The sequence below is a fragment of the Macrotis lagotis genome, chromosome 1, assembly GCF_037893015.1.
Source record: "Macrotis lagotis isolate mMagLag1 chromosome 1, bilby.v1.9.chrom.fasta, whole genome shotgun sequence".
Lineage (NCBI taxonomy): Eukaryota > Metazoa > Chordata > Mammalia > Peramelemorphia > Peramelidae > Macrotis > Macrotis lagotis.
The window spans coordinates 522,824,328-522,968,506 of NC_133658.1; the positions used below are offsets into that span (position 1 = coordinate 522,824,328).

The following is a 144,179-nucleotide window of genomic DNA, read 5'->3' on the forward strand; positions in this document are numbered from 1 at the left end:
CCATGTCAAAAAATTTAAACAAAGTCATCAAAAATTACACCTTTACTTAGTTCACTATGGGACAATTATGATATAACATAAAATAGCTCTGTCAATATTTCTTTGTCTATAAGTATTCTATAGAAAAATCCATCTCTTCTTACAATTCAGTATTTGTATTCAGTTGGATCTATAAGTTGGATCTATAGTTTTCGGTTATGATATCTATAATATGTTATATGTTATATATTGATATATAATTATATTACATGTTAATATCTTATATAAAATGAAACACATCTCTGACCTGACCACTTCACTCTCTGGGTTGAGAGTTTCTAAAGCTTAGTTGATTTTCCATCTCTTATCAGATTCAACTTCCTCAATATATTAACTCCATTACTTTATTCTTTATCAATAATGAAGATTTTATTTGCTTCCTCAGCAATTATATTGTTGACTTGCCTAAGAAAAGTAATTAAAAGAAGGTTTGAAAAAAAATAAAGTGGGGCAGAAGAAAATGTATATTCATTATTCGCATCTCTTTGTACATATATAATCTAGATCAGATTGTTCACTGTCAAGGGGAGTGGGGAGCGAAGAGAGGGAGATAAAAAATGTGGAGCTCAAAAGCTTACAAAAAGATGAATGTTGAAAACTATCTTTTGCATGTACTTGATAAATTAAAAATATATAATATATATTATATATATTATATTTATATATTTATATGTTATATATAAAATATATAATTTGCACCTCTTCATGACCTCCATACCCTTACATTACCTATAGTAAGTATTTCTCTTTTTCCCCTATTTCTCTGTAGTTTTCAATTATTTCTTCCTGTTCCAGTGAAGAAAGTTGCGGATTGGCAATCTATTTCTGTGGGAATCTTGATTAAATTTCTTTGAGGCCATTTTCATTAGCTCTAAAAATTGTACTTCTGCTTTTTTATTTTTGGATCCCTAGTGTTTAGTTCACCTGTTGAGATAATCACATAGTGTGCAAAATGGAACTTTGGAAAACAGGAAGAAATTGCTATTTAGAATCAGGTTTACCTAATCGTAGCATTTGGGGTTGATAGTGTCAGAATTATCTTAATTATCACCACATAATAATCAAATGATTGATGTACTTGCATGACACTCCATAGAATCATTGGATTTCGAGAGGGACAGGATTCTTCATATTTTTCAGGTAAGTAAATGAAGTTTTTATGGTCATATATATAATATATATATATTATATATATATATATATATATAGTTAGCCTGTAAATCAGGATTCAAAGGCTAACTATATATATATATATAATATATATATATATATATATATATAATCAAATCTTTTGATGATAAATTCAGTATTCTTTTTACCATAATATCATTCAACTCTGGAAGGAAGCTCTCAATGTTATCTAAGTAGGTCGGTTTCCTATACAAGGAAACTAGTTATGAATGACCTAGACTCAGAAAGCAGGTCTGTAATGAAGTGATAAATTGTAAAGTTCTGTCTTTGCCAGGAGATGCATTTATGAAGTAAAAACAATTACTCACAGTAGTGAATTAAAAAGGAAGGGTTGCCATAGGACGAAAATGATAAGACAAACCCAAGTGACTTTAAAAGACAGCTAAATGGGTATATTAAGATAAAAAGAAAAAGTAACCCTTATTTGAGAAGAAATACCCAACTTAAGAAGGGGATGATATGAAATGCTAGAGAGAGAGAGAGATGAAACAATGGAATATGTCTAACATATGGGCTAGAGGCACCTTTCAGATTAGGTCAAAAAATTGAATACCTGCCCCATTACATGGTCTATACACATCTATGGTAGTTTTTTCCAGGTTCTATTCAATTCTTTTTTTTGCAAGGCTTAAGGGTTAAGGCAAGGGTTAAGTGACTGCCCCAAGATCACACAGCTAGAGTAAGTGTTGTTTCAATTTTGAACTCAGGTCCTCCTGACTCCAGGGTCAGTGCTCTATCCACTGTGCCACATAGCTGCTCCTTTAGGTTCAATTCTGAGGAAGCCCATTCCCAAATGTAAGTCAGTCAGTTCCCTGATCTCACACTAATTGATTCATCAAATACCTACCCTGGTTACTGAGAAGACAATCTTATACTTTAATTTAGGTTTTCTTTCCAGAAGGGTCTGGAAATAAATTGTTATTTAATACATATTATGAATAAGGGACAATAGGTCAGATTTTTTTCATGCAGAAAGCAATAAAAAATAAAAGAAATAGCCTGTATTAATAGAAAATTTAAACAGTATTCAATATCTTAATGCATTACTATCAGGACATATTGTTAGTATGCTAAAATTCTAGTTTTATTGGCACATGAAAGTTGTTTTTCCTTTCCTAATTTGCCAAATTTGATATTTTGACTTTATTTTTTGATGCTGACTCTTCCCAATGGGTCAAGGTACTCTTGCAGCTGCCCAGGGGCTTTTCTCACTGTTTGAGAGGCAAGGAACTGGAGAATCCCAGTTCTGGATATTTCAGTGCTTTCAAAATCAGTGCTAAAAGGGAAAACACAAGAGAGACAAAAACTGCCAAGGACCCTGGTACAATCTAGTCAGTTAAGTCTGTGCTTTACATAGGAATCAGTAGTTCCACTCTTATTATGTTGGGGGTAGAGAAGGACTGTTACTCTTTACCTCTCATTAAAGTCACATCTTGTCACTTAGAAAGCTATCTCCATGAGGCATTCCATCCAGAAGCTGTCTCTTCTGCACTAGATGTGGTACCCTATTATCACCTCTTTTAGCTCAGCCTACACACAAAGGACTTTCAACAATAAGGATGCCAACCACACAGAGTTCTCACAAGTAAATGGGTAGAGAGTTTCTGCACATGTTTTATAGAATATACCATTTCATATAGGCAGAGAGGTAGCCACCAATAACAATGACTCAGGGCTATAGGACTGAGACAGTTTGGACCAATTGATCATAGGGAATTAAGAAACAGAAGCTGTATTTCTGAATGTTTCCTTCCTCCATACAAACTTTGACTCCAAGATATTACTCTTGTATCTCTTTTCACACCCTGGGTTCTCTTGTACTGGCCTAAATGCTTTCCTCTAAGGCACAATGGAAGCAAATGTAATTTAATTTGCTTTATATATGGGGTTTGTTTATTATAAAAAATCAACTATATATTTTTTTCTAATTTGAATACACTTATTGGAAGTGCAGTTGAGAGAAGGTAGTTTTTCAAGGGAAGGAAAGACAGACCAATAGACAAAGACAGAGGGAAAGACACATTGAAAACTAAAGACCGAAACAGACATTCAGAAAGACAGAGAGACTCAGGGAAAAAGAGCAACAGAGAGTCAACAATAGATTCACAGACAGACCATCAGACAATCAAAGACAGAGACTGTCAGAGGGACAGAGACAGAAATAGACAGAGACAGCGAGTGAGACAGAACATCAGAGACACAAGACAGAGAAAAGGATATTCAGAAAGACAGAGAGACAAGAGATAAGCAAAGAGAACAACAGGAGAGAGGCAAAAAAGAAATAGAGACAGAATCAGGAATACAGAGAACAGTGACATATTGTGCCAGAATCATCTTTGAACATGTATTCAGATTAAAAAAAAAAAGCACAACCAATCCTTTGATACAAAGGATTTTCAGAGCAGAGAAGGGGCATTTATATTAGGAACTTCTTCAGACAATTTGTCAATAGTAAGAAGACATATGCAAATAGGAATGGTTAAAAAAAATTCCTGTACAACACATCACCTGACAACTGCACAGAGAACTATAAGATAAGATATTGGTCCAGTAGTATAAAGCAGATGACAGTCAAACTTAGTTTAGAGGATATTTTATAGAATATATGCTGTGGAGGATATATTAGAAACTCCAAGTTTCAGAGTGAAAGGTAAAGTGATATTCCCTAGTGACACAATCTGTATGGAAAACTTGATGTGGTGGATAAAGAGCAAGTGTTAATACCAAAAAGCTCCAATTTCAAATTCTCTAACAGACTACTCAGTTGACATTAGAGTTTTAGGAAAACTCTATAAATCTATAAATTGCAGCAAACATGTAACTTGCATTGGTAGAGGGAATCTCTGCACTTAGGAATTTCCTTTATTATTGAAATCATGATCCATTCAGTGACTTCACTCTGAAAATGAATAATACAATCTTCCCAACCTCAAGGTCACATAATAAATAAGAGGGTGATAGGACATTGAATTTCCTGTCACACAAATCCTCTCCATCCTCATGGCAAAAGAAAATAAGTAAGGAATATTAGAGAAAGAAAATTGACTAAAGGTAACAAAAACATAAGATCATAATACTGATATTAATATTGTTAGTTCTGATATTTTTCCCATGTGTATTTATATGGGTTACTATAGGTTTTGAATAAATTAACATTTAAATTTTGAAAGACTACTAACATGCCCATGCAATGCTACTGATTCACTTTATAGACTCATTTAAAAGGTGGAAAATAGAGGATAGAGAAATGGAAAAGTGAAAATTCCTTATAGCATTTTTGCCACTGCTTAAATCCTCTAGATAGCTGACATTTAGTACTATCTTTTAAGAATTCTAAGGGAAAATAGTTTTGCTGAATTTTCTGGTTTCGTATAGTAAATTAGTATAAATTGCTTCTGTTACCCTTTATATTTAATCCTTTTTTAACTTTACCTTCTCAGTTATATTTAAAATTGAATTATAATTAAGATTTTTCAACATTAGGGTTGATTTGCTCCTTTGTACTCAGACATGCCTTATGAATACTTCAAGGTTCAAAAAAGGAGATTGCCTAATTTCTGATGGAATTTTTTAAGATATTGTGATTGCCACTTTTAGCCTTAATTTTTCTCAAGAGGTTAAAAAAGGAACATCAGCTAAATAGGGTAGGTACCATAATATCTATCTTATAATAAAACAAAAACAACAAAATGTTTCGCCATATAATAAATCTGTACTACTTGTCATGAGCAAGTAGGACAAAGTTAAGATATCACTGGAATTATAAAAGTTGTACTGAATTAATCAATGTGTGTTGAATTGAATTGAAATGGGCTTGTAATGAGAAGTGCTGGGTTCAAATTCTAGCTCTGTTTGAATTACAATCTTCCATTTAGGAACTAATTAGGATAGATTGTGGAGCCATTGGGAATTTCTTTAAGAAAGACTTTCCTCCAGGGGCGACTAGGTGGCATAGTGGATAAAGCACCAGCCCTGGAGTCAGGAGTACCTGGGTTCAAATCTGGTCTCAGACACTTAATAATTACCTAGCTGTGTGGCCTTGGGCAAGCCACTTAACCCTGTTTGCTTTGCAAAAACCCTTAAAAAAAAAAGAAATACTTTCCTCCTCAATTAAAAAAATGACAATTTTATCAAAACTAATTTGCATATTCAATTAAATTATCAAAATTTGTCTCTGAACTAGGAAAATAACAAAACTCATTTAGAGTATTAAAAAGTCAAGACTATTAAATGAACTAATAAAAAAACAAGTGTCAAGGAGAGAGCTTTAACAGTATCAAATCTTAAACTTTATTATAAGGCAGTATCTGGTACTGACTAAGAAAGTGAAAGGTAGGTCAGAGAACCAGAATGAACATATAATTTATAACAATAAATAAATCTAGTAATCTTGTATTTGAAAAGTATAAGTATTTAAATTTTCAGGAAAAGTATTCATTATTTGTAAATATTTTTGGTAAAATTGGAGTTTTTTGATGGAAATTGAGCATAAAACAATATCTTATATATTCACCAAGATAAAATCAAATGGATATGTGACCCAGATATAGAGATATTTTTTAAAAGTTTAAACAAAATGGGACATATTAAGTACTTAAGACTTATGGGGAGGTGAATGATTTATGAATAAACCTTGAGATAGAAAGCAGTTGTAAATATGTTATAAAATGACTAATTTTGATCATATTAAGTGAAAATGTATTTGTATAAAAATGATAGAAAAAGAGCTTTGGACAATTTGTCAGATATAGGTCTTAAATCGCAAATATATGAATAGTTTTGTCAAATCTTTAAAAATTAGTCATTCCTCAATATATAAATGGACAAAGATTATTAATAGGGAATTTTGTGATGAAGATATTAAAACATTTTATACTTATGTGGAAAATATTCTATATCATTAATGAGTAGAAAATGCAAATTAAAACAACCTTGAGATATCAACTTATACTGAAAAGATTGGCTAAAATAATTGATAGGGAAAGTGACAAATGTTGGGGGGGATATGGAAAAACTGGGATACTAATTCACTGTTGGTGAAACTGTGATCTAATCTAACTATTTTGGAGATCAATATGGAATTATCCCCAAAGATTATTAACTACATATACCCTTTGACTGAGCAATAGCACTACAAAGTGTATTTCCAAAAAATGATTAGAGAAAAAGGAAAATAACTTACATGTTCTAAAATATTTGTAGTAGTTTCAGGGTGGCAAAGAACTGGCAAAGAAATTGCAGGGATGACTGTAAATTGGGGAATGACTGAAAAATAATGGAATATGATTATGATGTAATACTATTGTGCTATATGAAATGATGAGTGTGTTGACTTGGAAAAAAGCATGGTTAGACTTACATGAAATAATGAAAAATGAAGTGAATAGAGCAAAGAGAACATTGTAAAAACTAATAGCACTATTGTTTTAAGAACAATTTTAGTCTACTTTGAATATTATAAATTTCTAAGTTAAATAAAAAAGGACCTATAAAAGAAGATGCTATATTCATCCAGAGAATAGAAATGTGTATAGAATGATTTGCAAACAGACACATTCAGATATGTACATATTTTTGTGTCTAAAGGTAGCCATGTCTAGTGTGTGTGCCAGGAAGGGCGGGAGAAAAAGAATTTAGCTACATGGTAACTTTAGTATACAAGTTGCCCATTGAGAGACTTGTATTTTCATGTGTACTCATTTTTAAAAAATTCTATTATGTTATAGAAATGATTGTTTTATTTCATAAATTAATGATAAAATAAATAAAATTTTAAAAAATAAAATGAGTAGATTAATACTTGCAATATATAGGTAATGGGGTTGTTTTGAGAAAGGCATGAGAAAATGTGTCTGAAAATAACTTGTCACTGTGAAGTACTACTCTATAAATGTCAACTCCAATGAGTTCACTGTTTTTATTTCTTTTTATTCTATAGACATGTTTTTATAGTAAAAAATATTTCCAGACAAAATTGTACTGATAATTGTATATTTGCATGCCAAAATACTACACTGATCTATTTATAACAACATTTTTAGTTTTGCATAGTTAAATATAGGAGAGATGGCTTAAAAATAATTTTTGATCTCTAATCTCAAGGCAAGAAAACTGATGCTAAATATATTTCTTTCACCTAATCTAAATGGTGAATAACGTTAATGAACATATCCATAGAAGCATCCCATTTCTATTTCCTCTATTTCCTTGAATTTTCCACCTCTGAATTTCTACTTTTCTATTTCATTCTGAGATCATGGCTGAACCAAAGCACTTGCATTTTAAAGTGGGGAGGTGAATAATGTTGTGTAGCTGATCAACTTTATACTAAGCTTCTCCAACTTGCTACATTACCAGTTATTTCCTCTAACAGATAATTTATGTAGCTTTTAATTTTCTACTACCAATTCATTTCCCTGTGCACTGGACTTTTCATGAAAATGGTGTTAACAACTATATAATATCATAGAGGCTATTCCATTATTTTCTACTTAGGTCATTTCATTTTACAATGAACAAAAAAGTTTTCTCTAAAAGTGGGTATGACATTACCATGTCAAAAATAATATGGAAATAATTAGAATTTCAATAATAATGTATTGTGATATAACTGAAGATTTCTCTACATATATTGCCAGAAAGGAATTCTGTAGAAATGTACATGTTAAGGCAAGTATATGTCTTTAGGTGAGTGTTTTTGAAAATATTAAAATTTAAATAAAATTCAGTAAAACAGAATTAACACCATTGGAAACATTCTTATTTCCCCATATTCTTATATTCTGAGCATCTGAATTGCTTCTTCTCTTCCTGCCCTAGAGTTCCCTGATGTTTTCATTTCTCTGATTGATTCCCTTTCCTTGTGAGTAAATAGGACATATAACTGAAGTAATCATTAACTGCTCATCCAAAACCAATACTTTACATGAACATCAAATGCAACATTAACAATTTAAATCCAAATGATACTTAGTTTATAGTTATAAGACTCAGAAATACAAATGATAAGGGTAGAAGTTCTATAGAAGTGTGGGAATATTGTTATACAGTAAGAAAATATGCAAATTTTGAATATGCAAATATTATACATTAGGAATCATTTAAAGGAAACTACTAGGTAAGAGGAGTACAGCTAACTAGATGATTTGACCTGTAGTTCCAACATAACTTGAATAAAAATATGAAAAAAAATCTGGACCTCTTAATTACAAGGAGATTGCATTATGATAAAATGTCTGTTTTCTATACCAGCACATTTTTCTGGCAAGAAGGATAAGGAAGATATTATTTAAAAATATCAAGGCACTGAATTTTAATGTTTTTTTGTTTGTTATTTTTTGCAAAATAGTTTTATATTAAATTGGAAGGAGCTTTTAATTATTTTAATGACTGGCTCACAATTTATCCCTGTAGGAAATTTGACTTCTTTACTAACTTTCTTCTTCTCTGAAAGTACATGCTTTTATAAATGAATATAAAATAATAGCACTAGATTTGGAATATACTGCGATGTCAATAATATTTGTAAGATATTTTTCAAGTGGAGGCAAGAATCACAATAAAAAAGATGACTGCTACTATATTCATTCTGGTCTTTTCACAAGATGAAAAATCAAAATCATTAGCATGCAGGTTCATGGACAAAAATCCTGGAAACCTATATACACATACTCACCCTCTGCCAGTGGGTACAGAATAGAAATGGACAAAGAATGGTTTACATAGTGGTGGTGGTGTGGTAGTGATGGTAATGGTAGCAATGGTGGTGCTGTAATGGTAACACTATAGGCTATTGCTCAAGACAGGAAAATCATTACTGGTTAATTAAAAATAAGACAAAGGTCAATATAAAGACTTGATAGATGAGAACACGCTAAAATACACCATCTGCAATAAACATGATCTTGGTATTGGAGAGTCAAGGTTTGAGTCCTAGCTTTTCCACATACTTTGTAATTCAATTAAATTCTGATTTCATCTGCTTTATCTGTAATAGAAGGCATTTGTCCAAAGATTTTTTTAAGATTTAAATACCAGAAGTATTAATATTATGCATGAAAAGCAGCACAAAAGCAAAAAAAACCCTTTGGTGTCATATGTGGCTGGAAAAAGACATAGGTCAGTAATGAAGCAAAAATGAGATATAATTGATAGATGGTCTAAGGAATACATCAACATCCTAAAGATGTGGAAAGAACAAAAAAGAAGCTCTTCAGGACACTGAGTAGATTCTTTTGAAGGAATTATGGGAAAATTGAATAAGAATCGCAAGATTGAAAATATATAGAATTATTAAAATGTATCCATACTGAAAATGTATGCATATAACACAGTTTCAAAGTACAAAGTGATAAATACTGATAATTTATATTGATGGTACAAAATTATAGTTAATGAAATTAATTACTTCATGTTAAGCATTTAATTTTCTACTCAACTTAAATGCTTTTTTAGAGTCACAATTTCCTGTAATTTTTGGATCAGAATGTTAAAGCTAAAAGGAATCTCCCTTTAAAGATCCTCTATCCTAACTCCCTTATTTTGCATGTAAGGTTGCAATCACAATTAAATGAAAAGAAGGAAGAAAAAGAAAGAAAGAAAGAAAGAAAGAAAGAAAGAAAGAAAGAAAGAAAGAAGAAAAGAAGACGAAGAAGAAGACAAAAGAGGAGAAAGAAGGAAGAGAAGTAGCAGAAGAACAAGAAGGAGTAAAAGGAGAAGAAGAAAGAAGAAGGAAGAAGAAAAAGAGAAGGAAGAGAAATAAGAGGAAGAAAATTCCACATTCAGAGATATTCATAATCTAACATGTTTCTCCCTCACTCCAAATCTTTCCAGTCTTCTTATAACACATCCTGAAATGTACTCTTTGATTCCGTAGCCTTATTTCCTTGCTGTCTTTCAAAGAAGATCTTCTAACTCCTATCTCCAGACATTTTCAGTGGTTAACTTCCATACCTTAAATGTTCTCTCTTCTTTTTTTCAATCTCCTCCTAATTTGCTTCCATACTCAGCTAAAATATCACCTACTGGAAGTCCTTAGCAATCCCTCTTAATTCTAATGATGCCTCTCTTGAGTATTTCCTATTTATCCTGTACATAACATGTTGTCCAAGGTTATTTGTTTGTTGGCATACTTTTAGATTGTGAGCTCTTCAAAGGTACATCCTGTCTTTTGTCTTTATATCTCTAGCCTTTGGCACAGTGCCTGGTTAATAGTAGCTGCCTCATGAATGCTTTTGTTTTTTTACTTAAATTGTTAGCTATTTCAGCCAAAGCTTTTTGCTCTCATGGAGTAATTTTTTTGCATATTTGTTTTTCTTTCTCACATTTAAGAATGTCTGTGTCTTTGAAAATTTTGTAATTATTTTAATTTGAGATTGTCAGGCTTTAAACATCTAATTTCTGTAACACAGGTATTCCTCAGATAGAGAGATGTTTTCAAAAACAAAAGAACATTCTCACTGTCAAAATTGTCACATAAAATCAGGTATCATTTATGACTGATAGTGCAGGGAGAAAAAAATGAAGTTACATGTTAAGCAGTATATTTTTAAAATATTACTTTATACCGTTTAACCCCTAGAAATATAATTTTTATATAAATAAGAACAAAAAAGTCTACATGAAATTATAAAATTTCCATTTTAATTTCCCTCTTTTTTCAAAAATTAACATAATAAATACAGTACATTACCTTCAATGATATCCTGTTTATACTTTCTTCCCATAACCCTTTGTTTATCTTTTGTGCTTTTTTTTATTCATTGCTGGTGCTAATCAATTTCTTTCCTCCCCCATGAACCACCTACCCCATTTAACTGAGAGGGAAAAATCACAAGGCTTTATAACAAATATAGTTAATCAAAATGAATCCTAATGGTGGCTATTTTAAAACCTTATGTCTATTACCTGTCTCTCAGAGGGTAGGTAAGATGTTTCTTTTTTGTTTGTTTCTTTGTTTGTTTTTTAGGTTTTTGCAAGGCAAATGGGGTGTGGCTTGCCCAAGGCCACACAGCTAGGTAATTATTAAGTGTCTGAGACTGGATTTGAACCCAGGTACTCCTGACTCCAGGGCTGGTGCTTTACCCACTGCGCCACTTAGTCGCCCCATAGGATGTTTCTTCATCACTTCCCTAGTGATATGATTGGTCATTCTTTTATTAGAATCCTAGTTTTTAAAAGTTGTATTTCTTTAAAACTGTACATACCCTTTGATCTAGGAGTACCACTTCTATAATCTAAAGACATCAAAAATAAGGAAAAGGACCAATTTTTGTAAAATATTTATACCAACTTTTTTTGTGGTGGCTAAGAAATGAAAATTCCTTTGGGCAATGGCTTAACAAGCTATGCTATATGATTGTGATGGAACATTAGTTTGCTATTAGACAAGACAAGCAGGGTTATTTCAGAAAAGAAAACACTTGGAAAGACATATGAATTGATGCAAAGTGAAGTGAGCAGAACAAGAGCGTTGTATATAGTAACAGCAATGATGGGGATATGGGAGGATGGTGATGCCCTTGATAGCAAGAGAAAAGTCTGAAAGTGGGATAGTTAGGGGGAGAGGGGAGGAAAAGATGAAGAATACAGTTTTAGACATGTATTTAAGATATCTGTAGGATATTCAATTAGAATTTCTAGTAGACAGATACAAAACAGGAAACCTGCAGAAAGGTTAGGAGTAAATAATTAGATTGGGAATCAACAGCATACAGATTAAAATTGAACCTATGGGAACTGATGAGATCACCAACACATATATATATATATATATATATATATATATATATATATATATATATATATATATATATATATATAGAGAGAGAGAGAGAGAGAGAGAGAGAGAGAGAGAGAGAGAGAGAGAGAGAGAGAGAGAGAGAAGAGAATAAGACACAGGATTGGGAGTTGTGGAAAATGCATAGTTCACAGCCATGTCCTGGGTGAAGACACAGAAAAAAGAAAAAGGAGAATAATAAACTTTTAGATTGCTGGAGGAGAAACAAGAGAGAGTAGAGTCCTAAAATCCTAAAGAGAAGAAAGTAGCAAGGAGAAGGGAGTTTTAGATATTGTCTGTAATTGCTGAGAAGTTAAAAACGATGAGGATTAAGAGGAGTCTTTCAGATTTGGTAATTAAGAGATTATTGGTAATTTTTTTGAGAGATTTTGGTTGAATGATGAACTAAACTGTAGATGGTTAAAAAGAGTGAGAGGAAAGAAAGTGGACACATATTGTATATTGGTTTCTTGAGTTTTGACACAAAAGTCAAGAAAGAAATAGGGTGAGAACAGTGATGAATGTATTAAGGGAAATGATTGTGTGTGACAGACAGAAAGTGAGAGAGAAGAGAAAGAGAAAGAGAAGAGAAGAGAAGAGACCAGTGGGCAGCAGGAGATTCAAGGTAAAATGGAATGGAATGATGGAAATGAAAATCAACTATAAAAGACAGGATGAAATAGAATTTGTGCATTTAGTGATTTTTGCTTTGGCTACAAGAAGTACCAGCTCATAATATGAGACAGGCATCAATAAGGAGATAGTAGCAGAAGTCATCTAGGTAATCTGAGTTAAGACAGTGGGAAAAGAGGGCAGCTAGGTGGTGCAGTGGATAGAGCACATCCCTGGAATCAGGAGTACCTAAATTCAAATCCTGCCTCAGACACTTAATTACCTAACTATGTGGCCTTGGGAAAGCCATTTAACCCCATTTGCCTTGCAAAAAACTGAAAAAAAAATCTATTCGCAAAACATTGTGACCTTCAGCAAGTCACTTAACCCCATGGCCTTACGAAAACTAAAAAAAAATGGGAGGAGAGTTTTCAGCAAGTGACCACAGTAAAAATTTTAATGTATTATTTATTTTTAATTCTTTTATTTTTCAATTTTGAATTCCAAATTCTCTCTCCCTCCTTCCCTTCTTCTTTACCCTGTGTTCATTGAGAAGGCAAGCAATACAACATCAATTATTCATGTGAAATTGTGCAAAACATGCCCATATTTTTGAATTCATAAAAGTAAGAAAAATTAAAAAGTGAGAAAATTACATTTCAATTTGCACTTTGTTCATCAGTTCTTTCTCTAGAAGTGGATAGCATTTTTGTTCTTCCTCATGGATCCTTTGAAATTGATTTGGATCATTGTATTAATCAAGTTGATGAAGTCTTTCACAATTTATCAGAATTATATTGCTATTACTGTGCACAATGATCTCCTAGTTCTCCTCACTTCACTTTGCATTAGTTCATATAGTTCTTGCCCTGGCTTTCTAAAACAAACCCTTCATCATTTCTTATAGCACAATCGAATTCCATCACAATCAACTTCCATAATGTTTTCAGACATTCTCCTATCAATGAACATATGCTTGATATCCAATTCATGGTCACCATCAAAAGAGTTGCTATAAATACATATATAGGTCCTCTTTTCCTTTTTCTTTGATCTTTTGGGGATACAGAACTAAGCAATATTGTTTGATCAAAGAGAATGCACAATTTTAAATCCCTTCAGATCCATAGTTTCTAATTGTTCTCCAGAATGGTTGGACCAGTTCACCACTCCACTTATACCTATATTTCCCTAACAATTTGTCATTTTGCTGGTGTGTGAGCTGTTACCTTAGAATTATTTTAAATTACATTTCTTTAAATGATTTTGATAATAGCTTTTTGTTTGTTTGTTTTTGCAAGGAAATGTAAGTGGCTTGCCCAAGGTCACACAACTAGGTAATTATAAATGTCTGAAGTCAGATTTGAACTCATGTACTCCTGACTCCAGGGCTGGTGCTCTATCCACTGTGTCACCTAGCCGCCCTGATAATAGCTTTTTAATATAACTATAGTTTGGCTTGGTTTCTTCTGAAAAAATTTTTAATCATTTATTATTTGGATAATGACTCATATTTTTACAAATAAACTCAGTTCTATATTAAGTATTTATATATATATATATATATTTGAGAAATGAAGTATTTATAAGATAAACTAATGTTAAAATTATTTTCATATTACTTCATGTATATGACAACTTTTATCTCTTTTAACTAGAGCAATTTGCTTTGTCTACAATCCATGGTTGCCACTACGTTTTGGTTTTTAATCGCAGCTGATACATATTAGATTGTCTTTCTATTTAAGTGTGTCTGTTAGCACATATTTTTGGATTCTGATTTCTAATCCATTCTTCTATGTGCTTCCATTTTATGGTTGAGATCAGCACATTAGTATTAACAACTATGGTTACTAAGTTGCATATTTCCCTTCATTCCATTCCATTTTCTTCTCTTTCTCTCTCTCTCTCTGTCTTTGTCTCTGTCTCTCGCTTCATCAAAAGTATATTTTGCTTCTACACACTGCCTTCCCTTTATCATTCCTCCTTTTTCTTATCTCCTCTTATTTCCTTATTAAATAACATATTTCCTTTTACCACTATGCATGTATGCATGTGTTCTTCCCTCTGAACCAATTCCAATGAAAGTGAAATACAAACATTGTCCTCTAGTCTCTCCTTCCTCTCTATCTACCTTATGAGTCTCCTTTATTTAAGAAAAATTTTCCCATTCTATCTCTTTCTCCCCCCCCCCCCCCAGTATATTTCAGAAGTTCTAAAATTTGGACTATAACATTCCTTGGAGTTTTCTTTTAGCCATTTCAGGAGTTGATGGGTAAATTCTTTCAAATTTTATTTTACTCTCTGAATCTAAGATATAAAGGCAGTTTTCCTTGATGAATTTATTGAAATATTTTGTCCAAGTACTTTCTTTGAACATAAATTTCAAATCATTGCATAATTCTTGTTATTTTCCTCATTCTATTTTCCAGGGCATTTCTTTTTGTAGTGAGACCTTTCACTTTTTTTTTCAGTTTTTTGACTTTTCTATTCTTTCTTGTTATCTCATGGCATCATTAACCTCTTACATGCCCAAGTCTAATTTTTGAGGAACCATTTTTTTCACTGAACTTTTACCTTTTTTGCATTTGACCAAGTCTGCTTTTATTCAATTTGCAGTTTTCTTTAGATTTTTTATTTGGTGCCTCTTTTACCAAGTTCATAATTTTCTTTCATCACTCTCATTTCTTTTCCTATTTTTACTCCATCATTCTTACCTTTTTATTTTACTCTTCCAGAAATTCTTGTTGGGTTGGGTCCAATTATCATTTTTGAAGGGTTTTTGTAACTATTGTCCTCTTCTGAGTGTATATCCCAGTCTCTCTCTCTCTCTCTCTCTCTCTCTCTCTCTCTCTCTCTCTCTCTGCCATCAAATAATTTATAGTGGTAAAATACTTGTCTTGCTCTTTGTTAATTTTTCTAGTCTTTATGAACTTTAAACTTCATGTGCAAAATTAGATTCTACTCACCTAAGGGCGGGAAGGTTTTGTCCCAAATTTCAGGCTTTTTGGGGCTGTTTTTTTCAAAGCTCATTTGAGAGGGTGAAAGTACTTGTTTTCTCCATTTTGATCTTTTACCTAGGAAGTTCTTCTGTTCCTTTTTATCTGAAATTATTAGTATTCTTCTTTGTTTTGGAATTATGACCACAGTCCCTGCTTCCTAATGACCAACCACCAGTATTCCTCTTCACCCTGTAACTGGGACCCAGAACTGTATATGGGAAACAAAGTTGTCAGTCAGCATCAAATATACCCAATTCCAGCAAAAAGTCACTTACAATCACTTTCTCATCAGTTGTCTTACTCCCTGTCTCTGGCCTAAAAGCTGCTGAAGCAGCAGCAACAGCAATTGTTCTGTGTGCATTGTGGATAGGCCTCCATCTCCATGTCTTAGACTTTTCCTACTAATTTCTTAATTTTTTTTGCATGAAAAAATGTCTAACCCGAAACATTAGTTGACTTGCCCACTATAAAATTTTATGAAGCATTAATTAAAAAAGATGCTTGGAAGGGAATAATGGGAGAGTCCAGTTGGATAGCTAATCTGCCATCTTGATTTTGCTCCAATCCTATTTATGATCTTATTTTTTCAGCAAAATATGAGTGACTTATTGAGATTAAGAGGGAGATGTGAAAGGATTGAAGGATAAAATGTGTTGAGCATATAATGAGTTAATTAAGGAGATTAAAAAAAACAACTTGTCTAGTAGCAAAGGGGGCCCACCTGAAGTTTTATAACATAAATTTGCATTAAATAGAACAACTGTATGTTTTTTTTTTCCATCTTAATTCAGTAAAAAGTGTGGAGGAATGAAGGCAGTGAATAGGGGCAGTGGGTAAGGGACTTAAGAGAAGATCATTGAAGACATCAAGGGGTCAAGATGGGAAAAGGGGGAGAGTCGTGCTAGTATAGGATTGATGACCTGGGAGGGAATTGTGAGGTCAAGGGATTATAATTAATTTTATGGATGAAAAAGCAAGGTTTGGATTTAGAAGACTTTGGGAGAGATTTAGAAACTGTTTCTGGTAAAGAATTTAAAAATCTAATGAACACAAAGATGGTGCATTTATGGGTGATGGGAAGATAAAGGACAATTTTGTATATGACTGAGATGGAATAGAAATTTAAGTTGTGAAAAAAGAGTAGGCTGAGAAACTGGATAATTAGAGTATCTGAGGGAGAAACTACACATGTTGAGGTCTACTAACAGTAGTTCTCAATCCTCTGTGGCAGAAAGCTGGTATATTTTAATGGTGCTTCTCCAGTCCCTTCAAGAGGCTATAGATCAAAAAGACCTTTCATGGAGATCAAGCTAAAGAGTAGGGTATGACAGTAAGGTGTTTTCAAAGTCTGGAAATCAGGTAACAGATAGGAAGTCACAATGGTATGACAGTCACCTCTTTTCCCTCTCACTCCTACTTAAGACTGGAAACTAGACATGTGAATCATGGAGCTCTGTAGGCAAGAAAGGAATGAGGCAAGATGGTTAAGACCCAGGATTCTAAGAATGAGTAGGTTCAGTCAGAATAGAGGGAGAAAAGAGACATACTTTCTGCTTTTTCATTTGTCACTGTGCTAATTTAAAGCACAAAATTGTGCAAATGTGAAAAGAATGTAATTCATTACTCAAATACTTGCAAGTGGTTCCCCATTACCTACCACATAAAGTTCAAACTTGATTAGTTTCATGATTCTCTTCAAGTTAAGGATTTCTGTCATTCCTCAAATACTCTAAATCTAACAATCTGGGATACTCCCCAATCCCAAGCAGTTTGAGTTTGATTTCCTTCACTTATTTCCAGTACTCCAAATGCTCTCCTCCTTTTCAGCCTATTAGTATTCTAAGCATCTTCCCAAGTCAAACTTAAAACTATCTTCTCCAAAGCCTTCAGTAAGGCACCTTACTGAATGATCTTCCTCTGTGGGCATGAACTTTTGAACTTGTGTACTTATAACTAATATATAAACTAGTTTGTATTACTGTAAATTTGCAAATGTTTTGTCACTTTTTCACCTCCCTGAGGGCAGAATCCTCTTTATATCTAGCCCCCTCCCCATTACCAGTTTCCTTTACACGTTGAACTTAGTAAATTCTGTGGAGTAAATGAACTCCTCAGAATAGCTCACATATGGAACTTCATGCTGTATAAGGATCCCCTTCTTTGTTTCTTTTCAAAAGCAACTGGGACATCTGTTGTAGCTAGGTGCCTAAGAAAAGACAAGTCAAAAGAAGAAAGAGCATCAGATCAAAAGGGGGGGAGACATATGCTGGGAAAAACAGAGGGGATGGAGTTTGGGAAAACAAGATTGAGCTCTGGCTTGGAAAAGTGACGAAAAATGTTACTAACTTTTCTTTCACATACTAACACCTCTCCATCACACCAGAGGCCAAGCGGGAAGACTGAATCCTGACAGTGCAGCTGATAAATCTCTTGCCAGCAACAGCTGCAGCTAGGAAACCTAGGAGGAGTTAAAAATCTGACGCCTTCTAGAAAAAAAAGACCCCTCCTTCCCTTCTATAAAAAGAAAAACCACATGACATGGTTTGGGGGAGGGCGAGGTGACAGAGAAAGTAAAGGGGTGGTGGGGGATGGGCAATGAATCTTCTAGGAATTGTCCAGTATCAGCTCAGTAAGGAGTCCAGTAAACCAGAGAGCAAGAGTTTGTGTCTGGGACCCCACCCCACCGGCTGTTGCCTGGCTTGCCAGGATTGGGGGGCGACAGATATCTGCCTTTCTCCAATCTAGCCTTGGCAAAGCCCGGACAGTGACGCTGCCGCCCTTTCCTCCCTCTCTCCCTCCTTTTCTCCTCCCCGCCTCCCTGCAGACAGGAGGAGGGGAGATGGGAGGAGTGAGCGAGTTGGGCAGAGCTGGAAATTGGGCATTGCACACAGTGAGAGAGCAAGAGAGCTGAGCGCTGGGGGACTGGGCAGCCAAGGCTCGGAGCTGCCGATGCCGCCCTTGCCTTCACTGGCTGCACCACCTGGGACAGAAGCGAAGGGACACTTCTCCAGCCTCCATCCCCTTTCCCAGCTGCTGCATTCCTGACCAGTCTTCCCATCCAAGTAGCCAGATTTGGGGAGGGGGGGGTAAGGGAGGCAGGAAAGAAAGTGCAACTCTTATAGGGTTGGTTTATTATTTTAATGATTATTTTAGTGGAGTTTTGTTGGATTTTATTTTGCGCGTGTTTTCGCTCTGCAACTCCCTGGAAGAGGTATTGCAAGGATTCCTAATCCCCTAGGGGCCAGAGTTGCTGGGGGCCAGATCATCTGGTAGCGGCGCCCCTGGGCATGGCTTCAGCTGGCAGCGGGATGGAGGAGGTGCGCGTGTCGGTGCTGACCCCGCTGAAGCTAGTGGGGCTGGTGTGCATCTTCCTGGCGCTATGTCTGGATCTGGGAGCCGTCCTGAGCCCGGCCTGGGTCACAGCGGATCATCAGTATTACCTGTCCCTGTGGGAGTGCTGCCGGAAACCCGCCAACGTAGACATCTGGCACTGCGAGTCCACTCTGAGCAGCGGTGAGAGCTCTTCGGTACCGTGCCTCCTCCTCCTCCTCCTCCTCCTCCTCCTCCTCCTCCTCCTCCTCCTCCTCCTCCTCCTCCTCCTCCTCCCGGGGCTCCGAGCTGTCCCCCGCACCACAGTGCCTCGGCCCCTACTTCTGCTGGCCGCGCGGGGCTGCCCCCGCCTAGCCCCACTTCTGCCCGCTGGTTCCTGGCGGACTAGCCCCTGCTGGCTCCCGCTTGATTCTCCCAACTCGAGGCTGCAGCCCCTTCCCAAAGCCAGCCCTCGGTCTCGGGATTCCTCCTTGGCACATCCCAAAGGCTGTTGCCACCCCAGGCCCTGGGCTAAACCTCTTGGTGCTAATCTCCCCTTCGAGCACTTCTCTTCCCCACCCCCAATCACTCCAGTTCTATTCCTCTAACCATTCCACTAGCTCACAAGTAACACATGTTATTTTCTCTAATTGGTATAATTTGCGGCAAAGACCATGTGGAGGTTTTAAAAACATAACGCCTTCCCCGCTCCAATTTTTTTTAAAAGGGAGAAAAGCAAAACAAAACACCCCTCCCCCCGCAAAAAAAAAAAGATCCAAGTACTCTTCCAGGATCGTATGTCCCACTCCACCCCCTTTCTTACTCATGAGAGTAATTTTTCTGTCCCCCCCCCCATTCGCTTCTATGTTGTATGGATTTTTCCAGTCCGGTTTTTGTTTGAGGTTTTATTCCTGTAGGTTTGTAGGGATATTAGAGCAGCGGGAAGAGCGAAGGGTTTGAGTTTCCTTTTTTGGTGGCATAGTAAGTAATTTTTCCCTTTTTCTTTCTCTACCTCCGCCCATGGTCCCTAAATATGCTCTTTCTTTCTCCGCGGTGAACTGCTCACAGATGGCTAGAAAGTTGTGCCTTCTAGTGCTTGTGGTTTTATTCAAGGCTGCATTGATTAGCTTCCTTTACAGGGCAGGAGGTGGGAGAGAGAGAAGAGCAGGAACTGGTGGGTCACCCTCTTCTCTGGTACTAAACAAATACAGCCCTCTGTTCTGGGATGTCTGGCTTCCACGTCTCCACACCCACCAACGCCCGCCCCCACTCACTCCCTGGCTTCCCATCACCTTCTCCACGCGACCCTACTGGACCCCCTAACCCGGCTCTGGTGTTTTTTTTTCTCTCGGTCAAGAGCTGCTGGTCTCTTCAGTCTCCTCCTACTTTCTTGTTCCTATACTATTGTTACTATTCTAGATTCTTTGGCTATTAATTTTAGCCCTAAGAAAGGATACAGTCAAACGGTTTTCATTATTAAAAGAAGTAAAACATTGGGCACCAAACACTGGTATGGATGAAACTCTTCAGATTTCATTATACACAGGTTAGTTCAGGTTTTCTTGAGACAACTTGTGAAGCTTCACTAGACATGTTGGCAAGTTATACCCTTACTCACTCCAGCACTAAAAACTATTTCCCTGGAGTTGGTCTTTGTCCTCATCACCTTGGCATGGGGTGGGGTGGGGGGAGAAAGCAGTTTTAATTGGACAATGTTCTTGTCTTAGTCTTTCTTTTTCACTCGGGACTTAGAAAATATCGACTGAAAAGAATAGCAACAATTTCTTGGTGGTGGTTCGTTTAATTTACCTCCAGTGAGCTGACAGGAGGACAGTAAGTAGTGGCTTCATTTTGTTGAAGGTTGCTCCTTTACAGCTGAAAATACAGATTGGTTCTTTAAAAAGTCTTCCTTAAGTAATCTGGGTATCCAAACAAACTTCGGAAGAAAATACCTTTTCTTTCTTCTCTCCAATATAAATGGAAATTTATGTAGGAATGTCAGCTTCACCATGTTTCCTTAGCAACGTGAATCTTTTGCCCCTTTCTCACTGTCTACTGAAATAATAGCCCCTGATTGCATAGACTTTTTCAGATAGGTTAAAAAAAAATAATGGCTTCAAATCCCCTCTTTCTTTTCATATTCTTTCCCCTTTATGCTTCCAAAGAATGTGGGGAATGGAGAGCAGCCAGACTGGGCTTGTTGAACAGTATGCAATGTTGGTTAATCTTTCATTAATTGCATCAACAGGCATCTATAGCTTAATTTAAAAAAAAATTAAAAAAGAGCAAGAAATAGGGATCCATAAATATAATGTAGATGTAGGTAAATGGAACACTTCAAGGTAAAAATCCAACAAAGACACAGTTATCCTTTGCATTTTCCTTCTTTTGACACCCCCCCCAATCCCTACCATTGCATTCATTCCTTTTAAGGTTTCTAAGTATCAATTTAGCTTTATTTTAATTAAAAAAATTAATCTCAGATGAGCTGGGGTTAGCAAGCTCCTGGAAAAGAAGTAGTGATTGTTTTGTTTTAAGGATACTTGAGCAAGTTCCTTATTCCTTTAAGGTACTATTCTTTATTTACTAGTGTAGGGGGCAGAAGGGTATGGAAAAGCACCCTATCTCCTTTTGCTCCCCAGATTATTACTTTTTTTTGTATTTTTTTTAATTTCAAGTGAAGTTTTGAGCATAAAATAATGTATCTAACTATCTAAAAAGAGAGGGGGAAAGCCAGCACAGAAGCTGGCAGTCCCTTGCTCTCCTGTTTGTATTCTATAGTAAGAGTTTTAGCTGGTTGGCTGTGAGAAACTGTAGAAAGCCAGGATAAAGCATCTTTTTCTGGTGCCTTGAAGAAATAGACTTCATTGTCCCTTGAAGTGGATTACCTTCAGAGACACTATCAAGCATAATTTTCCTAAAGGCCCTTAACACCATCTTCAAGGCTTAATTAAAAACCTTCGTCTTAATTAGAATTAGAATTAGAATTGCTATGAAATGGCAAGTTCATGTATTTTTTGAGCAGGAAATTTTCAAGAATATTTCTACTGGCAGCAACATGCCCTGTTACTGTTCTGTCTCCTCTCCAATTTCCTTCTATTTCAATGTAGCTGTTTTAAAAATTTTGATACAAAATGTGCACCTTTTGCTGTTTATAATTCATTTTGTAGTTTTAACTGACGATAGCTCTATCCCTGTTTGCAAGGGCCTGGGAAACCAACATCAGCACTTACAGTTTGAACTATACTAATTCTAAGAGTGAGTTAATCAGTCATAATGTTCCTTGCCTCTCCTTTTCTGAGACTGGAATTCAGCATTTAGAACAGTTCTAAAGAAATATTTCTACAATTGTTCCTAAAATCAGATTAGGAAAATGGATAATTTAGCATCAAATTCAGTGTGGAGAGAAAGAAAAACTATTTCAAGTCTACAAACTTAGGACCATTCACATTTTTGCTCATGTGAGCAAAATATATTATATTCACAAGGATATGACTCACTAGATTTCTTCAGAAGTGTGACAGAGCTCTTGTTTTTAGGTAGTCTTTTGCCAAAAATATTTAATGTTTTTTTGGAAGAATAACAATAACAATAACCCTTTTGCTTGATCATGCTGTTTTGTTTTGTTAATATTGCTTACTCAAGGTTTACTACAGATTTAAAGAATAGATCAGCTATGCCAAATTAGTATATATTCTATGTGAATACACTCAGAGTATTCATAAAATTATACTTGAGTAGTTTATTAAATTGTAAAAGTTTTACATTGCGTCTTTTGGGAAAATGTGTATATTGTCTTGTGCTTTTTTAAATAGCTGTAAAAATATAAGCCCAGTCTGTTCTTTTGATGTCAGAGTGACCTATTGAGTAAGCAAAAATCAACAAAAGACCAGATCAACATGGTTAACCCCTTTAGTGCCTTCTGTAATAAAAGGAATACACTGATCTAGAACCTATACTCAAACTATGGATTGATTTTAATACATAGACCCACCCCACCCAGGAACATGGTTATTTAGCCATTAATGTGGAATTCTAAAAATAGCCACTTTTTAAAAACATGAATCACTAATATAGTTTTTTAGAAGTTTCATAAATTATGTCAATTTGTCAGGCAAAAAATTAATTTCCCATTTATAAAACAATTTGAAAACATGCTTTTAGAATGTAGTATGAGATATTATTTTACACAATCATCATTTCCCCCCCCAAAAAAACATAACATCAAAAATCTACTTTTGGTGGGAGAATGATAGGTAATGGTCAATCACCCTGTCTTGAGTATCTGAGCATTTCTCAACTCCTGAGATTTGTGACCTCATGTCCATAAATATGGGCTTGGAATCTAAAGCATCCTTGAAACAAAATTGCCAACTCAGAAGGTGTCTTCCTCTAGGGAAGCAGCAGATCATTGCTTTAAATGAGTTGATATTGACTTGTGTTTACAAATAGCTCAGCAAGATTGGTGGGTAGTACAATATACTCCATAGGAAAGCAGCCTCAACAGAAGAAATACAGTTTTATTAAGTTCAAAAACAATCATACTTGTGAAAAACTGATAAATAACAATTTCAATTAGTATCAAATACTTTGAAACCGATTATATTCCTAAAGCAATTATTATAAAACATAAGGGGATAAAAAATCAAATAGTTCATTTTAACTTCATCAGAACCTTTTCCTCCCATACTCAGTTCCAAAAGATTCATAAGTTTATTGCAGAATTGTAATAGGATCTTGAATTTAGAGTTTATAAAGGACATTAATATCCTGGTACAAACTTCATTTCAGGAGAATATTCTGAGTCTTCAGAGAAGCTAAATAACTTGCCCAAGGTCACACAAGTACTAAATAGGAGAGCAATGACTTGAATCCACATCCCTTGAATCCAATATTTTCTTCCCTCTACCTTGCTGATTTCCCTATTGTAATTTATTGAGAAAAATGATGAATACTTTTTCTGAATAATTTTCTTCAGAAATCTTCATTTTCAATTTCTTCAAGGCTTTTGTTAGAATTATTTTAATTTCAGACAGCTAGATAGGGGGATTTATAGAGTTGAGTTTAGAAAGACCTCACTTCACATCTAGATTTACTAGCTGTATGACCCTGGGGAAGTCATTTAAATTCTTTGCATCAGTTTTTCCATGTGTAAAATGGGGATAATAAGAGCATCTATGCCCCAGTGTTATGAGGATAAAATTAGTTAATTTTTTAAAAGAACTTTGCAAATCTTGAAGTGAAATAGAAATTCGACTTATAGTTCCTGTAAGAAACTTTTAATTAAAAAAATTGGATTTCACCAACGTGCAGAGATATACTTCAATGGTTTGCTATAAGTTAAGGTTGAATGAACATATCCAATTGGGGGTGTGCACAGAAAAATATATATCCAAAGGCATACTGTTAAAAAAAAAAAGGTCATTATGGGGTTTCAATATTGTTTTCCAAATGCTCGTTTCTCCAATACAAACTATAGAGGTCTTGTATAATATAATGCACTTATAAAGGGGTTTAAGTTTTGTTTTACAACAGTCATTTATGAAAGAGTTCTATTGTGTTTTGTGTAACATAAATGAAATAAGAGTTAAATCTTTGGGGCAAGTAATTTAAGGCTCCTTTTTATTGTATTAAAAAGAATTTCTTTACCTTAAACTCTGTGGTGCCTTTTTAGCTATTCAATTATATTTGAGTATTACTTTTCTTGGCAATGTAATGTCTACAATTTAACAAGAACACATTAAGGGAATGTTACATGCCATCAAGTCAGTTGAGCAACAAAAAATTTAAAAAAAAGATGAAAAAAATATTTCCTTCCATGAGGAGGAATTTATGGAATTGGAATATACAAAATAAATGACAATTATAGTATATGATGATGTACAGGGGAAATATAGAAAAATTGCCCTGGGAATATTTAAAGAGGAAGAAAGCACAATTAGACGAACCAGATCAGATTCTCTGGAGTATATAGATCACAAGTTGAACATTGACAGAAGAAAAAAACTACTTTAGCTGGAGATGAAGAAGTGCATAAAGGAGCATGATTCTGTGAAAGGAATTGAATATGGAATTGGAAGACTCCACCACTTATCATTTATATGAACTTAGGCAAATGATTTATCTTCTCTTTGCTAAGTTTGTCTCTTCAGTCCCTTCCAGCTCTTAAAGTTATGATTCTATGATTCTATTAGATTAGGAATGGAAATAGACTACCTGAATGCAAAGAGATAAAGATGGCAGATTGAAATTAATTTATTGTATTATATAACATTTAGGTGGAAATAATGGAAAGATAGGATGGACATCAGTTTATTTACAATTTTAAGTGATAAGTAAAATGTTTACAATTTGCCCCCTTTTGTTGTTATTAATTATATTTTTATTCATGAATTTCTATATAGAACCTACAAAACCACAAGGTTAGGTTATCTACTAATTTCTAGCCTCAAATGCTCAAGGCAACATAAATAAGATGAAAATTGATTGTAATTTCAGATAAATACTTTGGCACATTTTTCCTTTACTAAAATATCAAAATAGTTTTGTGGTGGAATGTGTGTGGAAACATGTAAAAGTTTTTTAATGAAAATGTACTCTACAAAGCATTTATTGAACACTGATTAAATGCTAAGTGCTAGGGATATAAATATACAACTTACTCTAATAGATATAAAACATATCCTAAGTGCTAGGAATATAAAAATACAATTATGATAAATCATGCTCCCCAATAACTTACATTCTACTGGGGTGAGATTGCTATAAAATGCACACAGTTAAGCAATGATAATAGGTCAAATGTATTTCAAAAGATAGAAATAATAACATGGAAAATCAAGAAATGCTTCAAGTCAGAGGGGGCATTTTTGACAGAAATCTGTGATTGCAAAGTGAAGAATAATGGCAATTTATACATGTTCAAAAACAAAAGACTAGAAGTGAAAATGCTATCAATGTGGAGTAATTTTTACTTCATTCATTCCTCAAATGAGCATTAATTTTCTACTCTGTGAAAAGCATTGCTGCGTCCTGGTGAAACAAATAAATTTTCATATGATAAACAAAGCAGATACAACTTGTTGAAAATGCAGTCAAATTATGTGGAAAATGTGATAACTTATTTTTAAAAAATATTTCTAGGCAATTGTCTAAATATTACATGACCTGGCTGGAAATGAAGAATATTTCTTTTGATCAAATAAGATTTGATTATCTCAATTTTGAATAGAGGATAGGCAACTTGCCTTTGTTTTATATGTTATATGATTATCATACAAGGTTAAATTCTCAATGAAGTGATTCCCAAGATTCCATTCCATTTTCTTTCTTGTCAATATTTGTGGATACTGATGCTTCTGCTGACATCTCTTGGTAGTCAGAAACTTGTTTGAATAGTATGACATATTCCCTTTAATAGGGAAGTTAAATATTATATAACATGTAGTTATTTTCCTTTTGCAAGAAGGTATATCCCCCCCATCACTCAAATAAGGTTCTCACATGAATTTTAAATTGCTTGCCCAATATATTAAACATAATCTGCTTTACAAAGTATCATCTTTAGCTATACGGATTAATTATTTATTTTGACTTGCCTCTATTGAAAGCTTCCAAAATATTGTACTATACTACTGTGTAAATACAGTGTGCATTTATATATAAAAATCAAAATTCCTCATTTTTTAAAACTTATTTCTATCTTGGAAAACTTTGCTACAATATTTTCAGGTAAATGAAAGTCAGCCAGAGGAGAGAACAAAGGCAGAGTCACAGCCAAACACAGAGACAAGGAAATAAGAAATTTCATGCTAAAGCTATCATAACTTCTTTTAGTAAAGCATACAAATATATTTAATAAACCAAATGGTTCTACCTCATCATCAATATGAATTTTTAATATGACTATCTAACAAACATTTATCGAATACCATTTATGTTCCAATCATGAAATGGGTGCAGTGGGTCATAAAGAGTTAAACAAGTCATGGTCCCTACCTCAAAGAAATTAGAATCTTGAGATATATAAAATGTAGATAATTATAACTGTAATGAATGCTTTCAGGCAACTATCTAAGGAGATTCTAAGGTAGCATTTGGAGGTTAAGATGGTCTCATTTCTAATATTTTATAGTTAGTGTACACCAGTAAGTGTGTCTCTCCACTGTGTTTTCTTTTTTACTTTTTTTTTGCTTGTTTTTTGCAAGGAAATGGAGTTAAATGAATTGCCCAACTCAGGTCCTCTCGACTCCAGGTCTAATGCTCTATCCATTGTGCCACCTAGCGGCTGTTTTTTTTTGAAGGGTGCTCAAGAAGTTCCATTTAGGCAGAGTATGTCTTGGTAAAATTATGAAGGTATTGATAGAAAATGTATCCCCACCTGATTAAGGTACCATAGTATTCCTTTTTAGGATTGATTTTTTTTTTATAGAGTGAAGTAATTTGATTGATTTACCCAGTCAATTCCATCCTTATATAAGCAGAAGATTATATAATGATATAATGTAGATATAATGATAAATGTAGTAAGACAAATAAATCAAATGCTGAAGGAATTCAAATGAGGGAGAGAAAATTTGGGATTGAAAAAATGAAGGAAAACCTTGAGAAAGAGTTGCCCTTTTAATAGATATATGGTACATATATGAGTGAACTTTTGTTTATTTTTCTCTTTTTTTTCCAGCTTCCCAAGAACATACCCTAACAGTTTTGATTTATGAAATTTCATTTGAAAGAAGTACTATGGTTCAAATATAAGACAGTAAGGAGCAAGTCTAGAAAAAATAGTGAATAGTTCAGTTTGACTATGTGATGGTGTTTATGCTTGGAGTAAGATCATAGATTTGATGAAAAAAATGTAAAATAAAACTGAAAAGGTAGATTGATATGAAATGATGGAGAGTTTGAATACCATGCCAAAAGTAGAGGTAAAATTTAGTTGGCATTGGGAAAACACTGAGGATATTAAAGTATCCCTTATTGTAACTATGCATTAAAAAAATTAGTCCTGTAGACCATGGAAAGATTACATATGAAGAAATTCAGCATAGGTTAATGAGATCTAGGAAAGAATGAATAAACATTTGAAGTAAGGTGGTCATAGTGGAAATGAAAAGAAAAATAAACACATGGAGACATTATTAAGATATAATTGGCAAGACTTGGCAACAAAATTGAATTTGGTAGGAAAAGGAGAAAAAAGGGAATAATTAATTTATATAGCTCTATATCAGGCAGTCTGCTAAGTGATTTTACAGATGTTTCATTTGGTCTTCACAAGAACCCTACAAGGTAGGTGTTACAGTCATCCCCATTTTACAGCTAAAGAGAGTCTGGTCACCAGAGGTTGAGTTGTTTAGTAAGTATTTGAGGATGGATTTGAATGTGTCTTCCTTTCCTTAACGTCAGCAGTCTGTCCATTGAATCTCCAGCTACCTCTAAGTAGATTGCTTTAGGGAGATGAAAACCTGTAAGATAAATTTTTATGTGACTGAGTTCCTGGTATAATGTCATTGGAAAAAATAGGGAAGACCTGAGAATAGCAGATTTGTGAAAGAATACATCTATTTCTATTTTAGAAAGAGCTAAAATTATTATTATACCATATTTGAATGGTTCAAAAAAACCATAAATATTTAATAATGATAATAATTCAGTTATTACTATTATTAGAACCAAATTTTCAAAAATATGTAATCAGTGTAGTATATCTGTATGCATATACTTAGAACAAAAAGTTAGTTAATACAATTGAAAAATTCTTTTTTTCTCTTTTAATGGTTTTTGTGTTTTCCCCAATTACGTGTAAAGATAGTTTACCACATTCAGTAAGATTTTGGATAGTTTTCCTTATTTTCTTTCCCCCTTTCCTCTGTACCACAAGACAACAAGTAATCTGATGTAAGTTATATATGTACCACTATGTTAAATAGATTTCCATATTAGTTGAAGTTGTTAAAAAAAGAATCAGAACTAAACGAAGAAAACCATAGGAAAGAAAAAGCAAACAAACAAAAAAATCCCCAATTTTAAAAAGGGAATAGTATGTTTGTGTCTGCATTCAGACTTCATACTGCTTTCTCTGGATGCCAATGGCATTGTTCACTGTATTGTTGAAAAGTGCTAAGTCTTTGTTATAGATCATCACAAAATGTTGCTATTGCCATGTACAATGTTCTGATTCTCTTTACTTCACTCAGCATCAGCTCATGTGAAACTTTCCAATTTTTTTCTAAAGCTGTTTGCTTGTGATTTCTAACAGGAGTATTGCATTACATTCATGTACCACAACTTGTTCAGCTATTTCCCAATTGTTGGGTATCCTTTTAACTTTTAATTCTTTGCCACTGCAAATAGAACTATTTTTGTACCTTTGAGTCTTTCCCCCCTTTTTTATGATCTCCTTGAGATACAAACCAGTGCATCTCAATACAGTGATATTTCTCAATCAAAGTGCATGCACAACTTTATAACTCTTTGGACATAGTTCCAAATTGTTCTTTAGAATGGTTGGATCAATTCACAACTTTATCAATAGTTCATTAATGCCCCAGTTTTCCCACACCCCCTTCAACATTTAACAGAGAATTTCTCTTCTGAAGCACTGTTCTGATTACTGTTGCAAATTTAGTTCTAAGGAAAGGAATTTACCAGAGGTTGCATTACTTTAAAAGTAGAACAAAATAATGATGATGCAGATAGATTACCAAATAACAACTCAAAAATATTTTGAAAATGAGGGGAAAAAACTAATCACCATCAAAAACAGTTAAGGTGATATCATTAAACCATTTTTTACAGGAACTCAAGATTCAGCAATATAAACTCTACCAATCTGATTTTTAAATCCCTCAATCCTGTTCAACTCCAACTTCTGAATAGACATTTATGTTTGCTTATTTGATAAATGGTAGATTACTTCTTTTATCATGATGGCAAGCAGATAAAAGATGGGAAAATCAGTCTCTAGGCTAATATTTATAAGGAAGGCCAATTTTTCTTTAGTGGCAGAGTTGACTTAAACTCAGAAAAAATATTGATGTAAGTGAAATATGCTATAGATAAAAAAGTGTGATTTGGGGAATCCATGATTAAAAAGAGTGTTTCTCAGGGTTTTTCGTTTACAAGGAAGTCTTGCATACTTATAGAACTGTGTAAATAAAATTTTAAGCATAGAGAAGAGGTAAATATATGCGAATGAAATATTATTTAATGATCCATATTAGGATAGAAGATTAATATTCATTTGAAAATAAAACTTAATGAAAATAGAGCATTTTTAAAAATCTAACTTTTATAAATTTTAATGAGTTATTTCATTTTGTGTAAATAGTATTTTTTATATTACATGTGAAGATAGTTTTTGACACTCAATTTTTTAAGATTTTGATTTCCGGATTTGTCTCTCTTCCCTCCTCCTCCCCAAGATAACAATAAGTTATAGGTTATATATGTGCAACCATGGAAACATATTTCTACATTAGTAATGTTGTAAAAAAAACTGAACAAAAGGGAGAAGGCACAAAAGCAAAAGAAAGTAAAATTAATAAGCTTTGGTTTGCTTTCAGAATCCTTTGTTTTTTCTCTAGATGTGGGTAGCATTTTCAGTCACGAATTGTTTGGAGTTGTCTTGGATCATGGAATTTCTGAGAAGAGCTCAATTAATGATAGCTGCTTATCACACTGTGTTACTATTACTTTTTTTAAAATGTTCTACTGGGTCTTGTTCACTCAGAATTGATTTATTTAAGTCTTTCCATTTTTTTCTGAAATCCAAGTGCTCATTTCTTATAGCACAATAGTATTACATTATATTCATATTCAACAATTTTTCAGCTATTCTATAATTGATGGGTATCCTTTTATTTTCCAATTCTTTGCCAATACATAGAGCAGCTTCCATAAATATTTTTTTGCACTTGTGGGTCTTTTCCCCTTTTAATAATCTCTTTGTGATACAGACCTAATAGTGGTATTGCTGTATCAGAGTATACACAGTTATATGAACATAGTTCCAAATTGCTCTCTGGTACACAACTCCAGCAACAGTGCATTAGTGTCTCAATTTCCCTTCTTCTCTAGCATTTAGCATTTCCATTTTCTTTCATAATAGTCAATTTGATAGGAATGAGGTGGAATCACAGGAATTTTTTTTAATTTTGCAATTCTCTAATCAATAGTGATCTAGAGCATTTTAAAAGATAATTGAATATATCTTTAATTTCTTCATCTGAAAACTGCCTACTCCTTTGATCATTTATTAATTGGAAGATTACTGATATTATTATAAATTTGATACAGTTCACTGTATATTTTAGAAACGAGACCTTTGTCATCAACATTCACTATTCAAAATGTTGCTTCTCTTTCTGCTTCTAATCTTGGTTGATTTTGTTTGTGCCAAATCTTTTTAATTTAATGTAATCAAAATTGTCCATTTTCATAATGTTCTTTACCCCTTGTTTGATAATAAATTCTTCCCTTCTCCATAGATCTAACAGGTAAACTATTCCTTGCTGTCCTAATTGACTTATGATGTCACTCTTTATGTCTCAATCATGTACCCATTTTGATTTTATCCTGGTATAATGTGTAAGATGTTAGTTTATGCCTAGCTTCTGCCATACTATTTTCTAGTTTTCTCAGCAGTTTTTGTCAAATAGTGATTTCTTTTCCCAGAAGCTGTAGTCTTTGAGTTTATCAAATAATAGACTACAATAGTAATTTGCTACTATGTCTTGGTACATAATCTATTCCACTGATCCACTACTCTATTTCTTAAACAGTACCAAATAGTTTTGATGATTGCTGCTTTATAATATAGTTTTATAGCTGGTTTGACTGGGTCACCTTCCTTTAGATTGTTTTTCCATTAATTCCTTGATATTCCTTACTTTTTATTCATTCAGATGAATTTTGTTTTAATTTTTTTCCAGTTCTACAAAATAATTTTTGGTTGTTTGATTGGTATAGTACTGAATAAGTAATCTAATTTGAGTAGAATCACCATTTTTATATATATTAGCTCAGCCTATGAGAAATTTATATATTTCTAGTTATTTAGAACTGACTTTATATAAAGTGTGATAAATTTTGTTGAAATTGTATTCCTGTGGCTCTTGAGTTTGTCTTGGGAGATAGACTTCCAAGTATTTTATGTTACCTACCATTATTTTAAATGGAATTTCTAAATCTCTTTCTTGTTGCTGAGCTTTGTTGGTAATATAAAAATGTTGACTTTTGTGAGTTTGATATCTCCTGAAGCTTAGCTAAAGTTGTTAATTATTTCAAGCAGTTTTTTGGTTGATTCTCTAAGATTCTTTAAGTATGTCATCATTTCGTCTGCAAAGAATTTTTGTCTCTTTGCCTATTCTAAATAATGCAATTTCTTTTTCTTTATTTGTTGTTAAAGCTAAAATTTTAATATAATACTGAATAATAGTACCAGTGAACATCTTTGTTTCACCTCTGATTTTATTTGGAAGGTTTCTAGTGTATACACATTACAGATCATGCTTGATAATGATTTTAAATAGATACAACCTTACATTTTAAAGAAAGCTCTATTTATTCCTATGCTCTTTAGTGTTTTAATAGGAATGGATGCTGTATTTTGTCAAAAGCTTTTTTTGCATCTATTGACATAATCAATTATTTTATGTTAGTTTTATTATTGCTATGGTCAATTATTTTCCTAATATTGACACAATCCTTCATTCCTGGTATAAATCCCACCTGGTCATAGAATATTGTACTCATTATAAATTGCTATAATCCCTTTGCTAATATTTTATTTAAAATTTTACATCATTATTCATTAGGGAAATTGGTCTATAATTATATCTGTTTTGGCTCTTCCTTGGTTAGGTTATAAGAATATTATTAGTGTGATAAAGGGAATTTATTCAGGATTTCTTCACCTCTTTTTCCAAATAGTTTATATAGTAATGGAATTAATTGCTCTTAAATATTTTGTAGAATTCACATGGAAATTCATCTGACCCTAGTGAGTTTTCTAAAAGAGTTCATTGATGGCTTGTTCTATTTCTTTTTTCTCAAATGAGGCTATTTAAGTAGGTGTTTTTCCCCTATTAATCTGGGCAATTTATAATTTTGTAAATAATCATCCATTTCACTTAGATTGTCAGATATTGGTATTCACTTGGGCAAAATATTGTCAGATTGTTGTTTTAATTTCCTCTTCATTGGTGATGAATTTGTCTTTTTCACTTTTGATACTGGTAATTTGGTTTACTGCTTTCTTTTTTAGAAAATCAAATTAACTAAAAATATATCTTTTATTTTTTATGATACCAACTCGTAGTATTCTTAGTTTCAATTTTTTTAATCTCTCTTTTCAATTTCAGAATTTTTAATTTCATATTTAATTGGGAATTTCAATTATTTTCTTTTTCTTTTACTAGCTTTTTTACTTGCATGTCCTATTCATTTATCTCCTTCTTATTTTATTTTTATAATGATTTAGAGATATCAGATTTCCTATAGTGATCAATTTGAATGCATTCCAGAAGTTTTGGTATTTTTCTCCTTATTGTCATTGTCTTGGAAAACAGTATTGCTTATTTCTATGATTTGTTGTTTGATCCAATAATTTTTTTTAGGTTTTTGCAAGGCAAATGGGGTTAAGTGGCTTGCCCAAGGCCACACAGCTAGGTCATTATTAAGTGCCTGAGACCGGATTTAAACCCAGGTACTCCTGACTCCAGGGCCGGTGCTTTATCCACTGCACCACCTAGCCACCCCAGATCCAATCATTTCTTAAAGCTACGTTAGTTTCCAATTAATTTTTAATCTAATTCTTCATGGTATTTTATTACTTTCCATCATGATGTGAAAATTTAATATCTGTGCCTTTCTGCATTTAAGTGTGAGATTTTTAATGCCTTAATATATATTTAATTTTTGTATAGGTACCATGTACTGTTGAAAAAAGTATATTCCTTTCTTTCCTCATTTAGTTTTATTCAGGTATCTATTACATGTAACTTTTCTAACACTCTACCCACTTTCTTAACTTTTTTCTTATTTGTGATTGGATTTATCTAGTATTGAGAAGTAGTTATCTACTAATCCAGTTTTTCTGCCTAGTTCATCCTGTAAATCACTTAACTTCTCTAAGAATCTAGATGTCTTTCCACTTGGTACATGTTTAGTATTAATATTGCATTTAATCTAAGATCGATATTGTTACCCCCTGCCTTTATTATTTACTTCATCTGAAGCATAAAATATTCTGCTCTAGTTTTTAACCTTTACTCTACATGGGTGTCACTCTGTTTCAAATGAGGTTCTTGCAAGATAGTGTAAAGTTCTGTTTTTCAACTCATTATGTTATGTGTTTCCATTTTATGGGAGAATTATTAATTCTATATTTCTCTTCATCTTACTTTTCCTCTTTTATATGTTTTTCTCTCTCTGTCTCTTTATCTCTGTCTCTTTTCACCCTCCCCCTTCTCACCAGTGTTCTGTTTTTGACCACTGTTTCCCTACCAGAGGCTCCTTTCTCTTTTCCCTTTCCCCTCTTATCTCCCTATAAGGTAAGATAGATTTCTTTCTCTAACTTAGTGCATGTTATTACCTCTTTGATCCAAATCCAATGAGAGCAAGGTTTAAACAATGTTTACCCCCTCCCTTCTTTCCCTCAACTGTAATAGGTCTTTCTTGCCTCTTCATGTGATATAATTTACTTCATTCTATGTCCTCCTTTCCTATTCTCCCAGTAAAATGAATTTTTACCCTTGAATTCATTTTTAAAAAATAATAACATCAATGTAAACTAATTCCCACACTTTCTAAGTATAATCCTTCTAATTGTCATAATAGAGATAGAATTCTCAAGAATTACAAGTATCACTTTCCCATACAAGAAAGACAAAAAATGGCTTTCCACAATGTTATGCTGTTTACATATACATAAACTATTTACAAAACAATTTAATGATGTGGAAAACCATTTTTGTCTTTCTTGCTTACTTTTTTATATTTCTCTTGAGTCTTCTATTTGAAGATCAGTTTTTCTGTTCAACTATGCTTTTTCAGCATGAAATTTGAAAATCTTGTATTTCTTTGAACTTCCATATTTCCCCCCTGAAAGACTGTGCTTTATTTTGCTGAGTAGTTGATTCTTGGTTGTAATCCCAGTTCCTTCTTTCTTTTTAGCAGGGGTTAAATGACTTGCCCAGGGTCACATAGCTAAATCATTATCAAATATCAGAGATCACATTTGTACTCAGGTCATCCTGACTCCAGGGCCAGTGTTCTATCCATTGTATCACCTAGATACCCCAATCCTGTGTATTCTTGACAGTAGCTCCTTGATGTTTAAATGATTTATTTCTGGCTTCTTACAGTGTTTTTCCCTTCACCTGATGATTCTGGAATTTGATTACAGTATTCCTTGGAGTTTTCATTTTGAGATCTCTTTCTTGTGGTGATTGATGGATTCTTTCAATGACTTTTTACTTTCTGCATCTAGGATATCAGGGTCATTTTCACTGAAAATTTCTTGAATGATGCTGATTGGGCCCTTTTCTCCTACCTTTTAATCTTGACTTTCACGTTATCCAATAATTCTTAAATTATCTATCTTAGAACTATTTTTTCAGGTGCTTGGTTTTTCATTGAAGTACTGTACCATATTCTAGAGTTGTTTCATTATTTTGATTTTGTTTGATTGATTCTTGATTTCCCATAGTGACATTAACTTCAACTTGCCCAATTCTAATTTTTAAGGAAATATTTTTTCCTTTGTTTTTGCACTTCTTTTTCCATTTGGTCAATTTTACATTTAAAACTGTTCTTTTCTTCACTAAGTTTTCTTTTCCATTTGCCCAATTCTATTTTTAATTACCTTTTCTTCAGTCAATTTTTGTGTTACTGTTTCCAAGTTTTTCATTCTTTTTCTTCATAATTCTCTTCCATAAGTTATATTTCTTTTCTAATGTATTCTTCTACCTCTCTTACTTAATTTTGAAAATCCTTTGATGAGCTCTTCTTTTTTTTTAGGTTTTTGCAAGGCAATGGGGTTAAATGACTTGAACTCAGGTCCTCCTGACTCCAGGGCCGTTGTCTATTTACTGCACCACTAGTGGTCCGATGAGCTCATCTAAGAGGCATTTTTGGGTTTGTAACTAATTCATATATTTTCTCCTGAGGCTTAGAATATAGTATTTTATTATATATTCATTTTATTTTTTTCCAATTAAATGCAATGGTACTTTCTACCAATCTTTTTTTTTAGTATTATAATTTTTCTCCCTCTCTCCTTTCCCTCTCCCCTCCCCCAACAGAAGAAAATCTGATAATAGGCTTTACATTTGCACCCATGATGAGCATAGATCAAAACTGAACCTGCTATGAGAGAAGAATCAGATCTAAAAGGAAGAAATGAAACATTAGTGATAGTATAATTGCATTATACATGAGACAACTTCAAAAAATTAAAGATAATTATCTTTTAATCTTCGTTTAAATTCCACAATTCTTTCTCTGTATACAGATGTTATTCTCCATCATAAATGCCCTAAAATTGTCCCTGATTAATGTACTGATGAAATGAATAAGTCCATTATGTTTGATTATCACCCCATGTTGTTCTTAGTGTGTATAATATTCTTCTGGTTCTGTTCATTTCAGTTAGCATCAATTCATCAAGTCTTTCCAGGTTTTTCTGAAATCCCATCCCTCATGATTTCTTATAGAAAAATAATGTTCCATCATATGTGTATATATATATATACACAGAGAGAGAGAGAGAGAGAGAGAGAGAGAGAACAATTTGTTCAGCAATTCCCAAGTTGATGGGCATCCCCTCAATTTCCAATTCTTTGCCACTACAAAAAGATCTCTTAGTAAATTTCTTGAAATTGTTCTCTTCTATTCATTTTTTTTCTGAGACTGTAGTGGTTTTCTATGGCTAAAGCTATTTTATTTTTTTTCTTTGTTTTTGACTCATTTTTTTAATTGAATTTTTAATTGAACTCTGGATCTGGGTTATAGGGAATACTGTCTCAAGCTTATGGACCAGGGATCTGATTGCTGGCTTTCTGTACCAGGGCCTCTAGAGCTGGTGGCTTGCACATTTTGAAGGGGTGGGCCAGTCTGGTCATTCCTTTTGTGCCCTGTGTTCCAGTGCTGGCAATTTGCCTGCTGTGCTGGGTCTGGTGGTCTAACAGCTAGCCTGCAGAGCTTGTACCAAGGGGTTTTGTTTGCTGATTCATTCTGTGGCTAAGAACCCTGCTTGCTTGGCCTGTCCTGATCTGTGCTCTCCTTTTACTCAAGTAAGGCAGACTTTTGTTAAAATTCTAAGCTATCCTAGATGAAAAAATGTTTCATTCAATCTTTTTGAGAATTTTATCATTCCAAAATTCTTTTAGAGACTTGATTTGATATTGGGGAACCTGAGAAGAGCTTCTAAATCTTCCCTGTCTTCTCTCACTCAACTTGGTTATGTATCACTCCCCCTTATTCCCTGACTTCTTAGTATTTCTAGTAATACTCTATTACATCACTTGACATTAGAAGTAAGAAGATGTGGATTAAAAGTGATGGAAGAGAGGGACTCTAAATGCGAAATGATTTGCTCATTTTTGATCATTATATCACTATCACTAAGGACCACTCGCCACATGCATAGTAAATACTTAAGGAACACTTGTTGACTGCTTAAATGACCAGATCAATAAAATATTTGCAAGGAATGCAAAATTCTCAGAATAGTCCATCTTCACAAGGTGTTGGGAGCAAAAGATGTAGTATCACTGAATCAATGTACAGAAATTTAGAATTGAAAGGTGCCTTGAAGACTGAAAGATGCCTTGAAGACTAATTAGTTCAACATCCTTATTTTTCATAGGAGGAAATTAAGACCATTAAAAGTAAACATTTGGTACAGGATCTCAGGAAGAGTTATAATAGTTTGTACTAGATCCTAAATTTCCTGATCCCAATTTAATTATCTTTCCATTATACTACAACATTATCTGTGTGTAAAAGAGTCAATTGAGAAAGAATTAATTGAAACTGTTATTGTTGCCATCAGATGCTCCCCAAATAGTTTATTCACCAAAATATTTTTCAGTAGTTTCTTTCAGTGGCTGCATGTAGACTTTAATTGATAATTTGGGTAGCTTCTTTTACCTTAACTTAATGAACAATTGAAAAGTGTGAAGGAAAAAATGATTCCTGCCATCTCAAACCTTTTTTATTTCCTTTCTCTTCTTTCTCTTCTTCTTTCTTTCTTTCTTTCTTTCTTTCTTTCTTTCTTTCTTTCTTTCTTTCTTTCTTTCTCTTTCCTTCTTTCCTTCTTTCCTTCTCTTCTCCTTCTTCTACTATTTCTCCTTCTCCTTTTTTTTAGGTTTTTTTTTTGGCAAGGCAATGAAGTTAAGTGGCTTTGCCCAAAGTCACACAGCTAGGTAGTTATTAAGTGTCTAAGGCCGGATTTGAACTTCTTCTTCTTCTTCTTCTTCTTCTTCTTCTTCTTCTTCTTCTTCTTCTTCTTCTTCTTCTTCTTCTTCTTCTTCCTCTTTCTCCTCCTCCTCCTTCTTTCTTCTTCCTCCTTCTTCTTCATCTTCTTTTCTTCTTCTTCAATTAAAAAGACTATCTTTATATTCCTTATTTTCATTTCTGATTCTTCCCATTGGGACAAAAGAGGAATAACTTCTATTTTGTTTGGATTTTCCTTGAAAACCTAAAATATGGTAGTTTAAGACCTGTATGACCATTTAGCAGCCAACTTGTATTGCTGTAGTATATATGTTAATAATTATGAGGGATTATAAGGCAGACTAAAAAAATCAATTTAGCTTAGTGTGAGCAATATGATCCTTTAGTATAGCTTGTTTCTTTTTGGTGGATATCCATGTCCAAAATAAAATGTAAATTTGGTTATTTTTGTTTTAATAAATATTTTGGAAATTACCTGCGAATTTGATGAAAGCTATTTAGTTAGTATAGCATAGAAAATACATTATGGTAAAATAAACAGGAAAATGAGACCTAGTTACCTCACTAAACAGCTACCTTATTCACTTTATTTTCTTTATGTAGGCAGTTTTACAAAGTTATATATTGTGTTTAAAACATTTAGTAGCAAAGTATTAATTATAGTTATCCTTGGAGTCCAAATAATCATCTAAAAATTTAAATGAACACAAGTGTTCTGGTTCCAGCTTGTAAAAATGTTCATTTCCTTATGATGAAAGAGATGAAAGAGTTATGAATGAAAATGGGATCTTTCCATTATAACTTGGGCCTATGTTTCATTAGATATCTTGTTACTTATGAGAAATATAGCATTCAAAGAATCCAATTATGGACTAGGGGGAGGAAGACAGTTCTTCAGGGAATTTATCATAATCATAATCATAATCAAGGATCTATGGATTTTTCAAAAGTTGTTGAACTGACTTTCTGCCTTATATAAGATACTTAACCTCCTATATCAATGATTCTAGGTGAATAAATGGAATTAGCAAAGTAATATCAATTTATCATCATGATAACTAGAAAAATATAAAATTTTTGCACTAAGGATGAATTAAAATATGTGAGATGAAGTTTATAAGGATTAATAAGATACAGTAAACTTGAGGTTTTATTGGATTAAAGGAATGGAAATTTTCCGTGCTTATTAGGTTCTGTAGTATCTAAATAGTTTTAGAAAAGCTTAACTGACTACACTTACAGATAACTAAGGGAGATATTACAAATAGAAAGGAAAAGATAACTTTATTTTGTTAAATGAAGCAGATTGATCATTTTAGGAAAACAATTCTTATTAATGTGTTCTGTTTGATTATTTCTAGACAATAACAATGAGAGTGAATATTTCTATAATGTCTAAGAATCACAAAGTATCAAAAGGTTATTTAAAATGTTGTTTTACCTGGCAATTTTTAGAAAGGGCATGCTCCTTTTTTTTGAGCAGATCTCTTAGAATCAATGTTATATTTAAGATCCACAAGGGAAAACATACAACTTTGTGACTGGACCATTTTACCATTATTAACAAAAAGAAAACATTTAGACTGGTTTTATTTAGCAGAGCTAAACATAAACTAAGCTAAATCTGACTATTGATATCTATTAATAGTTCTCTGTTAGGAGCTGACTATCAACAGACATTCAAATACAACAATATCTATAGATGCAGTTTAATTAGAAATGGGTGAAAGGAAACTTCTGAGATTGAAGAGAAATAGATTATTAGCAAAATCTTTGAGATAGGCATTGCTCTTTGGTCTGGAAAGGGGTCATTTATGTTAATTGAAAATCCCAAACAGCTATGAATTCTGCCATCTAAAGTGCATTCTCCAGTTGAGCTTGTAGATAGTGACCCCAAAGATCTTGCATTTTTTTTATGTAGGACCTCACAGTGAATTATATCATATAAGTCAATCAATAATAACATTCTATGAGACTTCAAAATGTTCATGATGTACTAAGTACAAAATGTACTAAGAAAATATACGATGAAAGTGGTCTATATTAGTACTACTGAGTTGATTTTTTTTTACTTTTTTTTGCAAGGCAGATGGGGTTAAGTGACTTGCCCAAGGCCACACAGCTAGGTAATTATTAAGTGTCCGAGGTCAGATTTGAACTCAGGTACTCCTGACTCCAGGATCCGTGCTTTATGCACTGCTCAACCTAGCCGCCCCTGAGTTGTATTTTTAATGACAGGTTTATAATGACTTCTCAAGTGTTTAGCATATGAAACCGCATCACTGGAACAGTTAAAATGTTTCATCTATTTCATCTTACCTGTGTTTTGTTGTTGTTCAGTCAATTTTCAGTTCTGTCCAACTCTTTATAACTCCATTTGGAGATTTTTGGCAAAGATATTGGATTGGTTACCCTTTTTCTTTTCTAGATCATTTTATAGATGAGGAAACTGAGTTAACCAGAATTAAGTCACTTGCCCAGAGCCACACAGTTATTAAGTGTTTGATTCAAGATATAAACTCAGAAATTTACATTTCTCAGACTCTGGAGTGGACATTCTATACATTCTACCTTCTAGCTACTCTACCCACCTACTATCTATCCATCTATTTGATTGCTTGTTCATTCATTTGCTCATTATTTATTTAGTCATTCATTCACTTCTTTAATTAATTAATTAATCCATTCATTTGTTTCTTTTTTCAGTTCTTTATTTACTGATTTATTTATGTATGTATTTATTCACTTACTTAATTTTTTATCGGATCCAAAAAGAATTTTTAGGGCATTTGTCTAGAAGAGATGCTTTGGGTTTTCATATTTTTCCTCTTTCTAACAAGGCTCATGTCTCTGCTTTGTCCCTGAACTTATATATACAATGACATGCGATTCGGAGAATGATAGCTTTGTTTTAGATTTGATTCCCAGCTTCTAAAGGTTCTTCCTGGGACATTCTTACCCTAACTAGTTTAATGGCATAGTTTAATGACTTCAGGGACTCATATTACATTCCACAAATAGATCACCATATGTTCACTGAAGTCAAATCAACAAAATCCAAATTTTAAATGGGGCAAGCTGATGGTGAAACTAACTAGTTTTAAGAGTACTGTTCTTATGTATTTTTTAAACACATGCCTGGATCATTCCTTTATTACTAGAATGTAATATTTATAAATGATATAAATTTGTAGATATATAAATGTAATTTTAAATAGTGGGTTTTCATGAACTCACATTTCATATATTACAACTATATAACGACTGTAATTGGCAACAAGTTTAATCCAGAATTGAACTTCTTTTAAACATTTAAAATTGATCCAAGATTTTAGAATTAATGGAAGCAAATAGTGCTGTGACCACTAATTATGTTTATTAAGTATTTATTATTATAATATTTTTGGAATAAAATATTCTTAAACTCAAACTATTAGTTGAAAATTTTCACTTCTTTAGTTTTTAATCCAGCATTTTCATCATTTGTCATAAATATCAATGCTGCATCAGAAAGCATTTCTAATGTGTTGCAAAGATGTATTTAACACTCGCTGTAAGATTTATTTTTCAGTTTATGAAGAAAGTAGGCACTAGTTTCCATTTCCCTGTGGTCTAGGTAGTACACTATTCTTGCCAGGCATTCAAAAGTGAGTGAGACAAAAATTGTTACTGGACATTGAAATGAAAAGATACTGCCTCACTTATGGTCTCAGAAATGGCACCTTTATATATGCTTTGCACTCAGCCAAGAAAGTAACCAGAACTTTGAATAAACTGTGAACCTAAGAATTAGCAACAGAGGGGAAGCTAAGTGGCGAAGTGGATAGAGCACCAGCACAGGAGTCAGGCAGACCTGAATTCAAATCTGACCTCGTACATTTAATAATTACCTAGCTGTGTGACCTTGGGCAAGTCACTTAACCCTATTGCCTTGCAAAAAACACCAACAAAAATCCCAACAAAAAGCAGAATTACCACCAGAAAGTCATCTAATCCTATATCCTAGGACACTTTAACTACACACATCTAAACATGTGCATGTATATGTAAACACATATAGTTATGCACAATGTTTATACTTGTATATTTATATGTATATGTAAGTATATGTATATAATTTATGTATTTTTGTATGTATATATCCTATCTTGCTATTCTCTTTATTTTATAACATTTTTGATTTTAAATATACCCTCTCTTCCCTCCCCAACAAACCATCCCATGTACATTAATTTAAAAAGAAAATAAAAACTTAACTTGATAACTAGCACATTATCTATTTCTGACAATATATTCACTTCCAATTGGAACTTCTCATCTCTTATCTCATGTCAAGTTTGAACCACTTGACTTTTGGGTCCAGATAAGTCAGTTGCCTTTAATCAATCACAGCTAAGATTATATTTAAAGCCATGATTACAGGGAGTGTTACCTTGGCGCACTGCATGAACAAAAGCAATCAAATAAGATTTTGGCTTTAAGCACGATTACTGACAAGACTTAGGTAGGTATCAGTCATGTATTGTATGCATGTATTTATGTATGCATAAACATATGCATATTATGTTCATATATCTCTATATACACATGTGTATATGTATCTATTTGAAAAAGATCCAAAATAAGTGTCTCACATGATTATAGACTAGTTTCCCGAAAGTCAATATGAAACCCTAGCTACTTTTGACCAAAGTTTAAACCCCTGCCCTCTTCAAATCCACTTTTCCTAAACTATTCATTTGCTTCTTGTGTTACTGTCCATTTATACACAATTAAAAGACACAAATCAGAGAGCCTTTATTATTAGCTAGAGTTTAGCTTATATCAAATATAAGCAGTAATTAGAAACATTTCAGATAAATGAATAAATCATGAGGAATGCTTAACAAATGCAGGGGGAAGGATGGAAAGAAACTTATGGTTCAGTTGTTTCAGTACTGTCTGACTCTGTATGACCCTATTTTGAGATTTTCTTGTCGGAGATACTGGAATGGTTTGACATTCCGTTCTCAAGATTGTTTTTCTTTCTTTTTTTTATAGTTTGTTTTTTTTTTTGGTAAGCAAACAGGGTTAAGTGGCTTGCCCAAGGGTACACAGCTAGGTAATTATAAGTGTCTGAGACTGGATTTGAACCCAGGTACTCCTGAATCCAGGGCCGGTGCTTTATCCACTATGCCACCTTAGCCATCCCTCAAGATTGTTTGTCATATGAGAAGCTGAAACAGACCAAGTCAAATGATTACCCAGGGTCACACAACTCTATGTGTCTGAGACCAGATTTGTACTCAAAAAGATGAGTCTTCCTGACTCTAGACCTGATACAGCACTCTACCCACTAGCTGCCATCATAGTAGTAGTAGTAGTAGCAATAGTAGTAGTACTAGTAGTGGTAGTAGTAGTAGTAGTAGTAATATCTGTTGTTGTTGTAACTGTATTATCTATATATAATGCACACACTTGAATAAATGTTTTCCATGATTAGTTATATTTGTATGAGAGTTAAGTTGGCAGATTAAGAATCAAGACCTTGATTACAGTCCCAGTTTTAGGAAAAAATGTTACTTTACTTCTAATCATTGAAACTCATGAGTAGAGGGAATTTCTCCACTTGGGAGTTTCATATACTTATTAAAATCGCAAGTCCATTCCCAATCCTATATGTATATGCAGTATTTTTGTATGATTTTCATAAAGAAAAACAGCTTGATTATTATTTATATTTGTTTGATCTAGGTTGCATACTTTCTTTTTTTTTAATTTTAGACAATGGGGCTAAGTGGCTTGCCCAAGGCCACACAGCTAGGCAGTTAGTAAGTGTCTGTGGCCGGATTTGAATTCAGGGACTCCTGACTCCAGAACGTGTGCTCTATCCACTACGCCACCTAGCCACCCTCCACTGTGCCGCCTAGCCGCCCTAGGTTGCATACTTTTATGTGATAGATTGCTACTTTGTTAATCACGTCAATTTCATTAGAACAAATTTCACAATATCATAATTTTGTTGAAGTAACTTACCTGGGTGTGATATTAAAAATGAAACCAAGCAAAACTCTGCATAGCACTGATATACATGCTTTATTTTCTAGCCTATTTATGAGAAATAACCAACCAGAAAGAGTAGTTTTACTTAATTTATAGATTTAGTACTATAGAAGTTGTTACCAAGAGTATACTTTATAGAGTTAGACAAAATCATTACTAAATTCATTTGCCTAAAGAGTAATCTTGACCATGAAAATTGACACTTGAATTACTCTAATCTACATTGTCATGGGATTTTATGTAGGTAACATACTTAAAATGAAGATAACCTGATATAGAAACAGACAACAGACAGTTCTTGAGTCAGAAAGAGAAGTTCAAATCCCAGATCAGATGTTGGTTTGTGTGTCAAGTCACTTCAATTTTGTTCTTTTTTAATAAGTCATAGATCACTACCTTCGTGAAAGGTATTTGTGCAGTTTGACTTTGAGATAAAATACAAGAAAAAAGTCTTTTTCTTTTAAATATTTTCTTCTATAGGTATAACTGCTTATTTCATGAAATCTAGCATGTGAATTATATATTTATTTTATACCATGTTCTAATATTTGATTACCTTCAATTAAAAAAAGCATTTACTATTACATTTAAAATATTAATTTACTCACAAACTTTCAACTTGTAGCAAATGACATATTTCTATTATATACATATTTTTTTCAAATATATTTGGAATTAATTCTAAGCATATTTTTGTAAGAATTTTCATTCAAGACTATATGTTGTAATGCTACAATAGCATATAAAAGCCACTTTAGAAATCACAGTATAAAGTTCTTTTGCTTGAAGTTATATTAGATTTAAAAAGTGAGTCACATATATGCGTATATTTAAAATCATGCCTACTGGTAAGAGATACCTTTTTTGTTATTAATATCATATTATTTGTTTCTTTTGATCTGTATGTGTGTGTGTGTCTGCAACACATGTGCAGGTGAGATCATACTTATCATCATTCCTTCTAATAGAAGGAAGGGTGGTAGATCATCTAAGTTCAGTAGACTAGTGGTAGCAGACAAAATATAATGGGATACTCTATGAGTATCATCATATTGAGCCTCAGGGAGGAGAGCTTTCTTAAGTAAGGTTAAACTAGCTAACCTGGGAAAAATGGATCAGGTCAAAATTCTACACCAATGGGTAGTTTTCTTGTTAGAGTAACTACTGTAACTAAGGAGGGAGATTATATCCTTAAATAATTTAATTAAACAATAAACAAATGATCAGTAAAAGTATGAGGAAGAAATCTGTGGTAAAGGGAAGTTTAAGAAGTAGTTCTATTATTTTCTAACTCTGTTTGAGCATCTCAAAAATCCTAAAATCTCAAAAAATAGAAGTGAATTGAATATCTATTGCCCCTACATATAGACCACAAGCCCAGATATTAATTTTCTTAGCATTTTTAAAGATGGTAGGTGAAAAAAATACAGAAAGGAAAGAATTGCAGTCAGAACCCCAGAGTAGGAAAGCTATGTACAAAAAAGCAAATATGTTGTACCTAAACTTAAATTTGAAAGAAAATGAAGAAATTTCCTATTTCCTCAAATTCTAAAAGTGATGATATAAATAAAGATATCTAAAGGTTTAAAATTGTAAAATGTCTGGTTATCATACTATGTGGATGCAAGCTGCCAAGGCAAAGTCTTTCCATATGAATAAAAGTTCTACACCAGTTTTGATCATCCTTATTGGGAACCATTGAGTCAAACAAGTAGTTTCCCTGAAACAAATGATTTGAGGCATACTACTTGTAACTGGATTTCTGGGAATAAACCTTGTTCCTCTGTAGAAAAAAAAAAATTAAAATGACTTTTCCAACTCTACCAAGGACTATATTTTGAGACTGAATATTCCAAGTAGTGTACTGACACATACTTCAAGAAAAAAGAGACTGTGTAAATATAGACTGCAAGAAAGAGGCATTTTTTGAAACAAAAGAAGAGAAATATGAGATGTTTAAAACAGTGCAAGACTGACTAACTCCTCCAAATGAAGAAATTTTCTCAGTACCATGATAATTGAAATCAATGGTCTCTCACTCTAATGCATTTTATCTTCTAAAATATTATTTTAAAGAAGGACTCATTAAAATATTGCAATTAGTTTTCTAAAAATCAGAAAATATCACCAAACTTTCTACAAGGGATTCATCACAAGTGATTATTCAAAATTCATTCAAGCTCAACATATAGATGATATATAAATTATTTTCCATTTATTGCATGAATTGTGGTACAAAAAAAATCCTTAGAGAGGATGCTCTGTGATCTGTATTCTGCCTTTCTTTTTTATAATACAAATACGTATACACTTGCACAAGGTGTGTTCCCTGTCTGGCTTTCAGTTCCCTCATCCATAAAGTGAAAGTGATGGACAAGATGATGTCTGAAGTCCTCATCAACTTGAATATTCTAACTACCAGTTGGAAAAGCAACTTAGAAATGTATATAGGATATCGGATTTGGATTAAAAATACTCATGTTAGTAATAACCATTGCTTGCATTTACATTGTAGAATGTACAATGTGATATGGATGAGATAAGAGTCCTATAATTTCTAATTTTTTTTCCTTTTATACCAAATGAAGAAAATTTCTTAGTAACCTTCATGGTTAGTTTGATTGAAAAATATCTGGAAATATTTAAACACCATGCTTTGACCATGAGTAGAACTCAATAAATGTTAAATGAATGAGAGAATGAAAAACAGATTCAACAGAGATGTAGCATTTCTATTTCTGATTCACTATACAAATCCAGTCATAGAATGTGTTTCTTGGGTGGTGATTAGGATTTTAGGACTGGGGTGATATAACATGGGGGGAGGGAGGGAGAGAGAGAGAGAGAGAGAGAGAGAGAGAGAGAGAGAGAGACAGAGACAGAGACAGACACAGAGACAGAGAAATAGAAAAAGACAAAGATATAGGAGCAGACATAAACAGAGACAATACAACATTTATTTTCATAATAATTATCATTTATATAGCACTAAATATGTCAAACATATTAATCAATTCATAAATATCTCTGTTTCTCTGATTGGAGGAAAATGATGGAAGAATATTATAAAGCTGAAGTCACCTTCCTTTGATATTCAGGAAAATAGGAAACATTTTTAAAAAACTGAAATCCAGGAATGGGGGATGACTCATACTTCAGAGCTTAAGTGAACTTGTCATCATTAAAATGTACACTTGTACCACAAATGTGGATTTCAACCCCATTATGCCTTCTCATCTTGCATGGTTTTTGTCCAGGTTCTTCTGCCAATTTTGAAAAAAAGGAGTTAGCTAACATATTGGAGGGTTTTCTCTTGAACTTTTAATTTTATGTGTAGCCTACCCTAATACTTAGACTGTCTATCTGGTATTCCAGGGCTCTCTATATCATGCTTATTCATATCTAACCACTGAATCCAGATAGCCCGGAGGAGAAAGTGAGGTTGTAACTTACCATGGTTGCCCCTCACTCAGATCTAATTCATGTACTTATTGTAGCAACATCTCCCTCAATTTCTAGGTCTTCTTCAAGAACAAAGAACAAACATCAACATCTCCCTTACTGCATGACTGATCCACTTCTTACCAGTAATCAGCTTTCATGATTTTCTATTTTATGATATTTATTATATGTAAGCTGTTAACAATTTGGTGTCACTTGCTTATATTCTCCATTTATCTTTTACATGACCCTTTGAATGGATTTATCATAAACATATGCTGGTGGAATCCTTAGAAGAATAAAAAAGTGGGGAACATATTGTCCTGAATGTCTTAGAATCCTTGATGAGTTAAATCATCCAAACAGTATAAGGGATATAGAATAACTTGAAAACCAGAAGAAAACTTATAGGACATCAAGGTTCATCCTCTTATTGTACAAGAACACTTGAGTTTCATTGTTATTAAGTGACTTATCCAAGGTCACACACCTCCAATATGATTCAAAAGATAGAAAAGTCAGTGCTCATTCCACTGAATAGCTATAATGAATTTTTCTCATTTCACTTATCAGTTAGTTGCTTCCATTTAACTATAACTTGGTATGGCCTGTGGACTATTAATGTGCTTTATACTTTAGAGTTCCAGCTTGACATAATTCGCTTTCTTTTTCTTTTCTAGACTGGCAGATTGCCACACTGGCCTTACTCTTGGGTGGTGCTGCCATCATTCTCATTGCCTTCATGGTTGGTCTGATATCGATCTGCGTGGGATCTCGCAGACGGTTCTATAGACCAGTTGCCGTTATGCTTTTTGCAGCAGGTAAGTATATTCATGTTTCCCACATCTGTATTAAAATTCACGAGGTTCTCTATACATTCATTTTCTGTGCAGAAGTAGTACATCTATTTTGTACCCCCATAAAAATTTGGTGACATTTGTTATGTCTTAAGGGAAATTGGATTAGACATTAGCAGATTATTAGTTTTTTAGTGTGTCAAATATTTTAAAAGCCACACATTCAAAACTTTTAAATAAAATATGAATAAATAATACCACTTAGTAACTGTAGCAGATTTATTTACCAACAGCACTTTTTATTTTTTCCTCACAGAGGGTTTTGTTTCTGTGATTTCCCTTTTAGTCTTAATGAAATCTTAATAAGTCACTTTTTTTTCTTACAACTTAAAGCTAGGAAATAAATTCCAAACTCTATGCCAACATATGTAATTCAGTGTGAATATAAATCATTTTAGTTTTAAAATTTATTATTTCTACCCTGTACAACAAATTTCAGCATGAAATATTAATGAATATGTGCTCATTAATTTAACAACTATCACAATATGAAACTATTCAGATTAAAATAACATCAATGAAATAAATCTTGAAAAACCTCAGGAAAACATTCAGAAAGTGTCTCACTGATTAAGAAAAAGGTGCACCATTTCTTTAATGAGATTAGTAATTTCCATTAACAATTACTTTGTTAAACATTATGACTTGATCGAAAATATATACATTTCATACTGTCTAATCAAGTTTCTGTCAAAGCCCACAATATCACCTATAGGGTAATGAATAATGAATAGAAAGAAAATGTATACTGTGAGATGGATTTTTAAAAGTCATTAAAATAATAGGAATAGATAGGTAGTTACTGAATTTGAAAAATATTGAGATATAAAAGAATAAAGGGGAAATGATAAAGTGTTCTGCTGCCCCCTACTGCTTGTATTCTTATTTTAACAGACAATTAAACAGAAAGGAGATTCCTTAAGTGACAGGAAAAATTCTTAGAGAGGACAATACTGTCAAACCACCAAACTTTACAGATAACAAAACTGAGATGCAGAGATGTAAATTCACCACTTCTATATCATAAACATAGAAGAACCAAAATAAAAGGTTCATAATATCATTGATTTCAATCTAGAATGGAACCCAAAGATTACCTAGTCCAATTTGGAAATTAAAAAAACTGAATTGCAAAGATATTAAATGATTTAACCAAGGTTACACAGGTGAGAAATAGTGAAGTATCAAATACCATGACATCTAGGACTCAAAACCCAATATCATTATTATTATTATCATTATTATTATTATTATTACTACTGTTGTTAATATTGATGATGATGATGATAATTTAATTATTATTTTCCAAAAACAGATTTCATTTCGTCAAACAAATAGCATTGCAGCAAAATTCCAAGTTGAAAAAAATAACATTTCTGAGGGCCAGGAAAAATTATCATATGACTACTTTAGTAAAGCATTAATATGCCATTAAAGACCCTAGATTAAGGCTTAGTTTTGAATTTGAGTTTTATTCTGACTCCTGCAATGTTGAGTTAAATGAAATAATTTGGATCTCTCTGAAAGTTCATTTTAATGGAATCTGATCTTTATTACCATAACCTGCTTCTTTAAGTGCTTAGAGAAACAATTTTGGACATTATTAATGACACAATTTATACATACATGCATATGTGATATTATTCGCAGTCATGTTACACATATGTTTGTATATGTGTTACATGCATACACATATGCCTAACTATATATGTATGAATATTTGGAGAGGGAAAAAGAGATGAAAGACAGCAAAAGAGAGACAGAGATAGAAAGTCAGAGAAAGAGAAGTATTTTCCTATTTGTCAATAGTATGATATTCCATGATAATCAAGTAATAAAATTGAATGTCTTTTGGTAATTTTGTTAGCCTTTGACTTCATCTTTAATACCTTTGCAATACCTTTGAAGATCTGATTTGGGGGAAAAAATGGTTTGTCATAATAGTTATAGTTATCAAGTCAGTTAAACTTGTTTTCTTCAATTTCTTAGTTTATGAAATGAACTAGGAAAGGAAATGACAAATTACTCCAGTATCTCTGCCAAGAAAGTTTCAAATAGCATCACATGGGTTAGTGGAAAGTCTAGACTGTGGGGTCAGGAGACATGGGTTCAAAACCCACTTTGTAATACTTGGTAGATTTGTAACTATGGATAAATTATTTTCCTTCTTTTTTCTTTAGTTTTTTCAACTAAAAAAACTCTCTTAAAGAATGAACAAGTATTGGGAAAGTCCACAAGGACTAGATATCTATGCACTAATAAGAAAATAAATCTCTTTAAAAATAATTTATTTAAAATTCTTTGAGAAGAACTTGAAACTAGATGCATCCACAAAAAAATGAATCTTAAGTGTTAAGTTCTAGTATTTTTTAAATAACTACTATTACCCAACATCAAAATTATAATAACATCATTCAAACACAGTATCTTTACAATGCTGTCACTTCATTTAACTCAATCTTTTGACATGCTGTGAATATATGAGTTCTTGAAAGAATCATTAACTTTGAACTCATTATGCATTTAAAGAGGATAGAACTTCATGGTTATTTGTAACACAGCAGGTCAGTCTTTCCCTTTCAGTTTGAAGTATATCATTAAAAATGTGTGTAGCTGATTCCTGGAAAATATATTCATTAAAATAGATCTACCATATTCTTATGGGGAAAATGAAGGAGAGAACTGGAAAATCTACTCAATAAAAATGAAGCAAGGTCAAATAGAGGTTTCTTAAATAGAGGCTTTACCCTAAGGACCCTAAAGTGATGTCTCTGTTTAATGGATGTTACTTCAATGTGGAGAGTATTAGGCTTGCAGAGCTTTATTTGCTTCTTCCCAATTGTGTGATCATGGATGAGTCACTTAACTTTTTTCAGTCTTTACTTGCTCAATGACAAAATCAATTGATTGATTTAGCTATCCAATCCCAAGAACACTCCATCTCTTGACTCTCTGCATTTTCATTTATTTTCCCTCTATTCTTCAACCTACTCATCTCTATTCCACCTCAGCCACACTGATATTTCTATCACCCCAAAATGCACATGACTATCTTCAAGAATTCCAAAACATGCTTATCTGATCAAAATCTCTTGATTTTTTACTCTCATTTTTTTGAACCATTTCAGTTCTATCTTCCCCCTTCTCTCTCTCTCTCTCTCTCTCTCTCTCTCTCTCTCTCTCTCTCTCTCTCTTTGATTTTTGCAAGGTTAAGTGACTTGCCCAAGGTCACACAGTGAGGTCATTATTATAAGTGTCTGAGGTCAAATTTGAACTCAGGTCCTCCTGACTCCAGGACAAGTGCTCTATTCATTACACCACCTGGCTGCCCCAATTGTTACTTTTCTTGACTTCACTTCAGACCTTTGATATTTGATCACCCTCTTCTCTGTAACAGTCCTTTCTTTTGAGGTTTTTAGCTTTAAAAGCCTTTCCTGGTTCTCCTTCTGTTTATCAGATTGGTCCTTCTCAGTGTCCTTTGCTGAATTATGCTCTGGGTTATGATCTCTAACAATAGGTGACAAGAAATAACTAAAAGTGTCATGTATCAAATAAATTGGGCTGGAAATCAGTAAGTTTCTAATTTAGATTTTGTTATGTTTATGAAACTAACTATGGATAAGCCTCTTTTTTTTTTTTTTTTTTTTTTGGTTTTTGCAACTTAAATGGGGTTAAGTGGCTTTCCCAAGGCCACACAGCTAGGTAATTGTTAATGATCTGAGACCGGATTTGAACCCAGGTACTCCTGTCTCCAAGGCTGGTGCTTTATCCACTGGGCCACCTAGCCACTCCAGATAAGCCTCTTTTAAAAAAAAATTGTTTTTAGACAATGGGGTTGTGACTTGCCCAAAGTCACACAGCTAGGCAATTATTAAGTGTCTGAGGTCACATTTGAACTCAGTTCCTCCAGAGCCAGTGTTCTATCCACTGTACCACTTACTTAGCTGCCCCAAGCCTCAGCTAGTTCAATCTATTTTCCTATTAGAAAATTTACTTTAGGTTGAATGATATTGAAAGTCCTTTATGTATTAAGATTAAGCAAATATATAAGATTTTTCATAAAATGATTATCTCCTTATAAGGCAGAAGTATTTAAGTATAGTCAGTAATATGCTAGAAAATGTTTAACAAAGGTATCTCCAACAATAAAATTGTAGAAACAACATTCTTTAAGTTTAATCTCCCTTATTGCCATTTTCCACATTATTTTCTTATGTCTGGATAATCAAAAAAAAAATCAAGCTTTGTTTTGTAGTGTTTGTCTGTGTTATTTTTCACACTAAAAATTTAACGAGCTCTTGTGAACCTATTTGAAATAACTCTAATCCTGCAGTTGTCTGTTATTCTCCCATGACTTGAAAATAAAATCTGAAATGTTGCAGTATTAGGGTCTTATGATGGGAAAGGACACTGACTCATTTTTAAGTTATATTTTTCCTTACCCTACTACCCATCCTGCATCTAGGAACTTTTTTTTTAGTTTTTTTTCAAGGCAATGGGGTTAAGTGGCTTGCCTAAGGCCCCACAGCTAGGTAATTATTAAGTGTCTAAGACCGGATTTGAACCCAGGTACTCCTGACTCCAGGGTTGGTGTTTTATCCACTGTGCCACCTAGCCGCCCCCTATCTAGGAACTTTTAAAGAAATTTAAATGACAATTTATACCAGCAATAGAGAGGGGTTTTACTTGTGTCCATATTTTTTTCATTAAATGGGAAAAAATTGCATTTCATAACTGGAAGATTATTTTTTCTGCATTCATTTTATTTTCTACATTCTTCTCTATGATTTCAGAAAGAGTAAATAATTCAGGTCCATAAAGCTGTTTTAATATAATTTTAATCTGACACTAATATAATAAAGGTTTATCTCTAAATAGCTTTACAGGCATTTATTCAGTTAAACCTCTTATTTGGGTGTTCCCTCTTCCACAAGAGGAAAGCTATAGCTACAATACTGTGCCTCAGAGGTCAAATATTTGCTCAAAAAAATTAAAACATACTGAGATGGATTTTAAAAAAATCACTATAAACACCTCATTCTAGGAACTAGATCATTTATAGAAAAAAATGGGACATAAAATTCCATATTATTATCCCTACTCAATGTACAAATCTGCTGATAACCAGGTATTATTAATAATGATATTAAATTATCATATGGTAGTTTGTATAGGTTTATGTGGAATGTGCTTATTTAATTGAGTTCAGTTTCTATTCTTCTTGATAACTAAAGAAATGCATCTTGATTTGTTTTGTTGTTTTGAAGGAAGTAGTAGTAGTCAATATATGATTTCATTAGTTTGGGAGAATTTTCAGGTTTGTGGAATTCTTTTCACTGATATAGATGAACAAGTCTAAACATAAGAGTCTCTAGTGGCATTACAAGGTTATGTATCTTGCCCAGGGTCACTTAAGAGTCAGCAAATGAATCTAAATCTTCCTGAATAATGTCAAACAACCATCCCCATGTTCTAATTATAATTAATATTTGATGAGAATTGACTCCTTGTTTAAATATAGAACCATGGGCTATGAAAGTGCATTTTTTCATATAGAGGCATAAAGTTAATTGGGAAAACTCTGAAAAAAGCTATTTAATGCCTTTATATTGGAAATATTTAAATAACAGTTATCATATTAGCACTTAAAATTTGTTTCAGAGCATTTTATAAGTATAAAAACACTTTATTTGCATTTTGAATAATTAGACTGAAAACAAAGGTCTTATTTTTTTAGGAAGAAATGTGTTCATTCCACTTAAGTTTGATGTGTTCTGAGTGGCTAGGTTGAATTCTCTCAAGAAGTCTTATTGAATTATATGTCAGTGTGTTTAGAATACTGCAAACCTGGTTAGAGACAAATCTTTTGATGACCTGAGGCCATATCTAAAAAAAAGTAATGGATTTTAGGTATCCCTTCTTCAAGAATTTAATCTATCCCTATGATAGAGGAAAAATTTTTGGATTTTTTTTCACATTGAACAAAATGGCTGAAACTGTTGTCACTTTGGTGACAACTTATTCTGAAATCTTATAGTAGATTTTCCAAGAATATAAATCACAACAGTAATGATGACCTTTTGCTGACAATTTGATTGAATAGAAGATTCAGCACTCTTATATGATTAAACAGGTTTCCTCTCATAATGTTGTCCTTTCTGTAAAGGTTAATGAACTCTGTCCATTGCCAGATTCCTGTTCTACTCTCTGCAATGTGATTCTTGGTTTGTGTTTTTTTGTTGTTATTGCTCTTGTTTTATTCCCCACCTAGGATTTGTCAACTCTCAAAGGAAACAGTTAACAAGAATTTACTAAATGCCTACATTGTTTATTTATTTCAGAGATGTTTGTGTATCTTTAAAAATCACAAACAAGTGTGACTTTTCACACATATAATGCCAAGATTCCCTTATGACAAAAGTACGTTAGCAATTAAAATACATATATGCAAGCTATTACACTGCACAGTACACAAGACTTCTTAGCTGAAGCCACAGATTTCAAGTATTTATGGTCTTTGAGAGACTGATGCCCATAGAAGACCAATGGAAAAGAGATGCCATTCAGGAACAGAAATGTTTCTTGTAAGAGAGATGAAAAAAAATGGGGTCATGATAGAGAGCAGCCATTTCAGGCTTTGTGGTGTAAATTTCAAAATGAACTAGATATTTGTGGATCTTTTGTTTTTAGTTTTTTTTTTTTGCAAGGCAAATGGGGTTAAGTGACTTGCCCAAGGTCACACAGCCAGATAATTATTAAGTGTCTGAGACCGGATTTGAACCCACGTACTCCTGACTCCAGGGCTGGTGCTTTATCCCCTACGCCACCTAGCTGCCCCGATATTGTGGATCTTATAAGAATTTCCAGAAGGGTAATGTAATCCTCATTCATAGACAAAACAGAAAAGAACAAAAAAAGGGTTTTTGCCTTACCTCTTGCCTGGTAATGTATCTCTGGGAACTCATTGCCATCATATAAAGTCTTTTTTAGAGAGAAGAACATATTTCTTTGGAGGGAAGAAACCATACTATGAAGTTCTATTCCTCTATTTACTAAATATACTTCCATCACATAAAAAATAAAACATCAGTATACTGCCTTTCAGGAATATAGACTTTAGTAGATAATCCAAAATCCATAAACCAATGTTTTTTGGTTTATAATTGTCCCTTTAACACATTCTTACTACAATTAAATAAAGAATAGTCTTACAAAATGTCAGTATATAGGAAGTCTAATGTGTGGCACAGCATTTCATTAGTACAAGCAAGAATTGATTTTTATTTTGAGTAAATGCAAAAGGATCTTATTTTCCATGAAAAAATCTGTCCTGTACATTTAACTACAATCAAGAAAAATCAGCAAGACTAAAATAATGTGTAGCATCAGAAAGATTGAGGAATGATGAGATTTCCCCAAAAGGTGAGTTTGAAGTTTGGTTTTGAGTTAGATAAAAGATAAAAATTACAAATAAAAAAGGAAAGTGAAGGGCATGGAGAAAGGAATTACAGTGGGAAATTTACAAGTCATACATGTTGGAAAGTCCTTTAAATGAATTGTCTTGGTTTGAAATGCAGAGAGGTAGCTTTAATAGAGTTGATGAGAGAAAGATCTAAATGAACAATAGTAGAAAGCTGTGTCATTGGCTAAAAAGTTCCCTGAGAATGAATATGAGTTCTTTAATTTCTGAATAGCCATAAAATAAGGGCAGGAATTGTTGCTGAAATTTATCCCATAGCAATCAGGTCAGTATTTCTTAAGCAGGTAGGTGGTGCAATGGATACAGCACCAGCCCTGGAGTCAGAAGGACTTGAGTTCAAAACCAACTTCAGACATTTAATAATTACCTAGCTGTGTGACCTTGAGCAAGTTACTTAACCCCATTGCCTTAAATAAATAAAAATTTAAAAAAGAAATAAAGAAATAAATAATCTCCTTCATTCCTGGCACTGTGCTAGAATCTATGGATGCAAATTCAAAGAGTGAAACAAAAAGCTTATATAATAATTGGAAAGATGATAAAAAATGTATACAAACATGCATATGCATATGTATATACATATACATATATAACTATATTGAGACTAAATCAAAAGTAGTTAAATACAACATATTTTGGAAGAGAGAGCACCAGCAGATGAGATAGTGGATAGGCTATATAGTAAAGAAGAGAGGCATTTTATAATGCCAACATAAGAAGAAATGTATTTACAGCCTTGGAGGCCATACAGTGTAAAGGCCTATAGAAGGCAAGGAGCAGCGAGGAGGTTATTTGCCTAGATTGTACTATCTATGAAAAGGTGTCATGTCCAATCATGCTGGAGAGGTTGTTGACCCCAAATTTTGAATGGCTATGAAAGATATATTAGAAGAAAAAGTACTATACATTTATACAAAAAGAAAAAGTAAACCATTAAAGTTTTGAGTGGGGGAGTCATATGGTCAGATCTGCGTTTCCGGAAAAGCACTTAGTAAGCAGTGTAGAATGTGTAGAATGGACACCAGTGGTGAGAGATTTAATGCAAGGAAATCAGTCAAGAATCTGTTTCACTAATCTAGGTAAGAGGTATTGAAGGCCTGAACTAACTAGCTGTGTGAGTTGAAAAGGAGTGGAATGCAAAAGCCATAATACTCATTTCATTCTCCTAAAAAAGCTTTAGGAATGACATTATTTTAAAATATGAAATGAATTAAAATAAATTTTGATATTAGAATTTCACTACTTGAGATAATTGGAGACATTACAAAGGGGAAAAATCCAAAATGGAGGATTGTTCACTCAAGAGTCCTATAGTATCTTTGATAATAGTAGTATTTCTTTCCTTGAGATGCATTGTAGCCCTGTGAATAATGAATTGTAGCTAGCTTTGGAACTTGAAAGTCCTGGTTTTAAAGTCATTCCTCTAATGTTCTATGGTTCAATCAAATTGGAGCCCCATGCCACTATGTAAATTACAGATGACTATAATATGTGTATGAACATGTTTGCTTATGTGTACATACCTATGAATAAATTATATATAGTTACATGTAACTGTAAAATAAAGATAAATTACTGATTGGTAGTTCCCCCAGAGGTGAATTCACATTCACAGCTACTTGACACAGGGCAAAGACTTAGCAGAACTTCTATAGTCAGAAAAACCAGAGTTCAAGTCTAGTCTCAGATTCTATCAATTTAATCATTTATTAAAGAATTATTGGCACTGTGCTAAGCATTGATAATGCAAAAAGAGAAAAAAGATTGCCCTTGCCCTCATCAGAGTCATATTAAAGATAAAATGAGAGAGTAACTGTAAAGCATTTTGCAATTGCCAAAATACATCATCATCATCATCATCATCATCATCATCATCATCATCATCATCATCATCATTATTATTATTATTTCTATTAAATATTTCTTAGGCAACGAAGTGTCACAGTTTATAGAGCACTGGGCCTGAAGTCAGGTAAACCTGAGTTCAAACCTTCCCTCAAATACTTACTAGTTGTATGACCCCAAGCAAGTCCCTTAACTCTGGCTTAGTAAAATGAGCTAAGGAAATGGCAAACGCACTCCAATATCTTTGCCAAGAAAATCCCAAAGGGGGTCATGAAGAATTGGACTTGATTACTTTGTTAAAATCAAATAATTTCATGTCAAATATCACATAATTCACTAGCTTGATTAACTCACATATTTTAGTATTTATTAAAATCAGATAAGTTTGTGTAGTAAATTCAAATTTTTATTAGATAAAAGTTTAATATTTGAAGTTTAATATTTTTCTACTTGTTTCTTGGAAACTTATGACATCTTGTCCTAATTCAGATTGATTTTTTTTTGCAGTTGTTCTACAGGTGTGCAGCCTTGTCCTCTATCCAATCAAGTTCATTGAAACTGTGAGCCTGAAAATTTACCATGAGTTCAACTGGGGTTATGGTCTGGCTTGGGGTGCAACTATCTTTTCATTTGGGGGTGCCATTCTTTATTGCCTGAACCCAAAGAACTATGAAGACTACTACTAAAAGCAACAGTCTCCAAAGAAAATATAAACAAAGGATTATTCCATCTTTTCTAACTTATGGTTTTCTAGAACAATTGTGGAGCATCAAAGCAGTTTGATCTGTTGACTTAAAATCCTCTGCCCTTTGGCTGCTGACATTATAAACAGCTTTTCCATATGTTTTGGGGATCTGCAGAAATTAAGAGAGCTGATTAAACCTAAGCAAATGCTGCAAGCTTCCAATATGTTAACGTCATTTTCCTTGACAAGTGAAGGATCCATACTGTCTGAAAACTAAGGGTGAAAAAATATGCCCACCTCTCCTCTTGCCTGCAGGGGAGCAGCTGGAACAAACTCCATTTCAAAGTTTCTTAACAAGGACAAGGATTCAGTCTTCTTTTGCAAGCTTATTCTAACTAGTCACCAAGTCCTTGGTCATTTGCTTAATAATTTCTTGAAATATGAGCTTCCCTTTAGTATCTAACAGAAATAGTGAATGTGACTTGTTAATGACTCAAATTCTACATTCAGGAGTCTTTTTTAGAGATGGGAGTTTATGCATTGGCAATCAGCATCTCCCTGTTAGTTGTGGCAGAGCAGGGAAGTCAAGACTTGGAGACATTTGCTTTTAATTATATAGCTAGGAGTTGTGTCTCTGCCATAACTAGCAAAAGGGGAAAATGGAGGGCCTCTCCTTTTCCCTGAGGCAAGCAGAAAGAAATAAAAATGCATGAACTGCATTTGTCCTAAATAAGCTCTCAATCATTTTACAAACATCACAGTAAAGAAATGTGCACATGTAACAAGTCGAATTATTTTTATAGAAGGTGATAATTTAGTACAAACTGCAATGATACATATCCCAATTCCCTTGCACACTGACATCTATTACATATAAAATCCTATATTTCTTGTAGCAGAGTGGTTTGAGCACTGACCTAGTGCACCTTGTTAAGCATCTTAGGCTGGTAACCCCCTATTCCCCCCCCCCCCCCTTTTAGCTGACATGCCAAAATACATCGATTTAAGTCATTTGTTGTTTGCTCCCTTCAGGATGTAGTTATCAGGGCAATTTTCAATCAGATGTGTAAACAGAATGTTAAACTGAAATGGGGGTGAATTCTAAAATGAGGTCCTACAATAGGTATTAAGATTACAACCTTTTCTTTAAAGCCCTTAAAAATAGAAGCTGCTCTTTTGATTTCAGGAACCTTAAATACCTAGGTGCTTTTTTTGTTTGTTTCTTAAAAAGCAGAGAGAATTATATACATATATATATATATATATATATATATATATGTATATATATATATATATATATATATAGTTAAGAGTGGAGGACTAGGCTTCATCTGATAATTACATTGTCCTCTGAATGTAACCAATTGGCTGACAAGTTCATGCCTTCAGCTATTGTAATGTGTTTGAAGTGCCCCGATTTCAATCCTTCATAGACTGTTTAAGTTAAGGCAAGTGCCAACAGAAGAAAGTATAGATTTGCAACGAAGTTCATGTTGCAAACTGCTGTTTATTTCCGTTTAATGCTTTCTAATTTGGGTACTTAAATTAATTATAAACATATTTTTATATCATATATACAGTTCTAATATAAAAGTTAAAATACTTATTTTTGTTAAAAAGACATGGAAATGATATATCCTAGTTGGCCCTCTTACTGGAAGAGACAATGAAAATCATTTAAAATGTTCCAATGTGTTCCTGGTTCCACAGAGGAACTGCAGAATCCATTAACAGCAGGACTACATCTTTAGTATTAAACACATTGGTCACAGCTCACAAAACAGGGCCCCTGCTTCCAGAGTGTCATTGTTTAAGCACTGTTGCCAAAACAACAAAAACCCAACCCACTCCAATTCTCTGCTTTTCTGTTTAAATACAGAACTTCTGTTTGTTGAATTTTCCAATATGCATCTTATAGAAATGCAAATTAAATGAGAAATGAGAAATGGAAGTCTCAGTCTTAGTTTCAGCAAAATCAACCAAACTGGTTAAAAGTGCCTGAGGATGACATTCTTTGGAAAAGTGTGGTTCTGTGAAGAATTTTAAGAAATGGAAGGACATTTTAGTTTGATTTCTGTGTAAGGCATTCAAAAGTATTTTGAACCAGTTTTCTTAGAAATACTGCTATCTTGGGCATAGACAACTTTACAACTAATTAAATATCATCATTGAGCAGCATGAAGAACACAGCCTCAAAACAACAACCCCCCTCTATTGTGAGAGGATGCCTTTTTTATTCTCAAATAATGGAAGAACCCTCCTGTGGTGCTGGCATCAATCAGTAAGGCAATTAGTCATCAAGAGGATACAGTGTGCTGTTAGACCAATATCACATCCACACATCTTACCAATAGTTCATTCTCTATCAAAAAAAGATAAGCAAGAAATGACAGAGAATATGTGTTGTGGGCTAAGGCGTGCATAGTTTCAGATTACAGGAAAAGATTTAAAATATGATTTCTTTTGTCTTTCCATTAAAGAGCCCTGTGTTCTATTTCTACTACTAGCAACATTTGGAAATGTTTAAGTACTGACCCAAGAGTTCAGTGTAAAAATAAAAAACTTAAGGTTTCTATGCACCTAAAATGCTTATGTTTTAGAATAAATACAACAATAATATTAATCTACATTGTTCACATCATGTCTGCCCTATTTTAGTCTTATTTTGTTTTCTTTTACAAAAAGAATTATTTCCCTTGCACATTGTTTATCTTCCAGTTGCATACACACCACACACACACACACACACACACACACAAACACACACAAACACACACAAACACACACACCAGGCAGGGCTAGTTATTTGTATTTCTGAAGCTTAACCTATTCCGTCCGGTGCTGACCCGTACAAAGCACCTCTCTTGGATTTCTTGCACAACTATGTTTTAGCTTTTGTAAGTTCAACGTGTAAATTTTAAAGACATAAATATAGAGAGACTTATGTATTTGAAATATAAATGATATATATATGGATTAGCATGTAAATGTATATTATTAAACATGCAATGAAATGACTGGTAAGTGAAGTCTAATCTTATGACTAGCGTTGTAATTTATTCAGACCGTATTTTTGTACAGAACTGTGCACACTAACCTATTGCCTCTGTGTCCTCTTTAAAGCCTAAAACTGTGCCTAGAGATTTCATCTGTCTTTAAAAAAAATTAAATCTATTTCATGCTGTTAAAGGTATGAGTTTCTCTACTGTTCTATATTTATTTTGTTTAAATATATGGTGTGTTTATTACTTAAATGTGAATTCATGGCAACATTTTTTTAAAAAATATCAATGAGAAAAATGTTTATACTATGGTTTTAGTTTGAAAATACACATCTGATTAAACATTTCACAATTTTTGTAGTAGACATAGTTATATATTTGGGGAAAAATAAAAATATCATTGATCATATTGGCACTTTCTTGTGTTCTGCACTGTCCAGGATTTTGGCCTCTTATGGTCCACAGTGCATTTATTACTTAAAATATATAAATGTAGGTGTGGTTGTATATATAAATATACATAAATACAGTTTTAAATGTGTCCATATTTTCTCTTTTAAATTTTTGTTTTGAGACTGTCATATGAATTCCTTTCCATTTTACTTTATTATCTGTGACTGACAATGGAAAAATAATTTAAAGTCTTAGAAAATAATTTTAACTTTCTCAGGGAGGGAGACAAAGGGGGAAGTTGTTATGTGAGAGCAGTTTATGGTTTTTATGTACATATACACATACATATGCATATGCATGTATATACATGTCTCTCCCATGTGTATGTATGCATGCATTAATATGTCTAAACATATATGTGTATATAAAATGCAATGTGCATGTCACCAATATAGGCACACAATATATGCATATACATGTAGACATATTCATACTCATGCATGCATGCATTCTTCTACCTTAAAATTTTTGCTGTACCATCAAAAATTGAACAGGAGTTACACTAGGAAGGCAGGTCAAAAAATTGCCTTTTTCTTCTTATGAGATTATAAATGATTTGTACACACATGCATGTGCATGTTTTTTAATCATACATATTAAATAGAAATAATAAGGGGAAAGGGTTCATTTTATTTTTGTTCTTTTGGGAATTTTAACAATGAAAATACATTTAAGTCCTCTTGCCTACAGCGTTATTGTTTTTAAGTGACTAAAATAAGAACTTTTACAGGAAAAAATTCAGTATCCATTACTTTTGATCACACTTGGAATCAAATCAAAATTATTTCTATAATAGGAATTCATTTGGGTAAAAATCGGTTCTTTTATGATAAAAATAATCATTTATTATGGTACAGGGATTTATGCATTAAATTTATTTCACTGATACTTATATACACATATGTATACATGTGCACACACATAAAATGTATACTCAAGCAAAGCAAATTACCTTATTTTCCACGAACAAAACTATTTGTCTCATGCTGCATCTGAGTCTATTATACCCATCTCAAGAGATCTGATAGCATGTTTTATACTCAGTCCTTTGGAAACATGTTTTCTCATTATTTTCATAAGAGTTCCTTTGTATTTTGAAATTGTATTTACAATATTTTGTTATTTTATAATTTTTTCCTGGTTCTTCTCACTTCACTATCATTAAATATAAATCTTCCCAGTTTTAATTTACAAACCATTCCCAGAAAGTAATTTTAGCTCATCTAGTTTGACCTCATCACTTTATAGTTGAATGAAGTTGATTTAAAGTATAAATACAACTTCCTTAATATTAAATTATCCTTATATGTCATATCTTTGAATATCTGAATTTAAGGACATGTTTTCAATTCAACATTTTCTTCTTGCATTTTCCAGTTACTTAGGGCATAATGGGAATTTTTCCCTTTTACTAAACGATGTAATTGAGTAGAAGGTTCTAAGCTGTTATCATTTCAAAGGATCAAGTTTTTACTGTAGTATCTTTGGACCTTATTTTGCTCATCTGTAAAAGGAAAATGTTGGACTAGATTATCTCTTAAGATTCTGCTTGTGAATCAATGACATAAAAATCAAAAAAATACATTTTTGGTGCAAATGGATTCAGGGAAGGCAACTTAATACACACACACACATATATTTGTTTATCTTCATAGAGAATCTATTAGGTAGGGTGAACATCTAGTTATTGTTTTACATTTAAGTTAAGTGGGACTAAAAGAGTCAGAAGTAATTTGATACAGCTTGGTCATGAATAGTTCAAATAATGAAATTCATGAAATGACTACATTATTTGATTTCTCACTGCAGTGAGCTAGAGTCAATTTAATATATTTGCAAAATTATAACTTCTAAAAGGGTGAATCCAAATTCATGTGACCATTTCATTGGATTGTTTAATAAGGGAATCATTCATTTGGTCCATACTCCTCATTTTATGAGAAACATACTCAATTAGGATAGTTGACATAACTAGTTGGGGATGAATATAGAATTTGACCTCACGTTTCCTTACACTTAGTCTTATCTTTTGCTCATTAGAACTCAATTTTCTATCACTCTTTAGGTTTATGTTGTATTTTTCATACCACAAACTTGGGAAGATGGCAGTGCTGACATTTTTATCCTCATATTAAAGGAAATCAAAGATCATTAGACTGAAATGATTTGTCCAAGGATAGACAACTTATGAATGGTGGACCAATACTGGGAGCTAATGTTTTCTGTAAGTAATTATAGAGCTTTTTGTATTGATTCACAATATATGAGAACATATAGCAAAGAACCAGAAGGAAGTCAGGGCAAAAATGAGAATTTATGTTTTTTAAGTAAAATGTATTCATAAAATCAAAATATATTTTCAAAGTTAAAAATGTACCCCTCCCATGGCAATTCTTTTTAATATCTCTTCTCCAAAGTCAGTAGAGATAAATCCCTATTCTTATGACTTGGAAATAGAAAATTTGTTTACTTTTAGAAAATCTATCACTATACTTTGTGGAAGAGGAATGGTGGGTTAGTTATTAATTAACATTGTATATTCACAACTGTGTTAGATCATTTGGTAGATTCATTATGAAAGAATCAATGAAGTGTAGAAAATTAATTAAACCAATAGTTTTATCACAATATGGAATGATAAGCTCAAGAAGCTCTACAAAGGATATAACTATCTATGACTTCAAAGAAAAGTCATAAGAAATTGCTTTAGGCTCAGTGTTCTTAAGTGATTTGGACACAATAAATTTCCTATTAAATGTTAGAGGTGTCATTAAAATACATATCTTCCTGATTCCAATTATTTAACCTCTTTTGTTGTCATAATATAGAAAAAAAAGAATGATTGCATTTTTCACTTTGATTCTTTACCCAAATTTCATGACTTCCTATTATTAGCTCTGTTGAAGTAGGATCTGAAATGTAAACCATTATGGAAGGGCAAAGAGATGAGATAATGTCTGGAGTTCATTTTGCTTAGTTTTAAAATATTCCTACAGAAAGCATTGTTTTAGTTTCATGTCAGAGTATGAATGACACATGCCCTACATTGTTACTTAATATAATAAAAAATTAGAAGGGACACCAAAGTTTTGTTGTCAGCAAGATTAGAGAAGTCAAAATTACTCATGAAATGCTTTCATTAATTCTAACACTGATGTGCCAGAACGAATGTAAAAGCAATAGCTAACATATTATTTTGATTTTAAAGATGGTAGAGATTTTAGAGAGAAACAAAGAAAGTTTCCAAAGGTCTTACAGCTTCTAGGTATTAGAGCTGAGCTTTTAATTTTGGTCTACTGATATCAGACCCATAGTTTTTTTTTTTTTTCATTATAGCAAAATTATAGAGGGTATCTCAAAAGTTTTAGTGCCAAAACTGTAGTAAGACTCTTGGGACAATTTTTGTTAGCACTTAAATTAAAATTTTAAATTAAATTTAAAAAAAATAAATTAAAAATCTCCTTTTGCCTTGATGCGATTTTTTGATGTATTTTGGGTGGCATTTAATCTTACCTTTTCAGATGAATTGACATTCACAATTTAAGGGACTTGCCTCTGATCATATAATTATTAAGTACTAGGAATAGTATTTGGACATCAGTCTTCTAAGGTTTAATGTGTAGAACTTTAATCATTGTGCCAGGTTGACTTTTTTTTTTTTCAATATAGAATACCTTACATGTCATAAAAATGGAATCTAAAACACACAGGAGGGTTGACGTTATCCCTACAATTCACTCTATGTTGTCACAAAATTTTGTCAAAGATACCCAGGTTTTAATATGTAACAAGGTTTTAAACTAATGTTAATATCAATCTAGACAATGAATCCTTTACAAAGATTTTTCTGATTCACAAGTCAGAGATTAAATACTTACTCAGTGCTTTACATTATTCCAGTGTAAAAGCAGATGATATAAAGAATGGCAAAGATATTTTCTACGCTCATAGACTAATGGAGATAACAAGGAAAAAAAACTGGACAAAAAAACTGCCTACAGTAATAAAGGGATTATTGGCAGAGGGAAGACATTAGAATTAATAGGAAGGGAACAATATTGTATAAATTTTTATAAATGCCATAATTTTGAAGTCCTTAAATAGCTAAATCTGGAAGAGTTTTAAGAATCAGCTTCAAAGAAATTATAGAAAGAGATAACCCTTCTACCTCTCCATTCATATAAATCTGTCTCTTAACTCACAATGGGGCAAAAATGAATTTTTCCCCTCCTCTCATTCTCAAAATCTAGAAGGAACTTTCTCAGATAGAGACACTCCACACACACTAGTTTGGGGATTCTATATTTATGTCCATAATAATTAGAGTATTTCCCTGTTTTAGGTGTTCTAAGGATTTGGGGGGGTTACTATGGTTTTATTAATAGCAAACCCCCTTTTCCCTAGGGTAAAAAGAGAGTTGTTTTGGTTTGTTTGTTTGTTTGTTTTTTGTAATCAAGGCTAGGTCTGTTTCACCTCTGGATTCAAACTAAAACTCTCCTCTCCAGCCAAAAAAAAGGGAAAGCGTTGGGTAGAGTTGTGATCAAAAAGGAATATCATATTCCCAAGACTCCCTACTGAGAGCAGAAAGGTGTGGTCTGGGAAAATTATGTTCCTCTCCCAAATTATTAAAGTTAGAGGAAGTATAAAAGTATAAGTACCCAAACCAACTTTTCTGCAAAGTGAATACTGTTGTATATATACAAAAATAACCTAAGAATTTTTAGAATATAAACCAGTTCAACTGACATGGCTAATATGTTGTCTGTTGGATCTAAGTTATCAGAACTTTGTGGACAGGTTTCTTTATTTTGCCAGCACTGGGTTACATCATGACCACCCAACAGATTTTTAATCCTGGCAATCAAGTACTTCAAGTTAAAAGACTTTATTAATTATTTAATTATGATTTGAAAAATATTTGGAAAAATATTTGAAAGTAAAGTGTTTTTGAACTCTTAGAAGTTTTTGAATGACCCTAGGCACCAAAATGTTTTGAGTCTATAAACAGCAGAAATATTAAGATGTAATCACATTTCCTTGGACAATATAAATTCTCTTCTTGGTCCATTCCAATTCATAGTGAAAAACCATAGATTTAGAGCCTTAACTGTGGAAACCCATCATCATAGTCTTTATTTAGCACTTTAATATTTCCAAAGAGCAATGTTTATAATCACAGAAGTCATTGAGATCTTGTTGTAGTACATCTGATTGCGTATGAAATGTTAAACCTCCCACTAAAAGACCTGCAAATTTAGCTGACCACTGAATTACAGACTAAAATGATATTCCTGTCTTATAGCCAAGTATGTGTCTCTTTTTTCAAAAAAGAGCTACAGAACTTTTGGTTTGGCTCACTTTTAAATAAACACTTTTCAGATCATTAATACAATAGTAACAATAATAATTAAGAGCTAGAAAAAAAAATAAGATGCAAGAACTGAAAATCAGGACCTCCATTGTAAAAACTGTACAGTAGGAGGTAGATGAATTGATTATAACCATTTTACTGATAAGAAAATTGAGTCTGAGTTTACCTGTCAGATCTATGGAAAGGGGAGCAGTTTATGACCAAGGAAGAGTTGGAGAACATCACCAAAAACCAGTTAGATGATTTTGATTACATTAAATTAAAAAGCTTTTGTACAGACAAAACCACTGTAACCAAGATCAAAAGAAATGCAGTAAATTGGGAAACAATCTTTACAACTAATGATTCTGACAAAGGACTCATTTCTAAAATATACAGAGAACTGAGTCATATTTTTAAAACAATAAGCCATTCCCCAATTGACAAATTGTCAAAGGATATGCAAAGGCAATTTACAGATGAGGAGATCAAAGCAATCCATAGCCACATGAAAAATGCTCTAGATCATTAATTATTAGAGAAATGCAAATTAAAGCTTCTTTGAGGTACCACCTCTCACACCTCTCAGATTGGCCAATATGACCAGAAAGGATTGGTGGAAGGGTTGTGGGAAATCTGGGACACTGTTACACTGTTGGTGGATCTGTGAATTCATCCAACCTTTCTGGAGAGCTATTTGGAACTATGCCCAAAGGATAACAAAAAGTGTGCATACCCTTTGATCTAGCAATACCACTACTTGGTCTATATCCTGAAGAGATGAAGAAAATGGGTGAAAACATTACTTGTACAAGAATATTTATAGCAGCCCTGTTTGTGGTGGTAAAGAATTGGAAATCAAGTAAATGTCCTTCAGTTGGGGAATGGCTTAGCAAACTGTGGTACATGTATGTCATGGAACACTATTGTTCTATTAGAAACCAGGAGGGACAGGATTTCAGGGAAGCCTGGAGGGATTTGCATGAACTGATGCTGAGTGAGATGAGCAGAACCAGAAAAAACACTGTACACCCTAAGAGCAACATGGGAGTGATGTTCAACCTTGAGGGACTTGCTCATACCATCAGTGCAACAATCAGGAGCAATTTTGGGCTGTGTGCAAAGGAAAGTACCATCTGTATCCAGTTAAGGAGCTGTGGAGTTCGAACAAATTGCAAGGACTATTACCCTTAATTTAGAAAAAAAAACAGATATCTTATTGTATGATCTTGTTACCTCTTAGAATTCTTGTCTCTTCTCTAAGGATATGATTTCTCTCTCATCACACCCAATTTGGATCAAGGTACAACATGGAAACAAAGTAAAGACTGACAGATTGCTTTCCGTGGGGGGTGGGGGGAGGGAAGTAAAATTGGGGGGGGGTGGAAATTGTAAACTCAAATAATATCTTTAATAAAAATTAATAAAAAAAAGAAAATTGAGTCTGGGGGTGGCTAGGTGGCCTAGTAGATAAAGCACTGGCCTTGGAGTCAGGAGTACCTGGGTTCAAATATGGTCTCAGACACTTAATAATTACCTAGCTGTGTGGCCTTGGGCAGGCCACTTAAGCCTATTTGCCTTGCAAATTTGATTACATAAATTTTCAGCAGTAACAAAGCAAATGAATATGTTGGCAGAATTTGCCCATAGATCTTCCTGACTCAAAGTTCAATACTATGTCTATGATCTTTCTGTTATTTTCCATTAAGGTTATTTCATTTTTTTAAAAAATTCATGAATAGAATTTCTTTTTTGTAGAAATAGAATTTTTAAAAGAGAAATCAAAAGAATAGATCTTTAAAAATCCTTCACTTCACTTCTACTAAATAGAGTATATATTTATCATAGCTTGCTGGCTAGCTTAACTGTCACCAGTCTCTCCCTAATTGAGTCCATCCTCAACTCAGCTGCCCAAGTGATCTTCCTAAAGAACAAGTCAAGCCATTTTCATCTCCCAACTCAATAAATCTCAATGACTATGACTTCCAGAATCAAATATAAAATTTCTGTCATTTAAAAACCTTTTATAACTCCTCCCCCAACATTTCCAGTTTTCTTACATTCTTATGCCTCATACTATTTTTTTCTATTTTCTATTCCCTTGACATTGGAGGATTTTGTGTTTTTCAAACAAGAGACTCCATGTGCCAACTTTCAAACATTTTATCTTTCTATCCTCCCCTGCCTTGAATGCTTTTTCTCCTCATCTCTGTCTCCCCTGTCTTGGTTCAATACCAATCTAAAATACTCCCTTTGTGCAAAGCCTTTATGGATCCCTCTTAATTCTAGTGCCCTGCTTCTGTTGATTATTTTCAATTTATTCTGTATATAGTTATTTGCACATAGATCTTTTTTCATGCCATCTCTCTCTCTCTCATTAGATAAGTACTACATTTTATCTTTGTAGTCCCAGCACATACCACAGTATCGAAACCTTCAGAGATGCCTAATAGATGTTTATTAACTTAACTGACTGCCTATCTGAAAGGGTAATCTAGTATCATAAATTCTGACTAACTGCCAGCTAGAGATGAGTTAATATTCTAATGGTCATTGCTATTTTATATCTCAAAAAGACATAAATAATACTATCACCAAAGGCAAGGGACAATTTCTTCTAAATTCTATGACATCATAACTTTTTATTTATTTAAAAAAAGCAGACTGAAATTCATGGAACTCATCACTGAGATCTCACTTTTGGCAGTTTTTACAATGAAGAGTTTAATTTTCAGTTTTTGCCTCTTATTTTTTCTGGCTCTTTATTATTATTGTTGTTACTATTGTGTTAATGGTCTGAGAGATGTTTATTTAAAAGTGAGCCAAATCAAAAGTTCTGTAATTCTTTTTTGAAAAAGACACACATACCAGCCTATAAGACAGGAGTATTATCATTTCATTCTGTAATTCAATGGTCAGCTAAATTTGCGGGTCTTTTAGTAGGAGGTTTTACATTTCATACACAGATTTACTACAACAAGATCTCAATGACTTCTGTGAAATTCTGTTTAACTAACCACGTTTTTAAGAGCTCAGAGTGAGACTATTAAAACTATAAAACTTGGATAGGCTTTTACCCCACATTCAAGTTCTGAAAAGGAAATTTTTATCCCACATACTTCTGGCCAACTTTTAAGTCATGAAATACCTTGAATTACCATCCCTTAGAGCTGTAACTGGGGATAAAATTAGCCTTTCTCCATCTGTCTCTAAAAGTCAACAAACATTAGAACATATTTAGACTAACATTTGAGCTGGGAGAAATTTAATTGTCCCCCAAAAATGACAATCCAGACTTGCATAATATATCATACTATTTCTGAGTCATAAATGTTCTGCAAATGTACAAAACAGGAGGAAATAGGTAAGTCTTCTGGCATAGCTTTAGTTAAAAGAATTCTTTTACTAATTAAAGGGTTTGAAATTAGAGCTTTGTTTTTGTTTCATCAAGTAAAATATATAACATTAAACTCACCATATGTAAGAAGTTGGATGAATTATATACATTAAAATATTTGAGATGATTTACATATAAGCTGAAGCATAAATCTTCAACCAATTTAAGACCAACAATATTTTGGGGTAGGAACTGACAAAAATTTCACTGAAATAAAGAATTTAGGAGGAAAAGATGGGAAGTTCTTTTCAAATGAGTTTTAATTGCCTCTTTATTATACTAAGTGACATCTTCCTGACTTGTCTATTTAGCTTTACAACATGAACCTATATATTTCTCTCCTATAGTTAGTGAACAAAACAAATTGTAATTCTGTTGGTATCATTAAATATGTCACCCTATCTCTTACCTCAGTGCTTTTGCAAAGGCTGACTTCTATACCTGGTAGACACACACATACACACACACACACGCACACACACACACACACACACACACACACACACACACACACACACACAGACACACACTCCTCACCTTGGCTTCATTAAAAGTATCTTTAACTTCAGCTAGGTTGTACAATGGTTAGAGCTGTGGGTCTGGAATCAGGAAGAACCATCATTCAGACCCTGGACAAGCACTTACCTCTGTTTACCTCAATTTCTTCATTTATAAAATGAGTTGGATAAATAAATGAAAAAACACTCCAGGATCTTTTATAAGTAAACCCCAAATAGAGTCATGAAGAGTTAAGACTGAAACAACCAATCAAAAATAAAAAATGAGACAGCTAAATGTCACAGTAGATAGAGCACTGGCCCTGGAGTCAGGAGTACTTGAGTTCAAATCTGGCCTCAGAGACTTAATAATTATCCAGTTATGTGACCTTAGGCAAGTCATGTAACCCCATTGTCTTGCAAAAAAAAAAAGTACTATCCCACAAATGAAGGGATATCCTATCCTAACATGCTGGCATCCTATTTCAACTATCTTCTATTTAGATAACTTGGAACTATTTGTTTTACTCTCTGAATTTATTGTATCTATTCTTATTTTATTGTCTAGCTAGGTGATTCAATGGATAGCTCTCTGAGGCTGAAGTGAGAAAGACATGAATTCAAATAAAGCTTCAGACACTCATTAGCTTTATGATTCTGAGTAAGTCACTTAATATCTGTCTGTTTCAATTTCCTCAATTGTAAAATGAGGAATTAGAATAAAATTGTTAGAATCAAATAAAATGAGATATTTGTAAAATGCTTTGCAAAAATTCCTGGTATTGGTAAATGGTATGTAAATTCTTATTTCCTTTTCCTGATAGAATGTAAATTTCCTGAGTATAGTTTTGTAATTTTTTAGTATATAAATACTTAAATATAGTTCTTGTCATTATAAAATTCTTGTTGATTGACTGGTTCCTAGAGGTTCCAGAGTAATGATGATCATCCTTGGCTTTTAGAATTGACGAGTACCATGGCTCCATTTCTAGGATGATATGACTTGCACAATTGGTTATTATAGTAAGGGAACTTTTGTGCTAAAACATCCATCTCATTTGTTTAGCCAGAACTATTCCACCCCATTTGAGGCAAGCACCAGCAGGAGATTTCTGGTGCCAGGATGGGATATCCCGGGATATCCAAGATCCAAGATAATCTCTTGATGGACTAATCGTTAGTACAAACTTTCTTCTCAGACCTCCGTCCTTTAAGCCACCCACCAGTAAGACAAAAAAACTTGCTGCTATGTCTCTTAGCACACTTCCCGGAGCCCGAGCATACCAGATGCCTTCAGAACCATGGATGTTTGCCCAGGTGGGTCCCTCTCCTGGAGGGAACCTATTCCAGGCATTCCTGTCCAGAACAAAAAGACAACTTTTCCCAGGGCTCCTACTAGCTTCTCTGGAATCTGTCACATTGCTGCACCAGACACCTAAAGGTGCCATCTCTGCCACTCTAGATTAAGGAATCTGAAGCCAACCCCTTTTTGATCTCAGCAATGGACAGTGGATGCCATTGATGGTCCCTTCAAAATGATGCTCATCTATCTCTCAGGACTGATTAACCCATGTTCAACTGCTATTTACATGGAACTCTTCACCACTTCAGCCTTCAAAAATTCTCGTTTGAATATTTATTAGTGATTGGTGAAAAGCAGGGTAGTATATGTCATATCTATTCCCGAAACCATTCATTCAGATCTTTGACCATGATACTTGGTGGAAGTATCATGATACCATGATATAGGTGGAAGCAAAGATGGTGGAGGAAGTTGGAATTGAACTCATCTAATGGTTGAGCAAGTATTGTAAAGCTGGATTCCATGAAATTGGATAGAAAAACTGATATTTTAATAACTGAAATTTGGCATTTCCTTCAATGATCTATAAATAAAATTCTGAGGAGTACAAAAATTTCACCAGATTTCCAAATGGGTTTATGACACACAAAAGTAGAAAAGAATTCCTAGGATTCATAAGAAAACAAAACAGTTCTATAAAATTAGTTCATAATTCTCTTTTTTAAACTCTTTTTTTAAGGTTTTTGCAAGGCAAATGGGGTTAAGTGGCTTGCCCAAGGCCACACAGCTAGGTAATTATTAAGTGTCTGAGACTCCTGACTCCAGGGTCGGTGCTTTATCCACTGTGCCACCTAGCCACCCCCTCTTTTTTAAACTCTTGAACAAGTCTATAAATTATCAATCAAATAATAAAGGGAGCAGATGGGTCAAAGTTCTTCCAGAAATTTTCATTTAGGAATTTATATTTTTTGGTGTCTTACACTTATGGAATAGATTACTAGATAATTACTAACATATGTATGAATGTGCACATTTTCTTTTGAGAAATATCACATTTTCTATTGAAAAATGTTTGTTTTTCCAAAGGAAGAATAGTGTTCACAGTTGGAAAAATACTAAATAGCGAGCATATTCTCTCATGTAGTATGTAGTTAGGGAATGTTCATTGTGGCCACAAATCAGACACTACAAAATGAATCTCATAATTTATTTTTGCTACTTCCGGCCAAGATGGAAGAGAGAAGTCAGGCACTGTGCTAATGTTTCCTGGCTTTCCTCAGAAATAATATGAAAGAAACCTCTAACGGAAATTTAATCCACAAAACTCAGAAAAAGAAGCTAGGAGAAGAACATCTCTCAACAAGGTCTGTCTCAAGTGTGTGTGGGCAAGTTGGGGGCAGAGAAAGAGAGCCAACCTGGAGTGGTGGGGTGAGGCTAGAGGACCAACCTAAACATCAGAGGCTTTGGCTCTGGGAACTGCGATCTGGGGAGACCCAACAGGGCTAAACGGCGAGTTCCAGCACAGAGAACTGCAAAGTGAGGCTAGACATTGATTCACTCAGATCTGGGCTGGCAGCTCCATACTTTCAGCAGAGCACTCTTCCCAAAACAAACACAGTAACAAACTTCTCCCCCCCACCCCCACCCCCACCTCAGCCTCAGGTGTGGGAAGCAGAGCTCTCTGAGCTGAATATGGAGATTACATACCTTGCCCCAAGGCCCAGTCAACATTGTCCAATGAAAACAGTATCCATCAGAGTCACCCACCCCCTCCAGACATAAGGAAAGGGTCTCACATCAAGGTCACAGACACTTCAGAGAAAGTAACCAGCACCTCCTAATGGCTGGGCCCCATGCAGTTCCTAAACCCAATGAGCAAAGTCTCTAGGATTTTCAACACCAAAGGTCTGTGAACCAGCCACCAACACAATCCCCAACACATGATCTTAGGAAAATGAAGAAAGTTCAGTTAAAAAGGGGGGCCAATTGAAAACTTTCAAGACAAAGATCCTAACCCAGAGATATCTAGAACTTCTGAGAATATGAATTGGTCTCCAGCCCAGAAAGATTCCTAGGAGACATTGGGAAGGAGTATAAAAATCAATTGGAAAAACTGGGAAAAGAAACTGAAGAGAAAATCAACATCATGCAAGAGAAAATGAACATCACACAACAACAACAAAAAACAAATCCCTGGAAAATACAATTGGACAAATAAAAAAAGAAAATTCCTTCTAAACCTCAATTGGGCAAATGCAAAAAGAAATTAAATGTCTCAAAACCTTAACTGAGCAAATGGAAAGCTTCTACAAAAATAAAATTGACCAGTTGGTAAAGTAGCTACAAAAAAGTAAATGAAGAAAATTCTTCTCTAAAAAAAAAAAAAGAATGGTATCAGTGGAAACTAATGACTTCGTGAGACAATAAGAACCTGTTAAACAAAACCAAAAAAAGCCTGAAAAAATAGAAGAAAACATAAAATACCTCACTGGCAAAAGCACTGACATCAAGAATAGATTCAGGAGAGAAAAATTAAGAATCATTGCACTTCCTGAAAACATTGAAGAGAAAAAAAAAACCTGGACTAAATATTACAAGATTTAGTGATGGAAAACAGCCATGATATCATGGAATCAGAGGGTAAAATAGTTATTGAGAGAATACATTGATTCCCTCTAGAAAGTGATCATAAAATGAAAACACCAAGGAATATTGTGCCTAATTTCCAGAGCCATCAGATAAAACAGAAAATCCTTCAAGCAGCCAGAAAGGAACAACTTAAATACCAAGGAGCCACACAGGATAACACAGGACCTGGCTGGGATCAGAGGACCTGGAATGAAATATTATGAAGACCAAGGGAGATTGTAATGCAGCTAAGAATTCACTATCCAGAAAAACTGAATCTTCTGTTTCAGGGGAAAAGATGAATATTCAGTGAAATAGAAGATTTCCAACGTTTCCTGGTGAAAAGACCAGAGTTAAATAGAAAATTTGGACTTCAAATAGGAGAATTAGGAGTCATCTGAAAAGGTTAAACCAAAGGTAAAGAAAAAAAACCCTAGTAAGATGAAATTGGTTATATCCCCCACCTGGGAGAAAGATTCTCATAACTCTGGAGAATCTTAACTCTGCTAGAGAGAATGTACTTAGCCACAAGTAATGGGCATTCATAACTTATGCATGACTCTGTTAGAATGATTTAAAAACAATATCTCCTTAGAAGGGGGTATAGTAAAGAGAGGGGAAGATGGAGGAGATTGAATAGGATAAATAACATTTCATAAAGAGGTGCAAAGGACCTATTGCAATAGAAGGGAAGAAGGGAGGAGGTGAGAACTGCCTGAATCTTACTTTCATCAGATTTGACATTAAGTTAACAAACACACATTGAGTTACTTAAGAAACTTATCTTACCTTTCAAGTATTGAAAGGGGAAGGAGGAAGGAGGGTGAAAAAAGAGGAACTAACAGAAGGAAAAAAGGGGCAAAAGAAAGGAGAAAAAAGGGGAGAGGGTTTGGATACAAGGGGGCAAACACACTGAAGGTGGTAATATTCAAAAACAAATTACTGGGGAATATGGATATAATAAAAAAGAGAAATATAAACACATGGAAGATAGCAAGGAGGGCAATAAAGAGTTATAATTATAATTTTCAATGAGAATGGAGCAAACTCTCCCATAAAATGTAAGCGAATAGCAGACTGGATTAAAAGCCAGAATCCTACAATATGCTGCTTATAAGAAACTCATTTGAAGCAGAGAGATGCATACAAAGTAAAGGTAAAAGGTTGGAGCAAAATATATTTTGTTTCAACTGAAGTGGAAAAAGCATGGGTAGCAATCCTTATCTCAGACAAAGCAGGTACAAAAATAGATCTCATTAAAAAGTGATAACAAGGCAACTATCCTCCCAAAAGGTACCATAAGCAATTTCAAAACTAAATATGTATTCACCAAGTGTTATAGCATCCAAATTCTTGGAGGAGAAGTTGAATGAGTTACAGGGAGACATAGACAGCAAAACTATCTATGGTGGGAGACAAAAACCTCCCACTCTCAGGTTTAGATAAATTTAACCATAAAATGAAAAAGAAGGAAGTTTAAGAGGTAAAATTTAATGTTAGAAAACTTAGGCATGATAGACCTTTGGAGAAAGATGAATGAGGATAGAAAGAAATATACTATTTTTCCTGCAGTACATAGCACTTACACAAAAACTGACCATGTACTAGGGCATAAAAACCTAATAATCAAATTCAGAAAGGCAGAAATAGTGAATATATCCTTCTCAGATCATAATGCAAGAAAATTACATGTAATAATGGGCATGGGAGAGAGAGACCTGAAATTAATTGAAAACAAGATAAGCTCATTTTAAAGAATGACTGGATCAAACAATAAATTATAGAAAGAATTAATGATTTCATCCTAGATAATGACAATAATGAGACATCATACCAAAACTTATGGGATATAGCCACGGTAGTTGTCAGGGGATATTTATATCTTTAAATGCTTACATGAAAAATTGGAGAAAGAGGAAATCAATGAACTAAACAGGCAACCAAAAAATTAAAGGAATAACAAACTAAAAGCTCCCCAATTAAATACTAAATCAGAAATTCTAAAAATTAAAGGAGAAATTAATAAAATTAACAGCAAAAAACTGCAATACTAATAAATAAAACCCAAGATTTGGTTTTGTTAAAAAAAAAACCAATAAAACTGATTAATCTCTGGTTAATTTGATTTTAAAAAAAAGTAGAAAACAAATGTCTATTATTATAATTGAAAAAAGTGAACCCATAACCAATGAAGGGGAAATTAACATAACAATTCAGAATTTTTTGCCCAGCTATATGCCAATAAATTTGATAATCTAAGTAAAATGGATGAATATTTACAAAAATATAAGTTGACCATGTTAAATGAAGAGGAAATTAAATACCAAAATAACTCTATCTCAGAAAATTTCCCAGGTTCACAAGGGTTGGTACTTGTCCATTGTTATTGAAGAAGTCCAAAATGATATTGCTATGTTTGAGACAAATTACAGTTTTTCTTACTATGGCTGATCAGACCACTATGAACTAAGACTGCTCTACTACAGGTTGGGCACAAATATTCCATTTGAACACCTAGGGTGGGTATTCTAAACTTATGTATGTCACATTTCCTTTTAGCTGCTTCAATTCTACCTTCTTCATAGAGTGCAGCACCCTCACTGATGAGGACATGCTATGCTGGGTAGTCCTGTGCCAGTGCCTCCTATTTTGTATAATCAATTCCAAAGTTCTTCAATGAGATCTTCAGGGTGTCTCGCTATCATTTCTTCTGAGTCCCTTGTGAGCTTTTGTGCTGTGTGAATTCTCCATAAAGTAGTTCTTTTGGCAAGTGTAGAGCTGACATTCCAACATGTCCAGTCCATTGTAGTTGCACTCTCTGTAGTAATGTTGGAATGCTAGGCAGTTTAGCTTGAGAGTGTCTGGTAGCTACTCTAGCTTCTTCAGGATATTCCTAAAACAATTTAAATGGAAATGATTCAGTTTCTTGACATGGCACTGGTGGACTGCCAGGTTTCACGGGCACATAGCAATGAGGTCAGCACAACAGCTCTGTCAACCTTCAGTTTGGTGTCTAATATCTGATCTCTGCCACACTTTCTTTTGGAGTCTCCCAAATGCTGAACTAGCTCTGGCAATGCAAGTGTCAACTTCATTGTCAATATGCACCTCCTTTGGAAAGGACACTGCCTGGGGCAGCTAGGTGGTGCAGTGGATAGAGCACCAGTCCTGGAGTCAGGAGTATCTGAGTTCAAATCTGACCTCAGACACTTAATAATTACCTAGCGGTGTGGCCTTGGGCAAGTCACTTAACCCCATTGCCTAGAAAAAAACTTAAAAAAAAAGAGGACACTGCCAAGGTAAGTGAACTTGTCCACAGTACACAAAACTTCTCCATTTGCTGTAATTGATGGTTCCACATATGGAAGGTGTGGTGCTGGCTGATGGAGCCACTGTGTTTTCTTGGTATTCATTGTTAGACCAAGTAGCAAAAGCATCAGACAATGGATCCATACTTTGTTACATCTCAGCTTCAGAGGCTGTATTGAGTGCACAAACATCTGCCAACAGAAGATCATGCACCAACACTCCTTCCACTTTGGTCTTGTCTTGTAGTTTTTTCAGGATAAAGAATTTGCCATCAATGTGGTAGCTGACCTTGAGACCATGTTCTTCCTCTGTGAAGGCATTTGATAACTAAGTGTAGTCAATAACAGAATCAGGTATTCAACCAAGTCTTTTGCTTACAAATCCAGGGTTTTTTATAATCTGCTATTCTGCCTCTCACAAACAAAATGTTAACAGCATTGCTTGTTTTCCATTTTTCTCTTAAAGAAATTAATTTAAGCTTCTGAATAATATGGTATGAGCATATTCAAGAACACAGTTAATCAGGGTTCTGATGGAAATCTAGGCAACTCTAATTGGTAAGAAATATAGAGGCCCATAAGTTCCTGCTAAAATGATTGACCAGGGAGAGATTACTTTCTTTGTCCACAGCAGGGGTTGTCAAAGGCATACAGTTCATGTGATGAATGAAATATGAAATATCTGAGGAAATAAACTTAGTATAGAGCTTCTTAGTATATCAATTTATTAAGCAATGTTTCCCAATGGCATAAAAAAGGCATCAGAACCAGGATGGTTCAGTTTGGCACTGGATCCCAAATATATATAGACAGACCCAGATTTTTAATACATTAAAGATAAAGTAATCTGACCTAATTGAAGTAGGCTTTCTGAGTTGGGGCACTAACCCTTCTACTCAAAAAAAAAAAAGAGAGATATTTTACTCTACCCAGTTCATCTATTCCATCATGGAACAAGGAAAGAATAACTGATTGACGAATATGGGACTAGTTTTCAGTAGTTTCCACAGATTCCAATCTTTTTTTAAGAGGAGAATTTTCTTCATTTACCTTTTCCATCTCCTTTTTCAGTTGATCAATTCTATTTTTGAAGGTGTTGTCATATGTTTCCATTTGCCCAATTGTGTTTTTAAGGGGATAATTTTTTTGCATTTGTCCAATTGTATTTTAAAGGATTTGATTTTTCTGTCATTTTTGTTGTAAGATGTTAATTTTTTCGTGCATAGTATTAATTTTCTCTTGCATTACCTTTCCCAGTTTTTCCATTGGATTTTTAAACTCCATTTTGATTTCTTCCTAAAAATCTTTCTGGGCTGGAAACCAATTCATATTCTCCCCTGATGCTTCATCCTTTCTGTCCTCCTTTTCTGAACTAATGTCCTTGTCTCCAAGGTAACAATCCCTTGACCTTGCTCTTCACTGATCTTTCTGGATTAGTTTTTCCCCAGGGATCTTGTGATGGGGGAGAGGTTGATTTGTAGACCTTCCGTGTTGAAATGCCTAGAAACCTTGCTCACTGGAGTAAGGAACTCCCAAGAAACTCTCTGCAAACCTTCAAGTAAGAAACCAGAGCTTTGTCTGGATTGTCTGTGTTGGAGGTATCAGTACCCACTCCTTATACGTGGGACTGAATCTGGTTTGTGCTCACACAATCTGGGCTATACCATGAGAGTTACAAAAGTCAGAGGCTCTTGCCTGGTAATCAGTGCTGGGGAAGAACTGTTGCCCACACAGGGCTTGGGACAAGATGAGAAAAACCTGTTTCTGTGATTGTGCTGGAGAAAGTCAGACCCTCCCACAATGTGGACTGTAGAAGGCAGTCTGGTTGGAAATTCATGGGCTTCACTGGAAACATGGGTGCTCATGACCCCAGCCTTCCAGACTAATCCAGGTGGCTGGATAGCTGTCTGGGCAGCCATGCTGGAGCTGTCTCAGCCACATACATGGGCAAAGCTTCCCCCAGGGTTCTTAGGTCAGTCCTCTGCCTCATCCTGCCACTTGGGAACTGGGTCTCTGTTCTCTGCCCTGGGCATGCCCATGCTCCCTTGTGTCTGACCTTGTTGGGAGATGTTTTCCTTGGTTCTTTTATGAGTTCTGTCGATCCAAAATCTGTTAAGAAACTTGATTCATTTAAGCTCAGGAGAGCTTAAAACAGTGCCTGGTTTCTTTTTGCCTTCTTGGCCAAAAGTCTCCTAAGAGGTTAATTTTTAGATAAGACTTTTGTGTTTTTCAAGAGTTATAATTGTGAAAAAATTCCTTTTATCATTCCTATTGAGTTTCTGATAAAAGGTGGTTTAGCTTCTCAGTCACACAAGACTAGGTTCAATTTTTTTTTCACAGTTCCCACAACTAAATAAAATTTCTCATAAGACAGAAATCAGACGGACTGTATAATTGAATAGAAAAAGAACTGTGCAAAATCCAGAATTGAGTTACAAGATAGAATCAGGTTGGGTCACTCAATTTCCACAATTTCGACCATCTCCTTCATCACCCACACATTTTGATTTTTGGAGGAGACTAGCCCTCTCCATCATGAATTACTTATCTACAGGCCAAATATTTAAGATTTATAATTTGCTCATGCTCACCATCAACATTACTACCAAGAAAACACCATTGGAAGGTATTCTTTCACAAAGTTTAATGCAATAGTCACAGGATCTAAGAAAAATAATGATTATAAACCTTGTTAAATAGATTCTGTAGGTAAACTAAGGTAGGATACAGATTAGCATATTTAGAGATTTCACAAATTTTGAGAGAAGAAGATAGATTTCTGGGAAGATAGCAGAGTAAGTCAGAAAATTTTTGGCTTTTGAATTTTCCTCCTTAAAAAGGAGAGAACATCACCTCAGAGAAGCGGAAATAAACATGGAATAAAGCAGTTGTCTTCCTAAGAGAATTTGAGAAAACCCCAGGAAAGACCCTGGTGTCTGTTCTAGGACAAAGGACAACTGCAATTTGCAACCACTGGAGGAAGCAAGATGATCTGGAGGACAGTATGGTTGGGGGACCTAGCTGAAGCTTAGAACTGGACAGAACAGGAAAAAGATCCCAGTGGGAAACTTGGAAGAATATTATAGCCAAGTTTCAGTGCTCCAGGTTAAGGAGAATATATTACAAGTAACAAGAAAAAGCAATTTAAATATTATGGAGCTGTAATAAGGATTTAATAAGATCTAGCAGCTACTACAATGAAGGATCATAGGTCTTGGAATACTATATTCTGCAGTATAGAGCAAAAGAACTGGGGTTAAAACCAATAGTGACTTACTCACCAAAGTTAAATTTGAATTAAAAAAGTGGCATTTAACAAACTCAAAAGCTTTCAGATTTTCATAACAATCTCCCAGATAGAATATGATTGGGTTGGAATATTGTTGTGGTGTAGGAAATTATTAACTGATTGAGTTAAAATAAAATGGAAAGATTTTATGAAGGAAGATACTATCTACCTTCAGAGAAATGGATGATAGGAAGAAATTAGTATAATATTCTCTTACATATGTTCATGAGAGAGAGAGAGAGTGTGTGTGTGTGTATGTATGAGTTTATTTGTAGATATCTATATAAATGAATATATACATATATCAACATATACATACATATAGATATGTATAAATGCAAATGTATACATACACACACACACACACCAACACACACACACACATATTTAGGGTGGTTGGGGAGGAAGAGGGAAATAAAGTAAAAACTGTAAAACAGAAAAAGAAAAGAAAATCAATAAGGAAGCAAAAAAAAACTCAACTGAATAGTTTTGAAAATAATGTATATTACTGGGTTTTCTTTTTATAAAAATTTATTGTTTTTAATTGAATACTCTTATTTTCTGCTGTGTACAATGGACATTGTTTTCTTTTTTCATTTTTTAATTAAGTTTAAATAAAAAACTACAAAATATAATTTTAAGAGTGGAGATTTGTGTCACCAAGGTAACCAATGGAAAAAACTCAGAAAACATAAATACCTTGAAACAAAAGATCAAAGCAATATAACTTCAAGTCTTCTTGTATCCTAGTAACACATTCCCAACATCTAATGCATTTTTTTCCCTTAAGTCCTAGGTATCCCATCTTACCTTCTGGTCCCTGTAAATACTTTCTCTTGTATTTTCAAGAATAGGACTTGTGATCAGCATTAGCTCTGAGGAAGCCTTTTTTTTAGTTCAGTTATTTCCATAAATTTCTAGACAATTATGCTAAAATCTGCCAATAACAAAACAATATAATTTGGTACAATGTACTATATTTGGTTTTCTACTAACTATAGGTCATGTAGTAAACACCTTATGGAGATAATCTTATTAACAGCGTAAATAAGAAGAACATCAAATTAGTAACATAATTTGCATGAAATTAGAAAATTTCAGATTGCTGTTTTTATCTTGACATGATCACTGTATGTTATATAAGATTCTAAAACAAAGAAATCATGAGAATCTAACTTGTAAAATGAATGAACCATGCAGAAATTTTTAATGTTATTTTATTTTGTCAAAGTACGTACTAAGATAATTTTCAACATTCATTATTTTGTAAGCTTTTGAGTACCACATATTTCTAACTATCTCTCATTACTCTGCCCCCCCTTCCCATGACAATAAGTAATCTGCTTTTTATTATACATGGACAATACTGTTTAACATATTTCCATATTAAACATGTTGTGAAAGAAAAAAAACAAATATGTTTAAAAAAGTGAAAATAGTATGCTTTTGGTTCGTGTTTGGACTCTATCATTCTTTTCTTTTTTAAAAATTTCTTTATGTATTTAAGGAAATGTGGTTAAGTGACCTGCCCAAGGTCACACAACTAGGCAATTACCAAGTGTCTGAGGTCATATTTGAACTCAGATCCTCCTGATTCTAGAGTCAGTGTTCTATCCTCTGCACCACCTAGCTGCCCTAGACTCTATATATATTCACAGAATTGAATGGTATTTTCCAAGAAAAGGTTATTTTTTTTAGAACTGTCTTTGATCATTAAACATCTAGATCCATCAGAGTTGATGTACTTCACTTAACATCAGTTCATGAAAGTCTTTCCAGGTTTTTCTGAAGTCTGCCCATTCAAGATTTCTTACAGAACAATAGTAAGCCATCGCAGTCATGTACCATAATTTGCTTAGTCATTCCCCAATTGATGGGCATCCCCTCAAGTTCAAGTTTGTTACCACTACAAAAAAAATTACATATTTTTGTGCCTGTCGGGCTTTCCCCCTTTGTTTTAGTATTTCTTTGGGATGCAGGACTGGTATTGTCCTTTGGGTATAGTTTTATTTATAGTTCCAAATTGCTCTCCAGAATGACTGAATCAGTTCACAATTCCACCAACAATGCATTAATGTCCCAAATTCCTCACATTTCATCCAACATTGATTATTTTACTCTTGTTATTTTTGTCTATCTGTTAAGTGTGAGGTAGTAACTCAGGTTTGTTTTCATTTGCATTTCTCTAATTAATAGTGACTCAGATCATTTTTATATGACTATAGATAGCTTTAATTTCTTCATCGGAAAACTGCCTATTCATATCTTTTTGACTTGTGTTCTTAAAATTTGACTCAGTTCTGAGTGTATATATACATATATATGTATAATCTTGGTATTGGTATGAGATCTGGATTTATGCCTTGTTTCTATCATAGTATTTTCCAGTTTTCCAAGAAGTTTTTGTCAAAGAGTGAGTTTTTATCCCAGAAGCTAGCATAGTTGGGTTTATCAAAGAGTAGATTACTTTAATCATTTTTTAGTGATTCTTTTGTTCCTAAACTATTCCACTGATCTGCCACTCTATTTCTTAATCAGGACCAAAAAGTTTTGATAACTACTGCTTTATTATTTAGATTTAGATCTGGTATGATTAGGATACTGTGAGGAACATGTGGGTGTTTGGGTTCTGTCAAGGGAAATTGTTAGTTTACATTACAAAGACTAGGGTCTGCCTGTATTGCCCATGGGCAGGTATGAGAGTTAAAACAAAACACATAGCCTCAACCTGATCAAAACCAGAGATGAGGAATGGGCTGCCCACCTAGTCCTGAGTTAACCTTCTTCTCCTTTGTACATGCTCATGGAGGTAGCTGTTCTTGCTCATTGGTGTAATGAGCAGGGCAAGGAAAACACATGCAGACAAATGTATCAATTAGGTTTGTGACTCCAGTCAATGACTGGCACAAATGGGGAGGAACAAGCCTTTCAGAGTGCATATAACTCCTAGCAGTTCTGGATTTCAGTGTTCCTCTCCCCTTGAGAGAGGTTTGTCATTTATTAAAATGTTTTAATTTAAAAAAAAATTAATCACTCTGAATTAAGTATTCATGTGCCATTTATAACAAATACCATTCTTTGAATTATTTTTTCATTAACTCCATTTATATTTTTGATCTTTTGTTCCTCCAGATTTATTTTGCTACAAAGTTTTCTAGTTCTATAAAATATTTTTGGTAATTTGATTGATATGGCATCAAATAAGTAATCAGTTCACAATTCCACCAACAATGCATTAATGTCCCAAATAGGTAGAATTGTTGTTTTTAGTTTTTAGTTTATTAGTTTTTTAGTATTTTTTTTAGTATTTAGTTTATTAGCTCAGTCTACTCACAAGCCTTTGACAGTTTTCTAATTCTTTATTAGGCTTTATTTGCATGAAAAGTGTTTTGTAACTGTATTCATAGGTTTTTCTTGGGAAGTAGAATCCCAAATGTTTTTCGTTGTTTGCACTTATTTTAATTAGAATTTCTCTATCCCTTGGTGCTGCCCTTTATGGGTAATATATAGAAATGCTGCTGATTTGTGGGGTTTATTTTAATTACTTCTACTTTGCTAAATTAATCTATCTTCATTTTCCTTTCCTGTCTACCTTTTTATGCAACTCTTAAGTCTAGTATATTTGAACATCAAATTTTCTGTTCAGTTCTGATGTCTTCATAAGGAAAATGTGAAAGTCCCTATTTCCTTGAATGTTCATCTTTTGCCCTAAAAGAATATGCTCAATTTTCAGGGTAATTGATTCTTGATTATAATCTAATCAGCTTTGCCCTCTGGAATATTACCCTGTGATTCTTTAATGTTGAAGTTACCAAGTTCTATGTAATCCTGACTATGACTCCTTGGTATTTGAATTCTTTCTTTCGGGTTACCTGCAGTATTTTCTCCTTGATCTGATAATTCTGATATTTGGCTCCAGTATTTCTTGTGTTTTCATTTTGGGATCCCATTCAAGAAGTGACAGGTGTATTCTTTCAATGACCATTTTATATTCTGGTTCAAGAATATCAGGGCAGCTTTCCTTGATGATTCCTTGAGAGATGTCCAGGTTCTTTTTTTTTTTAGGGTTTTTTTTTTCGTTAGGCAAATTGGAGATTGCAAAAGATTGCTTGCCCAAGGCCACACAGCTAGGTAATTATTAAGTGTCTGAGGCTGGATTTGAACTCAGGTACTCCTGACTCCAGTGCTGGTGCTCTATCCACTGTGCCACCTAGCTGTCCTCTTTTTTTTATCGTGTCTTTTAGATATTCCAGTAATTCTTAAATTCTCTCAACAGGATTTGTTTTCCTGGTCACTTATTTTTCCAGTGAATTATTTATCATATCTTAAAATTTTTTCATTTTTAAAAAATTTTGATTGATTTTCTTTTTTGGCCAGGTCACACTGCTAGGTAATTATTAAGTGTCTGAGGCCAAATTTGACTCAGATCCTTCTGACTCCAGGGCCAGTGCTCTATGCACAGCACCACCTATCTGACCCATTTTGATTGATTCTTGATGCCTCCTAAAGTCATTAGGTTCCACCTGCCCAATTCTAATTTTCAAGGGATTTTTTTTCAGTTAAGTTTTGTATCTCCTTTTTAATTTTTGCCAATTCCATCTTTAAAGAGTCCTTTTAAAGTTGTTTTAAAGAGTTGTTGTGATTTTATTTTTTATTTGTCCAATTATATTTTTGAAGGAGTTGTTTCTTTTTTCATTTTCTCAATTCTGTTTTGTAAAGGAATTGTTTTCTTTAGTCAATTTTTGTTTCTTTTTTTTCAAATGGTTGACTATCTTGCTTATCTCTCCTTCTCCCAATTTTTAAATTTTTAAAAATTTAAAAATTTAAATTTTTAAAATTCTTTATATTCTCTTCCAAGATGACCTTTTGGAGTTGAGATCAATTCATATTCCCCTCTGGGCTTTCACATAAAGGCCTTTTTCTGAGATGGTGTTTTGATCTTTCTAACTCCATAGTAGTTTTCTATGATTAGGGCTTTCTTCTGTTTCTTGGTTATGTTTAGCTTAGTTCATGGCTTTTAAAGTAGAGCTGTGTTCCTGGGTAACTGGGAGCACTGTTCCAAGCTTTTTTAGGCTGGAGGTCAAAAGCCTACTCACTATTTTTTTTTTGTGCATTGTGACTTCGGATGTTAGCAATTTTCCCCTTCACTGGGGTTGCTCACTCAGTTGCTCACATTAAATGGGGTTTTGAGGTTTGCAATTTGCCTTCTACCCTGGGTCTGGAGTTCTCTCAGTTGGGCTTCTGTGTCACTGGTCTGCTAAATCAGGACCTATAGGACTTGAATGGTGATCTATGTTGGACCATGCTCCCCCTAAACCTGAGTGAATCAAACCTATTCTGAAGTGTTTTCAAGAAATCTTAAGCTAGAAAAAACTATATCCTGTCCTTTTGTGGGTTCTGTCACTCTAAAATCCATTTCCAGATTTGATTAACAATGCTTCTGAGGACTAATACTGAGTGAGATGGGCAGAACCAGAAGAATATTGAACACCCTAACAGCAAAATGGGGGCAATGATCAACCTTAATGGACTTGCTCATTCCATCAGTGCAACAATCAGGCACAATTCTGGGATGCAATGGAGAATACCATCTGTATCCAGAGAAAGAATTGTGGAGTTTGAACAAAGACCAAAGTCTATTACTTTTAATTTAAAAGAAAAAATTATCTTATATAATTTTGCTATCCCTTAAATGTTTTTCCCTTAAGGATATGATTTCTCTCTCATCACATTCAACTTAGATCAATATATACCATGGTAACAATGTAAAGACTAATAGACTGGCTTCTGTGGGGGATGGGGAGGGAAGTGAGATTAGGGGAAAATTGTAAAATTCTAAATATATATATTTTTTTTTCAAAAAAAAGTGTTTCTGAGGGAAGTTAGGGAGAGCTCAGATAATTTTCTGGCTTCTCTCATCCAACTTGGCTCTACCCTGAACCCTATAGTCTTTAAAATCACCATATACTTTAAAATGAGAAAATAATTTGACTTTAATAATGCATCTTTGTATATAAAACCCTTAATCCAATTTCTATTATATTATTATTTTTAGATAAAATATCAATAAAACATTGTTAAAACTTTAATTTACCATTCTACATTTCATTTGCATATATATATTTATATATATAGTTCTTAGGGTAAATAGTCTGATAATGCTGCTTTCATAATTTACTATTTCATTTCATTAAAAAAATTTACATTTAACATTATATCTTCTTTTTTTATTTTTCCTTATTCCTCCCGTATAAGAACATATGCTATAATTTGACCATAAATACCAACTGAAATTATAATTTTTTCATACTTGCATACTATTATAACTCAGACTGTACTAATATCAATTTAATTAATTAATAATTTATTCTTGAACCTAGAAAATGTTTATTGTTCACCTCTGCTGGTTAGAGATTTTTGCTCTGAAAGAAAAAAAAGGGAAGAATAGTTGGAAAAATGTCAAGGCTGTTCCTTTGATGGCATAGACTCTCCTGACATACCATAATAGGGAAAAATTTCCTTAGCTATATTTGAGTCGTATTTGATACTCAGTTATGTGGCAGAGATCCACATAATTCAAAGGTTATCAAAAGCTAGGCTCAGGATAAGGCAAGTGGGAAAATTTCCTGTTCGAAAAGGACAAAAAGCACAATGAGGAAAGATTGTACTTTAATTCATGCAAAGGTCTTACCCCCAACTTTTAGCTTAGATTGAACAATTTTTTTTCTTACATTGGTTTTGTGATAATTCAGATAACATTTCCTGGTAATCAAAACTCAAAGGAACATAAATTGTATTTCTAAGAGATTTATATTATAAATTAAAATGCAAGATTTTACTAATCACAGAATAAGGATTGAGTATTTTTGATTATTGAATATCATTAATTTTCTCATTTATATATTTTAATCCCTTACTTATAAACTGAAACAGATCACATTCTGGGGGGGATTCAAATCATACCTACAAAGAATATATGATGGCTATCTCAGATTATTATTGAAATTATTATATTTAAATCATCTACATTTTAGAGTTTTTTAAATGTGTCAACCAGAAGTTTTCAAAGGAAAATTTGATCTTTTTCATAGTAAGTTCACCTATTTCCCCTTTCCTTGATTAGAAGTGGAGTTTCTTGTTTTTCAGTTCTAGGTTTTCAAACTTCAGCATTCTAAAATTTTAAAAAATGAGTTCACTAACCTTGATAAAGTCTTATGACCCTGTCTGCATATAGGGTCTCATAGTACCTCATAAATAAAGATACCTTAAAGGTCTGTGCAACAATTTTGCTCCAAACAGTAAATTAATATAAGCATTATTGCTGTTATATTAATAATATCATTATTTCATGTTTAAACAAAACATATTCTATTAAATTTGAAAAGTTTTCAAATACATATATCACATACTTTCTATTGCTCAATTAATAATCTAATAACATTCAGATTAAAAGATGTTATTTGTCTAACAGCATTTTGACAATGGTTTCTCAAATTGTACAATGTAATGAAAAAATTTAGAAAAATAATAATCACACACAAATAAAGACATTAATATCACATAACTAAAATATAAAATAAAATTTATTACCAATCAGATCATGTCAATTCAGTCAAATGCATTTCCAAATTATTTTGCACATAAAATCATGCATTTGATCATTTGATAAATTGATAGCATTTTTTACTAATCACATCTAAAATCTAGCATACAGTTATCAAGCCTGCAACAATTATATTCAATGAAAGACATAACAATAGTAAACATTTTTTATTTTTTTATCATGTGTTAGTCATTGCATGAAATATTTCACAATGTTATATGACCCTCACAACAACCATGGGATGTTGGGACCCTTATTATTTTCTTGTTTACTCATCAGAAACTTGAGGTAAATAGAGATAAGATAATTTGTTTTACATCAAATGGCTAATAAATTTCTGAGATTTGATTTTAATTCAGGCTTTCCTGATCCAGGAAATTTATTTTTGTGGCATGTATTCATGCCACAGTTAATAAAAGGCTATATTTCAAAAGGATATTTCCTTTAAAAGAACAATAGGTTGGAGAAGTTAGGTGGTGCAGTGGATAGAGCACCTGTCTTGGAATCAGAAAGACCTGAGTTCAAATTTAGTCTCAAATAATTAATAATTACCTAGCTGTATGACCTTGGGCTAGTTGCGTAACTGCATTACCTTGCAAAAAAAGTAAAAAAAAAAGGTCAATAGGTTATTGATACTCTCTTTAGGGAATGATAGACTCTGTTAAAAAATAAAATAATGAAGAGTTAATATTTTTAAGTGAATGATGGTTTCCAGTAATAGAAAAATACTAAAGTATTCCTCCTTGAGTAAAATTTCTTTTGGCATGAGACACTGCTAAACTGACACCTCTTATGGAAATTAAACTTCCCATACAGGAATGGAGGGGTTGACTAAAAGATAGAAATCTAAAATTTTAATAAAATTTATAAAAATATAATTAGTTTCCAATATAGAAATATAATTAGACTCAGGAAGAAGAATCTTCATGACTTCAGTTCTGACATTCTCTACACTGTACACCTAGCTTCTCCTCTTCCCACATAATAGAGAAGAAATAGTAAAGAAAATTTATAACTCTAGTAGAAATATATTAAATATTTAGTGAATGGGCTATATAACATGGAAACTGAAAATCCAAGAATAATTCACAATGTTCTGTGGTTAAAGAAAAATGCATGCTCTCTTAATCCAACATTGTCATTTTACAGATGAGAAAACTGAAATCCAGGTTGTTAAAGTAATTTCTTCAAGGTCATGAAACTAATTAGGGGCCAAAAACAAAATAGGAAGTTATGTTCATTGCTCTTTATTCAGTGTTATTTCTATCATAAATGCTGCTGGTAGTATCAGATTAAACTTTTCATTTCTTAATTTTTTTTAATTTTTAGTCACCATAGATGTGTATATCTGAAAAAATAGTTAAAATATTCTTTATTCCTATGGATTTATTTAACATGTGCACTAGGTCTGAGGTAGTCTCAGTGTAAATGATTCTACTGTTAGTGAAGAATTAACAAAAGAAATGGGATCTAAGCTACGCCTTGCCAGTACTATCATTCCTCATTTATTGGTAAAATATACCAACTTTCAATATACTTAGTTGCTTTATGATTTTAAAATAAAGTTGCTTAACTTCTAGTCAAATCTAAATTTTCACTGAGTTTAGTAATTTACACTTAGCACTGTCCTATTATCAAAGGAATACTGAATTTCAACTCAAGACCCAAGTTCAAATTCCACCCCTCCAGAATTTCATGGTTGTGTGATTGGGAGCAAGTCATTTGACCTCTCAGATTTGGTCTTCTCATCACAAATTTGTTGTAAGGGAGGCACATTATAACTTAAACTGCTGAATAAAATTGAACTGTCAAATCCTTGAAAACATTTGCTGCCCTACATATCCTGAATGTCTCAAAGTATATGGTTCTGAAGATAAAGTCTCTCTTCTTTGAAGGAAGGCACTAAATTTCCAGTTTCGTGCAAATTACCTAGCTCAGGTATTTTAGTTTATTTTCCCCCTTTTTATTGGAGGAGCAGAGGGCAAGTCAGAACAACTTTGTATTCCAAAATTCTTTATCAGTGCTTGTTAGGCAAGTGAAATACCAGGACACTTACTGAACATATGACTTAACATTATGCATTGGGTATCTTGTGGTTTATAAAATATCCAGAAAATGTGAAGATGAGGATAGGCCTTAAAATGCACCCCGTCAGAACTTGTTCCATTTCTCCCTCCCCATTCTTAAGCACAAGCACATATTCTCAGACAGTTATCAGAAAAAAATATCCCTAATGAGAAATTCTCCTTCTCCCAGAGGGTTCCTCTGCTACTATCTATTTATGGAATAATAGCTGGGTCCCTACTTCTTTCTCACATACTATGTTTAAAAGAGCAATTTCCATTTATGAAGCAATGCTGAAAGGAAAGAAGTCATCTTTTATCATAGTCAGGAAAGGTCAACAAGTCAGTAATCCTCCATTCACTTGCTGACAGAAATATCCTTTTCCCTTTCGGGCCAGACCTAAAAAATGATTTATTCACGACTGACATTAATACATAAAATGGCCAATACACAGAGCTATGCCTCAGCAGTCCTGTACATGGTCCAGGGGCTTCTTTTATTACCTTCTTGGTCTTTGAATGAAATTTGTTGAAGCAGGTATTGGCGACAGGATTCCCAAACTTCTAAGTACTCTAGCATAATATCCAATCTTGGGAAGGCCACACATGAAGACCAACCATTAAGACTTATTTCCCACACTTCCCTTATATTATTAAATTTTTCTGAGTTTCATCTTTCCTTTGAATGTTCCAGTACATAAAGACATATATGCTTGAATGCATACACAGACATGCAAACCTACTTCACAGGAACTAAAAATAAGTGTAGGGTGACTGGGATTTTGCTCCAAGGGCAGCAAATTTGGAGAGTTCTAATAGCTTTCATTAGTCTTTGGTAGAAAGAAACAAGCCACCTTGTCACTTACTTACCAATTTTGCTTGTTTGTTTGCTTGTTTTGGGGAAATGGTACTGGAACTTTGAATTCACAGATGTAAAGAATTGTTACTGAGGGAATTGCAACTAACAAGTAGACTGCTACTGTTCTTCAACTGATACTTTATGAAAGTTGTCTAGGGGCATTGAAAGGTTTAATATTTTGCAGAATGCAATATACCTTATGTCGGGAAAGGTCTTGAAAGGAGGTCTTCCTTATTCCTGGGCTAGTTTTATTACTCTCCCATGATGTTTCATATTAGTAAAAATAGTTGAAACATGAAGTTCATATCAAAGGTGGCCATAAAAATCCTATCTTTTTATGTTAAATATGAGAAAATTGAAGTACTGGGAACTTAAATGCCTTATCCAAGCACATTCAGATTTGGATATAGTCCTCTGACTTCTGGGGTTGGGTAATCTTCTCTTCTACCTTTCTCTGCTTTCCTCTGTACCTATGATGGCCACTATTCTTGTAAAGGTAACAAACCATGTGTATAAGCATTTTTTTCCTTTTATAAATATGAGAGATTTCATGTGGTAAGAAGTCCCTCACTCATGACAAGAGCTATTCTCTGATCTATAGAAAGGAGATAACCTTCTGTTGCTTGAATAGAGGCAGAATAAATATCTCTATCCTCTTCTCCAAGGAAAATTTTCATTCCCTCCGGGAGAGGAAGCAGGAGATTGTGACCATGGTTGCTCTGCTATCTACAAAGAAAGGGATACCTGGTTAGAAGTATACCTAATATAACTTTTAATATTATTAGCGCAGGAGAGATGATAGGATTAAATCTTTTGATAACTGTGTCATTACTGAGAAGAATCAGAATCCCAAACTCTAGATCCAAGATTACCTCTTTGCCACCAAATATCAGGTCCGCAATGAATGCAAATAGAAAATAGCAAAGAAATCTGCTTAGTCAATTCATTGCAAAACAGAAGTTGGAGAATACATACAAAGGAGAGTATATGCCAGACAATACAGAGGGAAGGCATTATCCTAATGAGAGTGAAGCAACTTGGCTCAACTAAGAGAAAATGTTCTATCTCTTATCCAGGAAGACTCTACTTATAGATAGCTTGGATAGGTATATAATGGAGACTGTCAGCATCTTCCACATCTGCCCAGAGTCTTTTCTTTCAGCAATCCAAAGTGGGGTTGGCCTCTTTCATTATCCTCTCAAAACTGGAATCCAGAAACATCCAAAATGACTGGACACTTGAAGAGTCTCAAAGAAGAAGAGTAGATGAAAGCTTCTCTCTTCCTCTTTAAAACTTCACCCCACTCCTCATATTAGACAGGGAATTCATATTTATTAATAAGTAGAGAGAATCATACAAATGCGTTTTTGGACAGAGGGTATATGAAATAAAAGGATGTCTTTTGTTAGGAATAAATTTTACCTTAAAAAAAATCAGTGTGTAATATCTTTGATTTGATGGACAATGGCTTTTCTCATCTAATGTGCCCTTCCCTAATCCACATTGAATTGTGTCATAATTAGGATCATAGGAACACAGGATCATAAATCTATGGGATGTTGGAGGCCATCTATTCCAATCCAATAATTTTACAGATATTACTCTTTAATCATTTAAATCAGGTTCCATTCTTCATGACCCCAATTGATATTTTCTTGGCAAAATCACTGGAGTGATTTACCATTTCCTTCTCTAGATCATTTTACAGATGAGGAATAGAAGCAAGTAGAGTCAAATGATTTGACCAGGCTTTCATGTAGCTAGAAGTTTCTGAGACTAGATTTGATGTCATAGAGATATCTTCCTGACTCTAGACCCCTACCTCTTATGTACTATACAATCTATTTCCCCATAATTTTACAGATAAACCAAAAAGGATAGATCTTTTGTCCAAGGTCACATAACTAGAAATTTTCAGAAGTAGATTATCAAACCAAGTCCTCTGACATCAGAGCACTTTTCCCTCTCTACTTCCTCATTCCCATATTTTAATTCCATGTCTCATATCTATGAAAAACCGTATTTGTATGAAACTTTTCCTATCTCTCCATCACTTTTTCAGAAAGAAGTAATCTGTGAATATTTCTATAACCTTGATAATATTCTCTCCAATTTAAAACTATCATTCATATCATTATCATATTACACCTCTTTATGCTTTTATACCTTTACTGTCATGTAATACCTTTACTCAAAATTCTTCTTGGCTCTTACTGTATAAGTATCCAAATTCCTTGGCATGTAAATAAAAATCCTCTCCCATCCCCTAAACCTAAGTCAGTAATGGCCTTGTCTTTTTAACCTACTTGAGTTTGGGATAGCTCATTATCAGGGCTGGCTTTCAAGGATGCACATTTTTAATTGTACGAATTTTCAAAACCATTTCTGACATTCCAAGAGGATTTCTGTAGAGGTTATACTCACATTGATGAGATTACAAATCCCTGAATTTTTATGATTTACACAACATTTTATCTTATTTGCAGTTTACAATAAAGACAGAAATGGCAGTCATAATTATTTCCACTTTACAGAAAAAAATTACTTTCAGAGAAGTTAAATGACTTCTCTAGGTTGTTTCATAAATATATATGTGTGTGTGTGTGTGTGTGTGTGTGTGCACATGCCCATTTGTATGCCCCAGATTAATAATTGAGACTCATTGAGGTTAAATGATTTTCCATTAATAGAAGTAGGATTTGAACCTAGATTCCCTGACTACAGCTACAAATCCAAATCATCGTTGCATTTCATACACAAGGGGAGATTTTGTCCTTTGCTCATTTTAAGAAATGCAGAGTAAGATTCTTTTTACACTGATTATTAATTTTTGTGGTCAAAAACACAAGGGAGTTTAAGAGGAAAAAAAGAGAGGAAGAAAACAAGAATCTGTATAGTACCTAATATATGCCAAGCACTTTGCTAAACATTTACAAATGTTTTCTTATTTGATCCACACATTAACACTGAGAGGAAGGTTCTATTGTTATGCTCATTATAGTGTTGAAAAAGTTGAATCAATCAGAGATTAAGTAACTTGTCCTACATCACAAAGCTGGTAAGCATCCATAAAACTTTACTAAGCATCACGCTGGAAACTGATCTTGGGGATTTTGTTTTTGACTGGATTGGAAATTTCATTGGAATGCTAAACTATTGGTGAATAATCGCCTGTCATTATTGCACTGCTTTGCAACTCAGTTTTAGAGAGTTGTTTAGTAGGTGCTAATAGTTTGGTGATTTGCCCAGATCCATTCAGCCAGAATGTCTCAGGATGTTAGGATTGGAATATTGATTTTTCTGACTGGAGGCCAGTTTTCTATAAGCCAATCTGTGCTTCCTCTCAGGTTTGCTAATATGACTGCTGAAAACAAGGATTGCTTCAAGAGATGTAGCATTTCCACTATAATCTGTGTGAGTCAGATCACTTTTGAAGTATTTGGATATTTCTGGGCATATTTTAGGATAAGAACAAATTGGAATATGGCTAAGATGTTGAATGACATTGAATAGAATAGAATAAACCTGGGGTATTCAACTATGATAAAGGAAATATAAGCTTTCTTCCACCTGGAGTGTCCTATTCCTCTTATCCTTTCCTCTTTTTTTTTTTTTTATCAAAACCCAAACCAGCTTTGTGTAATTAATAGTTTGAAGCATATATAGATGGGACAGATTTCTTTTTTTTGCTTAAAAATACCCATTTACTTAATAATAAAGCAAAACAAATGATATTGTAGTTAATCATAGTATAATGGCAATTGAATCAATAGACAATATATCTCAATTCCCAAATAAATATGGTTCACCCTCTCCTAACAATGTACACAAGTCTTTTGGAGGAACGTGGGTACACTGACAAAAAACCTGGTGTAGAAGTACATGTGAGAAACTGTTCAAATTAATTTACAACTCTATTTTTGAATCATTGATAAAGATTTTTGGATAAATGTAGTTTCTGTATGGAATAGGTGCTTACATTGATAACACCTCACTAATCATGACTTCAAAGCTAGATTAGACAAAAATCTGGCCACATTTGATTTCCTTCTCTGATTTTTCCATTCACTTAATTTACTCCATAAAAGCAATAAGATCTATCATTCTAGCTTCAATATCAGTTGATACAATTCCAATTTCAGGACAAATTTCTTTTTTAATTGATAATTTTATCTTTCCAATTAATTATATTCTGTAATAGTTTTTCAACTATTCATCTATCTGCAAATTTATGAATTTCACATTTTTTCTACCACCCTACCTTCCCTGCTCTCTCCCCATGATAGTTAAGAATCTGATAAAAGTTGTACATGTACATTTGTGCTTAACATATTTAAATATTAATCATTTTATGTAAGAAGAAATAGGGCTAAGGGAAAAGGAAGAAAATGATGAAATAGGAAGAAAAAAAAATGAGAGAATTTTTTTAAAAAGCTGATTCTGTGTTTCTTCCCCACCCCCAATGCAGATGATGTTGTCCCCAATAGGTCTCCCAGAATGATCTCTGAACTTCTGAGAGGAACTGCATTCATCATAGTTGATCAACTCACAATGTTGTTGTTAATCTGTTCATAGAATTCGTTTTATACTTCTCTTAAGTTTGACCACTCAGTGTTTCTTATAGAATAATAGTACTCCATAACATTCATATATCATAACTTTTTCAATCATTCCACAATTGATAGGTATCCCCTCAATTCTGAATTCTTTGACACAATGAAAAGAACTGCAATGAATATTTTGGAACCTGTGGGACTTTTCCCACTTTTTATGATTTCTTATGAATATAGGCCTAGAATTGGAATTTCTGGGACAAAGGAAGTGAATAGTTATATTGCTCTCTGGGCATAATTCCATGTTGTTCTCCAGGATGATTGGATCTGTTTGCAACTACACTAGCAATGCATCAATGTCTCAGTCTTCTACAATCTCTCCAACATTGATCATGTTCCATTTTTTCTCATCTTATTTTATTAATTTGCATTTCCCTAATCAATAATGATTTGGACCATTTTTCATAGTATTGCATATGGCTTTAATTTCTTTATTTGAAAACTGTCTATTCATAGCCTTTGACCATTTATCATTTAGGGAATGACTTGTAACCATACAAATTTGATGCAATTCTCTATATATTTTAGAAATGAGACCTTTAACAGAACTCCTAGTTGTGAAGATTGTTTTCCAGCTTTTTGCTTTCCTTCTAATTATGGCAACCAAGGCAGTTTTGAGGGGAAACTTTATCTTTCTAAATGCTTATATGAATAAAATAGAGAAACAGGAGATCAGTAAATTGGGTATGCAACTAAAAAAGGTAGAAAAAGAATAAATTAAAGATCACCAATTAAATACCAAATTAGAAATTCTGAAAATCAAGGGAGAGATTAAGAAAATTGAAAGCAAGAAAACCATTGAGCTCATAAATAAAAGTAAGAATAGGTTTTATGAAAAATCCAATAAAATAGATATTCCTTTGGTTAATCAGATTAAAAAAAAGAAAGAAAGAAGATAACCAAATTACCAGTATCAAAAATGAAAAAGGTGAACTAACCACCAATAAGGAAAAAAATTAAAGAGATAATTTGGATCTACTTTACCAAATTGTATGACAATAAATGTCCCAATGGATTTACAAGTGAATTCTACCAAACATCTAAGGAAGAATTAATTCCTATTCTGCACAAACAATTTTAAAATAGTTGAAGAAGGAGTTTTGCCAAAGTCCTTTTATGACACAAATATGGTGCTGATACATAAATCAGGAATAAACAATCAAAATAGGCAAAGAAAATTATAGACCATCTCCCTAATGAACATCAGTGCAAAAGTCTTAAATAAAATTTTAGTAATGAGATTACAGCAAGATATTACTGGATAATACACAATATTCAGGCAGAATTTATCCCAGGTAGGCAGGGATGGTTCAATATTAGGGGAAAACAACATAATTGAACATATCAATACCAAATTCAACAGAAATCATATGATTAACTCAATCGAAGCTGAAAAAGTCTTTGATAAAATACAACATAGAAAATTTCGGCATAAATGGAGTTTTCCTCAAACTAATAATCAGTATCTTTCTAAATCATCAAGAAATATTATATGTAATGGGGATAAAGCTGGAGCATTTCCAACAAGATCAGGGGTGAAACAAGATACCCAATATCATCATTACTAGTCAATATGGCATTAGAAATGCTAGCTGTAGCAATAAGAGAAGAAAATGAAATTGAAGGAATTAGAATTGGCAATGAGGAAGCAAAGTTTTCACTCTTTGCAGGTGATATGATGGTATACTTAGAGACCCTGAGAAAATCATCTAAACATCCTTGAAACAGTTGCCAAATTCAGCAAAGGAGAAGTATATAAAATAGACCCACATAAAATTTCTATATTTCTATATTTCACCATTTCTATATTTGAAGAACAACACAAGAGCAATAGATAGAAAGAGAAATTCCATTTAAAGTAACCATAGACAACATAAATACTTGGGACTCTACCTCCCAAGGAAAATCCAGAATATGTATGGAAGCAATTAAAAAGCAGTTCTCACATGAATCAAGTCAGATATCAAGAATTAGAAAAATGTCAGCTGCTTATATAGGTGGAGTTAACATAGTAAAAATGAAAATTCTACCCAAATTAAGTAACTTATTCAGTGCCATACCAATCAACCTACCAAATAATTATTTTAGCAAGCTAGAAAAAATTGTAACAAAATTCATCTAGAGCAAGAAAAGGATAAGAATAACAAGGGAAATGATGAAAAAAAAATGTAAAGGAAGGTGGCCTAACTCTACCAGATCTAAAACTGTACTATAAAGTGGCAGTTATCAAGTGCCTGGTCCTGGTTCAGAAACAGAGTAATGGATCAGTGAATTAGGATAAGTCCAAAATAAACAGCAATAAATGACTATAGTAAGCTACTGTTTTATAACCCCAAAGAAATTAACTTCTGGGATAAGAACTCACCATCTGACAAAACTTATTGGGAAAACTGGAAAATAGTATGGCAAAAGCTAGATGTAGACCTCACACCATATATCAAAATGAGGTCAAATTGAGTACAGAATTAGGACATTAAGTGCAACACCATAGAAAAATATTCTAACTGTCATATCTATGTATGGAAAGGAGACAAATTAATGACAAAACAAGAAATAGAGTACATTATAAACTGCAAAATGAATGATTTTGACTATATTACATTAAAAGGTCTTTGCATTAATGAAAGCAATACTGCTGAAATTGGAAGGAAAACATTAAGCTGGGAAGCAATCTTCACAACTAGGAATTCTGATAAAGGTCTCATTTCTAAAATATATAGAGAATTGCATCAAATGTATATGGTTACAAGTCATTCCCCAATTGATAAATGGTCAAAGGATAAGAATATACAGTTTCAAATGAATAAATTAAAGGTATATATAATCATATGGAAAAATGCTCCAAATCATTTTTGATTAGAGAAATGCAAATTAAAACAACTCTGAGATATCACCTTATACCTATCAGAGTGACCAAGATGAGAACAAGGGGAAAAGGATCAATGGTGGAGAGGTCGTGAGGGGATTATGACATCGATACATTGCTGGTGGAATAGTGAACTGATCCAACCATTCTGGAGAGCAATATGAAACTATGTCTGAAGAGAAATAAAACTTCATACCCTTTGACCCAGCAATTCCAATTCTAGGTCTATATACAGAAGAAATCATAAAAAATGGGAAAAGTCCTAAAGTTCCAAAATAGTCAAAGCAGCTCTTTTTGTTGTGGCAAAGAATTGGAAATTTAATGGAATGCTATTGTTTTACAAGAAACTATAAATTATCAGATTCTAGAGAAGCATGAAATGACATATAGGATCTGATGCTGAATGAAGGGAGTAGAACCAAAAGAACAGTGTACATATGAATAACAATATTGTGAGATGAACAGCCTGATCGATGCAGCTGCTCTCAGCAGTTTAGAGAGCTAGCATAACCATATTAGACTGACAATGGACAATGCTATCCCCATCCAGAGGAAGAAAAATGAAACAAAATAATAATAATAATAATAATAATAATAATAATAATAATAATCCTTCAGAATTTGATGAACATTTTTTGAATAATTTAAAAATATCTCTTAAGAATTTCTTTCCCTTAATCCTAATTCCTTATATTGAAAATGACTAATTTGTAAACATGTTTAATGAAAATGTGTATGTGTAATATTAACTTGACTGCTGCTCAAAGAAGAAAGGTGGGAATGGATGATGGAAGGAAATTTTGTAACTTAAGAGTATACATAGGCATATGGAAGATTGTTGAAAAATTCTCATAATATGTATTTGGAAAAATAATTTTAATTCTTTTAAAAAAAGAATTTCTAAAGGTAATTGATATATGGGAGGCTTCATTTTCCTCTATTAATTTCATCCATAAGAAATTTCTTTCTTGTTCATAAAGTCTGTGATATAACATCATACAGCTTTGAACTAATGATGACGACACCAAAACTCTTAATAACTTAACCACTTATAAAAAAGATTTAATGAAATTATGAGAACCCTTTTTTATATAACTTATTCCACATATTATCATACACCATTAATTAAAATCCTATTAGCAGTTCAAAATTTAAGTTTAATACATGGCCACTGGTTTTGAATCATTTATATTTGGATACTATGCTAAGGAGAATAACTATCCTGTTATCATGCCCATTGGCTGCTTGGTTTAATGCCATGATACTTGCAATGCTTCATAAAATTAAAGATTATCTATTAATAACTTTGCTTTATTCCTCTATTTGTATCTTTATGATTTATGTCAGATTAGTTTTTTCAACATATAATCCATTTTAATGTCACTTTTCATAGAGTTAAACTTTGTTTTTTTTCTATTTTCATTGTTGTTACTTATCAGATAGCACTGGTCTTTCATTGATTCAGTATGAAGTGAGATATCAGTATTACTCAGTCTGACCTATATTCCTTTAGTAATTCAACTGAATTAATTATATATTGATTGAGTGACTGCTATGGGCCAAGTACAATACCAGATGCTCAAGATACAAAGGCAAAAATGGAAAAACAAAAGCCTTCCTGTCATCAAAAACTTACATTTTAGTGGGAGAATATCTTTATAAGTATGAAAAAATAGAAAATATGTCAAAATAATTTGGTCAGGGTGGGGTGATAAGGATTGGGTGGTGGGGATGAGATGAAATCTTTAATAATTTACATTAGAGGCATAAAGAGAAAAGATGATATTTAAATTATTACTTTAGCTACATTTCTAAGGGGGCTAGGATTCCAATAAATTATGAAAGAGAGATATTCAGACTTGGGAGGACAAACTATATAAAAACAGAGAGGTGGGTAAGACCTGGAATATATGGTTGGAACACAGAATGAATAGAAGAGTATATTATAAAATTAGCCTGAAAGATGGCTGAAATGAGATTGATAAATGCTTTTATAAGCAGAAAGAAAAAGGCAGCTATATTTTTGGTATTTGGGAAGACTTCTGTTTTGAGGGAAGATATATTAAACCAGAATTCTAAAATAATCTTGAAGAACTGTCTATGTTCTATAGTTTCAAATATATCCAAGGAATCATCTCCTATATATTAACTTTCCAGAGAAATTTTGTTCACTTTTGTTGCAGGAGGGTTCTGAAACTGGTATCTCATTAGTTTAGGTTTGATAATGGGAAAAATGATGCACTGCAAGTCACTGAACACTTTTGTTGAGGAAAGGATATAGAACAAGAATACAATGTCACAGCTTCCATGGTTGCAGTTTCCTTGCTATTGTCTGAAAAAACATCTCATCACTATATCATCAAGGTTTCATAACTCACATTAATCACCAAGTCTCAGAGTCTTTTTCTGCACATGATTAGAAACTTTTATGTCTCCAGGAAGCTACAATAAGGGAAATGGAAGGAAATGATTGAAGAAAACAAATTGCTACTGTATCCCCAATATCTCTCTTAAACTTTAGAAAAGGTACTGAGAACATAGAAGGCAAGAGGATAAATGTTGTATATGCTATAATGCCATTACTTCGATTCATGTAAGTAAGGCATCATCAAAAGGCATCAAAACTTAGTAGTTCAACCATTTTGGAGAATAATTTTCATCTATGTCCAATGGGCCATACACTCCATGACTCAGTGATATCACTATTAGGTATGTATACCAAAAGTAATAAAGAAAAAGTAAAAGGATCTATGTTTACAAAAATATTTATAGTAGCTCTTTGTGTGGTGGATATCCAAGGAATGACCATCAATTGTGAAATGGTTGAACAAGTTGTGGTATACAACGGTGATAGGATACTCTTGTGCTATAAGGAATCATGGGGGGGTGGTGCAGATGGTTTTAGGAAAACCTTGGAAGACCATTATATGAACTGATGCAGAGTGAAGTAAGAAAAACCAGGAAAACATTGCATTATTAATAAGAATTATAGTAATGATGTTCAAATGTAAACCACCTTAATTACTCTGATCAATGCAATAACCCAAGACAATTTCAAAGAACTCATGCTGAAAAATGCTATCTAATCCAAAATGTACAAAAATATTCATAGAAGAGCTATTTGGAGTGGCAAAGAATTGAAAATTGTGGGGATGCCCATCAATTGGGGAATGACTGAACAAACTGTGGTATATCTACATGATAGAACACTTTTGTTCCATAAGAAAATCATGAGGGATGAGATCCTGGAAAGACTTGCATGAACTGATGTTGAATGAGATGAGCAGAACCAGAAGCATATTGTACATACTAACACAACATGGAGTGATGATAAACCATGACAGAATTTCTCACCCCCTAAGTAAAATAATCAGGAATAATTTTAGGGAATTTGTGATAGAGATTATCTTTTGTATCTAGAGAAGGAACTTTGGAATTTAAATGGAGACTAAAACTTATCTTCAGATTTTAAAGTTGTCATATATTATATAATTTTGTTATCTCTAATGTTTTCCTTCTTCCTTTTGGAGCAACAAATTCAATTTTGATATATGCATATCATGATGTAAAGACTATATCAAGGGGCGGCTAGGTGGCGCAGTGGACAGAACACTGGCCTTGGATTCAGGAGTACCTGAGTTCAAATCCGGCCTCAGACACTTAATAATTACCTAGCTGTGTGGCCTTGGGCAAGCCACTTAACCCCATTGCCTTGTAAAAACTAAAAAAAAAACAAAAAACAAACAAGACTATATCAGATTGCCTTCTGTTGGGTGAGGGGGGGAAGGAAAGGGAGGGATGTAGAAAAAATGTAAAACTCAAAAGCTTGCAAAAAATGATTGGTATAAACTGAAAACAAATAAAATATTTATGTAATGGGGGAAAAGAAAAATGCTATCTACCTCTAGAAAGAGAGAGAGAGAGAGAGAGAGAGAGAGAGAGAGAGAGAGAGATCTGATCAACTGAATGAAAAATGAAGTATACTATTGTTAATTTTCCTATTTTTCTTCCTTTTTTGTAATATTACAAATGTGGAAATAAATTTTGTATGATTTTATCATATTCATGAATAGAGGAGAAATTGGAGGGAAATAGAATATTTGGAAAAACATTTAAAATTTGTGTTAAAAATAATATTTCTAAAAAGAAAAAAATGAATTCATACCTTATAATCTGACCAGTTCACTTTCATTTTTCCAGTGCCTTTCCAATATGTACAGAAATAAGAGACTATCTAAGGGAAACAAGCAGGGATTACACATATTGCATGAGTTCCTGTAGAAGACAGAAAAATTCAACAGAGCATTTTAAGTAAAAGATACCAGACTCATTAAGTAAAGAGTTTTATTTCATTAGATTCAACACAGACATTTCAACTGAGAAATTGCAGTGATTGGATAATCAGTTGACAGAAGCTTTTGTTACTGTTACTGGTCTAGAAAATAACTACTGGCCTACGTAGTAAATGAACACTGGATTTAGAGTCAGAGACTCTAGTTTCAACTACCTATGTGACTGTGGGCAAAGAAGTTAAACTCTAGATCTCAGTTTTCTCATTCATAAAATGAAAAATTTGAATTTGGCTACTTCTAAGACTCTTGCAACTCTAAATCATATGATCTTAGAATCCTATAAATTCTTAAGAAAGTAATAGAGGCAATGAACTTTAACTCTTTCTGCATATACTATCTTCATAGCTGTTTTCTGTGTGTGTATGTCTGCGTGTGTGTTTATGAAAAATCTTTGTTCCATGACTTGCCATGATGATGCTTTGCTCCTTTGTGTAGAAGTATGCAACACATGTGACTTTAACTGACTTTCTATATTTGTTAATCCCTGTTCAGCACCTGCATCCCAGAGTCTCAAAACATTCCTCCACTAGCAAAAGTGGTGAATTCTAGTAACTGTCATTTCCTCCCTAAGTGATTATATTCCCCTTTCCCTTTTCTACATTTATATATCTTGCCTCAGTGTCAAATTGGGTTATGAATCAATTAGTTTGTAGGTGTGAATGTGTGCGTGTATATATATATATATATATATATATATATATATATATACACATTTATATATGTACATATTCACATATATTTATAGGTAAATTTGCACATTTGTGATATGTGTTTATATGCATGTATAGATAGATAAATGCACAAATTTATACATATACATATATAAGTGGGTATAGAGATATACATTTGTATGTATTTGATTACATATACTGAATTTTTCACACTCAAATAGAAACATCAATGGTGACAATATTGTTTAATATGGTGCTCCATTCATAGTCTCCAGTTGGTTGGTTGGTTAGCTGTTGACCTTCATTTTTGAAGAGAACCAAAATAACATTACTATGTTGGGATCAAGATAGAGTATCTCACTGTGGTTGATCAGACCAAAACAAAGTTGGAAGGTTCTATGACAGGCCAGACACAAATAGTTCATATAACCATTTGGAGTAAAGTTGTCCCTAAATTATAGCATCTCACTTTTGTTTTGAGCTGCTGCAATTCTGCTCTACTCTTAGAGCACAGCAACTTCTTTGATGTGGGCATTCCATGCTGGGCAGTTCTATGCCAATGCCTCCAATGTTTCACAATCAATTCCAAAGTTCTTCATAGAGATTTTGATTAATCTCTAATACATATATAATAGATGATCAGGAACTATCCTAACTTCCACTGGCAAGGATAACTTGGTTCCATGGATTCTACATCTCCATAGGACTAAAGGGATAGCTATAATTGTTTAGGTTTCTAATGCAAAAACTCCCAAGAGTCTAGTATTACAATTTTTTTCGTGATTAATGCATTGAATTGATTCATCAGTTATATTGAATTTGCTTTTAGAAAGGAATGTTTTACCCAAGTATTAAGTATAGGAAGAAGAGTTGTACAAATATTTCCCCCAAAAAAGTTGTGGCTCTTCTATAGAGAGTCCAATAGAAAATGAGTTCAAACTTAGAGAAAACATGTATTAGATGTATAATTCATAATATCTGAAAGTTATTTTGCTAAAATTCTCAAGATTCCCTTAGATATGGGATAGTTTTTCTTCCAGTCTTTTGAAAAGTTTTAAATCAGCCTATCATTTTTATAAATATTTTATTTGCTTTCCAATTATATACAATAGTAGTTTCTACTTGTCATTTTAAAACTTTTTTTGCTTTTTTTATTTTTTAATTAATTAATTAATTAATTTTCATCCATATGCATATGTATATTTTTAAGTTACAAAATTTCCTTCCACCCTCCATTCCCACCCCCTACCTCCCCTCAGTGGCAAACAGTTAGGTTAGCATTTTATATGCATCTTTCTATCATTTCTGTTAGGTTTTGAATTTTGCAATTTCCTTCTCCTTTCTTCCTTCCTTTCCCCCTCACCCCCCATAGAAGGCAATTTTATAACCTTTACTTTGGTTCCATGCCATCCATTGATCAAAATTGAATATATTGAAAGAAAAAATATCCTTGAGGAAGAAATAAAATATTAGAGATAGGAAAATTTTGTAATACATAAGACAACTTTTAAAAAAATTGAAGGTAATAATCAGTGGCCTTTGCTTAAATTCCATAGCTCTTTCTCTGGATACAGATGGTATTCTCCATCACAGATGTCCTAAGATTGTCCCTGATTATTGCACTTATGGAATAACTCCAAGTTGTCTTAGTGTGTTCAGTGTTCTTCTGGTTCTGCTCATCTTGCTCAGCATCAGTTCATGCATTTTTCTCTGAGATCCCATCCCTCCTGATTTCTAATAGAATCCTTGTGTTCCATAACATACATATGCCACAGTTTGCTAAGCCATTCCCCAATTGATGGACCTCCCCCCCCCAATTTCCAAATCTTTGTCGCCACAGAGCTGCTATGAATATTTTTGTACAAGTGATGTTTTTACCCTTTTTCATGTTCTCTACAGGTTATAGATCCAGTAGTGGCATTGCTGTATCAAAGTGTATGCACATTTTTATTGCCCTTTGGGCATAATTCTAAATTACTCTCCAGAAGGGTTGTATCAGTTCACTGTTGCACCAACAATGAATTAGTATCCCAGATTTTCCAAATCCCTTCCAACATTGATCATTGTCCTTTCTGGTCATATTGGCCAATCTGAGAGGTGTGAAATAGTACCTCAGGGATGCTTTAATTTGCATTTCTTTAACCAGTAATGATTTAGAGAAATTTTCATATGAATATAGATAGCTTTGAAAATCAGCCTATATTCTGCCTTGGTTCCAGATTTCAAACTCTGCCAGCAACTATTCCAGGGAAACAGCTCTGGTTTTCTGGGAAGACTGGAAATCCAAAATTCTTTTTCAGTGTCCTCCTCTGACCAATAGAGAGGGAAGAGAAGGGAAAGAGACCAATAGGGAGGAGAAGGAGGAGAAGGAGACCAAGAAGGACATCCTTCTCACACATACCCACTGGTTTTGGTTTTGGTTTTTGTTTTTTAAAGAAGCTAAACTAGGGTTTTCGCTCTTCTCTACTTCCTTGAAATCTCTCCTGACACATTGGTCCCAGAAGATATTACCAAATTTCCTTACTTGAATTTAAAAAATATTCCTCTTTATCCCAAATACAAGGAATTTTTCACATAGTCTCTAGACTATGATTGAATGATTGGTTACAGTGTATTATCATTTGGTTAAGGTAGCAGAGTTAAATTTTTCATTTTTTATTTACTTTGGTGATGAGTGATTTACCCAATTTGCTCCCCACTCATATATGAATTGGTTAATTAATAAGTATAGATACACTTTTCACCAGTTCCCCATTCAGACCTCAAAATCCAATTGCATCTTATTTATGAAAATAGTTTCTGTAGTTCAATAGGAAAACATATTCCTAAAGACTTTGGAATAAGGTTACTTAACAAAAACCATTGGTTTTCATATATAGTTAGCAAATTGTCTTCTAGGCTGCCAGTTGGCACCTTGTTTACAATAGCACTCAATTTACCATTTTTTCCCTATCAAGATAGCTTTAGTCATTAAATTCATAGGACATTGCATGCTCTGTTGAACAGCAGTTTTTTTTTTCTGTCTTTGATGCCTCTGAACTGTTTGTGTGCCTAGACTTTAAAATTTCATTTATCCTATTTTGATATAGTTGTTGGGAATCCAAGAAGCAAACATATATTTACCTAAGAATAGTGTTATTCAACAACTTTCCACCTACTCCTGAAGATTTATGGTACTTAAGACTGTGAAAACATCCAAACACACTGTTTTCTACTTATACTCAATAGTATAAGGATATATTTGCTTTGAAAAAATGATTCACATGAATGTGAATCACAGGCACTCAGAAAAAATTTCTTATCTTTAAACTTTAAAGATCAGGATTTAAAAATGATTTAGACCAATTTGATCATTTAAGAGATGAGTAATAAATACATCAGAAATATAGTTTACATTTTATGTTTCCTTCTCTACCAGTTTCTACCCCTACCCACCACCCAAGAAGTTGAAGATTAGACAGACCTCAGAATACAAATACCTCCTTATTTATGAGTATAAATTCCTAAATTGCAATAGGAAAACTACATTTCTAAAGAAACTGAGGCAGGTTTATAAATAATGAAGAGATTAAGTAGGATATATATATATATATATATATATATAGTGCTTCTAAATTGTTTTTTAGTATTCTTTTATTTATATAGGATTTTCCCAAATTCATTTGTGTCAGGTAGCACAATAGATAGAATACTCAGCCTTGAAACAGGAAGTCCAGAGTTCAAACTAGGCCCTAGGTGGAGGCAGAGGAAAAATAAATGTATAAATGCACAACCAAAAAAAAAAAAAAAAAAGAAAACCTTGAAGGAATCAAAGAAAAGCTAGGTAGCTTTAAAAAAATGTATAATATTTACTACGTAGGTTTTTCTGTAAATGGAAATTTATTGTTATATATTGAAAGTTCTCCTGTGTTCTGCAGTATACATGCAAACCTTTTTCTCTTTTTTTTTCATTTTGTATTTAAGTTTATAATTGATAAAAAAAATTACAAAAATAAATACAACTGGATCCTAGACACTCACCATGTGACCCTGGGCAAGTAATTTAATCTCTGTCTGTTTCCTCGTCTGTTCAGGTTTCTTGTAAATCTTCTAAAATGTATCATCTAACCTCATTACAAAATAACTTTCTCCCAAATTACCAATTTTCTTTTGGCTTACAAATCCAATTCCCAATCCTCTTCTTATTTGTTCTCTCTATGGTATTTGGCATTTTAATCTTTTTCTTTAATCTTCGCTTTTGGTAACAGAGCTTTTTTGGTTCTCCTACCTATATGACCATGCGTTCATATTCACCATTACTGGGATTTTCATCCTTCTTAAAGCTCCAAACTCTCTATCCTAGACCCTCTTCTCTATTTGCATTTTCATGCTGATTTTTGTCAGTTTCCATGGGTTTAATTATCTCTACGTAGACCACACTCAGATTATATATCTAGTCCTAGTCTCTTTTCTTCCATCCAACACATATTTCCAACAGAGTACTGACATTTCAAATTTTATGTTCTGTAGTCATTTCAAACTCACTATTTCCAAATAAGAAATAGTTATTGTTTGGGGATTTTGTCTTTGTTTTTTTTCAAATAAAATTTTTCTTCTTCTGAATTTCTCCACACTGCTGAAAAATTTCTCTACACTGTCCTTCAAAATAGAAAGATTGACATTGAATGACAGTCAGGTTCAGAAAAATCCAGGTAATTATAATCATATAGATTTGGTCTTGTTAATTACCTGGACTTGAAATATATCTTTAAAAAAAGGAGCTTGAAGCAATTAAAACATTGTCCTGGCATCTCACAAGCATATTTCTACCTCCCCCCTTTCCTTCTTACTGAGAGTACTTGTTTGCTTCAAAAGAACCTTGTTCCCAGAAACAGAATCCAGGTCATCTTTTCTAAACATTAGCTCACAATTCAAAAGAATAATATCCTGCCACCCATCCCTGCCCCCTTTACACCCCAGTCACTTCTGAATTATTCAGTTTTTTTGAAGCTGCCAAATGGATATAAGAAAGCTGGATTATTGTCAACCCTTGTCTTCATTTTGGGATCAAAACACTTGAACAAAATCGTATCTTTTTTTTTCCAAGTTGGACTTTCACTACTTTCTTGTTGGTATGAGAAACCTTATGTAACTTCATTCAATCTGTATTTTCCACTCTGTTTAGTAATAAAATATTTGATGGAAAAGGCACCGCAGTGTTGAACGCAATGGGGATCTGACTGGAAAGCACATAAGATAACTGATTCACTGGTATACCTTTCAAGAAAAAAAGAAAGGATATTTAGCTGTAATAGGTTTGTTTCAATTGCCTGCCTGAACTCTGAAAATTTCTTTTTAAAGGACCAGTCAATTGGTGTTTCCTGGCAGACATTTTCTTCAAGAACTATTTGTTCCTGTTCCTTTCCTCCATTTCTTCCCTTTATAATGTTTGGTAAATAAGCTAATCTTTTCTGACAATGAATTTTAAACCACTAGGATGTTGTATAATTTCACTTTCTTTTTTCCAGTGATTTCCAAAATAATCTTTGTACTCTGAGGCAGAATGTAGTCTGAGGAGCTAATCAGATGATTACTTAATTGCTATGTTTCTCTCTCTACTTTCTACAGTATGAAAATAATTAAATGCATATACATGTAAAACCAGTTTGGGGTTGATGAATAATGTGTGATTGTAGAAGCTTCAATACATTTCACCTGGGATTGTTTCTTTGGGCTAGATTACTCCCTACAACCTGCCCCTCCCTCCAATTACACGATTACTCTCAAAGTTTCTCCAAGTTATTTGGGCATAGATGTTGAGAGGAAATTAATTCTCCCTTTATTCACCATTCAGCTCTTGAGCTTTCACCAATATATTCTTATTACACAACAATCAAATCAAAAAATAACACAACCTGTTCTGAGACAAAAGGTAGAGACAACAGATGTACCAGCTGTTATATTAATACAAGCCAGCACCTCATGATAATGAAACTCACACATAAACATTTTTTCAATAAAGAAAATAATATTAACAATAGCAATGCCACCATTAATATTCATATATAAAGCAAGAATATAAATTATAAAATACATCAGAATCCACAGAGAGACTTGAATCATCCTCTTCTCTCAAATCCCTTTGGATATGTGTCAGAGAGTGTGCACACATAAAAAACTGGCAAGGAAGCAAAGGAAGGAGGCCATGTGTTCATAATAACTCAAAACTCAGACTTTGATGTCTTGTTTCTATTCAGGTACCACTAGATATTGCTTGTATATTAGTATTCACCACTATCTCCCCCTCCTGATAAAATACTCTTTTTCTTCCTTAAAAGTCAAAAGCTAATCTTATAATAACCATTTAATAGGTTGTTAAAAGTGTTACCACTTAATATAAAGAATAGTTGCCTTTAAACCAGAGAACTGGACCTAGTAGAGAACAGACTAGCAATCCATGGTCTGTATAGAATAATTGTACCAGATATTTACTCTCTTGAAAGTTTTGTTGTCTAATCAGAAAAGAGCACATGATCACATAACCCATGATTTTTGCAAGTCAAAAATCTATCTCACCAAGTTACAAAATAGCTGCAGAGCCTGTCTTACTCTTTCCTTTTTTTAATTAAAATCTCAGATGGAAGCAAAGGGTAAATAGGAGATTAACCTTAAGTAACTCTAGGTGGCACTAAATGGCAATACTTTTCACTGAAACTTAGCTAAGAAAATCAATTCTTTCTCCTACCCATCAAGAATAATTTAACTAAATTAACTTAATGCCTGCCTACTGATTACTTCTAGTTGTCACAATATGGACAGAATAACATTTCAGGCATATTCAATTGTTCTCAGTTTTCTCACATAGGTTTTCAAAATTAGATTCCTCTTTCAGGCTTTTCATCATTTAATGGCTTAAATTAGAGCATCCTAATTTCAGTTATTCAGCTATCATTTAAAATGAAGCAAAATAACTCCCCAACTTTTTTCTGATTAAAATTATACTAATTTCTTTAAATAACACATAACAAATCATAAATATACTATTTTCCTATATATTTGATCTTTAGATATAATATATATATATGTATATATTCAGAGAGAAATAAGAGACTTGCTTGGGTTCTCCCTCAAAGATCTTTAAATGATGCCCTAAAAGAAATCCTGAAGTGGTAGAAGCCAAAAAGAATGGAGCAAAGAAATTTTCTAGACTAAGAGAACTTATAAGTTTAGCAGGATGGTCTGTTGCACCAGAGCGAGAGTGGAATACTATCTAATTCAGGTCACAGGAGCACACATCAGCCTCCAGCAAACAAAAAACAGTCCATGATATTGAATGAATCAGCAAAAAAATGACATTTTAAAAAGCAGACTAGGCCAAACAGTAAAAGAGGTATTAAAAAAAAACAATGAGGAGAACAATGCCATAAAAAGAAGAATTGGGACTTCTGGCCAAAATGGCATGGAGAAGCCAGGCACTTTCCTAAGCTCTCTTGACTTTCCCTCAGAAATAACATGAATCAAGCCTCTTAAGAGAATTTAGATATACATAATGCAGAGAAGAACAAAGGAGAAGAATACCTATCAACAAAGTATGTCTCATAGGAGCTTGGGTGAGCCAGCAACAAAGAGCAAAAAGTTAGTGCAGAAGCTAAGGGACAAACCTTAGAACAGCCATGGAATTTTGTGTGTGTGCAGCAGGTGAAAAAGTTCCAGCAAAGCTAAAGGAAGAGTTCCAGTGCAGCAGCTAGACATTGATCCCAGTCAGCTAGGCTCATCTGGATGACCAGGGTTATGAGTTCCTGTATATTCACTGGAGTCCCCATGTTTCCAGTTGAGTTCCCTCTCCCCCATCCCTTTGGGAGAAAGTGACTCTTCCCAGCACAGATACAGTAACACCCCCCCCCCCAATTGTGGACAGAAGATCTCCCTCAGTTCAGAGTAAGGATTATGGAAATTAACTATATAGCCCAAGGGCCAAGTCCACATCATTCAAAGATAATCAGATCCTGCTGTCCCCCCAATCCCCAGGCCTAAGGAGTGGGTCACAAAGCAAGGTAACAGACACAAGCATCCCTACTAACTGGCTCACTAAGTCTAGTGAGCAAAGCCTCTAGGGAATTCAACACCAAAGGTCTGCAAATTAGCCCCTCCCCCAATACAAGATACTAGGAAAATGAAAAAAAGTCAGCAGAAGGGGGGATCCATTGAAATATACTTTGAAGTCAACATTCTAACTCAGAGAGATCTAGAACTTTTGAGTAGAATATGAATTGGTCTCCAGTCCAGAAAGACTTCTTAGAAGAGATCAGGAAGGAGTTTAAAAATAAATTAGAAAAACTAGGAAAAGAAAATTATACTTTGTTAAAGAAAATTATCAGTTTGCAACAAGAAAATGAAAATATAATTGACAAGTGAAAAAAAAAAGAAAAGGATTCACTCAAAACCACAATTGGACAAATGAAAACTCATTCAAAAATAGAATTGACCAATTGGAAAAGGAATTGCAAAAGGTAAATAAAGAAAATTTTTCTCTAAAAATATACTAGAATCTGTGGAAGCTAATGACTCCATGAGAGATCCAGAATCTGATAAACAAAATTTTAAAAATAGAAGAAAATATAAAATATTTCATTGGCAAAACAAGTGACCAAGAGAATAGATCCAAGAGAGATAACTTAAGAATCTATGGGAGAGCAGCTATGTGGTGTAGTAGATAGAGCACTAGCCCTGGAGTCAGGAGGACCTGAGTTCAAATCCAGTCTCAGACACTTAATATTAGCCTAGCTGTATGGCCTTGAGTGAATCATTTAAGCCAAATACATAAAATTTACAAAAATTTACAAAATTTACAAAAAAAAAAAGAATCATTGGGCTTTTTGAAAAACTGAAGATAAAAAAAGACTGAATTTATACTTCAGGATATAATGAAGGAAAATTGTCCTGATACCATGAAACCAGAAGGCAAAATAGTTATTGAAAGAATAAATTAATCATTTCCTGAAAATGATTCCAAAATGAAAACACCAAGGAATATTGTGTCCCAATTCCAGAACTATCAGATAAAAGAGAAAATACTGCAAGCAGCCAGAAAGAAACAATTTAGATACCAAGGATCCACAATAAGGATTACATAGGATCAGGTTGCAACAACATTAAGCGGTCCAAGGTCCTGGAATATGATATTCCAAAGAGCAAGGGAGCTTGGAATATAGCCAAGAATTCACTCTCCAGCAAAATTTGAACCTTCTTAACCAGGGGGAAAAGATGGACATTTAACAAAAGAGGAGACTTCCAATTTTTCTTGATGAAAAGACCAGAGTTAAATAGAAAATTTGAATTTCAAACAGGAGACTCAAGAGATACAGGAAAAGGTAAAACTGGGAAAGGAAACAAAAACTGTTATACAATAAGAAGAAACTGGCTTTATCCCCACATAGGAGAAAGATTCTCATTACTCTTAAGAATTGTAACTCTATTAGAGTTACTTATGGCCACTCATGACTTATCAGAGTCTCTGATAGGATGATTTAAAAACAATATCTCCTTAAAAAGGGGAGATTGTAAGAGATGGGAGGATGAAGGAAATCGAATATAGTAAATTTCATCACAAGAAGAGGTGCAAAGGGTCTATTGCAATAGAGGGGAAGACATGATGCAGAGAAAACCATCTGAATCTTGCTCTCATCAGATTTGGCTCAAAGAAGGATTAAAATATAGATACTCAGTTAAGTTAAGAAACTAATTGTACCTTTCAAGTATTAAGAGGGGAAAGGGGGTGGGGGAAGAAAAGTGGAACAATCAGAAATAAAGGAAGAAAGCAGGGATAAAGGGCAAAAGGAATGTAAGGGGAGGGGTTGTATATGAGGGGGATAACACATTGAAGGGGGTGGGGAATATGGATAAAGTGAAAAAAAAGGGAAAAACACAAACAGAGGGAAAATGCATGGAGGATGATAATGAGTTAGTAATTATAACTTTGAATGTGAATGGCATGAACTCTCCCATAAAACCTAAGTGATTAGCAGACTGGATTAAAAAACAGAATCCTACAACATGCTGCTTATAAGAAACTCATTTTAAGCAGAGAGATAGATATAGAGTAAATGTAAAAGGTTGGAACAGAATTTATTATGCTTCAGCTGAAGTGAAAAAGTCAGGTCTAGCAATCACTATCTCAGACAAAATAGCTGCAAAAAGGGATCTCATTAAAAGAGATAAGGAAGGAAATTATATCCTCCTAAAAGATACCATAGATAATGAAGTAACTTCAATGCCAAATATTTATGCACCAAGTGATATAGCATCTATATACTTAAAGGAGAAGCTCAATGAGTTATAGGAATACATACACAGCAGAACTCTACTGGTGTGAGATCTCAATCTCCTGCTCTCAAATTTAGATAAATCTAATCTTAAAATAAACAAGAAGGAAGTCATGGAGGTAAATAGAATGTTAGAAAACCTAGACATGATAGACCTTTGGAGAAAATTGAATGGGAATAGATAACATGCAGTACATGACACCTACACAAAAATTGACTATGTACTGGGGCATAAAAAGCCCATAAACAAATACAGAAAAGCAGAAATAGTGAGTACTGTCTTCCCAGATCATAATGTAATAAAAAATCTCTTGCAATAAGGGCCATGGAGAGATATACTTAAAACCAACTGGAAACCAAATAACCTCAAAGTAAAGAATGAGTGGATCAATCAACAAATTATAGATAGAATTAATGATATCATCCTACACAATAACAGTAATGAGACAACATTTCAAAACTAATGGGAGACAGTCAAGGCTGTACTGGGGATATATTATACATTTAAATACTTAGATGAATAAAATAGGAAGAGGAAATCCGTGAACTAAGCCTGCAACTAAAAAAATTAGAGAATGAACAAATTTAACCCCCCAATTAAATATTAAATTAGAAATTCTGAAAATTCAAGGAGAAATTAATAAAATTGAAAGCAAGAAAATTATTGAACTAATAAATAAAACCAAGAGTTGGTTCTATGAAAAAAACCAATAAAATAGATAAACTTTAGGTGGATTTGATTAAAAAAAGAAAGAAGAAAATTGAATTATTAGCATCATAAATGAAAAAGGTGAACTTACCTCCAATAAGGAGGGAATTAATGTAATAAATCAGAACTACTTTGCCCAACTATAAGCAAATAAATTTGATATTCTAAGTGAAATGGAAGAACATTTACAAAAAAATATTTTCAGATTAAATAAAGAGGAAATTCAATACCTAACTAACCCTATCTCAGAGAGAAAGAAATTCAACAAGCCATTATTGAACTCCCTAAGAAAAGATATCCAGGGACAGATGGAAGCACAAGTAAATTCTATTAAACATTTCAGAAACAATTGTTTCCAATTCTGTATAAACTCTTTGGAAAAATAAGTGAAGATGGACTTCTGTCTAACTCCTTCTATGAACCCAATATGGTGCTGATACCTAAACCAGGAAGAGTAAAATCAGAGAAAGAAAATTATAAATCAATTTCCTTAATGAATATGGATGCAAAAATCTTAAATAAAATATCAGCAAAGTGATTCCAGCAAGATTATACACTATGACCAAGCTTAATTTTCCCACGAATGCAGGGATTGTCAATTTTAGGAAAACTGTAAGTATAATTGACTATATCAATAACAAATCTAGCAGAAATCATATGATTATCACAATAGATGATGAAAAAGCTTTTGACAAAAATACAGCTCCCAATCCTACTAAAAATCCTAAAGAATATAGGAATAAATGGATTCTACCTTAGAATGATAAGTAGTATCTATCTGAAATGATCAACAGGTATTTTATTCAATGAGGATAAACTAGAGGCATTCCCAATAAAAACAGGGATGAAATCAGGATGCCCATTATCACCACTATTATTCATTATATTATTAGAAATTTTAGCTACAGCTATAAGAAAAGAAATAGAAATTGAAGGAATTAGAATTGGGAGGGAAGAAACAAAACTCCCACTCTTTGCAGATCACATGATGGTATATCTAGAGAACCCTAACAAACCATCTAAAAACTCCTAGAAACAATTAACAAATTTAGTAAAGTCTCAAGATATACAATAAAACCATATAATATATATATATATATATGTATATTTATATATTACTAGAAAGATACAGCAGCAAGATCTAGAAAGAGAAATCCCATTTGAAATAACTTCAGACAATATAAAATTTTGAGAAACTATCTGACAAGGCAAACTCACAAACTTTATGAAAACAACTACAAAACACTTCACACAAATAAAATCAGATTTAAATAACTGGGCTACTATCAACTGCTCATGGATAGGCTGAGTTAATATAATAAAAATGACAATTCTATTTAAATTACACTACTTATTTAGTGACTTATCAATCAAACTTTCAAAAAATTTGCTTTACGAGGTAGAAGAAATTCTAACTAAATTCCTGTGAGTAACAAAAAGTCAATAATAGCAAGGGATTTAATTAAAAAATGTGCAAAAGAAGGTGGCTTAATCTCAACAGATCTAAAATTATATTATAAAGCACCAGTCATCAAAACTGTCTGGTACTGGCTAAGAAATAGTGTAGTGGATCAGTGAAATTGACCAGGTACAAAAGAGACAGCAGGAAACGGTTATAGTAATCTGCTGTTTGATAAACCCAAATAACCAAGCTTTGTGGATAAGAACTCTCTCTCTAATAAAAACTGTTGGGAAAATTGGAAGTTAGTATGGCAGAAACTTGGATTAGACCAACATCTCACACCCTAAACCAAGAAAAGATCAAATTGGGTACGGGATTTAGGCATAAAAGACAATATTACAAGAAAATTAGGAGAACAAGATATATGGAAAGATCTATGGAAAGGGAAACAGTTTATGACTAAGCAAGAGATGGAGAACATCATGAAAACCAAATTTTGGTTACATTAAATAAAAACTTTGACACAAACAAATCCACTGTAACCAGGATCAAAAGAAATATAGTAAATTGTCAAACAGTTTTTACAACTAGTGTTTCTGACAAAGGACTCATTTCTAAAATATATATGTAGCTGAGTCAAATTTATAAAAAGGCCATTTTCCAGTTGACAAATGGTCAAAGGATATTCAGAGACAAGTTACAGATATGGAAATCAAAGTGATCCATAGTCATATGAAAAATTGCTCTAAATCAGTATTGATTAGACAAATGCAAATTAAAGCATCTCTGAGGTACCACCTCACACCTCTCAAACTGGTCAATATGACCAGAAGGAACAATGATCATTTTTGGAAGAAATGTGGGGAATCTGGGACAGTAATCCATTGTTGGTGGAGCTGTGAATTGATCCTACCTTTCTAGAGAGCAATTTGGAAGTATACCCAAAGGGCAATAAAAATGGGCATATCCTTTGATCCAGCAATACTACTATTAGGTCTATACTCCAAAGAGATCATGAAAAAGGATAAAGACATGACATACAAAAATATTTCTAGCAGCTCTGCTTGTAGTGGCAAAGAATTGGAAATCAAGGGAATGTAAATCAGTTGAGTAATGACTGAAAAAACTGAGGTATATGTATCTTATAGAGCTCTGTTGTTCTATTAGGGACAATTTTAGGGTATCTGTGATGGAGAATACCATCTGTTTCTAGAGAAAGAGCTGTGGTGTTTAAACAAAGACCAAAGACTATTACCTTTATTATTTCAGGAAAAATTGTCTTCTGTACTACATAATTTTCCTATCTCTAGTATTTTATTTTTTCCTCAAGGATATCTTTTTTTTCTCTCTCAAAACATTCAATCTTGATCAATGTATTGCATGGAAACAATGTAAAGAATATCTGATCATCTTCTGTCGGGGGGAAGGAAGGGAGGAAAAGGGTATAATTCAAAACCTTACAAAAAACAATAGGTAGAAACTACTATTGTATATAACCTAAAAACAAATAAATTTCTTATATAATTAAAAATTTTAATTGGATAAATAAAAAGAGAGTGTCACAAATTTTGATGAAGGAAATAATTCTTTAAAATTTAGAAATGAGCAAATGGAAGTTAATGACTTTAATAGAAATGAATAAAAACCAAAATCAATGAAAAATAGATTACTATGTAAAACATTTTCCTGGAAAAACAACTGACCTGGAAAATAGATTGAGAAGCAATAATTTAAAAATTATTGAACTATCTTAACGCTTTGATTAAAAAAAACTCTCAACATAATTTTACAATCTATCATCAAGGAAAGTTGCCCTGATATTCTAGAACCAGAGGGTAAAGTAGAAATTAAAAGAATCCACCAATCATCTACTGAGATTCCAAAATGAAAATTTTCAGAAATATAAAAAAATTCTAGAACTCAAGATAAAGGATAAAATATTATAGTGAGCCAAAAAGAAACAATATAAGTATAGTGGAGTCACAATCAAGAATACACAGTATTTATCAACTTCTATATTAAAGGATTAAAGGGCCTATAATATGATATTCTAGAGGACAAAGGAAGTAGGATTACAACAGGAATCATTCATCCAGAAAAAGTGAGTATAATCTTTTAAGGGGGAAATAAATATCAATGAAAAAGAGAACTTCCAAGCATTCTCAATGACATGACTTGAGTTGAATATAAAATTTGACTTTCAAATATAGAACCAAGAGAAGCATATAATGGTAAACTAGAAAGGGATTGTCATAAGGGACCTCATAAGATAAAATTTTACAATTCTACATGAGAAAATAATCCTGATAATTCACAGGAAATTTCTAATTATTAGGGCAGTTGGAAGGAGTATACATAGATGGGGGTACAATGTGAGTTGAATATGAATGGATGATATTTAAAAAGAATAAAATTAAGGAATGAGAGAAAAATGTACTGTGAGAAATGGAAATGGAGTGGTAGAATGGGTAAATTATCTCATATAAAACAGGCAAGAAAAAGCTTTTACAGTGTAGGGGAAGAGGGGGAGTGAATGAATCAACACACACAATCAATTAGGCATGGAAAACTCTCTTACCCTACAGGAATGTAAGGGGGAAAGGACATAAGTGAAGCAGGGATGATGATCGAAGGGAATGAAGATTTGGGAAGGCATTAGGCAGAAGGGAAACACTTTTGAGGAGGGACAGAGTGAAAGGAGAGAGAGAAAAATATTAAAAAAAATAGGATGCAGATCAATTTACTGTGAAAAAAATTGAAGCAAGATTCTCTGATAATGGTTTTGTTTCTCAAATTTATAGTGCAAAGTCAAACTTAAAAAATAAGAGCTTTATTTCTCATTTCAGTTTTACTTATTAATCTTGGTTTTATTTCAGCCTTAAATAATATCAGGTTGATCATTTTTCCCTACTTACACATGTATATTTACAAATATTAGAGTATAAGTATCCAGAACAAAATAGAGGAAGAGTAGGGTAGAGTAGACTTGGAACATGGAGGACTAGATAGAAATGAAAGAAAATTATGGAAAACACAAAGAACAGGAGATTATTGAGCTGGGAGTGAATGGAATCAAATCTCAACTTGAAAAAATTGTAGAAAAATGAGATACTGAGGAATTGTGAAGCAAAAGACAGACAAGAAAATAAAAAGCAGAATGATCAAAAGGTAGAAAGGTTAAGAGGTAAAAGGAAAATAATTGAGGCACCAAGGGAATGAGAGAGCAAGGGAATGAAAGCATTTTTGAAGCCATAGTTACTGGACCATATTAATTAACATGGTTGGAATTTAATTATTTAGCATATTCAATATGTAGGAATTTAAACAAAGATTCTCAGAGTTGAAAGCAAATTCAGAAATAAACTAGTTTCCCTCATATTAGAAGGAGTTACTTCATTCATATCGATTCCACCTTCCATTTGAAAATTGCCTGATGGAATGTTGGGAAAGAAAAACACTGGATTTGGAATCTGAGATATACTAACATCCCAAGTCTTCTACTTGCTAATGATATGGCTTCTGCAATGTCCTTCTGTTTATGCCCATTTCTTCACCTCTAATAGTTTGGATTTTGGATTAATTATCTGCAAGTTCTCTTCAGATCTAAATCCTAAGGTTCAAAAATAGTAGGTGGAGATCTGAATATCTTCCTATGTGTTCCATTTCATTTTTGCATTATTTCTAAGTGTTAGGAAGATTATTTTTCTTTTGTTCCTCACCATGAAATGGCAAAACCCCAAAACAAATCTAGTTTATTAAGCATTGTTTTAGCTATGAGGTCAGTGCCATTTCAGAAAATCAAGAACCTGCAGAAATCTAATTAAAAAGGACTTTCATTGTGAGGAACTCAACTTATCTTAGGAAAATGTATGTGATTCTTCAGTTATCAAAATAATTATAAATGATTCATGTGACTTGATCATGTTTGTATGGATCTTCTCACTGTCATGTAAAATGTGTTTCCCAGGTTACTAGATTTCTTCAAATCTTAGTTGCAATAGTTTTCTTTGTTTAAAAACTTTTTAATTTAATATAATCAAAATTATCCAGTTTATTTTTTATAATTCTACCTTATCTCTTCTTTGGTCATAAATCACACTTGTTTCCATAGAGCTGACAAGTATACTTTCTTTTGTATTTCTAATTGGCTTACAATATTACCTTTTATGTGTAAATCCTGTATCCATTTTGAGTTTATCTTGGTATAAAGTGTGACATGTTTGTCTATGCCTAGTTTCTGCATTCTATCTTCCAGTTTTCCCATCAGTTTTTAACAAACAGTGAGTTTTTATCCCAGAAGCAGAACTTTTTGAAATTACTAAGCAATATACTATATATAATAGTCATTTATTGCTGTCACTTTTGCACCTAATCTATTCCACTGATCAAACTCTCTATTTCTTAGCCAATGCCTAACAGTTTTGTTGACTGAAGTTTTACAATATACTTTTAGATCTGGTATGGCTAGACCTCCGTCTTCTGCATTTTTTTCAATAATTCTCTTGATATTCTTCACCTTTTGTTCCTCCATATGAATTTATTTACTATTTTCTCTAGCTCACTAAAGTAATTTTAGATGTTTGACTGGTATGCCACTAAATAAATAATTTAATTTATGTATAATTGTGATTTTTATTATGTCAGCTTAGTCTTCCCATGGGCAATTGACGTTTGTCCAGTTATTTAGATCTGATTTGATTTGTGTGATGTGTTTTAGTTTTCATATAGTTTCTGAATCTGCTTTGAATGGTGGACTCCCAAGTATATTTTCTTGCCTGATACGTTTTAAATGGTATTTCTCTTTCTCTTCTACTGTTAGTAATCTATAGAAATCCAGAGCATTTGTATTTATTTTATATATTGTGACTTTGCTAATGTTGCTCATTGTTTCCTGTAGTTATTAAGATAATTTTCTAGGTATAGCATTATATCATCTGCATAGTTTCTTCATTTTCATTCTTATTTTTCTTCTTTTATTGTTAAGCTAACATTTCAAATACAATGTTGAATAATAGTCCTAATGATAGGCATCCTTGTTTCACCCTGATCTTATTGGGAATGCTTCTAGCTTATCCCCATTAGATAAAATGCTTGTTGATGGCTTTAGGTAGATAATTGTTTATTATTTTAAGGAACATTCCATTTTTCCTTTGTTTTCTAGTATTTTTAGTAGGAAATGGTGCTAAATTTGTCAAAATAATGGGTTTTTTAGTATCTATTGAGATAATCCTATGATTTCTGTTATTTTTAATATATTCAATTTGCTGATAATTTTCCTAATATTGTTCCAGTCCCACAGTCCTGGAGTAAATATTACTAGTTCATGGTGCATTATCCTAGTGATAACTTCCTATAATTAATTTGCTAATATTTTATTAAAAAAATTTTGCCTTCATATCAATTATTGAAATTCATCTATAATTTTCTTTCTCTCTTGTGACTCTTCCTGGTTTAGATATTAGTAACATATTGTGGTCGTAAAAAGGATTTGGCAGGCCTCCTTCACCTATTTTTTAGAATAGCTCATATCAAATTGGAACCACTTGTTTGGTAGAATTCACTTGTGAATCCATCTGGTCCTGAAGATTTTTGCTTCTGAAATAAGGTTATTTAATTATTTAATTTTCTCTCTTTTAACCTAGGCAATTTATATTTTTGTGAATATTCATCCTTTTCATTAGGTTATCAAATTTATTGGCATACAGTTGGCAAAGAAATTTCGCTTTATTTCCTTCTCCTTGGTGGTGAGAAGGAAAGCACCATTTCTTTTTTCATTTTTGATACTAGTAATTTGGTTTTTTCTTTTTTTTTAAATCAAATTAACCAAAGATTTATCTATAGAATTGTTTTTTTTACATAAAAGTAACTTTTAGTTTATTGCTTCAATAAGTTTTCTTGATTTTATTTTATTAATTTCATCCTTAATTTTCAGAATTTCTAAGTTGATATTCAATAGAGGATTTTTCATTTGTTCTTTCTCTAACATGCTCAGTTTTTGCATGTTCAGTTCCTTGATCTCTTCTTTCTCTACTTTATTCATGTAAGCATTTAGAAATATAATGTCTCCTCTAATAACTTCTATGGCTGTATCCCATAAGTTTTGGTATGTTTTCTCATTATTGTCATTATCTTGGATGAAATCATTATTTCTTTCTTTAATTTGTTGTTTGATCTACTCATTCTATATAATTCTTATTTAGCTTCCAATTTGTTTTAAATCTATCTCTCCGTGCCCCTTTATTGCATGTGATTTTTTTGCATCATGGTCCGAGAAGGATGTAATAAATATTTCTGCCTTATTGCATTTGATCATGAGGTGTTGTTGCCCTAATACAAGGTCAATCATTGTGTTGATGCCACATACTGCAGAAAAAAAGATATATTCCCTTCCATTCCCATTCAATTTTCTCCAGAGGTCTATCATATAAAATGCTTCCAACATTCTATTTACCTCCTTAACCTCCTTCTTGTTTATTTAATTCTGAGAGAGGGAAAATTTTCCTGTCATATCTTCTACTTCATTTAACTTTTCTAAGAATTTGAATGTTATATCACTTCACGTGCAGACAGTTAGTATTGAAATTACTTTATTACTATTACTATTACTATTTTTGCTTTTACTTTGTGTGTATCTCTTTGCTTCAAATGTGTTTCTTGTAAGCAGCCCATTGTAGGATTCTGGTTTTTAAATTCACTTTTCTATCTACTTCCATTTTCATCCCATTCAAATTCACAGTTATATTTAATTTTTTAAATTATTTTAGGTTTTTGCATGGCAATGGAGTTAAGTGGTTTGCCCAAGGCCACATGGCTAGGTAATTATTGAATGTCTGAGACTGGACTTGAATTCAGGTACTCCTGACTCCAGGGCTGGTACTCTATCCACTGTGCCACCTAGTTGCCCGATAATTACTAACTCTTTATTGCCCTCTTAGCTATCTCTCCTCCATTTGTATTTTTCCCTTCCCTTCCCTCCTCCCCAAAGTTTTGCTTCTGAATACTGCCTCCCTCTTTGTGTTTTCCCCTTCTATCACCTTCCCTTTTCTTTCCCCTTTCCCTTCTTCCATCCCTCCCTTCTATCAGTCCTTCCTTCCCTCCTCCCTCCTCATTCTTGAAAGGTAAGATAAATTTCCAAATTCAACTAAGCATGTGTGTTAATCCATCTTTGAGTCAAATTTGATGAGAGGAAGATTCAAGTGGTTTTGCCATCCTCCCCCCCGCATTGCAATAGGTCCTATGTACTTCTTCATGTGTTTCAATTTATCCCCATTCAACTTTCCCTTTCCTCCTGGCTCTTTTCAGTTCCCACCTTTCTAATGAAATAATTTTTTTTACTAATCATTTCATCAAAATCATGGACATACCATGACTGTTCATACCTTCAGTCTAAGTATATTCCATCTAATAGAGTAAAAATTCTCAAGACTTATGAGACTCTTCCCCCCAGGTGGGGATGTAACCAGTTCAATTTTATTGAATGCCAGTTTTTTTTCCTTTATCCTCATTTATGTTTCTATATATCTTTTGAGTCTCCTGTTTGAAGGTCAAATTTTCTATTTAGCTCTGTTCTTTTCAACAGGAAAATTTGAAAGTTACCTATTTCATTAAATGTCTCTCTTCTTCCCTGAAAGAGAATGCTCCTTTTTGTTGGACAGTGTATCCTTGGTTGTAATCCATGTTTCCTTGCTCTCCAGAATAACCTATTCCAGGCTCTTCTAGCTTTTAAATTTGATGCAAACGGGTCCCATGGAATCCTGATTGTAGCTCCTTGGTATTTGAATTACTTCTTTCTGGCTGCTTGCGAGATATTCTACTTGATCTGATAATTCTGAAGTTTAACCACAATATTACCTGATGTTTTCATTTTGGGATTCCCTATCAGGAGGAGATCGATGGATACTTTCCATGATGATTTTGCCCTCTATTCCAGGACATCAGACAGTTCTCCTGAGTTATAGCCTGAAGTATTGAGTCCAGGCTTTTTTTTTTTAATCAAAGTTCTCTAGGACTCCTATGATTCTTAAATTGTCTCTCCTGGATCTATTCTCTGGTTCAATTGTTTTTTTACCAATGAAGTATTTTATATTTTCATCTATTTTTTTTCATTTTTCATTTTGTTTAACAGATTCTTGGTGGCTCAAGAAGTCATTAGTTTCCACAGACTCCAATCTCTTTCTCAGAGAGTAGAATTTTCTGCATTCAGCTTTTGCATCTCCTTTTCAATTTGGCCAATTCTATGTTTAAAAGAGTTATTTTCCATTTGCTCAATTGTGTTTTTGAGGTAAATATTATCTTTTTGAATTTGTCCAATTCTATTTTTGAAGGATTGTTTTTCTTCTGTTATTTTTGTTGTAAGACGTTAATTTTCTCTTACATTTCTTTCCCAACTTTTTCCATTTGATTTTTAAATTCCTTTCTGATTTCTTCTAAGAAGTCTTTCTTGACTGGAGACCAATTCATATTCTCCTCTGAATTTTTGCATATATATATTGCCCCTACTTTACTCCTTTACTGAATTAGTATCTTTATCTTCAGGAAAAATTCAACAGACTCTGCTTTGCACTGACCTTTTTTTCATTTTGGGATTTAGTTTTACTTAGTGTCTTGTTTGGGGGAGGGGTTGGTTTGCAGAACTTAGATGTTGAGAAACATTGAGGCCATGCCCATTGGAGTTAGGTATTCCAGGGAGTTACTCTATGAACCAATCTGCTTTGGGGATGTCCACTATGCACTTCCCAGTCCATGGGTCAGGCAGTCAGGGATAGAAATGCCAAAGAAGTGTCTTTTTTGCATTTATTGCTGGGAAAGTCCCGTACCCATACATGGGCCTTTGGGAAAGGTGCGAACATCTGGGTTTGTTTCTGTGTTTGTATGGGAGCAAGTCAGTCCCTCCCACAGGAATTTCCTGGGCTCTGCTAGAAAAAAAGGTGGCTATAGGTCTGACCCTCCAGACCAGTTAAACTGGAAGACTGGATGTCCTGGGTAACCCTGCTGGAGTTCTCCCTGTCAGGGTACTGGAGCTCTCTCAGGCTGCCTGCCACTCACTATCAAGATTTCCATTCCCTCCACAGTTCAGTAAAGTCCCCTGCCTCACCCTGCCACTGATGCTCTGGGCCTCTGCTCTCTGCCCTGGGATTACCTATACCCCCCACCCCCATGAGACTTTGCTGGGAGATATTTCGCTATGCTCTTTTGTGGGCCCTATCAATCCAAGATCTGTTAGGAGTCTTGGTTCATGTTTGTTCTGAGGGAAGCCAGGCAGGAAAGCTTAAAACAATGCCTGGCTTCTCCCTTCCATATTTTATGGAAGTCAGAAAACATTCTTGATTATTCTATAAATAGAGGTTCTTTTCATTTTATTTTATTTTCCTTCCAAATATACACAAAAGTATTTCTACATTCATCCTTTTACAGGATTTTGAAGACAACATTTTTCTACCACCTTTCACTCCCCCTTCCCCTCCTCATGCCAGTGAACAACCTTATATAGACTATAAATATCATGTTTAACATATGTCCATAATTTTCATGTTTTGAAAGAGGAATTAGAACTAATGGGACAAGGATGTAGAATCAAAATAGTGGCATGAAGACAAGAATTCCCAGAAACATACACCCCCCCAAAACTCCAAAATCCAAGAAATTATGATTCTAGTCAAAATCTGGGTGGGGGGGAAGAGCCCACAGAAAGATTGAGTAATAGACTTTCCAAGTCCAAGACAACTTAGAAGATTTCCAGGATGGGTCTGTTCGACAGGGACTGGGAGTTGGAAAAAGTCACAGTACAAACACAGCTACAGCAAAACACAACTTGACTGGATGGCTGGGTCCATGGAAGAGGGGTGGTTTAATGATTGGGAACAGCAGGAAGGGGTGGTGAAAGAACTTTGTTGTACCACAGTGTGTGTAGAGAGGAGCTCAGGTCTCAGAGCATCCCTGCAGTGAGAACATGCAGCGGGAATTGGCAGAGTCACCCAGCACATCCAGAGATCTCAGCCATAGATGGTAAGGCACTCAGGGGAGAATGCAGAAATCTCAATGCTCTCCCTGGGGCAGGACTCAGTTGTTTTCTCACACTTAGATCCAGGTTGATGTTTGGGCTTCCATAGTACCATAGCCAAGAAGAGAACATCCTCAAAGCTCAAGGGTAGACCAGAGAGCCTGAAGCCTCTCATGAGACCTTGGAGGAATTAAGATCCTTATGGATTGTCCCTCAACCCCCCCCCCCACAAAACCTTGGAAGTGTGGTAAATCAATCATATGCTGAGAAACTGAGCAAACAACAGAAAATGAAGAATCTGACCATAGAAAATTACTTTGGTTCCATGGAAGACCAAAATACATACTCAGAGGATGACAAAATTGAAGCTTCAGTATCCAAAACCTCCAAGAGAAAATAGGCTCAGGCTATAAATGAGCTCAAAAAAGACTGAAAAGCAATTAAGGGAGGTAGAGGAAAAATTGGGAGGAGAAATGAGAGTGATTCAGTAAATCATGAAAACCAAGTCAGAAATTTGGTGAAAGAAATACAAAAAAATACTGAAGAAATAAAATATAAACCAATTTAGGTCAAATGTAAAAAGACACACAAAAGGCAAATGAGGAGAAGAATGCCTTAAAAAGGGAGTTACCTTGGGGGGGGTGTGGAGCCATGTTGGTGACAGGAGAAGAGTCTCTCTTAGGTGGTCTCTCTCAAAACTTATAAAATAAGGACACTAAGTTTTTGAGAGACAGAACCCACAGAGGGATCCAGTGAGGCAGTTCTCCAGCCCAAGGGAACCTGGAAAATAGCAGAAAGGCTTGGCTCCATGGGTTAGAGGGGCGGCCTGCCAGAGTGAAGGAACTTCAGCCTCCTGGAACCAGTGCCAGGGTGCTGGGAGCTGCAGCTCACAGGCAGTGGGGGCAATTTCCTGTGGGGGGGTGGGACCTCTGACAGTGCAAGCCTTGAAAACCAGCCTTCAGGGAACTCAGCAAGCAGCGTGGCTGTGGCAACCCAGATCCAGGAACCAGAAGCAGGCAGAGCTGGTAAGCAGGAGCCACCAGGCAAGTCATACTTGAATACTCAGTCTAGGTAGTGGAGTAGAGAGAGACTTCTGAGGTCTGTCTCCTGTGCCTGGAACAGGACCCTGGGGCTCTGACCACATTCAGATCCTGATCACAGTCTAGGCCCCAATAGAACAGCAGCTCCACTCCACCCCCCCACATCAGCCTCATGGCAGAGGGGTGAGTTTGTGGTCATTCATAAACTAGGAGGGAGGACAGAGCTTCACACACTTAGATCCTTGTGTGTGGGGGGGTATCCCAATAATACTCAAAAGCTGAGGAAGCACCCCAAGACCAGACACAGGCAGGGGAAATGAGTAAACAGAGAAAAAATAGGGACACCATTGAGAAATACTTTGTCTATGATCCCAAGAAGGATCAAAATACTCAGTCAGAAGATGAGGAAGTCCAAGTTCCTGTATCTAAAGACTCCAAGAAAAATGGAAATTGGGCTCAGGCTATGACAGAGCTCAAAAAAGATTTTGAAAATCAAGTAAGGGAAATAGAAGAAAAATTGGGAAAAGAAATGGGAGAGATGCAGGAAAAAACATGAAAAAGAAGTCAGCACCTTAGACGAGGAGATCCTAAAAAATGATGAAGAAAATAACATTAAAAACCAGCATAGGTCAAATGGATAAAACAGTTCAAAAGTTATTGAGGAGAAGAATGTTTTAAAAAGCAGAACTGGCCAGATCAAAAAAGAGATAAGAAAACTCTCTAAGAAAAGCAAAATCCTTCAGATCTAGAATGGAGCTGAAGGAAGCTGCTGACTGTATGAGAAGTCAGGACACAATACATCAAAACCAAAAGAATGAAAAATTAGATAAAAATGTGAAACATCTCATTGAAAAAACAACTGATCTGGAAAACAGATTCAGGAAAGATAATTGAAAAATTATTGGGATACCTGAAAGTCTTGATCAGGAAAAGAGCCTTGACATCATTTTTAAAGAATTTCTACAGAAAAATTGCCCAGATATCCTAGAAGCAGAAGGCAAAATAGAAATTGTGAGAATCCACTGAGATCCAAAAACAAACAACCTCCAGAAATATTATAGTCAAGTTTAAGAATTCCAAAGTCAAAGAGAAAATATTACAAGCAGGCAGAAAGACACAATTCAAATATCATGGAGCCACAGTCAGGATCACACAGGACTTAGTAGCAACTACATTAAAGGTTCATAAGGCTTGGAATATAATATTCCACAAGACAAAAGAACTCAGAATGCAACTGAGAATCAACTACCCAGCAAAACTGAACGTCCTCTTCCATGGAAAAAAGAAGGACTTTCAATGAACCAGGGGAATTTCAAATTTTCCTGTTAGAATGGCCAGAGCTGAACATAAAGTTTGATCTTCAGGTACAGGACACAGGTGAAGCATAGAGAGCAGAGGAGATGGGTAAAATATGAGGGACTTAATCACAATTCTGGAATCGAAAAATGATACTGATAATACTCATAGGAAACTTCTCATTTAATAGAGCAGGTAGGAGTTTTTATGGATGAAGCACAGGAAAGAGCTGAATTTGAAGATATATTATATTGTAAAAATGGAGTCAATGGCTAAAAGGGAAATTGTGGGAACACAGGCTATTTTAATGGCCCCACCACCACCTGGGCAGTCTCAGGAGCTGGCATGCCACCCTGAGAGATAAGGTGCATCAGAGTCCTTGAGAGCTAGTCATTCTGCCCCACAGCCCAAAGGCACAGGACACAGCTGTGTTTTACCACCTCCTCACTAATGTACCCCCTTATCCTGTAACTCAAGACGCTGCACATATACCCAACTTGTGCACCCCCCCATTACCTCATTTTCTTTGTTCTTCCCCGGAAGACTTAACAGTATATGTAGAAGCTAAGCAGTACTGAAATTGAGCTGGAGGCATAAGGCAGTGGTGGCTTGACTGTTTATTCTCAGCTCCCCTCTGGGAGGGAGGTTGTCACTGCGGGCCCCAAGTTGAAGCAAGCCACAACAGGAAATGTAATGGGAGTAAGAGAAAGAAGAGGTAGAATAGGCTAAGATATTTCATATAATAAGATTTTTTTATTACAATGAGCTATTGCAATGATATGGAAGGGGGAAGCTGAGGGGGAATGGGGGAACCTTTGCTCTCATCAGAGGTGACTCAGAGAGGAAACAGCATATATACTCAATGGGTTATAGACATCTAGAATAAGAAGGAGAGAAGAGGGACAGGGGAATGGGGGGGGGATATGAGTGATGGAGAAGAGGGTGGACCACAGGGGAGAGTGGTCAAATATAACACATTTTCTTTTATGCTTCTTTCTAGGGGCTGGGATTGGATGATATGTCTGTGACCACAGGGCCGGGTGGTTGCTGGGCCTTAGGGGTGTATGTGCACTCAGGAATTCTTGGCCCCAGGACCAGTGATTAGTCTGCTTTGCCACTCAGCTACCCTACAGCACATTTAAGGAGAGGGACAGAGTGAAAGGAGAGAGAAAATATAGTGTATGGTAGTGGGGAATTATGCTTGGAGGGAGTTGTGATCAGCAATGGCAATAGTGGAAAATGATGGAAGTAGCTTTTGTGATGGACTTATCTTAAGGAATGTGATCCACCTACAACAGAGCTGGTGGTGCTGGAACACAGAGTGAAGCATATTTTTTATTATTATTATCATTATTATTATTGCTATGGAGGGGGTTGTGGGGCAGATGGGGCTGGGCAGCTTGTCCAGGGTTGCACAGCTGGGTGATTGTTGGGTGTCTGAGAGTGGATTTGGACCTGGGTGCTCCTGATTCCAGGGCCAATGCTCTGTCCACTGCTCCACCTGGCCATCCTTATTATTATTATTATTATTATTATTATTATTATTATTATTTTATTTATTTATTATGTTGGGGGTTTTTTGCAGAGTAGTGGGGTTGGAGTGGCTTGCCTAGGGTTGCACAACTGGATGATTTTTGGGTGTCTGGGGTCTGATTTGGGTTTGGGTGCTCCTGACTCTGGGGCTGGTGCTCCATCCAATGTGCCATTTAGCTGCCCCTATCATTATTATTATTATTATTATTAATATTATTGTTGTTGTTGTTATCATTATCATTATTATCATCATTATTATTATTTTCATTTTTTCCTCTTTCCTTTTCTCATGAGGGTCTATATTTTTGGGGGAGGGGTTGTTATCTTTACTCTAAAACAAGAATATTTTAATAATGTATAAAAAACATCATTTGTGCAAAAAAAATAGATAAAAAATGCCTTAAAAAGCAGAATTGGCCAGCTGGAAAAGGAGATAAAAAAAGCTCTCTGAAGAAAATAACTCCTTCAAATGCAGAATCGAATGAAAGGAAGTGGATGACTTTGTAAGAACCCAGGAATAAATAAAACTGTACCAAAAAAAAAATAAATTAGAAGAAAATGTGAAATATCTCATTGGAAGAACAACTGATCTTGAAAACAGATCCAGAAGAAATCATTTAAAAATTATTGGGCTACCTGAAAGTCATGACCAGGAAAAGAGCCTAGACTTCATTTTAAAAGAAATAATACAGCAAAATTGTCCTGAGATCCTAGAAGCAGAGGGTAAAATAGAAATTGAGGGAATTCCCCAATCACCTCCTGAAAGAGATCCCAAGACAAAAATTTCCAAGAATATTATAGCTAAACTCCAGAACTCCCAAGTCAAAGAGAAAATACTAAAAGCTGATAGAAACAAGCAATTCAATGAGGCTCTATAGTCAGGTTTGCACATGATCTGGCAGGATCCACTTTAAGGGTTCATAGAGCTTGGAATGTGATATTCTGGACTGCAGAGGATCTTGGATTACAACCAAGAATCAATTACCCAGGAAAACTGAACATCTCCTTTCAGGGAAAAAGATAGTTTTCAATAACAAAGGGGACTTTCAAACTTTCCTATTGAAACAACCAAAGCTGAACAGAAAGTTTGATATCCAAGTACAAGGTTTGGGGTAACCACAGAGTGGGTGGACAAGGAGGACTTATGAGGAATTTAATCATGTTGAACTGCTTTAATTCCTGCATGGAAAGAAGATACATTTAACTCATAAACTTTTTCATTGATAAGAGCAGCTAGAAGGAGCATATATAGACAAGGTACAGGAAGGAGTTGAATAAAATGGTATAATATAGTAAAAAGATGGAGTCCATGGGTGATAAAGGAAAACACTGGGAGGAAAAGAAAGGAGAGGAAGAAGGGGCTAAGATATTTCACATTAGAGTCATGAAAATGCTTTTAATGAGGAGTGGAACAAGGGAAAGTGAGGGGAAATGAGTGAGCCTTCATTCTCATCAGAAATGGCTCAGAGAGGAGAACATACACACTTAATAGGGTATAGAAATCTATCTTACCCTGGAGAAAAATGAGAGAAAAAGGATGGAATGAGGGGAAATGGGGAGAGAGAAGGTGGGCATAGGTGATGGAAGAGAGGAAAGTTCATTGAAGAGGGTACTCAGTTACAACACACTTTTTAACAGGGACAGGATGAAAGGAGAGAGAAAATGGAATAGATGAGTGTGGGAAGGAATACAGTGAAGGTAAATATAGCCAGTGATAACAACTGTGGGAAAAATACTGAAGTAACTTCTCTGGTGGCTATGATGAGGAAGGCAATTCATCCTGGTGTTAGAGCTATTGGAATCTGAACACAAAGTGAAGAACACTTATTTTATTTTCTCTCAGTATTCTTGAGGTTTCTCATCTTTTTTGAGGGTGGTGGGGTTATGATTACTCACAAGATTTTTGTAATAATATAAAACAAATAAACAACAAAAGAGAGCTAAAAAAATCAAAAAATAAAATTAAAAGCAATAGTCTTTTGTCTTTGTTTAAGCTCTAAAATTCTTCCTTTGGATACAGATGGTATTCTCCATTGCAGATACCCTAAAATTGTGCCTGTTTGTTACACTGATGAAATGAGTAAGTCCATTAAGACTGATCAACACTCTCATGTTGCTGATAGGGTGTACAGTGTTCTTCTCGTTCTGCTCATCTTGCTCAACATCAGTTCATGCAAATCCTTCCAGGCATCTCTGAATTCCCATCCCTCCTGGTTTCTAAGAGAACAATAGTGTTCCATAATATACATATAGCATAACTTATTCAGCCATTGATAGACATTCACTCAGTTTCCAATTCTTTGCCACCACAAACAGGGTTACTATGAATATTTTTGTACAAATGATGTTTTTACCCTTTTTCTTGATTTCTTCAGGGTGCATCAAAGGGTATATGCATAATTCCAAATTGAGCTCCAGAAAGGTTGAATGAGTCCACAGCTCCACCACAATGTATTACTGTGCCAGATTTCCCACATCCCTTCAAACACTGATTATTTTCCTTTCAGGTCATATTGGCCAGTTTGAGAGATCCTCAGAGATGCTTTAGTTTGCATTTCTCTAATAAGTAATAATTTAGAGGAATTTTTCATATGACGATGGATCACTTTGATTTCCTCATATGTAAATTGCCTCTGCATATCCTTTGACCATCTATCAGTTGGGGAATAGCTTCTTTTGTTTTTTTTTTTAATAAATTTGAGTCAGTTCTCTATATATTTTAGAAATGAGTCTGTATCCAGATAAAGAGCAGTGGAGTTTGAACAAATTTCAAGGACTATTCCCTTTAATTTAGAAAAAATACCAGATATCTTATTGTCTGACCTTGTTATCTCTTAGACTTTTAGTTTCTTCCTTAAGGATATGATTTCTCTCTCATCACACTCAATTAGGATCAATGTACAACATGGAAATGAAATAAAGACTGACAGATTGCTTTCCATGGGGGATGGGGGTGGGGGAGGGAGGTAAGATTGGGAGAAAAATTGTAAAACTCAAATAAAATCTTAAAAATAAAGAACTGTTGTCTGAAATTTTAGTTATAAATATAGTTCCCCAATTTACTACATTTCTTTTGATCTTGGTTACAGTGGATTTGTTTGTGCAAAAGCTTTTTATTCAATGTAATCAGAATTATCTAGTTTGTTTTTAATAATGTTCTCCATTGTTTCCTTGGTCATAAATTGCTTCCCTTTCCTTAGATCTGAGATCCTTAATCCCCTAGTTTGCTTAATAATATTGTTTTTTATTTCTAAATCCTGTTCCATTTTGATCTTTTATTGGTATAGGGTATGAAGTGTTGGTCTAATCCAAGTTTCTGCCATACTAACTTCCAATTTTCCCAACAGTTTTTATCAGAAGCTGAACTCCTTGAGTTTATCAAACATCAGATTATTGTAATCATTTCTTCCTATCTCTTTTACACCTAGTCTATTCCATAGATCCCTTACTCTATCTCTTAGGAAATACAAAACAGTTTTGATGACTGATGCTTTATAATATAATTTTAGGTCCAGTAGGGCTAAGCCACCTTCTTTTGCACTTTTTTCCATTAAATCTTGGAATTTTTTCCTATTTTATTTCTCCACATGAATTTACACACAATTTTTTTCTAACACATTAAGGTAAATTTTGGGAATTTTGATTGGTAGAGCACTAAACATGTAGTTTAATTTAGGTAGAATTGTCATTTTTATTATAGTAGTCTGGCCATTCTATGAACAGTTGACATTTGCCCAGTTATTTTAATCTGATTTTCTATGTGTGAGAAGTGTTTTTGTAGTTGTTTTCATGGATTTTCTGAGTCTGCCTTGGCAGGTAGACTACAAAGTACTTTGTATTGTTTGTAGTTACTTTGAATGGAATTTATATTTCTAGCTCTTGCTGCTGTTTCTTGAGAGCAATATATTGAAATGCTGAGGATTTGTGAGGGTTTATTCTATATCCTGCAACTTTGCTAAAGATGTTAATTGTTTCTAGTAGTTTCTTTGATAATTTTTTTTTAGGATTCTCTAGGTATACCATCATGTCATCTGCAAAAAAGTGAGAGTTTTGTTTCATCCTTCCAAATTCTAATTCCCTCAACTTCTTTTTCTTCTCTTATTGCTGAAACTAACATTTCTAAGACAATATTGAATAGTAGTGGTGATAACACACATCCTTATTTCAATCCTGATCTTACTGGGTATGTCTCTAGCTTATCCCCATTGAATATAATGCTTGTTGATGGTTTCAGATGGATACTGCTAATCATTCTAAGGAAAAATCCATTTTTACTCTGCTCTCTAGTGTTTTTAGTAGGAATGGGTGCTGTATTCTGTCAAAGGCTTTTTGAGTATCTATTGATATAATCATCTGATTTCTGATAAGTTTGTAATTGATATAGTTAATTACTGTCTTTGCTAAGGTTTTATTTGAGATTTTTGAATCTATATTCACTGGGGAAATAGAACTATAATTTTCTTTGTTTTGACTCTTCCTGGTTTATGTATTAGCACCATATTGGTTTAATAGAATGTGTTAGGCAGAATTCCACCTTCACCTATTTTTCCAAAAAGTTTATATAGAATTGGTACCAATGGTTCCTTAACATTTTACACCCTAACAGCAACATTGGGGTGATGATAAAACTTAATGGACTTGCTCATTCCATCAGTCCAACAATCAGGCACAATTTGGGGTATCTGTAATAGAGAATACCGTCTGTAACCAGAGAAAGAATTGGGAAGTTTGAACAAGACCAAAGACTATTACCTTTAATTTAAAAACAAAACTGTTATCTTATTATGTAATTTTGCTATATCTTATACTCTATGTTTTTTCCTTAAGGATATGATTTCTCTCTCATTACATTTAATTTAGATCAATGTATACCATGGAAACAATGTAAAGACTAAGAGATTGCCTTCTGCGGGAGGTGAGAGGCAGGAAGCGAGATTAGGGGAAAAATTGTAAAATTCTAAATAAATACATACATTTAAAAAAAACCACAAAGGGCAAACAATAAAAAATTTTTAAAAATCTCTCATTGATCTATTTTCAATGCCAATTGTTTTTCCAATGAGATATTTCACATTTTCTTCGAATTTTTTGAGGGGTACAGTTTTATTTCTTCCTGGTACTCACAAATTCATGCATTTCCTTTAGTTCCATGCTACATTTGAAGGAGTTATTTTCTTCAGAGAACTTTTTTATCGCCTTTTCAAGCTGACCAATTCTGCTTTTGAAGGCATTCTTCTCCTCATTTGTCTTTTTTGTGTCTTTTTCCATTTGGTCTAAACTCATTTTTAAACATTATTTCCTTCCGGTTTTGTTTTTTTTTTTTTGTATTTCATTCACTAAGTTTTTATCTGTATGGCTCTCATTTTTCCTCCCAATTTTTCCTCTACAGCTCTTAATTGCTTTTCAAAGTATTTTTTTTTTGAGCTCATCCATAGCCTGAGTCCAATTTCTTGGAGGTTTTGGAGTTGAAGTTTCACCTTTGTCATCATCTGAGTATGTATTTTGGTCCTCCATTGGGACCAAAGTAATTTTCTATGGTCAGATTCTTCTTTTTCTGTTGTTTTCTCATTCCTCAGCATCTGACTGATTTACCACACTTTCAAGGCTTTGGACAGTTTTGGGAACAATCCATAAGTATCTTAATTCCTCTAAGGTCTTATGAGAGGCTTCAGGTCCTCCCCTCTAGCCTAGAGGTGTGAGGATGATCCCTGCTCACTCATGGTAGTGTGGAAGCCCAAACTATAACCTTGATCTGAGTTCAGGCAAACAGATGAGTTCTGTCCCAGAAAGAGTAAAGAGATTTTTTACAGTCTCCCCTGGCCCCCTTACCATCTATGGACTGAGAGCTCTGGATGTACTGGGTGATTCTGCTGACTTCCACAGCAGGTTCTCACTGCTGGGCTGCTCTGAGACCTGTGCTCTGCTTTGCACTCACTATGGTTGCAGCAGAGTTCTCTCACCACCCATTCTAGCTGTTTCCAATGATTACACCATCCCCTCTGCCAAGGACCCAGGTGTCCAGCCTGACTGTGCTGGGCTTTTTTCTGTAGCTGCACTCTGCCTTTTTTCAGCCCCTGGTCCTGCTGGTACAGACCTGTCCTGGAGATCTTTTAAGTTGTTTTGGACTGGGAAATTGTATCACTCTTATCTTTCTGTGGGTTCTGCCTGTCTAGATTTTGGCTAGTCATAATTTGACAACTTTTGGAGTTTTGGGGGGATCAATTTTCTAGGAATTCCTGCCTTCACTCTGCCATCTGGACTCCAAACCCCTATTACCTTTAATCTTTTTTTTAAACATAAGTTATTATGTAATTTTGTTATCTCTTTATATTTTATTTTTTCCTTAAGGATATGATTTACCACACTTCCAGGGCTTTGGGGGGGGGCTTTGAGGACAATCCTTAGTGACCTTAATTTCCTGAAGGTCTTATGAGAGGCTCTGACTGCTCTCTTACCTGTGCTCTGAGATGTGGATGACCTCAGTGCTGCTCTCTGCCCTGGACCTGTGAGGAGATACCCTGACTATGGCAGTATGGAAGGCCAAACTGCAATCTGGATCTGAGTGTGGGCAAACAGCATAGTCCCGCTTCAAGGAAAGCAGAAAGACTTCTACAGTCTCTCCTGACCGCCTTACTTTCTGTGGGCTGAGAGATCTGGAAATGCTAGGTGGCTCCACTGATTCCCGCTGCAGGTTCTCATTACTGGGCTGCTCTGAGGCTGGCACTCCACACTGGTGTGGCACAGTTCTCTCACCAACCCTTACAGCTTTCCCCAGGTATCCCTGGGCCAAGAGGTCTGGAAACTGCCCCCTTTCTCACAGACCCACGCACCCTCAGGGATCCAGGTGCCTGGCTCAGTTGAATTGCACTGTGGCTATGGCTCTTTCCAACCTCTAGTCCAGGTGAAACAGGGCTTTCCTGTAAAACTTCTAAGTTGTCTTGAACTGGGAAATTTTGTCACTCAGTCTTTCTGTGAATTCTGCCCCTCTCAATTTTGGCTAGAGTCATAATTTTCTGGCTTTTGGAGTTGGGGGTATGTGTTTCCATGAATTCCTGCCTTCATGCTAGCATCTTGGCTCTGTCCCTGAAAAGTTGGACATTTAATGAAATAGGAGGCTTCCAACTTTTCCTGATTAAAATACCAGAGCTAAATAGAAACTTGGACTTCAAACAGTAGTCTCAAGTGACACATGAAAAGGGAAAAAAGGGAGAAAAAGACTACTATGAAATTGGCTATATCTCCACCTGGGGAAAAAAAAGATTCTCATTACTCTTGAGAATTGTAACTCTATTGCAGAGAACATACTTAGGCAGAACTAATGGATGCTCATGACTTGTCCATGACTGATAGAATAACTTAAATACATCTCCTTAAAAAAGAGGGATAACAAAGAAATGGGAGAATGGAAGAGATTGAGTGAGGTAAATCACATTTATGAAGCGGTACAAAGGACCTAGTGCAATAGAGGTAAAGAAGGGAGGACATGAAAACTGCCTGATTCTTACTCTCATCAGATTTGACTCAAAGGATTAACATACAAACACTCAATTAAGTTAAGAAACTTATCCTACCTTTCAAATATTAAAAGGGGAAAGGGGAAGGGGTTTGAAAAAGAGGAACTAACAGAAGGAGGGCAAAGAAGAAGGGGCAAAGAGAAGGGGGGGGTGGATGTAAAAGGGCAAACAAACTGGATGAGGTGGTATTTAGAAGTAAAATACTGGGTAATTTAGATAAAGTAATAAAAGGGGAAGAATACAAACAGAGGGAAGATAGCATGGAGAGCAATAAAAAGTTAGTAAATATAACTTTGTATGTGAATGGAATGAACTCTCTCATAAAACATAAACAAATAGCAGATTAGATTAAAAACCAGAATGGTGCTTACAAAAAACTCATTTGAAGCAGAGAGATACATATATAGAGAAAAGCTAAATGGTTAGAGAAGGATATATTTCACTTCAACTGAAGTAAAAAAAAAGCAGAGGTAGCAATCCTTATCTTAGACAAAGCAGCTGTAAAAATAGATCTCATTAAAAGAGATAAGAAAGGAAACTGTATCCTTTTTAAAAGGTACCATAGACAATGAAGCAATTTTAATACTAAATATGAATGCACCAATTAGTATAGCATCCAAATTCTCAGAAGAGAAGCTGGATGAGTTATAGGAAGATATAGACAGTAAAACTCTATTGGTGGGAAATGTCTACCTCCCTCTCTCAGATTTAGATATCCCTTGTTTGCATTCTTCCCCTTTATAAAATAAAGATGAATGAAATTAAGGAGGTAAATAAAATGTTAGAAAACCTAGACATGATAGACATTTGGAGAAAATTGAATGGGGATAGAAAGGAATATACCTTGTTTCTGCACTACATGACACTCACACAAAATTGTTCATGTGCTAGGATATCCATATTCATTAGAAAATTGGTCTATAATTTTTGTTCTCTGTTTTGACTCTTCCTGCTTTAGCTATCAGCACCATATTGGTGTCATAGAAAGAGTCAGGCAGAGTCCTGTCTTCACATATTTCTCCAAAGAGTTTATATAGAATTGGAATCAATTGTTCCTAAAATACTTGATAGAATAAAACTTTATAATCAAGTGCAAAAAGGCAGATATAGTGAATACTTCCTTCTCAGATCATAATGCGATAAAAATCACATGCAATAATGGACCATGGAGAGACAGCATCAAAACTAATTAAAAACTAAATAACCTCATTTTAAAGAATGAGTGGATCAAACAACAAATTATAGACAGAATTAAGGATTTAATCCTGGATAATGACAATAAGGAGACAAAATAACAAAACTTATGAGATAAAGGCCAATGCAGTTGTCATGGAATATTTTATATCTTTAAATGCTTTCACAAATAAATTAGAGAAAGAGGAAATCAATGAACTAAACATGCAACTATAAAATTTGAGAAAGAACAAAGTAAAAACCCCCAATTAAATGCCAAATTAGAAATTCTAAAAACTAAAGGAGAAATTAATACAATCAAAAGCAAGAAAACTAGTGAATTAAGAAATAAAACCAAGAGTTGGTTTTTATGACAAAACCAATAAAATTGATAAACCATTGGCTAATTTGATTAAATAAAAGAAAGAAGAAAACCAAATTACTTGTATCATAAATGAAAAAGGAAGAACTCACCATCAATGAGGAGGAAATTAAAGAAATCATTTGGAATTATTATTTTGCCCAACAATATGTCAATAAATTTGATAATCTAATTAAAATGGATGAATATTTACAGAAATAAAAGTTGCCCAGGTTAAATGAAGAGATAATTAAATTTCTAAATAATTCTATCTCAGAGAAATTCAACAAGCTATCATTGAACTCCCTAAGAAATAATCTCCAGGGCCAAATAGATTCACAAATGAATTCTATCAAGCATTTAAGGAACAATTGATTCCAATTCTATATAAAATCTTTGGTGAAATATGTGAAGACGGAACTCTGCCTAACTCTTTCTATGACACCAATATGGTGCTGATAGCTAAACCAGGAAGAGTCAAAACAGAATAAAAAGTAGAGACCAATTTTCTAATGAATATAGATGCAAGAAATCTTAAAGAAATCTTAACAAAGCAATTACTGCAATTTATCACTAAAATAGCACATTATGACCAAGCAGGATTTATCCCAGGAATGCAAGGTTGTTTCAATATTAGGTAAACTGTCATTATAATTGACTATATCAATAACAAACCTAACAGAAATCATATTATTATCTTAATACATGCTGAAAAAGGCTTGAATAAAATATAGCACCCATCCCTACTAAAACCACTAGAGAACATAGAAATAAATGTTTTTTTTTTCCCTTAGAATGCTAAGTAGTACCTATGTGACATCATCAACAAGCATATTCAATGGGGGAAAAGCTAGAAGCATTCCCATTAAGATCTGGGGTGAACAAGGATGCCCGTGATCACCACTACTATTTAATGTTGTAATGTTAGTTTCAGCAATAAGGGAAAAGAAATTGAAGGAATTAGAATTTTAGAAGGAAGAAACAAAAATCTCACTCTTTGCAGATGACTAGTTGGAAGATCTAGATAATCCTTAAAAATCATCTAAAAAACAACTAGAAATAATTAGCAACTTTAGCAAAGTCATAGGATATAAAATATACCCACATAAATCCTCAGCATTTCTATATATTACTAGCAAGATACAGCACTAAGAGTCAGAAAGAAAAATTCAATTTAAGGTAATTTCAGACAATATAATACACTTAGGAGTCTACCTGGAAAGTCAGACTTAGAAGCTCTATGAAAACAACTATAAAACACTTTTCACACAAGTAATCATTTAAATAAACTGGGCAAATATCAATTACTCATGAATATACCAAACTAATATAATAAAAATGTCAATTCTATCTAAATTAAACTTAGTGCTTTACCAAACTTCCAAAAAATTACTTTATGAGCTAGACAAAATTCTAACTAAATTGAAGTAATAAAGGTCAAAATTAACACCAAATTAGAAGCTTGACTAAAGATAGGAACTAAGTTTTTAAAATTATTTTAACATTAGTTTCCTCCTTAAAAAAAAAAAACATAACTGAAGGAATTGAACTAGGTGACTTAGCAGTTTTCTTTTGACTCTAAGTCTGTGATCCTAAAATTATTGTGTCATATATTTTGCTTTAATAGTGTGCTCTGTTAAATTACTTCAGATTTGAATTTTCATTTGTCTGGGAACATTTCCTGCTTTATGCTGCTACTAGCTCTATACATTAATGCTAAGAAATAAAAGAGGAAAAAAAAATCTCTTTGAATCCAGGATCATTATGGCTGAAAATGTTTTTTCTATGTAATGACAAAATAGCTACTCTTTTCATTTTTGTGTCTAATCCTACTAGGAGTTATATTTATAACAAAGGAATTTGAAGGTAATAATGATATTTCACATGTAGTAACCCTGCTGTATTTTACATTTCAAGTTAAATATGAAATGAAGCAACAAGAATACAATAGGGTTACCCATTCTTCTACTCCTTTGGTCTTTAGATTTTGTATAAAGATTTTCATATTTTTTGAAATAAAAATTCTTTCAATATGGTTATTTTAATTAAATTTACTTCTCAGATACAGAAACTAGTGAGAACCCAATTTGATTTGTTCATTACTCCTGAAAATATAAGACATTTTTCTGCTTAGTCACTGATAAATAATTCACTCAGTTTGGAAATAGATTTGAGTCAGTTCGTAAAAGCTGCAGACATCTCAGCTTTTTACCACAACTTGTCTTATTCAGATTAGATAGAACAGATAAAAAGTGGCATTACAATCAAGAAATGAAAAGGATTTTCCTCTTCAAAATTTTGAGCAAGCAGTATCTTAATTACAGATATCACACAAAGTCATATTATTTTGGATCAAGGGATTCTAGGCCTGCAGAAACTAAGCTATAGTGTCTGTTTATATGTGTGTGCAAGTATGTGTGTGTGTATGTATGTATGTGTGTGTGTGAATTGTTGATATCAGGAAAATATATGTTTTTATGTTGACATATTTAAAATAGGATAACAAAAAAATGAGAAAAAATGAGAAAAGTACCATATGTTGCAAAATATTCATGGCTGCTATTTTTGTAGTGGCAAAGAATTGGAAATTGAAGGGATTGGGGAATGGATGAACAAGTTATGTTATGTTAATGTTATGGAAAGACTATTGTTCTGTAAGAAACTATAAATGGTCAGATTCTAGAGAAACATGGAATGCACTGTAGGACCTGATGCTGAGAAAGGGGAGCATAATAACCAAGAGAACATTCTACACATTAACAACAACATTGTGAATTGATCAGCCTTGAAGGATGCGACTCCTTTCAGCTGTTCAGAGAGCTAGGAAAACCCTATTAGATCACCTATGGACAATGCTATCCCCATCCAGAGAAAGAAAAACAAAACAAAACCAAACAAAATAAAACCAAAAAAGCCCTTCAGCATCTGATATATATTCTCTTCTTTAAAAAATTTTCTCATGTACTTCCTTCCCTTAATCCTAATTTCTCATACTGATATGTAAACATGTTTAACACCAATGTGTATGTGCAGTATTCACCTAACTGTATGCTGCTGAGGGGAGGGGAGATGGAAAGGGAGGGTGGAAGAAAATTCTGTAACTTAATATATATGTATATATATATATATACATATATATACATATATATATGAATAAAAATATATAAATAAAAGAATAAAAAATAAAATAGGATAACTAAATAGTCGACTTTGTGATTTCAAAAGGATTTGTAATTCATTTTTTCTAGGCCATCAGTTTTATCCATGAATTTTTTCTAAACCTAGACCAATATATGGGACTCATTGCTGTTCTGCAGTTCTTCTTGTTTGTTTGTTTGCTTGCTTTAATTTCTTTTTGTTTTGCCTCACATTTTTGGTGGGGGGAGATGGGAAGGTGGATTTTGACCTATGACTTTATGGATATAGGATACTACAATTTTGATTACAAATCTCCTCTAGGATAAAGGTATCCAAGTCTTCAAGTTCATCTTTTCAAAAGTTTCCTGCATCACTAGGAGATTACTTCATTTATGTGCACACATAAAGTATGTGTCATATATAAGACTTGAAAATGAGAATTATTGACACTAAAACTGATCCTCAGTTATTCTGCACCTTAGTGTCACTCAAGAGTATTAGAAGACATTTACTTAAACTCCTTTATGTAAGGCTTCATGTCCTTCAGGAAATTATTTAGAAGTCAAGAATTTTAGGATTATAAATTACTATAGGTAAAACCTTAAAGCTTAGGCAGATGGATAAGTGGGTTCAGCAGAAAAACCTATTACCCTTTGAAGTAGTCCTTTCCATTTTGGGATTTCTTTGATATGAGCATCTCATATTGAATCAGAA

At 33.8% G+C, this 144,179-nt stretch overlaps 1 protein-coding gene across 1 annotated transcript; it reads left to right on the plus strand.

The window, feature by feature from the left end:
• Window positions 1-18,272: 18,272 nt before the first annotated feature.
• Window positions 18,273-68,890, plus strand: TMEM47 (transmembrane protein 47). The gene is made up of 3 exons (XM_074214200.1): window positions 18,273-19,134; window positions 48,558-48,698; window positions 58,567-68,890. Exons 1-3 carry the CDS (start codon window positions 18,909-18,911, stop codon window positions 58,743-58,745), a joined length of 546 nt encoding a protein of 181 aa, XP_074070301.1. The 5' UTR covers window positions 18,273-18,908; the 3' UTR covers window positions 58,746-68,890.
• Window positions 68,891-144,179: the final 75,289 nt, after the last annotated feature.

Bases quoted from the DNA above. Each gene is read 5' to 3' on its own strand.
- TMEM47 (XM_074214200.1), top strand. From the start codon at position 18,909: ATGGCTTCAGCTGGCAGCGGGATGGAGGAGGTGCGCGTGTCGGTGCTG. The intron at 19,135-48,557 runs GTGAGAGCTCTT...TTTCTTTTCTAG, and splicing joins CGAGTCCACTCTGAGCAGCG to ACTGGCAGATTGCCACACTG. The intron at 48,699-58,566 runs GTAAGTATATTC...TTTTTTTTGCAG, and splicing joins CGTTATGCTTTTTGCAGCAG to TTGTTCTACAGGTGTGCAGC.